Below are 144,179 nucleotides of genomic sequence, written 5' to 3'. Positions count from 1 at the left end.
AGTAAAGCTCCCTCTACACTGTCCCCATCAAACACTCCCAGGACAGGTACAGCACGGGGTTAGATACAGAGTAAAGCTCCCTCTACACTGTCCCCATCAAACACTCCCAGGACAGGTACAGCACGGGGTTAGATACAGAGTAAAGCTCCCTCTACACTGTCCCCATCAAACACTCCCAGGACAGGTACAGCATGGGGTTAGATACAGAGTAAAGCTCCCTCTACACTGTCCCCATCAAACACTCCCAGGACAGGTACAGCACGGGGTTAGATACAGAGTAAAGCCCCCTCTACACTGTCCCACATCAAACACTCCCAGGACAAGTACAGCACGGGGTTAGATACAGAGTAAAGCTCCCTCTACACTGTCCCCATCAAACACTCCCAGGACAGGTACAGCACGGGGTTAGATACAGAGTAAAGCTCCCTCTACACTGTCCCCCATCAAACACTCCCAGGACAGGTACAGCACGGGGTTAGATACAGAGTAAAGCTCCCTCTACACTGTCCCCATCAAACACTCCCAGGACAGGTACAGCACGGGGTTAGATACAGAGTAAAGCTCCCTCTACACTGTCCCCCATCAAACACTCCCAGGAGAGGAACAGCACGGGGTTAGATACAGAGTAAAGCTCCCTGTACACTCTCCCCATCAAACACTCCCAGGACAGGTACAGCACGGGGTTAGATACAGAGTAAAGCTCCCTCTACACTGTCCCCCATCAAACACTCCCAGGAGAGGAACAGCACGGGGTTAGATACAGAGTAAAGCCCCCTCTACACTGTCCCCATCAAACACTCCCAGGACAGGTACAGCACGGGGTTAGATACAGAGTAAAGCTCCCTCTACACTGTCCCCATCAAACACTCCCAGGACAGGTACAGCACGGGGTTAGATACAGAGTAAAGCTCCCTCTACACTGTCCCCATCAAACACTCCCAGGACAGGTACAGCACAGGGTTAGATACAGAGTAAATCTCCCTCTACACTGTCCCCATCAAACACTCCCAGGACAGGTACAGCACGGGGTTAGATACAGAGTAAAGCTCCCTCGACACTGTCCCCATCAAACACTCCCAGGACAGGTACAGCACGGGGTAAGATACAGAGTAAAGCTCCCTCGACACTGTCCCCATCAAACCCCCCCCCAGGACAGGTACAGCACGGGGTTAGATACAGAGTAAAGCTCCCACTACACTGTCCCCATCAAACACTCCCAGGACAGGTACAGCACGGGGTTAGATACACTCCCAGGACAGGTACAGCACGGGGTTAGATACAGAGTAAAGCTCCCTCTACACTGTCCCCATCAAACACTCCCAGGACAGGTACAGCACGGGGTTAGATACAGAGTAAAGCTCCCTCTACACTGTCCCCATCAAACACTCCCAGGACAGGTACAGCACGGGGTTAGATACAGAGTAAAGCTCCCGCTACACTGTCCCCATCAAACACACCCAGGACAGGTACAGCACGGAGTTAGATACAGAGTAAAGCTCCCTCTACACTCTCCCCATCAAACACTCCCACGACAGGTACAGCACGGGGTTGATACAGAGTAAAGCTCCCTCTACACTGTCCCCATCAAACACTCCCAGGACAGGTACAGCACGGGGTTAGATACAGAGTAAAGCTCCCTCTACACTGTCCGCCATCAAACACACCCAGGATATGTACAGCACGGGGTTAGATACAGAGTAAAGCTCCCTCGACACTGTCCCCATCAAACACGCCCAGGACAGGTACAGCACAGGGTTAGATACATAGTAAAGCTCCCTCTACCCACTATCCCCATCAAACACTCCCAGGACAGGTACAGCACGGGGTTAGATACAGAGTAAAGCTCCCACTACACTGTCCCCATCAAACACTCCCAGAAAAGGTACGGCACGGGGTTAGATACAGAGTAAAGCTCTCTCTACACTGTCCCCCATCAAACACTCCCAGGACAGGTACAGCACGGGGTTAGATACAGAGTAAAGTTCCCTCTACACTGTCCCCCATCAAACACTCCCAGGACAGGTACAGCACGGCGTTAGGTACAGAGTAAACTCCCTGTACACTCTCCCCATCAAACATTCCCAGGACAGGTACAGCACGGGGTTAGATACAGAGTAAAGCTCCCTCTACAGAGAGGGTGTTGATGAAGGTAGGGCAGTTGATGTCATATACATGGATTTTAGTAAGGCGTTTGATAAGGTCCCCCATGGTCGGCTTAGGATGAAAGTGAGGAGGTGTGGGATAGAGGGAAAGTTGGCCGATTGGATAGGCAACTGGCTGTCTGACCGAAGACAGAGGCTGGTGGTCGATGGAAAATTTTCGGATTGGAGGCAGGTTGCTAGCGGTGTGCCGCAGGGATCAGTGCTTGGTCCTCTGCTCTTTGTGATTTTTATTAATGACTTAGAGGAGGGGGCTGAAGGGTGGATCAGTAAATTTGCTGATGACACCAAGATTGGTGGAGTAGTGGATGAGGTGGAGGGCTGTTGTAGGCTGCAAAGAGACATAGATAGGATGCAAAGCTGGGCTGAAAAATGGCAAATGGAGTTTAACCCTGATAAATGTGAGGTGATTCATTTTGGTAGGACTAATTTAAATGTGGATTACAGGGTCAAAGGTAGGGTTCTGAAGACTGTGGAGGAACAGAGAGATCTTGGGGTCCATATCCACAGATCTCTAAAGGTTGCCAGTCAAGTGGATAGAGCTGTGAAGAAGGCCTATAGTGTGTTAGCTTTTATTAACAGGGGGTTGGAGTTTAAGAGCCGTGGGGTTATGCTGCAACTGTACAGGACCTTGGTGAGACCACATTTGGAATATTGTGTGCAGTTCTGGTCACCTCACTATAGGAAGGATGTGGAAGCGCTGGAAGGAGTGCAGAGGAGATTTACCAGGATGCTGCCTGGTTTGGAGGGTAGGTCATATGAGGAAAGGTTGAGGGAGCTAGGGCTGTTCTCTCTGGAGCGGAGGAGGCTGAGGGGAGACTTAATAGAGGTTTATAAAATGATGAAGGGGATAGATCGAGTGAACGTTCAAAGACTATTTCCTCGGGTGGATGGAGCTATTACAAGGGGGCATAACTATAGGGTTCGTGGTGGGAGATACAGGACGGATATCAGAGGTAGGTTCTTTACGCAGAGAGTGGTTGGGGTGTGGAATGGACTGCCTGCAGTGATAGTGGAGTCAGACACTTTAGAAACATTTAAGCGGTTATTGGATAGGCACATGGAGCACACCAGGATGATAGGGAGTGGGATAGCTTGATCTTGGTTTCAGATAAAGCTCGGCACAACATCGTGGGCCGAAGGGCCTGTTCTGTGCTGTACTGTTCTATGTTCTATGTTCTACACTGTCCCCATCAAACACTCCCAGGACAGGTACAGCACGGGGTTAGATACAGAGTAAAGCTCCCTCTACACTGTCCCCCATCAAACACTCCCAGGACAGGTACAGCACGGGGTTAGGTACAGAGTAAACTCCCTGTACACTCTCCCCATCAAACACTCCCAGGACAGGTACAGCACGGGGTTAGATACAGAGTAAAGCTCCCTCTACACTGTCCCCATCAAACACTCCCAGGACAGGTACAGCACGGGGTTAGATACAGAGTAAAGCTCCCTCTACACTGTCCCCCAGCAAACACTCCCAGGACAGGTACAGCACGGGGTTAGATACAGAGTAAAGCTCCCTCTACAATGTCCCCATCAAACACTCCCAGGACAGGTACAGCACGGGGTTAGATACAGAGTTAAGCTCCCTCTACACTGTCCCCATCAAAAACCCCCAGGACAGGTACAGCACGGGGTTAGATACAGAGTAAAGCTCCCTCGACACTGTCCCCATCAAACCCCCCCAGGACAGGTACAGCACGGGGTTAGATACACTCCCAGGACAGGTACAGCACGGGGTTAGATACAGAGTAAAGCTCCCTCTACACTCTCCCCATCAAACATTCCCAGGACAGGTACAGCACGGGGTTAGATACAGAGTAAAGCTCCCTCTACACTGTCCCCATCAAACACTCCCAGGACAGGTACAGCACGGGGTTAGATACAGAGTAAAGCTCCCGCTACACTGTCCCCATCAAACACACCCAGGACAGGTACAGCACGGAGTTAGATACAGAGTAAAGCTCCCTCTACACTCTCCCCATCAAACACTCCCACGACAGGTACAGCACGGGGTTGATACAGAGTAAAGCTCCCTCTACACTGTCCCCATCAAGCACTCCCAGGACAGGTACAGCACGGGGTTAGATACAGAGTAAAGCTCCCTCTACACTGTCCGCCATCAAACACACCCAGGATATGTACAGCACGGGGTTAGATACAGAGTAAAGCTCCCTCGACACTGTCCCCATCAAACACGCCCAGGACAGGTACAGCACAGGGTTAGATACATAGTAAAGCTCCCTCTACCCACTATCCCCATCAAACACTCCCAGGACAGGTACAGCACGGGGTTAGATACAGAGTAAAGCTCCCACTACACTGTCCCCATCAAACACTCCCAGAAAAGGTACGGCACGGGGTTAGATACAGAGTAAAGCTCTCTCTACACTGTCCCCCATCAAACACTCCCAGGACAGGTACAGCACGGGGTTAGATACAGAGTAAAGTTCCCTCTACACTGTCCCCCATCAAACACTCCCAGGACAGGGACAGCACGGGGTTAGATACAGAGTAAAGCTCCCTCTACACTATCCCCATCAAACACTCCAGGGACAGGTACAGCATGGGGTTAGATACAGAGTAAAGCTCCCTCTACACTGTCCCCATCAAACACTCCCAGGGCAGGTACAGCACGGGGTTAGATACAGAGTAAAGCTCCCTCGACACTGTCCCCATCAAACACTCCCAGGACAGGTACAGCACGGGGTTAGATACAGAGTAAAGCTCCCTCGACACTGTCCACATCAAACACTCCCAGGACAGGTACAGCACGGGGTGAGATACAGAGTAAAGCTCCCTCTACACTGTCCCCCATCAAACACTCCCAGGACAGGTACAGCACGGGGTTAGGTACAGAGTAAACTCCCTGTACACTCTCCCCATCAAACACTCCCAGGACAGGGACAGCACGGGGTTAGATACAGAGTAAAGCTCCCTCTACACTGTCCCCCATCAAACACTCCCAGGACAGGTACAGCACGGGGTTAGATACAGAGTAAAGTTCCCTCTACACTGTCCCCCATCAAACACTCCCAGGACAGGGACAGCACGGGGTTAGATACAGAGTAAAGCTCCCTCTACACTATCCCCATCAAACACTCCAGGGACAGGTACAGCATGGGGTTAGATACAGAGTAAAGCTCCCTCTACACTGTCCCCATCAAACACTCCCAGGGCAGGTACAGCACGGGGTTAGATACAGAGTAAAGCTCCCTCTTCACTGTCCCCATCAAACACTCCCAGGACAGGTACAGCACGGGGTTAGATACAGAGTAAAGCTCCCTCGACACTGTCCACATCAAACACTCCCAGGACAGGTACAGCACGGGGTGAGATACAGAGTAAAGCTCCCTCTACACTGTCCCCCATCAAACACTCCCAGGACAGGTACAGCACGGGGTTAGGTACAGAGTAAACTCCCTGTACACTCTCCCCATCAAACATTCCCAGGACAGGTACAGCACGGGGTTAGATACAGAGTAAAGCTCCCTCTACAGAGAGGGTGTTGATGAAGGTAGGGCAGTTGATGTCATATACATGGATTTTAGTAAGGCGTTTGATAAGGTCCCCCATGGTCGGCTTAGGATGAAAGTGAGGAGGTGTGGGATAGAGGGAAAGTTGGCCGATTGGATAGGCAACTGGCTGTCTGACCGAAGACAGAGGCTGGTGGTCGATGGAAAATTTTCGGATTGGAGGCAGGTTGCTAGCGGTGTGCCGCAGGGATCAGTGCTTGGTCCTCTGCTCTTTGTGATTTTTATTAATGACTTAGAGGAGGGGGCTGAAGGGTGGATCAGTAAATTTGCTGATGACACCAAGATTGGTGGAGTAGTGGATGAGGTGGAGGGCTGTTGTAGGCTGCAAAGAGACATAGATAGGATGCAAAGCTGGGCTGAAAAATGGCAAATGGAGTTTAACCCTGATAAATGTGAGGTGATTCATTTTGGTAGGACTAATTTAAATGTGGATTACAGGGTCAAAGGTAGGGTTCTGAAGACTGTGGAGGAACAGAGAGATCTTGGGGTCCATATCCACAGATCTCTAAAGGTTGCCAGTCAAGTGGATAGAGCTGTGAAGAAGGCCTATAGTGTGTTAGCTTTTATTAACAGGGGGTTGGAGTTTAAGAGCCGTGGGGTTATGCAGCAACTGTACAGGACCTTGGTGAGACCACATTTGGAATATTGTGTGCAGTTCTGGTCACCTCACTATAGGAAGGATGTGGAAGCGCTGGAAGGAGTGCAGAGGAGATTTACCAGGATGCTGCCTGGTTTGGAGGGTAGGTCATATGAGGAAAGGTTGAGGGAGCTAGGGCTGTTCTCTCTGGAGCGGAGGAGGCTGAGGGGAGACTTAATAGAGGTTTATAAAATGATGAAGGGGATAGATCGAGTGAACGTTCAAAGACTATTTCCTCGGGTGGATGGAGCTATTACAAGGGGGCATAACTATAGGGTTCGTGGTGGGAGATACAGGACGGATATCAGAGGTAGGTTCTTTACGCAGAGAGTGGTTGGGGTGTGGAATGGACTGCCTGCAGTGATAGTGGAGTCAGACACTTTAGAAACATTTAAGCGGTTATTGGATAGGCACATGGAGCACACCAGGATGATAGGGAGTGGGATAGCTTGATCTTGGTTTCAGATAAAGCTCGGCACAACATCGTGGGCCGAAGGGCCTGTTCTGTGCTGTACTGTTCTATGTTCTATGTTCTACACTGTCCCCATCAAACACTCCCAGGACAGGTACAGCACGGGGTTAGATACAGAGTAAAGCTCCCTCTACACTGTCCCCCATCAAACACTCCCAGGACAGGTACAGCACGGGGTTAGGTACAGAGTAAACTCCCTGTACACTCTCCCCATCAAACACTCCCAGGACAGGTACAGCACGGGGTTAGATACAGAGTAAAGCTCCCTCTACACTGTCCCCATCAAACACTCCCAGGACAGGTACAGCACGGGGTTAGATACAGAGTAAAGCTCCCTCTACACTGTCCCCCAGCAAACACTCCCAGGACAGGTACAGCACGGGGTTAGATACAGAGTAAAGCTCCCTCTACAATGTCCCCATCAAACACTCCCAGGACAGGTACAGCACGGGGTTAGATACAGAGTTAAGCTCCCTCTACACTGTCCCCATCAAAAACCCCCAGGACAGGTACAGCACGGGGTTAGATACAGAGTAAAGCTCCCTCGACACTGTCCCCATCAAACCCCCCCAGGACAGGTACAGCACGGGGTTAGATACACTCCCAGGACAGGTACAGCACGGGGTTAGATACAGAGTAAAGCTCCCTCTACACTCTCCCCATCAAACATTCCCAGGACAGGTACAGCACGGGGTTAGATACAGAGTAAAGCTCCCTCTACACTGTCCCCATCAAACACTCCCAGGACAGGTACAGCACGGGGTTAGATACAGAGTAAAGCTCCCGCTACACTGTCCCCATCAAACACACCCAGGACAGGTACAGCACGGAGTTAGATACAGAGTAAAGCTCCCTCTACACTCTCCCCATCAAACACTCCCACGACAGGTACAGCACGGGGTTGATACAGAGTAAAGCTCCCTCTACACTGTCCCCATCAAGCACTCCCAGGACAGGTACAGCACGGGGTTAGATACAGAGTAAAGCTCCCTCTACACTGTCCGCCATCAAACACACCCAGGATATGTACAGCACGGGGTTAGATACAGAGTAAAGCTCCCTCGACACTGTCCCCATCAAACACGCCCAGGACAGGTACAGCACAGGGTTAGATACATAGTAAAGCTCCCTCTACCCACTATCCCCATCAAACACTCCCAGGACAGGTACAGCACGGGGTTAGATACAGAGTAAAGCTCCCACTACACTGTCCCCATCAAACACTCCCAGAAAAGGTACGGCACGGGGTTAGATACAGAGTAAAGCTCTCTCTACACTGTCCCCCATCAAACACTCCCAGGACAGGTACAGCACGGGGTTAGATACAGAGTAAAGTTCCCTCTACACTGTCCCCCATCAAACACTCCCAGGACAGGGACAGCACGGGGTTAGATACAGAGTAAAGCTCCCTCTACACTATCCCCATCAAACACTCCAGGGACAGGTACAGCATGGGGTTAGATACAGAGTAAAGCTCCCTCTACACTGTCCCCATCAAACACTCCCAGGGCAGGTACAGCACGGGGTTAGATACAGAGTAAAGCTCCCTCTACACTGTCCCCATCAAACACTCCCAGGACAGGTACAGCACGGGGTTAGATACAGAGTAAAGCTCCCTCGACACTGTCCACATCAAACACTCCCAGGACAGGTACAGCACGGGGTGAGATACAGAGTAAAGCTCCCTCTACACTGTCCCCCATCAAACACTCCCAGGACAGGTACAGCACGGGGTTAGGTACAGAGTAAACTCCCTGTACACTCTCCCCATCAAACACTCCCAGGACAGGGACAGCACGGGGTTAGATACAGAGTAAAGCTCCCTCTACACTGTCCCCCATCAAACACTCCCAGGACAGGTACAGCACGGGGTTAGATACAGAGTAAAGTTCCCTCTACACTGTCCCCCATCAAACACTCCCAGGACAGGGACAGCACGGGGTTAGATACAGAGTAAAGCTCCCTCTACACTATCCCCATCAAACACTCCAGGGACAGGTACAGCATGGGGTTAGATACAGAGTAAAGCTCCCTCTACACTGTCCCCATCAAACACTCCCAGGGCAGGTACAGCACGGGGTTAGATACAGAGTAAAGCTCCCTCTTCACTGTCCCCATCAAACACTCCCAGGACAGGTACAGCACGGGGTTAGATACAGAGTAAAGCTCCCTCGACACTGTCCACATCAAACACTCCCAGGACAGGTACAGCACGGGGTGAGATACAGAGTAAAGCTCCCTCTACACTGTCCCCCATCAAACACTCCCAGGACAGGTACAGCACGGGGTTAGGTACAGAGTAAACTCCCTGTACACTCTCCCCATCAAACATTCCCAGGACAGGTACAGCACGGGGTTAGATACAGAGTAAAGCTCCCTCTACAGAGAGGGTGTTGATGAAGGTAGGGCAGTTGATGTCATATACATGGATTTTAGTAAGGCGTTTGATAAGGTCCCCCATGGTCGGCTTAGGATGAAAGTGAGGAGGTGTGGGATAGAGGGAAAGTTGGCCGATTGGATAGGCAACTGGCTGTCTGACCGAAGACAGAGGCTGGTGGTCGATGGAAAATTTTCGGATTGGAGGCAGGTTGCTAGCGGTGTGCCGCAGGGATCAGTGCTTGGTCCTCTGCTCTTTGTGATTTTTATTAATGACTTAGAGGAGGGGGCTGAAGGGTGGATCAGTAAATTTGCTGATGACACCAAGATTGGTGGAGTAGTGGATGAGGTGGAGGGCTGTTGTAGGCTGCAAAGAGACATAGATAGGATGCAAAGCTGGGCTGAAAAATGGCAAATGGAGTTTAACCCTGATAAATGTGAGGTGATTCATTTTGGTAAGACTAATTTAAATGTGGATTACAGGGTCAAAGGTAGGGTTCTGAAGACTGTGGAGGAACAGAGAGATCTTGGGGTCCATATCCACAGATCTCTAAAGGTTGCCAGTCAAGTGGATAGAGCTGTGAAGAAGGCCTATAGTGTGTTAGCTTTTATTAACAGGGGGTTGGAGTTTAAGAGCCGTGGGGTTATGCAGCAACTGTACAGGACCTTGGTGAGACCACATTTGGAATATTGTGTGCAGTTCTGGTCACCTCACTATAGGAAGGATGTGGAAGCGCTGGAAGGAGTGCAGAGGAGATTTACCAGGATGCTGCCTGGTTTGGAGGGTAGGTCATATGAGGAAAGGTTGAGGGAGCTAGGGCTGTTCTCTCTGGAGCGGAGGAGGCTGAGGGGAGACTTAATAGAGGTTTATAAAATGATGAAGGGGATAGATCGAGTGAACGTTCAAAGACTATTTCCTCGGGTGGATGGAGCTATTACAAGGGGGCATAACTATAGGGTTCGTGGTGGGAGATACAGGACGGATATCAGAGGTAGGTTCTTTACGCAGAGAGTGGTTGGGGTGTGGAATGGACTGCCTGCAGTGATAGTGGAGTCAGACACTTTAGAAACATTTAAGCGGTTATTGGATAGGCACATGGAGCACACCAGGATGATAGGGAGTGGGATAGCTTGATCTTGGTTTCAGATAAAGCTCGGCACAACATCGTGGGCCGAAGGGCCTGTTCTGTGCTGTACTGTTCTATGTTCTATGTTCTACACTGTCCCCATCAAACACTCCCAGGACAGGTACAGCACGGGGTTAGATACAGAGTAAAGCTCCCTCTACACTGTCCCCCATCAAACACTCCCAGGACAGGTACAGCACGGGGTTAGGTACAGAGTAAACTCCCTGTACACTCTCCCCATCAAACACTCCCAGGACAGGTACAGCACGGGGTTAGATACAGAGTAAAGCTCCCTCTACACTGTCCCCATCAAACACTCCCAGGACAGGTACAGCACGGGGTTAGATACAGAGTAAAGCTCCCTCTACAATGTCCCCATCAAACACTCCCAGGACAGGTACAGCACGGGGTTAGATACAGAGTTAAGCTCCCTCTACACTGTCCCCATCAAACCCCCCCAGGACAGGTACAGCACGGGGTTAGATACACTCCCAGGACAGGTACAGCACGGGGTTAGATACAGAGTAAAGCTCCCTCTACACTCTCCCCATCAAACATTCCCAGGACAGGTACAGCACGGGGTTAGATACAGAGTAAAGCTCCCTCTACACTGTCCCCATCAAACACTCCCAGGACAGGTACAGCACGGGGTTAGATACAGAGTAAAGCTCCCGCTACACTGTCCCCATCAAACACACCCAGGACAGGTACAGCACGGGGTTGATACAGAGTAAAGCTCCCTCTACACTCTCCCCATCAAACACTCCCAGGACAGGTACAGCACGGGGTTAGATACAGAGTAAAGCTCCCTCTACACTGTCCGCCATCAAACACACCCAGGATATGTACAGCACGGGGTTAGATACAGAGTAAAGCTCCCTCGACACTGTCCCCATCAAACACGCCGAGGACAGGTACAGCACAGGGTTAGATACATAGTAAAGCTCCCTCTACCCACTATCCCCATCAAACACTCCCAGGACAGGTACAGCACGGGGTTAGATACAGAGTAAAGCTCCCACTACAATGTCCCCATCAAACACTCCCAGAAAAGGTACGGCACGGGGTTAGATACAGAGTAAAGCTCTCTCTACACTGTCCCCCAGCAAACACTCCCAGGACAGGTACAGCACGGGGTTAGATACAGAGTAAAGCTCCCTCTACAATGTCCCCATCAAACACTCCCAGGACAGGTACAGCACGGGGTTAGATACAGAGTTAAGCTCCCTCTACACTGTCCCCATCAAAAACCCCCAGGACAGGTACAGCACGGGGTTAGATACAGAGTAAAGCTCCCTCGACACTGTCCCCATCAAACCCCCCCAGGACAGGTACAGCACGGGGTTAGATACACTCCCAGGACAGGTACAGCACGGGGTTAGATACAGAGTAAAGCTCCCTCTACACTCTCCCCATCAAACATTCCCAGGACAGGTACAGCACGGGGTTAGATACAGAGTAAAGCTCCCTCTACACTGTCCCCATCAAACACTCCCAGGACAGGTACAGCACGGGGTTAGATACAGAGTAAAGCTCCCGCTACACTGTCCCCATCAAACACACCCAGGACAGGTACAGCACGGGGTTGATAAAGAGTAAAGCTCCCTCTACACTCTCCCCATCAAACACTCCCAGGACAGGTACAGCACGGGGTTAGATACAGAGTAAAGCTCCCTCTACACTGTCCGCCATCAAACACACCCAGGATATGTACAGCACGGGGTTAGATACAGAGTAAAGCTCCCTCGACACTGTCCCCATCAAACACGCCCAGGACAGGTACAGCACAGGGTTAGATACATCTGGATCTGGTGCTGGGAAATGAGCCAGACCAGGTGCTAGACTTGGAAGTTGGTGTGCATTTTGGTGATAGTGACCACAATTCGGTTACGTTCACCTTAGTGATGGAAAGGGATAGGCATGAACCTCGGGCCAGTGGTTTTAGCTGGGGGAAGGGTAATTATGAGGCTATTAGGAGAGAATTAGGAAACATAGGTTGGACTAGGAGATTACAGGGACTGGGAACGTCCGACATGTGGAGTTTTTTCAAGGAGCAGCTACTGCGAGTCTGTGATAGGTATGTCCCTGTCAGGCAAGGAGGAATTGGTAGGGCTAGGGAACCGTGGTGCACCAAAAAAGTTTCTTTGTTGGTTAAAAAGAAAAAGGAGGCTTATGTTCGGATGAGACGTGAGCACTCGGGTAGTGCACTAGAAAGCTTTAGATTGGCTAAGAGGGAGTTGAAGAGCGAGCTTAGAAGGGCTAAAAGGGGACATGAGAAGACTTTGGCGGATAGGGTTAAAGAGAATCCTAAGGCGTTCTATAGGTATGTCAAGAACAGAAGGTTGGTTAGGGCAAGTTTAGGGCCAGTTATAGATGGCAGAGGGAAGTTATGTGTGGAACCGGAGGAGATTGGTGAAGCATTGAACCAATATTTCTCTTCGGTGTTCACGCAAGGGGACATGAATATAGCTGAGGAGGACACTGGGTTGCAAGGGAGTAGAATAGACAGTATTACAGTTGTTAAGGAGGATGTGCAGGATATTCTGGAGGGTCTGAAAATAGATAAATCCCCTGGTCCGGATGGGATTTATCCAAGGATTCTCTGGGAGGCAAGAGAAGTGATTGCAGAGCCTCTGGCTCTGATCTTCAGGTCGTCGTTGGCCTCTGGTATAGTACCAGAAGATTGGAGGTTAGCGAATGTTGTCCCATTGTTTAAGAAGGGGAACAGAGACTTCCCCGGGAATTATAGACCGGTGAGTCTCACTTCTGTTGTCGGCAAGATGTTGGAAAAAATTATAAGGGATAGGATTTATAGTTATTTGGAGAGTAATGAATTGATAGGTGATAGTCAGCATGGTTTTGTGGCAGGTAGGTCGTGCCTTACTAACCTTATTGAGTTTTTTGAGAAAGTGACCAAGGAGGTGGATGGGGGCAAGGCAGTGGACGTGGTATATATGGATTTTAGTAAGGCGTTTGATAAGGTTCACCATGGTAGGCTTCTGCAGAAAATGCAGATGTATGGGATTGGGGGTGATCTAGGAAATTGGATCAGGAATTGGCTAGCGGATAGGAAACAGAGGGTGGTGGTTGATAGTAAATATTCATCATGGAGTGCGGTTACAAGTGGTGTACCTCAGGGATCTGTTTTGGGGCCACTGCTGTTTGTAATATTTATTAATGATCTGGATGAGGGTATAGTTGGGTGGATTAGCAAATTTGCTGATGACACCAAAGTCGGTGGTGTGGTAGACAGTGAGGAAGGGTGTCGTAGTTTGCAGGAAGACTTAGACAGGTTGCAAAGTTGGGCCGAGAGGTGGCGGATGGAGTTTAATGCGGAGAAGTGTGAGGTAATTCACTTTGGTAGGAATAACAGATGTGTTGAGTATAGGGCTAACGGGAGGACTTTGAATAGTGTGGAGGAGCAGAGGGATCTAGGTGTATGTGTGCATAGATCCCTGAAAGTTGGGAATCAAGTAGATAAGGTTGTTAAGAAGGCATATGGTGTCTTGGCGTTTATTGGTAGGGGGATTGAATTTAGGAGTCGTAGCGTTATGTTGCAACTGTACACAACTCTGGTGCGGCCGCACTTGGAGTACTGTGTGCAGTTCTGGTCCCCACATTACAGGAAGGATGTGGAGGCTTTGGAGAGGGTGCAGAGGAGGTTTACCAGGATGTTGCCTGGTATGGAGGGGAGATCCTATGAGGAGAGGCTGAGGGATTTGGGATTGTTTTCGCTGGAAAGGCGGCGGCTAAGAGGGGATCTTATTGAAACATATAAGATGATTAGAGGTTTAGATAGGGTGGATAGTGATAGCCTTTTTCCTCTGATGGAGAAATCCAGCACGAGGGGGCATGGCTTTAAATTGAGGGGGGGTAGTTATAGAACCGATGTCAGGGGTAGGTTCTTTACCCAGAGGGTGGTGAGGGATTGGAATGCCCTGCCAGCATCAGTAGTAAATGCGCCTAGTTTGGGGGCGTTTAAGAGATCCGGAGATAGGTTCATGGACGAAAAGAAATTGGTTTAGGTTGGAGGGTCACAGTTTTTTTTTTTAACTGGTCGGTGCAACATCGTGGGCCGAAGGGCCTGTTCTGCGCTGTAATGTTCTATGTTCTATGTTCTATGTTAAAGCTCCCTCTACCCACTATCCCCATCAAACACTCCCAGGACAGGTACAGCACGGGGTTAGATACAGAGTAAAGCTCCCACTACACTGTCCCCATCAAACACTCCCAGGACAGGTACAGCACGGGGTTAGATACAGAGTAAAGCTCCCTCTACACTGTCCGCCATCAAACACACCCAGGATATGTACAGCACGGGGTTAGATACAGAGTAAAGCTCCCTCGACACTGTCCCCATCAAACACGCCCAGGACAGGTACAGCACAGGGTTAGATACATCTGGATCTGGTGCTGGGAAATGAGCCAGACCAGGTGCTAGACTTGGAAGTTGGTGTGCATTTTGGTGATAGTGACCACAATTCGGTTACGTTCACCTTAGTGATGGAAAGGGATAGGCATGAACCTCGGGCCAGTGGTTTTAGCTGGGGGAAGGGTAATTATGAGGCTATTAGGAGAGAATTAGGAAACATAGGTTGGACTAGGAGATTACAGGGACTGGGAATGTCCGACATGTGGAGTTTTTTCAAGGAGCAGCTACTGCGAGTCTGTGATAGGTATGTCCCTGTCAGGCAAGGAGGAATTGGTAGGGCTAGGGAACCGTGGTGCACCAAAAAAGTTTCTTTGTTGGTTAAAAAGAAAAAGGAGGCTTATGTTCGGATGAGACGTGAGCACTCGGGTAGTGCACTAGAAAGCTTTAGATTGGCTAAGAGGGAGTTGAAGAGCGAGCTTAGAAGGGCTAAAAGGGGACATGAGAAGACTTTGGCGGATAGGGTTAAAGAGAATCCTAAGGCGTTCTATAGGTATGTCAAGAACAGAAGGTTGGTTAGGGCAAGTTTAGGGCCAGTTATAGATGGCAGAGGGAAGTTATGTGTGGAACCGGAGGAGATTGGTGAAGCATTGAACCAATATTTCTCTTCGGTGTTCACGCAAGGGGACATGAATATAGCTGAGGAGGACACTGGGTTGCAAGGGAGTAGAATAGACAGTATTACAGTTGTTAAGGAGGATGTGCAGGATATTCTGGAGGGTCTGAAAATAGATAAATCCCCTGGTCCGGATGGGATTTATCCAAGGATTCTCTGGGAGGCAAGAGAAGTGATTGCAGAGCCTCTGGCTCTGATCTTCAGGTCGTCGTTGGCCTCTGGTATAGTACCAGAAGATTGGAGGTTAGCGAATGTTGTCCCATTGTTTAAGAAGGGGAACAGAGACTTCCCCGGGAATTATAGACCGGTGAGTCTCACTTCTGTTGTCGGCAAGATGTTGGAAAAAATTATAAGGGATAGGATTTATAGTTATTTGGAGAGTAATGAATTGATAGGTGATAGTCAGCATGGTTTTGTGGCAGGTAGGTCGTGCCTTACTAACCTTATTGAGTTTTTTGAGAAAGTGACCAAGGAGGTGGATGGGGGCAAGGCAGTGGACGTGGTATATATGGATTTTAGTAAGGCGTTTGATAAGGTTCACCATGGTAGGCTTCTGCAGAAAATGCAGATGTATGGGATTGGGGGTGATCTAGGAAATTGGATCAGGAATTGGCTAGCGGATAGGAAACAGAGGGTGGTGGTTGATAGTAAATATTCATCATGGAGTGCGGTTACAAGTGGTGTACCTCAGGGATCTGTTTTGGGGCCACTGCTGTTTGTAATATTTATTAATGATCTGGATGAGGGTATAGTTGGGTGGATTAGCAAATTTGCTGATGACACCAAAGTCGGTGGTGTGGTAGACAGTGAGGAAGGGTGTCGTAGTTTGCAGGAAGACTTAGACAGGTTGCAAAGTTGGGCCGAGAGGTGGCGGATGGAGTTTAATGCGGAGAAGTGTGAGGTAATTCACTTTGGTAGGAATAACAGATGTGTTGAGTATAGGGCTAACGGGAGGACTTTGAATAGTGTGGAGGAGCAGAGGGATCTAGGTGTATGTGTGCATAGATCCCTGAAAGTTGGGAATCAAGTAGATAAGGTTGTTAAGAAGGCATATGGTGTCTTGGCGTTTATTGGTAGGGGGATTGAATTTAGGAGTCGTAGCGTTATGTTGCAACTGTACACAACTCTGGTGCGGCCGCACTTGGAGTACTGTGTGCAGTTCTGGTCCCCACATTACAGGAAGGATGTGGAGGCTTTGGAGAGGGTGCAGAGGAGGTTTACCAGGATGTTGCCTGGTATGGAGGGGAGATCCTATGAGGAGAGGCTGAGGGATTTGGGATTGTTTTCGCTGGAAAGGCGGCGGCTAAGAGGGGATCTTATTGAAACATATAAGATGATTAGAGGTTTAGATAGGGTGGATAGTGATAGCCTTTTTCCTCTGATGGAGAAATCCAGCACGAGGGGGCATGGCTTTAAATTGAGGGGGGGTAGTTATAGAACCGATGTCAGGGGTAGGTTCTTTACCCAGAGGGTGGTGAGGGATTGGAATGCCCTGCCAGCATCAGTAGTAAATGCGCCTAGTTTGGGGGCGTTTAAGAGATCCGGAGATAGGTTCATGGACGAAAAGAAATTGGTTTAGGTTGGAGGGTCACAGTTTTTTTTTTTAACTGGTCGGTGCAACATCGTGGGCCGAAGGGCCTGTTCTGCGCTGTAATGTTCTATGTTCTATGTTCTATGTTAAAGCTCCCTCTACCCACTATCCCCATCAAACACTCCCAGGACAGGTACAGCACGGGGTTAGATACAGAGTAAAGCTCCCACTACACTGTCCCCATCAAACACTCCCAGAAAAGGTACGGCACGGGGTTAGATACAGAGTAAAGCTCTCTCTACACTGTCCCCCATCAAACACTCCCAGGACAGGTACAGCACGGGGTTAGATACAGAGTAAAGTTCCCTCTACACTGTCCCCCATCAAACACTCCCAGGACAGGGACAGCACGGGGTTAGATACAGAGTAAAGCTCCCTCTACACTATCCCCATCAAACACTCCAGGGACAGGTACAGCATGGGGTTAGATACAGAGTAAAGCTCCCTCTACACTGTCCCCATCAAACACTCCCAGGGCAGGTACAGCACGGGGTTAGATACAGAGTAAAGCTCCCTCTACACTGTCCCCATCAAACACTCCCAGGACAGGTACAGCACGGGGTTAGATACAGAGTAAAGCTCCCTCGACACTGTCCACATCAAACACTCCCAGGACAGGTACAGCACGGGGTGAGATACAGAGTAAAGCTCCCTCTACACTGTCCCCCATCAAACACTCCCAGGACAGGTACAGCACGGGGTTAGGTACAGAGTAAACTCCCTGTACACTCTCCCCATCAAACACTCCCAGGACAGGGACAGCACGGGGTTAGATACAGAGTAAAGCTCCCTCTACACTGTCCCCCATCAAACACTCCCAGGACAGGTACAGCACGGGGTTAGATACAGAGTAAAGTTCCCTCTACACTGTCCCCCATCAAACACTCCCAGGACAGGGACAGCACGGGGTTAGATACAGAGTAAAGCTCCCTCTACACTATCCCCATCAAACACTCCAGGGACAGGTACAGCATGGGGTTAGATACAGAGTAAAGCTCCCTCTACACTGTCCCCATCAAACACTCCCAGGACAGGTACAGCACGGGGTTAGATACAGAGTAAAGCTCCCTCTTCACTGTCCCCATCAAACACTCCCAGGACAGGTACAGCACGGGGTTAGATACAGAGTAAAGCTCCCTCGACACTGTCCACATCAAACACTCCCAGGACAGGTACAGCACGGGGTGAGATACAGAGTAAAGCTCCCTCTACACTGTCCCCCATCAAACACTCCCAGGACAGGTACAGCACGGGGTTAGGTACAGAGTAAACTCCCTGTACACTCTCCCCATCAAACATTCCCAGGACAGGTACAGCACGGGGTTAGATACAGAGTAAAGCTCCCTCTACAGAGAGGGTGTTGATGAAGGTAGGGCAGTTGATGTCATATACATGGATTTTAGTAACCCGTTTGATAAGGTCCCCCATGGTCGGCTTAGGATGAAAGTGAGGAGGTGTGGGATAGAGGGAAAGTTGGCCGATTGGATAGGCAACTGGCTGTCTGACCGAAGACAGAGGCTGGTGGTCGATGGAAAATTTTCGGATTGGAGGCAGGTTGCTAGCGGTGTGCCGCAGGGATCAGTGCTTGGTCCTCTGCTCTTTGTGATTTTTATTAATGACTTAGAGGAGGGGGCTGAAGGGTGGATCAGTAAATTTGCTGATGACACCAAGATTGGTGGAGTAGTGGATGAGGTGGAGGGCTGTTGTAGGCTGCAAAGAGACATAGATAGGATGCAAAGCTGGGCTGAAAAATGGCAAATGGAGTTTAACCCTGATAAATGTGAGGTGATTCATTTTGGTAGGACAAATTTAAATGTGGATTACAGGGTCAAAGGTAGGGTTCTGAAGACTGTGGAGGAACAGAGAGATCTTGGGGTCCATATCCACAGATCTCTAAAGGTTGCCAGTCAAGTGGATAGAGCTGTGAAGAAGGCCTATAGTGTGTTAGCTTTTATTAACAGGGGGTTGGAGTTTAAGAGCCGTGGGGTTATGCTGCAACTGTACAGGACCTTGGTGAGACCACATTTGGAATATTGTGTGCAGTTCTGGTCACCTCACTATAGGAAGGATGTGGAAGCGCTGGAAGGAGTGCAGAGGAGATTTACCAGGATGCTGCCTGGTTTGGAGGGTAGGTCATATGAGGAAAGGTTGAGGGAGCTAGGGCTGTTCTCTCTGGAGCGGAGGAGGCTGAGGGGAGACTTAATAGAGGTTTATAAAATGATGAAGGGGATAGATCGAGTGAACTTTCAAAGACTATTTCCTCGGGTGGATGGAGCTATTACAAGGGGGCATAACTATAGGGTTCGTGGTGGGAGATACAGGACGGATATCAGAGGTAGGTTCTTTACGCAGAGAGTGGTTGGGGTGTGGAATGGACTGCCTGCAGTGATAGTGGAGTCAGACACTTTAGAAACATTTAAGCGGTTATTGGATAGGCACATGGAGCACACCAGGATGATAGGGAGTGGGATAGCTTGATCTTGGTTTCAGATAAAGCTCGGCACAACATCGTGGGCCGAAGGGCCTGTTCTGTGCTGTACTGTTCTATGTTCTATGTTCTACACTGTCCCCATCAAACACTCCCAGGACAGGTACAGCACGGGGTTAGATACAGAGTAAAGCTCCCTCTACACTGTCCCCCATCAAACACTCCCAGGACAAGTACAGCACGGGGTTAGGTACAGAGTAAACTCCCTGTACACTCTCCCCATCAAACACTCCCAGGACAGGTACAGCACGGGGTTAGATACAGAGTAAAGCTCCCTCTACACTGTCCCCATCAAACACTCCCAGGACAGGTACAGCACGGGGTTAGATACAGAGTAAAGCTCCCTCTACACTGTCCCCCAGCAAACACTCCCAGGACAGGTACAGCACGGGGTTAGATACAGAGTAAAGCTCCCTCTACAATGTCCCCATCAAACACTCCCAGGACAGGTACAGCACGGGGTTAGATACAGAGTAAAGCTCCCTCTACACTGTCCCCCATCAAACACTCCCAGGAGAGGAACAGCACGGGGTTAGATACAGAGTAAAGCTCCCTCTACACTCTCCCCATCAAACACTCCCAGGACAGGTACAGCACGGGGTTAGATACAGAGTAAAGCCCCCTCTACACTGTCCCCATCAAACACTCCCAGGAAAGGTACAGCACGGGGTGAGATACAGAGTAAAGCTCCCTCGACACTGTCCCCATCAAAAACCCCCAGGACAGGTACAGCACGGGGTTAGATACAGAGTAAAGCTCCCTCGACACTGTCCCCATCAAACCCCCCCAGGACAGGTACAGCACGGGGTTAGATACAGAGTAAAGCTCCCACTACACTGTCCCCATCAAACACTCCCAGGTCAGGTACAGCACGGGGTTAGATACACTCCCAGGACAGGTACAGCACGGGGTTAGATACAGAGTAAAGCTCCCTCTACACTCTCCCCATCAAACATTCCCAGGACAGGTACAGCACGGGGTTAGATACAGAGTAAAGCTCCCTCTACACTGTCCCCATCAAACACTCCCAGGACAGGTACAGCACGGGGTTAGATACAGAGTAAAGCTCCCTCTACACTGTCCCCCATCAAACACTCCCAGGACAGGTACAGCACGGGGTTAGGTACAGAGTAAACTCCCTGTACACTCTCCCCATCAAACACTCCCAGGACAGGAACAGCACGGGGTTAGATACTGAGTAAAGCTCCCTCTACACTGTCCCCATCAAACACTCCCAGGACAGGTACAGCACGGGGTTAGATACAGAGTAAAGCTCCCTCGACACTGTCCCCATCAAACACTCCCAGGACAGGTACAGCACGGGGTTAGATACAGAGTAAAGCTCCCTCTACACTGTCCCCATCAAACACTCCCAGGACAGGTACAGCACGGGGTTAGATAGAGTATAGCTCCCTGTACACTCTCCCCATCAAACACTCCCAGGACAGGTACAGCACGGGGTTAGCTACAGAGTAAAGCTCCCTCTACACTGTCCCCATCAAACACTCCCAGGACAGGTACAGCACGGGGTTAGATACAGAGTAAAGCTCCCTCTACACTGTCCCTATCAAACACTCCCAGGATAGGTACAGCACGGGGTTAGATACACTCCCAGGACAGGTACAGCACGGGGTTAGATACAGAGTAAAGCTCCCTCTACACTATCCCCATCAAACACTCCCAGGACAGGTACAGCACGGGGTTAGATACAGAGTAAAGCTCCCTCTACACTGTCCCCGTCAAACACTCCCAGGACAGGTACAGCACGGGGTGAGATACAGAGTAAAGCTCCCTGTACACTCTCCCCATCAAACACTCCCAGGACAGGTACAGCACGGGGTTAGCTACAGGGTAAAGCTCCCTCTACACTGTCCCCATCAAACACTCCCAGGACAGGTACAGCACGGGGTTGGATACAGAGTAAAGCTCCCTCGACACTGTCCCCATCAAACACTCCCAGGACAGGTACAGCACGGGGTTCGATACAGAGTAAAGCAATCTCTACACTGTCCCCGTCAAACACTCCCAGGACAGGTACAGCATGGGGTTAGATACAGAGTAAAGCTCCCTCTACACTGTCCGCCATCAAACACTCCCAGGACAGGTACAGCACGGGGTTAGCAACAGAGTAAAGCTCCCTCTACACTGTCCCCATCAAACACTCCCAGGACAGGTACAGCACGGGGTTAGATACAGAGTAAAGCTCCCTCTACACTGTCCCCCATCAAACACTCCCAGGACAGGTACAGCACGGGGTTAGATACAGAGTAAAGCTCCCTCTACACTGTCCCCCATCAAACACTCCCAGGAGAGGAACAGCACCGGGTTAGATACAGAGTAAAGCTCCCTCTACACTCTCCCCATCAAACACTCCCAGGACAGGTACAGCACGGGGTTAGATACAGAGTAAAGCCCCCTCTACACTGTCCCCATCAAACACTCCCAGGAAAGGTACAGCACGGGGTGAGATACAGAGTAAAGCTCCCTCGACACTGTCCCCATCAAAAACCCCCAGGACAGGTACAGCACGGGGTTAGATACAGAGTAAAGCTCCCTCGACACTGTCCCCATCAAACCCCCCCAGGACAGGTACAGCACGGGGTTAGATACAGAGTAAAGCTCCCACTACACTGTCCCCATCAAACACTCCCAGGTCAGGTACAGCACGGGGTTAGATACACTCCCAGGACAGGTACAGCACGGGGTTAGATACAGAGTAAAGCTCCCTCTACACTCTCCCCATCAAACATTCCCAGGACAGGTACAGCACGGGGTTAGATACAGAGTAAAGCTCCCTCTACACTGTCCCCATCAAACACTCCCAGGACAGGTACAGCACGGGGTTAGATACAGAGTAAAGCTCCCTCTACACTGTCCCCCATCAAACACTCCCAGGACAGGTACAGCACGGGGTTAGGTACAGAGTAAACTCCCTGTACACTCTCCCCATCAAACACTCCCAGGACAGGTACAGCACGGGGTTAGATACTGAGTAAAGCTCCCTCTACACTGTCCCCATCAAACACTCCCAGGACAGGTACAGCACGGGGTTAGATACAGAGTAAAGCTCCCTCGACACTGTCCCCATCAAACACTCCCAGGACAGGTACAGCACGGGGTTAGATACAGAGTAAAGCTCCCTCTACACTGTCCCCATCAAACACTCCCAGGACAGGTACAGCACGGGGTTAGATAGAGTATAGCTCCCTGTACACTCTCCCCATCAAACACTCCCAGGACAGGTACAGCACGGGGTTAGCTACAGAGTAAAGCTCCCTCTACACTGTCCCCATCAAACACTCCCAGGACAGGTACAGCACGGGGTTAGATACAGAGTAAAGCTCCCTCTACACTGTCCCTATCAAACACTCCCAGGATAGGTACAGCACGGGGTTAGATACACTCCCAGGACAGGTACAGCACGGGGTTAGATACAGAGTAAAGCTCCCTCTACACTATCCCCATCAAACACTCCCAGGACAGGTACAGCACGGGGTTAGATACAGAGTAAAGCTCCCTCTACACTGTCCCCGTCAAACACTCCCAGGACAGGTACAGCACGGGGTGAGATACAGAGTAAAGCTCCCTGTACACTCTCCCCATCAAACACTCCCAGGACAGGTACAGCACGGGGTTAGCTACAGGGTAAAGCTCCCTCTACACTGTCCCCATCAAACACTCCCAGGACAGGTACAGCACGGGGTTGGATACTGAATAAAGCTCCCTCGACACTGTCCCCATCAAACACTCCCAGGACAGGTGCAGCACGGGGTTCGATACAGAGTAAAGCAACCTCTACACTGTCCCCGTCAAACACTCCCAGGACAGGTACAGCATGGGGTTAGATACAGAGTAAAGCTCCCTCTACACTGTCCGCCATCAAACACTCCCAGGACAGGTACAGCACAGGGTTAGCAACAGAGTAAAGCTCCCTCTACACTGTCCCCATCAAACACTCCCAGGACAGGTACAGCACGGGGTTAGATACAGAGTAAAGCTCCCTCTACACTGTCCCCCATCAAACACTCCCAGGATAGGTACAGCACGGGGTTAGATACAGAGTAAAGCTCCCTCTACACCGTCCCCATCAAACACACCCAGGAAAAGTACAGCACGGGCTTAGATACACTCCCAGGACAGGTACAGCACGGGGTTAGATACAGAGTAAAGCTCCCTCTGCACTGTCCCCCATCAAACACTCCCAGGACAGTTCCAGCATGGGGTTAGATACAGAGTAAAGCTCCCTCTACACTGTCCCCATCAAACACTCCCAGGACAGGTACAGCATGGGGTAAGATACAGAGTAAAGCTCCCTCTACACTGTCCCCATCAAACACTCCCAGGGCAGGTACAGCACGGGGTTAGATACAGAGTAAAGCTCCGTCTTCACTGTCCCCATCAAACACTCCCAGGACAGGTACAGCACGGGGTTAGATACAGAGTAAAGCTCCCTCGACACTGTCCACATCAAAAACTCCCAGGACAGGTACAGCACGGGGTTAGATACAGAGTAAAGCTCCCTCTACACTGTCCCCCATCAAACACTCCCAGGACAGGTACAGCACGGGGTTAGGTACAGAGTAAACTCCCTGTACACTCTCCCCATCAAACATTCCCAGGACAGGTACAGCACGGGGTTAGATACAGAGTAAAGCTCCCTCTACACTGTCCCCATCAAACACTCCCAGGACAGGTACAGCACGGGGTTAGATACAGAGTAAAGCTCCCTCCACACTGTCCCCCATCAAACACTCCCAGGACAGGTACAGCACGGGGTTAGATACAGAGTAAAGCTCCCTCTACAATGTCCCCATCAAACACTCCCAGGACAGGTACAGCACGGGGTTAGATACAGAGTAAAGCTCCCTCTACACTGTCCCCCATCAAACACTTCCAGGAGAGGAACAGCACGGGGTTAGATACAGAGTAAAGCTCCCTCTACACTGTCCCCATCAAACACTCCCAGGACAGGTACAGCACGGGGTGAGATACAGAGTAAAGCTCCCTCGACACTGTCCCCATCAAAAACCCCCAGGACAGGTACAGCACGGGGTTAGATACAGAGTAAAGCTCCCTCGACACTGTCCCCATCAAACCCCCCCAGGACAGGTACAGCACGGGGTTAGATACAGAGTAAAGCGCCCACTACACTGTCCCCATCTAACACTCCCAGGACAGGTACAGCACGGGGTGAGATACAGAGTAAAGCTCCCTCTACACTGTCCCCCATCAAACACTCCCAGGACAGGTACAGCACGGGGTTAGGTACAGAGTAAACTCCCTGTACACTCTCCCCATCAAACACTCCCAGGACAGGTACAGCACGGGGTTAGATACAGAGTAAAGCTCCCTCTACACTCTCCCCATCAAACACTCCCAGGACAGGTACAGCACGGGGTTAGATACAGAGTAAAGCCCCCTCTACACTGTCCCCATCAAACACTCCCAGGACAGGTACAGCACGGGGTGAGATACAGAGTAAAACTCCCTCGACACTGTCCCCATCAAAAACCCCCAGGACAGGTACAGCACGGGGTTAGATACAGAGTAAAGCTCCCTCGACACTGTCCCCATCAAACCCCCCCAGGACAGGTGCAGCACGGGGTTAGATACAGAGTAAAGCTCCCACTACACTGTCCCCATCAAACACTCCCAGGACAGGTACAGCACGGGGTTCGATACACTCCCAGGACAGGTACAGCACGGGGTTAGATACAGAGTAAAGCTCCCTCTACACTCTCCCCATCAAACATTCCCAGGACAGGTACAGCACGGGGTTAGATACAGAGTAAAGCTCCCTCGACACTGTCCCCATCAAACACTCCCAGGACAGGTACAGCACGGGGTTAGATACAGAGTAAAGCTCCCTCTACACTGTCCCCCATCAAACACTCCCAGGACAGGTACAGCACGGGGTTAGGTCCAGAGTAAACTCCCTGTACACTCTCCCCATCAAACACTCGCAGGACAGGTACAGCACGGGGTTAGATACAGAGTAAAGCTCCCTCTACACTGTCCCCATCAAACACTCCCAGGACAGGTACAGCACGGGGTTAGATACAGAGTAAAGCTCCCTCGACACTGTCCCCATCAAACACTCCCAGGACAGGTACAGCACGGGGTTAGATACAGAGTAAAGCTCCGTCTACACTGTCCCCATCAAACACTCCCAGGACAGGTACAGCACGGGGTTAGATAGAGTATAGCTCCCTGTACACTCTCCCCATCAAACACTCCCAGGACAGGTACAGCACGGGGTTAGCTACAGAGTAAAGCTCCCTCTACACTGTCCCCATCAAACACTCCCAGGACAGGTACAGCACGGGGTTAGATACAGAGTAAAGCTCCCTGGACACTGTCCCCATCAAACACTCCCAGGATAGGTACAGCACGGGGTTAGATACACTCCCAGGACAGGTACAGCACGGGGTTAGATACAGAGTAAAGCTCCCTCTACACTATCCCCATCAAACACTCCCAGGACAGGTACAGCACGGGGTTAGATACAGAGTAAAGCTCCCTCTACACTGTCCCCCATCAAACACTCCCAGGACAGGTACAGCACGGGGTTAGGTACAGAGTAAACTCCCTGTACACTCTCCCCATCAAACATTCCCAGGACAGGTACAGCACGGGGTTAGATACAGAGTAAAGCTCCCTCTACACTGTCCCCATCAAACACTCCCAGGACAGGTACAGCACGGGGTTAGATACAGAGTAAAGCTCCCTCCACACTGTCCCCCATCAAACACTCCCAGGACAGGTACAGCACGGGGTTAGATACAGAGTAAAGCTCCCTCTACAATGTCCCCATCAAACACTCCCAGGACAGGTACAGCACGGGGTTAGATACAGAGTAAAGCTCCCTCTACACTGTCCCCCATCAAACACTTCCAGGAGAGGAACAGCACGGGGTTAGATACAGAGTAAAGCTCCCTCTACACTGTCCCCATCAAACACTCCCAGGACAGGTACAGCACGGGGTGAGATACAGAGTAAAGCTCCCTCGACACTGTCCCCATCAAAAACCCCCAGGACAGGTACAGCACGGGGTTAGATACAGAGTAAAGCTCCCTCGACACTGTCCCCATCAAACCCCCCCAGGACAGGTACAGCACGGGGTTAGATACAGAGTAAAGCGCCCACTACACTGTCCCCATCTAACACTCCCAGGACAGGTACAGCACGGGGTGAGATACAGAGTAAAGCTCCCTCTACACTGTCCCCCATCAAACACTCCCAGGACAGGTACAGCACGGGGTTAGGTACAGAGTAAACTCCCTGTACACTCTCCCCATCAAACACTCCCAGGACAGGTACAGCACGGGGTTAGATACAGAGTAAAGCTCCCTCTACACTCTCCCCATCAAACACTCCCAGGACAGGTACAGCACGGGGTTAGATACAGAGTAAAGCCCCCTCTACACTGTCCCCATCAAACACTCCCAGGACAGGTACAGCACGGGGTGAGATACAGAGTAAAGCTCCCTCGACACTGTCCCCATCAAAAACCCCCAGGACAGGTACAGCACGGGGTTAGATACAGAGTAAAGCTCCCTCGACACTGTCCCCATCAAACCCCCCCAGGACAGGTACAGCACGGGGTTAGATACAGAGTAAAGCTCCCACTACACTGTCCCCATCAAACACTCCCAGGACAGGTACAGCACGGGGTGAGATACAGAGTAAAGCTCCCTCGACACTGTCCCCATCAAAAACCCCCAGGACAGGTACAGCACGGGGTTAGATACAGAGTAAAGCTCCCTCTACACTCTCCCCATCAAACATTCCCAGGACAGGTACAGCACGGGGTTAGATACAGAGTAAAGCTCCCTCGACACTGTCCCCATCAAACACTCCCAGGACAGGTACAGCACGGGGTTAGATACAGAGTAAAGCTCCCTCTACACTGTCCCCATCAAACACTCCCAGGGCAGGTACAGCACGGGGTTAGGTCCAGAGTAAACTCCCTGTACACTCTCCCCATCAAACACTCGCAGGACAGGTACAGCACGGGGTTAGATACAGAGTAAAGCTCCCTCTTCACTGTCCCCATCAAACACTCCCAGGACAGGTACAGCACGGGGTTAGATACAGAGTAAAGCTCCCTCGACACTGTCCCCATCAAACACTCCCAGGACAGGTACAGCACGGGGTTAGATACAGAGTAAAGCTCCGTCTACACTGTCCCCATCAAACACTCCCAGGACAGGTACAGCACGGGGTTAGATAGAGTATAGCTCCCTGTACACTCTCCCCATCAAACACTCCCAGGACAGGTACAGCACGGGGTTAGCTACAGAGTAAAGCTCCCTCTACACTGTCCCCATCAAACACTCCCAGGACAGGTACAGCACGGGGTTAGATACAGAGTAAAGCTCCCTGGACACTGTCCCCATCAAACACTCCCAGGATAGGTACAGCACGGGGTTAGATACACTCCCAGGACAGGTACAGCACGGGGTTAGATACAGAGTAAAGCTCCCTCTACACTATCCCCATCAAACACTCCCAGGACAGGTACAGCACGGGGTTAGATACAGAGTAAAGCTCCTTCTACACTGTCCCCGTCAAACACTCCCAGGACAGGTACAGCACTGGGTTAGATACAGAGTAAAGCTCCCTGTACACTCTCCCCATCAAACACTCCCAGGACAGGTACAGCACGGGGTTAGCTACAGGGTAAAGCTCCCTCTACACTGTCCCCATCAAACACTCCCAGGACAGGTACAGCACGGGGTTGGATACAGAGTAAAGCTCCCTCGACACTGTCCCCCATCAAACACTCCCAGGACAGGTACAGCACGGGGTTAGATACAGAGTAAAGCTCCCTCTACAATGTCCCCATCAAACACTCCCAGGACAGGTACAGCACGGGGTTAGATACAGAGTAAAGCTCCCTCGACACTGTCCCCATCAAACCCCCCCAGGACAGGTACAGCACGGGGTTAGATACAGAGTAAAGCTCCCACTACACTGTCCCCATCAAACACTCCCAGGACAGGTACAGCACGGGGTTAGATACACTCCCAGGACAGGTACAGCACGGGGTTAGATACAGAGTAAAGCTCCCTCTACACTGTCCCCATCAAACACTCCCAGGACAGGTACAGCACGGGGTTAGATACAGAGTAAAGCTCCCTCTACACTGTCCCCATCAAACACTCCCAGGACAGGTACAGCACGGGGTTAGATAGAGTAAAGCTCCCTGTACACTCTCCCCATCAAACACTCCCAGGACAGGTACAGCACGGGGTTAGCTACAGAGTAAAGCTCCCTCTACACTGTCCCCATCAAACACTCCCAGGACAGGTACAGCACGGGGTAAGATACAGAGTAAAGCTCCCTCTACACTGTCCCCATCAAACACTCCCAGGACAGGTACAGCACGGGGTTAGATACAGTGTAAAGCTCCCTCTACACCGTCCCCATCAAACACCCCCAGGACAGGTACAGCACGGGGTTAGATACAGAGTAAAGCTCCCTCTACACTGTCCCCCATCAAACACTCCCAGGACAGGTACAGCACGGGGTTAGGTACAGAGTAAACGCCCTGTACACTCTCCCCATCAAACACTCCCAGGACAGGTACAGCACGGGGTTAGATGCACTCCCAGGACAGGTACAGCACGGGTTTAGATACAGAGTAAAGCTCCCTCTACACTATCCCCATCAAACACTCCCAGGACAGGTACAGCATGGGGTTAGATACAGATTAAAGCTCCCTCTACACTGTCCCCATCAAACACTCCCAGGGCAGGTACAGCACGGGGTTAGATACAGAGTAAAGCTCCCTCTTCACTGTCCCCATCAAACACTCCCAGGACAGGTACAGCACGGGGTTAGATACAGAGTAAAGCTCCCTCTACACTGTCCCCCATCAAACTCTCCCAGGACAGGTACAGCATGGGGTTAGGTACAGAGTAAACTCCCTGTACACTCTCCCCATCAAACACTCCCAGGACAGGTACAGCACGGGGTTAGATACAGAGTAAAGCTCCCTGTACACTGTCCCCCATCAAACACTCCCAGGACAGGTACAGCACGGGGTTAGATACAGAGTAAAGCTCCGTCTACACTTTCCCCATCAAACACTCCCAGGACAGGTACAGCACGGGGTTAGATAGAGTATAGCTCCCTGTACACTCTCCCCATCAAACACTCCCAGGACAGGTACAGCACGGGGTTAGCTACAGAGTAAAGCTCCCTCTACACTGTCCCCATCAAACACTCCCAGGACAGGTACAGCACGGGGTTAGATACAGAGTAAAGCTCCCTCTACACTGTCCCTATCAAACACTCCCAGGATAGGTACAGCACGGGGTTAGATACACTCCCAGGACAGGTACAGCACGGGGTTAGCTACAGGGTAAAGCTCCCTCTACACTGTCCCCATCAAACACTCCCAGGACAGGTACAGCACGGGGTTGGATACAGAGTAAAGCTCCCTCGACACTGTCCCCCATCAAACACTCCCAGGACAGGTACAGCACGGGGTTAGATACAGAGTAAAGCTCCCTCTACAATGTCCCCATCAAACACTCCCAGGACAGGTACAGCACGGGGTTAGATACAGAGTAAAGCTCCCTCTACACTGTCCCCCATCAAACACTCCCAGGACAGGTACAGCACGGGGTTAGATACAGAGTAAAGCTCCCTCGACACTGTCCCCATCAAACCCCCCCAGGACAGGTACAGCACGGGGTTAGATACAGAGTAAAGCTCCCACTACACTGTCCCCATCAAACACTCCCAGGACAGGTACAGCACGGGGTTAGATACACTCCCAGGACAGGTACAGCACGGGGTTAGATACAGAGTAAAGCTCCCTCTACACTGTCCCCATCAAACACTCCCAGGACAGGTACAGCACGGGGTTAGATACAGAGTAAAGCTCCCTCTACACTGTCCCCATCAAACACTCCCAGGACAGGTACAGCACGGGGTTAGATAGAGTAAAGCTCCCTGTACACTCTCCCCATCAAACACTCCCAGGACAGGTACAGCACGGGGTTAGCTACAGAGTAAAGCTCCCTCTACACTGTCCCCATCAAACACTCCCAGGACAGGTACAGCACGGGGTAAGATACAGAGTAAAGCTCCCTCTACACTGTCCCCATCAAACACTCCCAGGATAGGTACAGCACGGGGTTAGATACACTCCCAGGACAGGTACAGCACGGGGTTAGATACAGGGTAAAGCTCCCTCTACACTATCCCCATCAAACACTCGCAGGACAGTTACAGCATGGGGTTAGGTACAGAGTAAAGCTCCCTCTACACTATCCCCATCAAACACTCGCAGGACAGTTACAGCATGGGGTTAGGTACAGAGTAAAGCTCCCTCTCCACTGTCCCCATCAAACACTCCCAGGACATGTACAGCACGGGGTTAGATACAGAGTAAAGCTCCCTCTACACTGTCCCCATCAAACACTCCCAGGACAGGTACAGCACGGGGTTAGCTACAGAGTAAAGCTCCCTCTACACTGTCCCCATCAAACACTCCCAGGACAGGTACAGCACGGGGTTAGATACAGTGTAAAGCTCCCTCTACACCGTCCCCATCAAACACCCCCAGGACAGGTACAGCACGGGGTTAGATACAGAGTAAAGCTCCCTCTACACTGTCCCCCATCAAACACTCCCAGGACAGGTACAGCACGGGGTTAGGTACAGAGTAAACTCCCTGTACACTCTCCCCATCAAACACTCCCAGGACAGGTACAGCACGGGGTTAGATGCACTCCCAGGACAGGTACAGCACGGGTTTAGATACAGAGTAAAGCTCCCTCTACACTATCCCCATCAAACACTCCCAGGACAGGTACAGCATGGGGTTAGATACAGATTAAAGCTCCCTCTACACTGTCCCCATCAAACACTCCCAGGGCAGGTACAGCACGGGGTTAGATACAGAGTAAAGCTCCCTCTTCACTGTCCCCATCAAACACTCCCAGGACAGGTACAGCACGGGGTTAGATACAGAGTAAAGCTCCCTCTACACTGTCCCCCATCAAACACTCCCAGGACAGGTACAGCATGGGGTTAGGTACAGAGTAAACTCCCTGTACACTCTCCCCATCAAACACTCCCAGGACAGGTACAGCACGGGGTTAGATACAGAGTAAAGCTCCCTGTACACTGTCCCCCATCAAACACTCCCAGGACAGGTACAGCACGGGGTTAGATACAGAGTAAAGCTCCCTCTACACTGTCCCCATCAAACACTCCCAGGACAGTGACAGCACGGGGTTAGATACAGAGTAAAGCTCCCTGTACACTGTCCCCATCAAACACTCCCAGGACAGGTACAGCACGGGGTTAGATACAGAGTAAAGCTCCCTCTACACTGTCCCCATCAAACACTCCCAGGACAGGTACAGCACGGGGTTAGATACAGAGTAAAGCTCCCTCTACACTGTCCCCATCAAACACTCCCAGGACAGGTACAGCACGGGGTTAGATACAGCGTAAAGCTCCCTCTACACTGTCCCCCATCAAACACTCCCAGGACAGGTACAGCACGGGGTTAGATACAGAGTAAAGCTCCCTCTACACTGTCCCCATCAAACACTCCCAGGACAGTTACAGCATGGGGTTAGATACAGAGTAAAGCTCCCTCTACACTGTCCCCATCAAACACTCCCAGGACAGGTACAGCACGGTGTTAGAGACAGAGTAAAGCTCCCTCTACACTGTCCCCCATCAAACACTCCCAGGACAGGTACAGCACGGGGTTAGATACAGAGTAAAGCTCCCTCTACACTGTCCCCATCAAACACTCCCAGGACAGGTACAACACGGGGTTAGATACAGAGTAAAGCTCCCTCTACACTGTCCCCATCAAACACTCCCAGGACAGGTACAGCACGGGGTCAGATACAGAGTAAAGCTCCCTGTACACTGTCCCCATCAAACACTCCCAGGACAGGTACAGCACGGGGTTAGATAGAGAGTAAAGCTCCCTCTACACTGTCCCCATCAAACACTCCCAGGACAGGTACAGCACGGGGTTAGATACAGAGTAAAGCTCCCTCTACACTATCCCCATCAAACACTCCCAGGACAGGTACAGCACGGTGTTAGATACAGAGTAAAGCTCCCTCTACACTGTCCCCATCAAACACTCCCAGGACAGGTACAGCACGGGGTTAGATACAGAGTAAAGCTCCCTCTACACTGTCCCCATCAAACACTCCCAGGACAGGGATAGCACAGGGTTAGATACAGAGTAAAGCTCCCTCTACACTGTCCCCATCAAACACTCCCAGGACAGGGATAGCACAGGGTTAGATACAGAGTAAAGCTCCCTCTACACTGTCCCCATCAAACACTCCCAGGACAGGTACAGCACGGGGTTAGATACAGAGTAAAGCTCCCTCGACACTGTCCCCATCAAACACTCCCAGGACAGGGATAGCACAGGGTTAGATACAGAGTAAAGCTCCCTCTACACTGTCCCCATCAAACACTCCCAGGACAGGTACAGCACAGGGTTAGATACAGAGTTAAGCTCCCTCTACACTGTCCCCATCAAACACTCCCAGGACAGGTACAGCACGGGGTTAGATACAGAGTAAAGCTCCCTGTACATTGTCCCCATCAAACACTCCCAGGACAGGTACAGCACGGGGTTAGATACAGAGTGAAGCTTCCTGTACACTACTGTTCCTTAAATGTGGAGATTAAAACTGCACACAATAATCTAAATTTGGTCTCACTAAAACTCCACAGATCCCTGAAGGCCCAGCAGAGCAGATAGCTAAGATGTTATAAGGGACACTTGTGTTCACCAGTTGTGGTATCGAGTATAAGCGCAGGGAGTTAATGTTGGAGTTGTACAGAGCGTTGGTGAGGCCCCAGCTGGAGGACTGTGTGCAGTTCTGGTCACCTCCCTACAGGGAGGATGTGATAGCACGAGATGGGGTACAGAGGAGGTTCACCAGGACGCTGCCCGGGATGGAGCGTTTGAGCAATAGGGAGAGACTGGATAGGGTTGGGTTGTTTTGTCTGGAGCAGAGGAGCCTGAGGGGGGATATGATTGAGATGTATAAGATTAGGACGGGCACCCACAGGGCGAGTACGGAGCAGCTGTTCCCCTTAGTTGAAGGGTCAGTAACCTGGGGGAATTATTTCAGGGTGAGGGGCAGGAAGTTTAGAGGGGACTTGAGGAAGATCTTTTCACTCACAGGGTGGTGACAGTCTGGAATGCGCTGCCTGGGAGGGTGGTAGAAGCAGGAAGCTCCACAACCTTTAAAAAGTACCTGGCTGAGCACTTGAAATGTCATAACATTCAAGGCCATAGGCCAAGTAGGTTGTGTAGGTTTAGTGTTGTTCTCTTAGTGGAGACTCAATGGGCCAAAGGGCTGTATGATTCTAAGATTTGTGAATGGTGCTGAACATTATACAGTCATCAGCAAACATCTTCACTTCTGACCTTCTGATGGAAGGAAGGTCATTGATAAGCAGCTGAAGATGGATGGGCCTGAGACACTATCCCGAGGGTCTCCTGCAGAGATGTCCTGGAACTCAGATGACTGACCCTCCACAACCACAACCATCTTCCTATGGACCAGGTATGACTCCGACCAGCGGAGGATTTCCCCGATTCCCATTGATTCCTGTTTCGCTGGGGCTCCTTGATGCCACACTCGGTCGAATGTGGCCTTGATGTCAAGGGCTGTCACTCCCACCTCACCTCTGGAGTTCAGCCTGTTTGCCCCATTGAGCTGGAGACTGAGCTGCAGACACTGAGACATATCAGAGAAGGTCAGAGTCCTCTGGATGCTTTGTAACAGGAGGCAGTCACACCCCTTAGGATAGGGTCTTCTGACTTGGAAAGTGGTCAGGGTGTAACTGCAGCTGAGATAGGCAAGGGGAGCCAGAAGGCACGACATTCTGCCTCTGTGATTGTCCAAAAGGTTTGAGGTTCTTTCAGCTTGTCTGGGAGTGGGGGCTGCAGGGTGGAGGAGCCAACTGACCATGACACTGTGGCACAGGGAGCCGGAGCGGGACAGGGAGCACAATGAAATGTAATGGGAGTAGGGGACAGTATAGTGAGGGGGAGAGGCACTGTTCCTATAATAACTCCAGGGGTCGGCTGTGAAGGAACTGTGCTTTTCATAGAAATCATAGAAACCCTACAGTACAGAAAGAGGCCATTCGGCCCATCGAGTCTGCACCAACCACAATCCCACCCAGGCCCTACCCCCATATCCCTACATACTTTACCCGCTAATCCCTCTAACCTACGCATCCCAGGACACTAAGGGGCAATTTTAGCATGGCCAATCAACCTAACCCGCACATCTTCGTACTGTGGGAGGAAACCGGAGCACCCGGAGGAAACCCACGCAGACACGAGGAGAATGTGCAAACTCCACACAGACAGTGACCCGAGCCGGGAATCGAACCCAGGTCCCTGGAGCTGTGAAGCAGCAGTGCTAACCACTGTGCTACCGTGCCGCACAAAATGAAAATAAACAATAAACACAAGCCCGTGACGAACACAACAGTTCTCAACCAGGGCTAAAAGGATCATGGAGTCACTCAGGGTCCTGCTTTATACTTGGCTTGGTATACGAGTTCCACCTGGTTGGCTAATTACCAATCCCCAGGGAGCTCGTATTCAACAAACCCAACTGGGAAGTCAATCAGTGATTGGCCACGCAGATCATGGGGGTTATCGCACTCCTCCCACCTGGGCCGCTTTCACCTTTTGGCCTGTGGCCTTTTTCCTATTTTGTACTCCGCCTGGTTCGGCAGGGTATAGCGTACTGGGCAGTGCCTCTTTCTTGATGATCGAAAAAGTATTATTGGAGGGCTTCGGGCTGGGCTTTTGCTGTTTCAGCCTCCATTTCATCTGGTATTTTGGGGCGTCCTGTTGGTGGTGTTTTGTCCTTCCTCTGTGTACTTGGGTTCTTCGCTGGCATATTTACCGAGTTGGCTGCTTCTGTTGACACCTCCTGATGTTTTACGTGGTCCACATGTTTTCTTTGTACTGAGTCTCCAACTTTTACCATTCAGAACACTGGCCCTATTTCGAAGAGAATTGTCCCTGGTGTCCAGCGGGATGTTTCCCCCAAACTTTCACACTAAGACCATGTCTCCCTTCAAAAAAGACTCTATCTGCTTCTTTTTATCATGGCCCCATTTTTTTGGTTTCTTCCTTCTTTTCCGCTCTTCTGTTTAGGTTTTGGGAATGTAAGGCCTAGCCTGGTCAGTAGGTGCCTGCCCATTCGTAATTCAGCCGGGGTTACACCTGTCATCACATGTGGCATCATTCTATAATTGAAGCAGAAACGTGCCAGTTTAGTGTCTATAGATCCCCGGTCTGTATTTAATAAGAACATAAGAACTAGGAGCAAGAGTAGGCCATCTGGCCCCTCGAGCCTGCTCCACCATTCAATAATGGAATAGAAGACATAAGGCAGCAAATTAGAGGAGTAAATTGGAAGTGGGTATTCTCAGGGAAATGTACTGAAGAGAGGTGGCAGTTTTTCAAGGAATGTCTGTCTAGAGTTCTACAGGACAACGTTCCGAGCAGACAGGGAGGAGTTGGTAGGTTAAAGGAACTGTAGTGCATGAAAGCTGTGCGGGACCTAGTCAAGAAGAAAAGGAAAGCGTACAAAAGGTTCAGAGAGCTTGGCGAAGATAGGGATCTAGATGAGTGTACGGCTTGTAGGAAGGGACGAAAGAAGGAAATTAGGAGAGCCAGAAGGGGTCACGAGAAGGCCTTGGCAGGTAGGATTAAGGAAACCCCTAAGGTGTTCTATAAATATGTGAAGAGTAAAAAGATGAGACGTGAAGGAATAGGGCTCATAAAAGGTGAAGGCGGGAAAGTCTGTACGGAACCAGTAGAAATGGCAGAGGTGCTTAATGAGTATTTTGCCTCGGTTTTCACAGAGGAGAAGGACCTGGGTGGATGTACTGCGGGCGTGCGGTGGACTGAAAAGATTGAGTATGTGGACTTTAAGAAAGAGGTTGTGCTGGAATCTTTGAGTGGCATCAAGATAGATAAGTCGCCGGGTCCGGATGGGATGTACCCCAGGTTACTGTGGGAGGCGAGGGAAGAGATTGCAGAGCCTCTGGCGATGATCTTTGAGTCGTCGATGGAGATGGGAGAGGTGCCGGAGGATTGGAGGATTGCGGGTGTGGTTCCTATTTTCAAGAAGGGGAATAGGGATAGCCCAGGAAATTACCGACCGGTGAGTCTAACTTCAGTGGTTGGTAAGCTGATGGAGAAGATCCTGAGGGGCAAGATTTATGAGCATTTAGAGAGGTTTAGTATGCTCAAGAATACTCAGCATGGCTTTGTCAAAGGCAGATCGTGCCTTACGAGCCTGGTGGAGTTCTTCGAAAATGTGACTAAACACATTGACGAAGGGAAAGCGGTAGATGTGGTTTATATGGATTTTAGCAAGGCGTTCGATAAGGTCCCCCATGCAAGGCTTCTAGAAAAAGTGAGAGTGAGAACTGGCTTGCCCAAAGGAGGCAGAGAGTGGGTATAGATGGGTCTTTTTCGAAATGGAGGTCGGTCACCAGTGGAGTGCCCCAGGGATCTGTTCTGGGACCCTTGCTGTTTGTCATTTTCATAAATGACCTGGATGAGGAAGTGGAGGGATGGGTTGGTAAGTTTGCCGACGACACGAAGGTTGGTGGGGTTGTGGATAGTCTGGAGGGATGTCAGAAGTTACAGAGGGACATAGATAGGATGCAAGACTGGGCGGAGAAGTGGCAGATGGACTTCAATCCAGATAAATGCGTAGTGGTCCATTTTGGCAGGTCAAATGGGATGAAGGAGTACAATCATGGAAACGTATAGAATCATTTATAGAATCATAGAAACCCTACAGTACAGAAAGAGGCCATTCGGCCCATTGAGTCTGCACCGACCACAATCCCACCCAGGCCCTACCCTCATATCCCACCCACTAATCCCTCTAACCTACGCATCTCAGGACACTAAGGGGCAATTTTAGCATGGCCAATCAACCTAACCCGCACATCTTTGGACTGTGGGAGGAAACCGGAGCACCCGGAGGAAACCCACGCAGACACGAGGAGAATGTGCAAACTCCACTCAGACAGAGACCCAAGCCGGGAATCGAGCCTAGGTCCCTGGAGCTGTGAAGCAGCAGTGCTAACCACTGTGCTACCGTGCTGCCCAAGAAAGATTCTTAGTACTGTAGAGGATCAGAAGGACCTTGGGGTCCGGGTCCATAGGACTCTAAAATCGACCCTGCAGGTAGAGGAGGTGGTTAAGAAGGCATATGGTGTGCTGGCCTTTATCAATCGAGGGATTGAGTTTAGGAGTCCGGGGATAATGATGCAGCTATATAAGACCCTCGTCAGACCCCACTTGGAGTACTGTGCTCAGTTCTGGTCGCCTCATCACAGGAAGGATGTGGAAAAGATTGAAAGGGTGCAGAGGAGATTTACAAGGATGTTGCCTGGATTGAGTGGCATGCCTTATGAGGATAGGCTGAGGGAGCTCGGTCTTTTCTCCTTGGAGAGACGTAGGATGAGAGGAGACCTAATAGAGGTGTGTAAGATGTTGAGAGGCATAGATCGGGTGGACTCTCAGAGGCTTTTTCCCAGGGTGGAAATGTCTGCTACGAGAGGACACAGGTTTAAGGTGCTGGGGGGTAGGTACAGGGGAAATGTTAGGGGGAAGTTTTTCACACAGAGGGTGGTGGGCGAGTGGAATCGGCTGCCGTCAGTGGTGGTGGAGGCAAACTCAATAGGGTCTTTTAAGAGACTCCTGGATGAGTACATGAGACTTAATAGGATGGAGGGTTATAGGTAGGCCTAGAAGGTAGGGATATGTTCGGCACAACTTGTGGGGCCGAAGGGCCTGTTTTGTGCTGTAGTTTTTCTATGTTTCTATGTTCTAATAAGATCATGGGGATCTTTTTGTGGACTCACCATCACCCTTAATTCCTTTACTGTTCAAAAATTTATCTATCCTTGCCTTAAAAACATTCAATGAGGTAGCCTCAACTGCTTCACTGGGCAGGGAATTCCACAGATTCAAAGAACAAAGAACAAAGAACAGTACAGCACAGGAAACAGGCCCTTCGGCCCTCCAAGCCTGTGCCGCTCCTTGGTCCAACTAGACCAATCGTTTGTATCCCTCCATTCTCAGGCTGCTCATGTGACTATCCAGGTAAGTCTTAAACGATGTCAGCGTGCCTGCCTCCACCACCTTACTTGGCAGCGCATTCCAGGCCCCCACCACCCTCTGTGTAAAAAACGTCCCTCTGATATCTGAGTTATACTTCGCCCCTCTCACCTTGAGCCCGTGACCCCTCGTGATCGTCACCTCCGACCTGGGAAAAAGCTTCCCACTGTTCACCCTATCTATACCCTTCATAATCTTGTACACCTCTATTAGATCTCCCCTCATTCTCCGTCTTTCCAAGGAGAACAACCCCAGTTTACCCAATCTCTCCTCATAGCTAAGACCCTCCATACCAGGCAACATCCTGGTAAACCTTCTCTGCGCTCTCTCTAACGCCTCCACATCCTTCTGGTAGTGCGGCGACCAGAACTGGACGCAGTACTCCAAATGTGGCCTAACCAGCGTTCGATACAGCTGCATCATCAGACTCCAGCTTTTATACTCTATACCCCATCCTATAAAGGCAAGCATACCATATGCCTTCTTCACCACCTTCTCCACCTGTGTTGCCACCTTCAAGGATTTGTGGACTTACACACCTCGGTCCCTCTGTGTTTCTATACGCCTGATGACTCTGCCATTTATTGTATAACTCCTCCCTACATTATTTCTTCCAAAATGCATCACTTCGCATTTATCCGGATTAAACTCCATCTGCCACCTCTCCGCCCAATTTTCCAGCCTATCTATATCCTGCTGCATAGCCCGACAATGCTCTTCGCTATCCGCAAGTCCAGCCTTCTTCGTGTCATCCGCAAACTTGCTGATAACACCAGTTACACCTTCTTCCAAATCATTTATATATATCACAAATAGCAGAGGCCCCAGTACAGAGCCCTGCGGAACACCACTGGTCACAGACCTCCAGCCGGAAAAAGACCCTTCGACCACTACCCTCTGTCTCCTATGGCCAAGCCAGTTCTCCACCCATCTAGCCACTTCTCCTTGTATCCCATGAGCCTTAACCTTCTTAACCAACCTGCCATGTGGGACTTTGTCAAATGCCTTACTGAAATCCATATAGACAACATCCACGGCCCTTCCTTCATCAACCGTTTTTGTCACTTCCTCAAAAAACTCCACCAAATTTGTAAGGCACGACCTCCCTCTTACAAAACCATGCTGTCTGTCACTAATGAGATTGTTCCGTTCCAAATTCACAACCCTTTGTGTGAAGAAGTTCCTCCTCAACTCAGTCCTAAATCTGCTTCCCCTTATTTTGAGGCCACGCCCCCTAATTCTAGTTTCACCTGCCAATGGAAACAACTTCCCTGCTTCTATCTTATCTATTCCCTTCATAATCTTATATGTTTCTATAAGATCTCCCCTCATTCTTCTGAATTCCAATGAGAATAGCCCCAGTCTACCCAGTCTCTCCTCATAAGCCAACCCTCTCAACTCCGGAATCAACCTAGTGAATCTCCTCTGCACCCCCTGCAGTGCCAGTATATCCTTTCTCAAGTAAGGAGACCAAAACTGTACACAGTACTCCAGGTGTGGCCTCACCAGCACCTTATACAGCTGCAACATAACCTTAGTTTTTAAACTCCATCCCTCTAGCAATGAAGGACAACATTCCATTTGCCTTCTTAATTACCTGCTGCACCTGCAAACCAACTCCTTGAGATTCCTGCACAAGGACACCCAGGTCCCTCTGCACAGCAGCATGCTGCAATTTTTTACCATTTAAATAACAGTCCATTTTGCTGTTATTCCTACCAAAATGGATGACCTCACATTTACCAACATTGTACTCCATCTGCCAGACCCTCACCCACTCACTTAGACTATCGATATCCCTTTGCAGACTTTCAGCATCCTCTGCACACTTTGCTCTGCCACTCATCTTAATGTCATCTGTGAATTTTGACACACTACACTTGGTCCCCAACTCCAAATCGTCGATGTAAATCGTAAACAATTGCGGTCCCAACACTGATCCCTGAGGCACACCACTAGTCACTGATCGCCAACCAGGAAAACACCCATTTACCCCCACTCTTTGCTTTCTGTTAGTTAACCAATCCTCTATCCATGCTAATACATTACCCGTAACACCGTGCACCTTTATCTTATGTAGCAGTCTTTGGTGCGGCACCTTGTCAAATGCCTTCTGGAAATCCAGATACACCACATCCACAGGTTTCCCATTGTCCACTGCACATGTAATGTTCTCAAAGAATTCCACCAAATTAGTCAAACATGACCTGCCCTTCATGAACCCATGCTGCGTCTTTCCAATGGGACAATTTATATCCAGATGTCTCGCTATTTCTTCCTTGATGATAGATTCAAGCATTTTCCCTGCTACAGAAGTTAAGCTAACCGGCCTATAGTTACCTGCCTTTTGTCTCCCTCCTTTTTTAAACAGTGGCGTCACATTTGCTGTTTCCAATCTGCGGGAACCACCCCAGAGTCTAGAAAATGACTACTAGTGCATTTGCTATTTCCCCTGCCATCTCTGTTAGTCATGATGAGGAGATGCCGGCGTTGGACTGGGGTAAGCACAGAAAGAAGTCTCACATCACCAGGTTAAAGTCCAACAGGTTTATTTGGTAGCAAATACCATAAGCTTTCGGAGCACAGCTCCTTCGTCAGATGGAGTGGAAATCTGTTCTGTGGTTATCTCTGTTAGTACCCTGGGATGCATTCCATCAGGACCAGGAGACTTGTCTGCCTTTATCCCATTAATTTGACCAACACTACCTCTTTGGTGATCATGATAGTTTCTAAGTCCTCACCTGCCATCTTGTCATCAATTTTTGGCATGTTATTTGTGTCTTCCACTGTGAAGACCGACACAAAATACCTGTTCAATGCCTCAGCCATTTTCTCATTCCCAGTTATTACATCCCCCTTCTCATCCTCTAAAGGAACAATGTTTACTTTAGCCACTCTTGAATTTTCATTCCCTTTTGAAAGTTTGGACAACTCGTTCTGCTGGTCCGTATGATAATGGGTGGTAAGGGGCTGTGCTGACATGTCGTATTCCATTTGTTTTAATAAATGTCTTAAATTCCCGACTGGTAAATGGGGTTCTGTTGTCCATCACTAAAACTCCTGCGATTCCATGGGTATGAAGGGATTGCTGTAGTTTCTCTGTCGTGTTTTGTGATGTGGTGGATATCGTCCGATGCACCTCCAACCAGTTAGAATGGACGTCAATTAACAATAAAAACATGAACCCATGAATGGCCCTGCAAAGTCCACATGTATCCTAACCCATGGCTTTCTTGGTCATTTTGCTTTCTTGGCTTTTGCTACCAAATAAACCTGTTGGACTTTAACCTGGTGTTGTTAAACTTCTTACTGTGTTTACCCCAGTCCAACGCCGGCATCTCCACATCATTTCTTGGTCATTCCCAGGGAGTAGGCAAGATACTGGCGGTGCCTTCTGGTTTCCCTGGCGCATTCTACATGTTTTTACCATTTCCTCTATGTCCCCAAGAGAGGGGTGACTTGATTGAAATATATAAAATCCTGAATGGTATTGACCAGGTGGATGTGGAGAGGATGGTTCATCTTGTGGGTGAGTCCAGAACTGTTTTAAAATTCAGAATCACCCTTTTAGGACAGAGCTGTGGAGAATATCTCTCGGTGAGCTGAGAGAGTTTGGAACACTTGCTGCCTCAGAGTCACTGAATATTATTAAGGTGGAGGTAGACACATTCCTGTAAGGAAAAGGGGATCAAAGGTTATCGTGGGAGATGGGAATTTGGAATTAGAAACATAAACAGATGATCTTATTGGAGGGGGGAAGAGCAGGCTCGAGGGGCTGAATGGCCTACTTCTGCTCCTATTTCATATGATTGTAATTTTCCAAAATTCTCTGGATACTGGGAAGATGTCATCAGATTGGAAAATAATGAATGTGACTCCTCTATTCAAAAGAAAGCAGGAAGCTCCAGGCCAGTTAGCTTCATACGTGTCACTGGGACATTGCTGGAATCTATTATTAAAGAGGTTATAGCAGAGCACTTAGAAAATCTCAATGCAACCAGGCAGAGTCAACATGGTTTTGTGAAAGGAAAATTGTGTTTTACTAATTTTCAGTTCTTTGAGAAAGTAACAAAGTAGACAAAGGGGAACCTGTAGATGTGGTGGACTTAGATTTGCAGAAGGCATTTGTCAAGGTACCACATCAAAGGTTGCTATGCAAAATAAGTGCTCATGATGTAGGGGTAACGTATTAGCATGGGTAGAGAATTGGTGAACTAACATGAAGCAGAGAGGAGGGAGAAATGGGTCTTTTTTTTGGATTGGCAATGTGTGGCAAGTGGAAGGCCACAGGGATCAACTGTTACATTTTATTTCAATGACTTGGATGAAGGGACCGAATGTATAGTTGCAAAGTTTGGTGATGAACAAACATAGATCGGAAAGTGATTTTTAAAAATTCATTTGTGGGACATGGGCGTCGCTGGCCAGCATTTATTGCCCATCCCTGGTTGCCCTTGAGAAGGTGGTGGTGAGCTGCCTTCTTGAATCGCTGCAGTCCCCGTGCTGTGGGTTGACCCACAATGCCGTTAGGGAGGGGTTTCCAGGATTTTGACCCAGCAAGGATATATTTCCAATTCAGGATGGTGAGTGACTTGATGGGGAACTTGCAGGTGTTGGTGTTCCCAGGTATTTGCTGCCCTTGTCCTTCTAGATGGAGGTGATCGTGGATTTGGAAGATGCTGTCTCAGGATCTTTGGTGAATTGCTGCAGTGCATCCTGTAGATAGTACACACTGCTGTGGATGTTGATTGGGAGAGGATGTTCGAGGGTAAGTCCGCGTCTGGCATGTGGGAGTCTTTTAAGGAACTATTGATAAGGCTGCAGGATAGGCATGTGCCTGTAAAAAGGAAAGATAGGAAAGATAGGATTCGAGAGCCGTGGATAACCAGGGAAATTGAGGATCTGATTAAAATGAAAAGGGAGGCGTACGTTAAGTCCAGGCAACTGAAAACAGATGGAGCTCTGGAGGAATACAGAGAGAGTAGGAAAGATCTCAAACGGGGAGTTAGAAGGGCAAAAAGAGGTCACGAGATGTTCTTGGCAGGCAGGATTAAGGAGAATCCTAAGGCATTCTATTCATACGTTAGGAACAAAAGAGTTGTCAGGGAGAAAATCGGACCTCTCAGGGACAAAGGAGGGGAATTATGCTTAGAACCCAAGGGAATAGGGGAGATCCTAAATGAATACTTTGCATCGGTATTCACGAAGGAGAGGGGCGTGTTAACCGGGAGTGTCTCGGAGGGAGGTGTTGACCCGTTAGAGAAAATCTCCATTACAAGAGAGGAAGTGTTAGGTTTTTTAGGGAACATTAAAACTGACAAAGCCCCAGGGCCTGATGGCATCTATCCTCGACTGCTCAGGGAGACGAGAGAGGAAATTGCTGGGCCTCTGACGGAAATCTTTGTCGCTTCTTTGGACACGGGTGAGGTCCCTGAGGATTGGAGGATAGCGAATGTGGTCCCGTTGTTTAAGAAGGGTAGCAGGGATAACTCAGGAAATTATAGGCCGGTGAGCTTGACGTCCGTGGTAGGGAAGTTGTTGGAGAGGATTCTTAGAGACAGGATGTATGTGCATTTAGAACGAAACAATCTCATTAGTGACAGACAGCATGGTTTTGTAAGAGGGAGGTCGTGCCTTACAAATTTGGTGGAGTTTTTTGAGGAAGTGACAAAAACGGTTGATGAAGGAAGGGCCGTGGATGTCGTCTATATGGATTTCAGTAAGGCATTTGACAAAGTCCCACATGGCAGGTTGGTTAAGAAGGTTAAGGCTCATGGGATACAAGGAGAAGTGGCTCGATGGGTGGAGAACTGGCTTGGCCATAGGAGACAGAGGGTAGTGGTCGAAGGGTCTTTTTCCGGCTGGAGGTCTGTGACCAGTGGTGTTTCGCAGGGCTCTGTACTGGGGCCTCTGCTATTTGTGATATATATAAATGATTTGGAAGAAGGTGTAACTGGTGTTATCAGCAAGTTTGCGGATGACACGAAGATGGCTGGAATTGCGGATAGCGAAGAGCATTGTCGGGCAATACAGCAGGATATAGATAGGCTGGAAAATTGGACGGGGAGGTGGCAGATGGAGTTTAATCCGGATAAATGCGAAGTGATGCATTTTGGAAGAAATAATGTAGGGAGGAGTTATACAATAAATGGCAGAGTCATCAGGAGTATAGAAACACAGAGGGACCTAGGTGTGCAAGTCCACAAATCCTTGAAGGTGGCAACACAGGTGGAGAAGGTGGTGAAGAAGGCATATGGTATGCTTGCCTTTATAGGACGGGGTATAGAGTATAAAAGCTGGAGTCTGATGATGCAGCTGTATAGAACGCTGGTTAGGCCACATTTGGAGTACTACGTCCAGTTCTGGTCGCCGCACTACCAGAAGGACGTGGAGGCATTGGAGAGAGTGCAGAGAAGGTTTACCAGGATGTTGCCTGGTATGGAGGGTCTTAGCTATGAGGAGAGATTGGGTAAACTGGGGTTATTCTCCCTGGAAAGACGGAGAATGAGGGGAGATCTAATAGAGGTGTACAAGATTATGAAGGGTATAGATAGGGTGAACAGTGGGAAGCTTTTTCCCAGGTCGGAGGTGACGATCACGAGGGGTCACGGGCTCAAGCTGAGAGGGGCGAAGTATAACTCAGACATCAGAGGGACGTTTTTTACACAGAGGGTGGTGGGGGCCTGGAATGCGCTGCCAAGTAGGGTGGTGGAGGCAGACACGCTGGCATCGTTTAAGGCTCACCTGGATAGTCACATGAGCAGCCTGGGAATGGAGGGATACAAAGGAATGGAGGGATACCTCTATGAGAAGGATGGTCTACACCTTAATCAGAAGGGGACCAATATCCTGGGGGGTAAATTTGCTAAGGCCATGCAGGGAGGTTTAAACTGATTCGGGGGGGGGGAGGGATCCTGAGTAGTGGGGCTGAAAGTGAGGGATGCATGGATGGGGACTGCAATGCACGGCATTGCAGAGGTGGGGTGGAGCAGGGTTTGAAATGTGTATACTTCAATGCCAGGAGTATTCGCAATAAAGTGGGTGAACTTGCAGCGTGGATCAGTACCTGGGACTTCGATGTTGTGGCTATTTCAGAGACATGGATAGAGCAGGGGCAGGAATGGATGCTGCAGGTCCCGGGGTTCAAATGTTTTAGTCGAAGTAGGGAAGGAGGTAGAAGAGGGGGAGGGGTAGCATTATTGGTCAGAGATTGTATCACAGTGTCAGAGAGGAGGTTTGATGAGGACTTATCTGTTGAGGTAGTATGGGCGGAGATTAGAAATAGGAGAGGAGAGGTCACCCTGTTGGGAGTCTTTTATAGACCTCCTAAAAGTTCTAGAGAGGTTGAGGAAAGGATTGCGGAGTCAATCCTGCTTAGGAGTGAAAGTAATAGGGCAATTGTTATGGGGGATTTTAACTTGACTAATATTGACTGGAATTGTTATAGCTCTAGCTCGTTAGAGGGGTCAGTTTTTGTTCAAAGCGTGCAGGAAGGTTTTTTGACTCAGTATGTAGACAGGCCAACTAGAGGTGAGGCTATATTGGATCTGGTGCTGGGAAATGAGCCAGACCAGGTGCTAGACTTGGAAGTTGGTGTGCATTTTGGTGATAGTGACCACAATTCGGTTACGTTCACCTTAGTGATGGAAAGGGATAGGCATGAACCTCGGGCCAGTGGTTTTAGCTGGGGGAAGGGTAATTATGAGGCTATTAGGAGAGAATTAGGAAACATAGGTTGGACTAGGAGATTACAGGGACTGGGAACGTCCGACATGTGGAGTTTTTTCAAGGAGCAGCTACTGCGAGTCTGTGATAGGTATGTCCCTGTCAGGCAAGGAGGAATTGGTAGGGCTAGGGAACCGTGGTGCACCAAAAAAGTTTCTTTGTTGGTTAAAAAGAAAAAGGAGGCTTATGTTCGGATGAGACGTGAGCACTCGGGTAGTGCACTAGAAAGCTTTAGATTGGCTAAGAGGGAGTTGAAGAGCGAGCTTAGAAGGGCTAAAAGGGGACATGAGAAGACTTTGGCGGATAGGGTTAAAGAGAATCCTAAGGCGTTCTATAGGTATGTCAAGAACAGAAGGTTGGTTAGGGCAAGTTTAGGGCCAGTTATAGATGGCAGAGGGAAGTTATGTGTGGAACCGGAGGAGATTGGTGAAGCATTGAACCAATATTTCTCTTCGGTGTTCACGCAAGGGGACATGAATATAGCTGAGGAGGACACTGGGTTGCAAGGGAGTAGAATAGACAGTATTACAGTTGATAAGGAGGATGTGCAGGATATTCTGGAGGGTCTGAAAATAGATAAATCCCCTGGTCCGGATGGGATTTATCCAAGGATTCTCTGGGAGGCAAGAGAAGTGATTGCAGAGCCTCTGGCTCTGATCTTCAGGTCGTCGTTGGCCTCTGGTATAGTACCAGAAGATTGGAGGTTAGCGAATGTTGTCCCATTGTTTAAGAAGGGGAACAGAGACTTCCCCGGGAATTATAGACCGGTGAGTCTCACTTCTGTTGTCGGCAAGATGTTGGAAAAAATTATAAGGGATAGGATTTATAGTTATTTGGAGAGTAATGAATTGATAGGTGATAGTCAGCATGGTTTTGTGGCAGGTAGGTCGTGCCTTACTAACCTTATTGAGTTTTTTGAGAAAGTGACCAAGGAGGTGGATGGGGGCAAGGCAGTGGACGTGGTATATATGGATTTTAGTAAGGCGTTTGATAAGGTTCACCATGGTAGGCTTCTGCAGAAAATGCAGATGTATGGGATTGGGGGTGATCTAGGAAATTGGATCAGGAATTGGCTAGCGGATAGGAAACAGAGGGTGGTGGTTGATAGTAAATATTCATCATGGAGTGCGGTTACAAGTGGTGTACCTCAGGGATCTGTTTTGGGGCCACTGCTGTTTGTAATATTTATTAATGATCTGGATGAGGGTATAGTTGGGTGGATTAGCAAATTTGCTGATGACACCAAAGTCGGTGGTGTGGTAGACAGTGAGGAAGGGTGTCGTAGTTTGCAGGAAGACTTAGACAGGTTGCAAAGTTGGGCCGAGAGGTGGCGGATGGAGTTTAATGCGGAGAAGTGTGAGGTAATTCACTTTGGTAGGAATAACAGATGTGTTGAGTATAGGGCTAACGGGAGGACTTTGAATAGTGTGGAGGAGCAGAGGGATCTAGGTGTATGTGTGCATAGATCCCTGAAAGTTGGGAATCAAGTAGATAAGGTTGTTAAGAAGGCATATGGTGTCTTGGCGTTTATTGGTAGGGGGATTGAATTTAGGAGTCGTAGCGTTATGTTGCAACTGTACACAACTCTGGTGCGGCCGCACTTGGAGTACTGTGTGCAGTTCTGGTCCCCACATTACAGGAAGGATGTGGAGGCTTTGGAGAGGGTGCAGAGGAGGTTTACCAGGATGTTGCCTGGTATGGAGGGGAGATCCTATGAGGAGAGGCTGAGGGATTTGGGATTGTTTTCGCTGGAAAGGCGGCGGCTAAGAGGGGATCTTATTGAAACATATAAGATGATTAGAGGTTTAGATAGGGTGGATAGTGATAGCCTTTTTCCTCTGATGGAGAAATCCAGCACGAGGGGGCATGGCTTTAAATTGAGGGGGGGTAGTTATAGAACCGATGTCAGGGGTAGGTTCTTTACCCAGAGGGTGGTGAGGGATTGGAATGCCCTGCCAGCATCAGTAGTAAATGCGCCTAGTTTGGGGGCGTTTAAGAGATCCGTAGATAGGTTCATGGACGAAAAGAAATTGGTTTAGGTTGGAGGGTCACAGTTTTTTTTTAACTGGTCGGTGCAACATCGTGGGCCGAAGGGCCTGTTCTGCGCTGTAATGTTCTATGTTCTATGTTCTATGTTTAAACGATTGGTCTAGTTGGACCAAGGAGCGGCACAGGCTTGGAGGGCCGAAGGGCCTGTTTCCTGTGCTGTACTGTTCTTTGTTCTTTGTTCTTTGCTGCTACTGAGCGTCGGTGGTGGAAAGATTGAGTGTTTGTAGATGAGGTGCTAGTCAAGCGGCTGCTTTGTCCTGGATGGTGTCGAGCTTTTTGAGTGTTGTTGGAGCTGCTCCCATCCAGGCGAGTGGGGAGTTTTCCATCACACTCTTGACTTGTGCCTTGTAGATGGTGGAGTCTTTGGGGAGTCAGGAGGTGAGTTACTCGCCGCAGGATTCATAGAATCATAGAATCCCTACAGTGCAGAAGGAGGGCATTCGGCCCATCGAGTCTGCACCGACCACAATCCCACCCAGACCCTATCCCCAGAACCCCATGCATTTACCCTAGATAGTCCCCCTGACACTAAGGGGTAATTTAGTGTGGCCAATCCACCTAACACGCACATCTTTGGACTGTGGGAGGAAACCCACACAGACACAGGGAGAACATGCAAACTCCACACAGTGATCCAAACCGGGAATTGAACCCGGATCCCTGGCACTTTGAGACAGCAATTCAACCACTGTGCCATCGTGCCGCCCAGCCTCTGACCTGCTCTTGTAGCCACTGTGTTTATGTGGTGAGTCCAGTTGAGTTTCTGGTCAATGGTAACCCCCAGGATGTTGACAGTGGGGGATTCAGTGACGGTTCCACCATTGAATGTCAAGGGGCGGTGTTTAGAGTGTCTCTTATTGGTGATGGTCATTGCCTGGCATTTGTGTGGTGTGAATGTTACTGCCACTTGTCAGCCCAAACCTGGATATTGTCCAGATCTTGCTGCATTTCAACATGGACTGCTTCAGTATCTGAGGAGTGGCAAATGGTGCTGAACATTGTGCAATCATCAGCGAACATCCCCACTTCTGACCTTATAGAACATAGAACATAGAACAGTACAGCACAGAACAGGCCCTTCGGCCCACGATGTTGTGCCGAGGTTTGTCTGAAACCCAGATCAAGCTATTTCCTCCCTATCATCCCGAAGTACTCCATGTGCCTATCCAATAGCTTCTTAAATGTTCCTAAAGTGTCTGACTCCACTATCACTGCAGGCAGTCCATTCCACACCCCAACCACTCTCTGAGTAAAAAATCTACCTCGGACATCCTTCCTATATCTCCCACCACGAACCCTATAGTTATGCCCCCTAGTTACCACTCCATTCACCCGAGGAAATAGTCTTTGAACGTTCACTCTATCTATCCCCCTCATCATCTTATAAACCTCTATTAAGTCTCCTCTCAACCTTCTCCGCTCCAAAGAGAAAGCCCAAGTTCCCTCAACCTTTCCTCATAAGACCTACCCTCCAAACCAGGCAGCATCCTGGTAAATCTCCTTTGCACTCTTTCCAGTGTCTCCACATCCTTCTTGTAGTGAGGTGACCAGAACTGCACACAATATTCCAAATGTGGTCTCACCAAGGTCCTGTACAGTTGCAGCATAACCCCACGGCTCTTAAACTCAAACCCCCTGTTAATGAACGCCAACACACTATAGGCCTTCTTCACGGCTCTATCCACTTGAGTGGCAACCTTTAGAGATCTATGGATATAAACCCCAAGATCTCTCTGTTCCTCCACATTCTTCAGAACCCTACCTTTGACCCTGTAATCCACAGTTAAATTTGTCCTACCAAAATGAATCACCTCGCATTTGTCAGGGTTAAACTCCATTTGCCATTTTTCAGCCCAGCTTTGCATCCTATCTATGTCTCTTTGCAGCCTACAACAGCCCTCCACCTCATCCACTACTCCACCAATCTTGGTGTCATCAGCAAGTTTACTGATCCACCCTTCAGCCCCCTCCTCCAAGTCATTTATAAAAATTACAAATAGCAGAGGACCAAGCACTGATCCCTGTGGCACTCCGCTGGTAACCGGTTTCCAGTCCGAAAATTTTCCATCCACCACCACCCTCTGTCTTCTGTTAGACAGCCAGTTACCTATCCAATCGGCCAAACTTCCCTCTATCCCACACATCCTTACTTTCTTCATAAGCCGACCGTGGGGGACTTTATCAAACGCCTTACTAAAATCCATGTATATGACATCAACTGCACTACCTTCATCTACACACTTAGTTACCTCCTCAAAAAATTCTATCAAATTTGTGAGGCAAGACTTGCCCTTCACAAATCCGTGCTGACTAACCCGGATTAAGCTGCATCTATCTAAATGGTCGTAAATCCTATCCCTTTAACTTTCCAAATATTGATTGGAACCTTTGTAGGTCAAATAGTTTGGATGGGGCACTTTTTGTGCAGTGTGTGCAGGAGGGTTTCCTGACACAATATGTGGATAGGCCGACAAGGGGTGAGGCCACATTGGATTTGGTACTGGGAAATGAACCGGGCCAAGTGTTAGATTTGGTTGTGGGAGAGAACTTTGGAGATAGTGACCACAATTCGGTGTCTTTTGTTATTGCAATGGAGAGGGATAGGGCCGGACGGCAGGGCAAGGCTTACAATTGGGGGAGAGGTAATTATGATGCGATTAGGCAAGAATTAGGGGGCATAAGATGGGAACAGAAACTGTCAGGGAAAGGCACTGATGAAAAGTGGAACTTTTTCAAGGAACAAATACTGGGTGTCCTTGATAGGTATGTCCCTGTCAGGCAGGGAGGAAATGGCCGAGTGAGGGAACCGTGGTTCACAAAAGAGGTGGAATGTCTTGTGAAAAGGAAGAGGGAAGCTTATGTAGGGATGAGGAAACAAGGTTCAGATGGCTCGATTGAGGGTTACAAGTTAGCAAGGAATGAGCTGAAAAAGGGGCTGAGGAGAGCTAGGAGGGGACATGAGAAGTCCTTGGCGGGTCGGATCAAGGAAAACCCCAAGGCTTTTTACTCTTATGTGAGGAATAAAAGAATGACCAGGGTGAGGTTAGGGCCGGTCAAGGACAGTGGTGGGAACTTGTGTATGGAATCAGTAGAGATAGGCGAGGTGATGAATGAATACTTTTCTTCAGTGTTCACCAAGGAGAGGGGCCATGTTTTTCAGGAAGAGAAGGTGTTACAGGCGAATAGGCTGGAGGAAATAGATGTTCGGAGGGAGGATGTATTGGCAGTTTTGAATAAACTGAAGGTCGATAAGTCCCCTGGGCCTGATGAAATGTATCCTAGGATTCTTTGGGAGGCGAGGGATGAGATTGCAGAGCCTTTGGCTTTGATCTTTGGGTCCTCGCTGTCCACGGGGATGGTGCCAGAGGACTGGAGAGTGGCGAATGTTGTTCCTCTGTTTAAGAAAGGGAATAGAAATGACCCTGGTAATTATAGACCGGTTAGTCTGACTTCGGTGGTTGGTAAATTGATGGAAAAGGTCCTTAGGGATGGGATTTACGACCATTTAGAAAGATGCGGATTAATCCGGGATAGTCAGCACGGATTTGTGAAGGGCAAATCGTGCCTCACAAATTTGATAGAATTTTTTGAGGAGGTAACTAGGTGTGTTGATGAAGGTAGGGCGGTTGATGTCATATACATGGATTTTAGTAAGGCGTTTGATAAGGTCCCCCATGGTCGGATAACGATGAAAGTAAGGAGGTGTGGGATAGAGGGAAAGTTGGCCGATTGGATAGGTAACTGGCTATCTGATCGAAGACAGAGGGTGGTGGTGGATGGAAAATTTTCGGACTGGAGGCAGGTTGCTAGCGGAGTGCCGCAGGGATCGGTGCTTGGTCCTCTGCTCTTTGTGATTTTTATTAATGACTTAGAGGAGGGGGCTGAAGGGTGGATCAGTAAATTTGCTGATGACACCAAGATTGGTGGAGTAGTGGATGAGGTGGAGGGCTGTTGTAGGCTGCAAAGAGACATAGATAGGATGCAAAGCTGGGCTGAAAAATGGCAAATGGAGTTTAACCCTGATAAATGTGAGGTGATTCATTTTGGTAGGACTAATTTAAATGTGGATTACAGGGTCAAAGGTAGGGTTCTGAAGACTGTGGAGGAACAGAGAGATCTTGGGGTCCATATCCACAGATCTCTAAAGGTTGCCACTCAAGTGGATAGAGCTGTGAAGAAGGCATATAGTGTGTTAGCTTTTATTAACAGGGGGTTGGAGTTTAAGAGCCGTGGGGTTATGCTGCAACTGTACAGGACCTTGGTGAGACCGCATTTGGAATATTGCGTGCAGTTCTGGTCACCTCACTATAAGAAGGATGTGGAAGCGCTGGAAAGAGTGCAGAGGAGATTTACCAGGATGCTGCCTGGTTTGGAGTGTCGGTCTTATGAGGAAAGGTTGAGGGAGCTGGGGCTGTTCTCTCTGGAGCGGAGGAGATTGAGGGGAGACTTAATAGAGGTTTATAAAATGATGAAGGGGATAGATCGAGTGAACGTTCAAAGACTATTTCCTCGGGTGGATGGAGCTATTACAAGGGGGCATAACTATAGGGTTCATGGTGGGAGATATAGGAAGGATATCAGAGGTAGGTTCTTCACGCAGAGAGTGGTTGGGGTGTGGAATGGACTGCCTGCAGTGATGGTGGAGTCAGACACTTTAGGAACATTTAAGCGGTTATTGGATAGGCACATGGAGCACACCAGGATGGTAGGGAGTGGGATAGCTTGATCTTGGTTTCAGATGAAGGTCGGCACAACATCGTGGGCCGAAGGGCCTGTTCTGTGCTGTAATGTTCTATGTTCTATGTTCTAAGGACCTTTTCCATCAATTTACCGACCACCGAAGTAAGACTAACCGGCCTATAATTACCAGGGTCATTTCTATTCCCTTTCTTAAACAGAGGAACAACATTCGCCATTCTCCAGTCCTCTAGCACCACCCCCGTGGACAGTGAGGACGCAAAGATCAATGCCAAAGGCTCTGCTATCTCATCCCTTGCCTCCCAAAGAATCCTAGGATATATTTCATCAAGCCCAGGGGACTTATCAACTTTCAGTTTATTCAAAATTGCTAGTACATCTTCCCTCCGAACATCTACTTCCTCCAGCCTATCAGCCTGTGACACCATCTCTTCCTCAAAAACATGGCCCCTCTCCTTGGTGAACACCGAAGAAAAGTATTCATTCATCACCTCGCCTATCTCTTCTGACTCCATGCACAAATTCCCACTGCCGTCCCAGCCTCACCCTGGTCATTCTTTTATTCCTCACATAAGAGTAAAAAGCCTTGGGGTTTTCCTTGATCCGACACGCCAAGGACTTCTCATGTCCCCTCCTAGCTCTCCTATGACGGAGGGAAGGTCATTGATGAAGCAGTTGAAGATTGTTGGGCCGAGGACACGACCCTGAGGGACTCCTGCAGAGATGTCCTGGAGCTGAGATGACTGACCCTCCACAACCACAACCATCTTCCTATGGACCAGGTATGACTCCAACCCGCGGAGAGTTTGCCCCCTGATCCCATTGATTCCAGTTTCACGAGGGCTCCTTGATGCCACACTCGGTCGAGTGCAGCCCTGATGGGAAGGGCTCATTGCCTCGCCTCATTGTGAAGAGGATACAAGGAGTCAGCAAAAGGACACAAATAAGTTAAGTGAATGGGCAGATATCTGGGAGATGGAGTATAATGTGGGAAAATGTGAACTGGCAGGAAGAGTAGCAAAGCAAATTATTTAAATAGAGCCTGCAGAACCCTGAGCTACAGAGGGATCTGGGCGCACTGGGAGATGAATCAGGAAAAGTTAGTCTGCAGGTACAGCAAGTGATTAGGAAGATAAATGGAATGTTGTCAGGACATTTTGCTACAATTGTACAGGGAATTGGTGAGACCACATCGAGAGCACTGTGCACAGTTTGGTCTCCTTATTTAAGAAAATATATAAATACGTTAGAAGCAGTTCAGAACAAGTTCACTCAACTGATACCTGAGATGGGGGAGGTTATCTTTTGAGACAAGGTTGCACAGTCTGGGCCTGTCTCCATCGGAGTTTAGAAGATTGAGGTGACGTATGATCCAAGGATTCAATAGGGAAAGAATGTTTCCCCTGATGGGAGAGACTAGAACTAGGAAACACCGATTAAAATTCAGGGTTCCCCATCTCAGATGGAGATGAGAAGATTGTTTTCTCTCAGAGGGTTGTGAATCTTTGGAACTCTCTTCCTCAGAGAGTGGTGGAGACGGTGTCAATTAATATTTGTGAGGAAGATGTAGGCAGCTCCTCGACAAACAAGGGAGCCAAAGGATGGAGGGGTTAAGCAGAATGTGGAGTTGAGGCCACAGACAAATCACCAATGAGCTTATCGAATGCACAGCAGGCTCAAGGGGCTGAATGGCTGGCTCATGATTCATATATTTGTATTATTGGTTAAAATAAAATAACTCATAAAATCCATCTGCTTCACTGAAGTCCTTTAGGGAAGGAAATCTGCCGTCCTTACCTGGTCTGGCCTACATGTGACTCCAGAGCCACAGCCAATGTGGTTGAGTCTAAACTGCCCTCTGAAATGGCCAAGCAAGACACTCAGTTCAGGGGCAATTCGAGATGGGCTTCAAATGGCGTCCTTGCCAGCGATGCCTGCATCTCATCAAAGAATTAAAAAATAGGAAACAAAGCATCCTTGATCCAGAGGCATCACCTGACAGGAAGTCAGCCAGGTCCCTCTGAGCATCAATATTTACATTCCTGTTTTAAAAAGAAACTGCTTTTTCTATTCTTCAACCCAAAATGAATAATCTTGTATTTCCCCACATCTATGTCTCCTTGCTGCCCTCTCCCGTAACCTGTCTCTATCTCTCTGCAGCCTCTGTGTCCTCCCCACAGCTCACCTTCCCACCTAGCTTGGTGTCATCAGCAAACTGGGATACATTACTTTCTGTCTCTTCTTCTAAATCATTCATATAGATTGTAAATAGTTGAGGCTCCGACACAGATCTTTGCGAGTCACAGCTTGCCAACTTGAAAATAACCAATTTATCTTTACTTCCATTAACCAATCCTGTATCTATGTTTTAAAGTTTATTTATTAGTCACAAGTAGGCTTACATTAACACTGCAATGAAGTTACTGTGAAATTCCCCAAGTCGCCACACTCCGGCGCCTATTTGGGTACACTGAGGGAGAATTTAGCATGGCCAATGCACCTATCCAGAACATCTTTCAGACTGTGGGAGGAAACCGGAGCACCCGGAGGAAACCCACACAAACTCGGGAAGAACGTGTAAACTCCGCACAGACAGTGACCCAAGCTGGGAATCGAACCTGGGTCCCTGGTGTTGTGAGGCAGCAGTGCTAACCACTGTGCCTCTGTTACCGTATCCCCAATCCCCCCACCCTCAATGAGCTCTTAACTTGTGTATTAACCTTTGATGTGGCACCTGAACAAATTCAGTTTTACCACATCTATTGGTCCCATTTTATCTCCTTTTATCACCGAATCACGCGGTACAGAAGAGGCCCTTCGGCCCATCGAGTCTGCACTGAATGTTATGATGGGCCAAGTGCTATCCAGGTACTTTTTAAAGGATGTGAGGCTCCCTCCCAGGCAGCGCATTCCACACCATCACCTCTGGGTAAAAATGTTTTTCCTCACATCCCCCCTAAACCTCCTGCCTCTCACCTTGACCCTATGTCCCTTCGTGACCCTTCAACTAAGGGGAACAGCTGCTCCTCATCCACTCTGTCCATGTCTCTCATAATCTTGTACACCTCAATCAGGTTGCCCCTCAGTCTTCTCTGCTCAGTGGTGGCACGGTAGCACAGTGGTTAGCACTGCTGCTTCACAGCTCCTGGGACCCGGGTTCAATTCCAGCCTTGGGTCACTGTCTGTGTGGAGTTTGCACGTTCTCCCCGTGTCTGCGTGGATTTTCTCTCGCTGTTGCAGTTTCTTCCCACAGTCCAAAGATGTGCGGGTTAGGTGGATTGGCCATGCTAAATTGCCCCTTAGTTCCCCAAGATGCCTAGATTAGATGGATTAACCATGCTAAATGAGTGGGGTTACAGGTAGAGTTTGGGGGGGAAGGCCTAGACAAGATAGTCTGTCAGAGTCAGTGTAGACTTGATGGGCTGAATGGCTTCTTCTGCACTATCAGTCTTCCTCTGCTCCAATGAAAACAACCCAAGCCTATCCAACCTCTCTTCATAACTTAAACGCTCCATCCCAGGCAGCATCCTGGTGAATCTCCTCTGCACCCCCTCCAGTCCAATCACATCCTTCCTATAATGTGGCGACCAGAACTGCACATAGTGCTCCAGCTGTGACCTCCCCAAAGTTCTAGACAACTCCATCATGACTTCCCTGCTTTTGTAATCTATGCCTCGACTGATAGGCAAGTGTCCCACATGCCTTTTTCACCCCCTACTAACATGCCCTTCGCCTTTCAGAGATCTGTGGACAAACACACCAAGGTGCCTTTGTTCCACAGAATTCCCGAGTGTCCTACCATTCACTGAGTACTTTCATATCAAATTACTCCTTCCAAAGTGTATCACCTCACACTTTTCAGGTTAAATTCCATCTGCCACTGATCTGCCCATTTGACCATTCCGTCTATATCTCCTTGTAGCCCAAAACACTCCACCTCACTGTTAACCACCCGGTCAATCTTTGTGTCATCGGCAAACTTACTAATCCCACCCCCCACATAGTCATCTATGTCATGAATATAAATGATGAATAGGGGACCCAGCACGGATCCCTGTGGTACATCACTGGACACTGGCTTCCAGTCACTGAAGCAGCCTTCTGTCATCACCCTCTGTCTCCTATAACTGAGCCAATTTTGAATCCACTTTATCAGATTACTCTGTATCCATGTGAATTGACCTTCTTTACAAGTCTCCCATGTGGGACCTTGTCAAAGGCTTTGCTGAAATCCATGTAAACTATATGGTGAGCTAGCTAGATGGGTGGAGAACTGGCTTAGCCATAGAAGACTAGCAGTGGAGGGGTCTTTTTCCGGTTGGAGGTCTGTGACTAGTGGTGTTCCGCAGGGCTCTGTACTGGGACCTCTGCTGTTTGTGATATATATAAATGATTTGGAGGAAGATGTAACTGGTGTGATTGGTAAGTTTGCGGACGACACGAAGATTGCTGGAGTTGCGGATAGTGATGAACATTGTCAGAGAATACAGCAGGATATAGATAGGCTGGAACATTAGACGGAGAAATGGCAGATGGAATTTAATCCAGATAAATGCGAAGTGATGCATTTCGGTAGATCTAATGTAACATAGAAACCCTACAGTGCAGAAGGAGGCCATTCGGCCCATCGAGTCTGCACCGACCACAATCCCACCCAGGCCCTACCCCCACATATTTTACCCGCTAATCCCTCTAACCTACACATCCCAGGACTCTAAGGGGCAATTTTCTAACCTGGCCAATCAACCTAACCCGCACATCTTTGGACTGTGGGAGGAAACCGGAGCACCCGGAGGAAACCCACGCAGACACGAGGAGAATGTGCAAACTCCACACAGACAGTGACCCGAGCCGGGAATCGAACCCGGGACCCTGGAGCTGTGAAGCAGCAGTGCTAACCACTGTGCTACCGTGCCGCCCCAAGGGGGAGCTATACAATAAATGTAAGGGGGAGCTATACAATAAATGGCAGAACCATCAGGAGTATAGACACACAGAGGGACCTGGGTGTACAAGTCCACAGATCCTTAAAGGTGGCAGCACAGGTGGAGAGGGTGGTGAAGAAGGCATATGGCATGCTTGCCTTTATTGGATGGGGCATAGAGTATAAAAGTTGGCATATGATGTTGCGGCTGTATAGAACGTTGGTTAGGCCACATTTGGAATACTGCGTCCAGTTCTGGTCGCCACACTACCAGAAGGACTTGGAGGCTTTGGAGAGAGTGCAGAGAAGGTTTACCAGGATGTTGCCTGGTATGGAGGGTCTTAGCTATGAGGAGAGATTGGCTAAACTGGGGTTGTTCTCCCTGGAAAGACGGAGGATGAGGAGCGACCTAATAGAGGTGTATAAAATTATGAAGGGGATCGATAGGGTGAACAGTGGGAAGCTTTTTCCCAGGTCGGAGGTGACAAACACAAGGGGTCACGGGTTCAAGGTGAGGGGGGCAAGGTTCAACACAGATGTCAGGGGGACGTATTTTACACAGAGGGTGGTGGGGGCCTGGAATGCACTGCCAAGCAAGGTGATTGAGGCGGACACGCTGGGATCGTTTAAGACTTATCGAGATAGCCACATGAACAGACTGGGAATAGAGGGATACAAACGAATGGTCTAGTTGGGCACATGAGCGGTGCAGGCTTGGAGGGCCGAAGGGCCTGGTCCTGTGCTGTATTGTTCTTTGTTCTTTAAAAAAAAATTTTAAAAATACTTTTCCAATTCAATCAAATCAAGTCCAATTCAGAGTCTCAACAAGTTGAGACATTTCCGATCCAGGCTGACAAGACAGGGCGAGCGACCATTTACCCTGTCCTGGGCCCGATCTACATGAGCCAAGCTGATTGGAGGAGGGGGAGGTTCCTCCTCCAAGGCTTGATCTCATTTGCATCTTAGCCAAAAGGCCCAGATGCCGCTTTTAAAAATTGCTTCATATGAAACATATGAAGCTTAAATGCAACCCAATGACCTCAACCAAGTGCAGCATCCGCACAACTACACCTGATCTTAGCCAAAAGGCCGAGAAGCGAGGTCTCTGTTCTTTGACTGCACTGCCCTCATCGACACACCTCAACATTCAATCAGATCTGGGGATGGGGTCAGGGTTCAGGGGTCCTGTTGGTTCCCTGGTGATGGGGTCAGGGTTCAGGGGTCCTGTGGTTTCCCTGGTGATGGGGTCAGGGTTCAGGGGTCCTGTTGGTTCCCTGGGGATGGGGTTAGGGTTCAGGGGTCCTGTGGTTTCCCTGGTGATGGGGTCAGGGTTCAGGGGTCCTGTGGTTTCCCTGGTGATGGGGTCAGGGTTCAGGGGTCCTGTGGTTCCCTGGGGATGGGATCAGGGTTCAGGGGTTCTGTGGTTTCCCTGGTGATGGGGTCAGGGTTCAGGGGTCCTGTTGGTTCCCTGGTGATGGGGTCAGGGTTCAGGGGTCCTGTTGGTTCCCTGGGGATGGGGTCAGGGTTCAGGTGTCCTGTGGTTTCCCTGGTGATGGGGTCAGGGTTCAGGGATCCTGTGGTTTCCCTGGGGATGGGGTCAGGGTTCAGGGGTCCTGTTGGTTCCCTGGGGATGGGATCAGGGTTCAGGGGTCCTGTTGGTTCCCTGGGGATGGGGTCAGGGTTCAGGGGTCCTGTGGTTTCCCTGGTGATGGGGTCAGGGTTCAGGGGTCCTGTGGTTTCCCTGGTGATGGGGTCAGGGTTCAGGGGTCCTGTGGTTTCCCTGGTGATGGGGTCAGGGTTCAGGGATCCTGTGGTTTCCCTGGGGATGGGGTCAGGGTTCAGGGGTCCTGTGGTTTCCCTGGTGATGGGGTCAGGGTTCAGGGGTCCTGTGGTTTCCCTGGGGATGGGGTCAGGGTTCAGGGGTCCTGTGGTTTCCCTGGTGATGGGGTCAGGGGTCCTGGGTTGGTCTCAGAGGTGAAAGTTCAGGCTCCCTCAGCCGGTCACCATGGTGACGGCTCCTGGTTTCCAGCCGGAACCTTTTTCCGGGCGGACCCGCAGCAGCGGCGGAGCCGGAGCCGAGACACCGACACCGAGCCCGGGACAGGGACACAGCGCCCGGCAGGAGAGCCCGGCACCGGGAGGGTGAGAGAGACAGGGCCCGGCCTGAGCCCGGGGCCGCGGGAGAGCCGCCCGGCCCGAGTCCCGACACCCGACACCCGACACCGAGACCGCTGCAGTGACCCCCCCCCCCCCCCGGGAGTGAGGCAGTGACCCCCCCCCCCCCCCCCCCGGGAGTGAGGCAGTGACCCCCCCCCCCCCCCCCCGGAGTGAGGCAGTGACCCCCCCCCCCCCCCCGGGAGTGAGGCAGTGACCCCCCCCCCCCCCCCCCGGGAGTGAGGCAGTGACCCCCCCCCCCCCCCCCGGGAGTGAGGCAGTGACCCCCCCCCCCCCCCCGGAGTGAGGCAGTGACCCCCCCCCCCCCCCCCCGGAGTGAGGCAGTGACCCCCCCCCCCCCCCCGGGAGTGAGGCAGTGACCCCCCCCCCCCCCCCGGAGTGAGGCAGTGACCCCCCCCCCCCCCCGGAGTGAGGCAGTGACCCCCCCCCCCCCCCCCGGGAGTGAGGCAGTGACCCCCCCCCCCCCCCCGGGAGTGAGGCAGTGACCCCCCCCCCCCCCCCGGGAGTGACGCAGTGACCCTCTCCCCCCCCCCCCCCGGGAGTGAGGCAGTGACCCCCCCCCCCCCCCCGGAGTGAGGCAGTGACCCCCCCCCCCCCCCCCCCGGAGTGAGGCAGTGACCCTCCCCCCCCTCCCCCGGGAGTGAGGCAGTGACCCTCCCCCCCCCCCCCCCGGAGTGAGGCAGTGACCCTCTCCCCCCCCCCCCCCCCCCGGGAGTGAGGCAGTGACCCCCCCCCCCCCCCCCCCCCGGGAGTGAAGCAGTGACCCCCCCCCCCCCCCCCCGGGAGTGAGGCAGTGACCCTCCCCCCCCCACCCCCTGGGAGTGAGGCAGTGACCCTCTCCCCCCCCCCCCCCCCCCCGGGAGTGAGGCAGTGACCCTCTCCCTCTCCCCCCCCCCCCCCCCGGGAGTGAGGCAGTGACCCTCTCCCCCCCCCCCCCCCCCCGGGAGTGAGGCAGTGACCCTCTCCCTCTCCCCCCCCCACCCCCTGGGAGTGAGGCAGTGACCCTCTCCCTCCCCCCCCCCCCCCCCCCCCCCGGGAGTGAGGCAGTGACCCTCTCCTTCCCCCCCCCCCCCCCCCGGGAGTGAGGCAGTGACCCTCTCCCCCCACCCCCCCCCGGAGTTGCAGAGGGAGGTTGGAAGAGGGTTGGTAAAGAGAGTGGTCCTTTGCAGGAAGAGGAGAGTGAGGTACTTCCCACTCCGGACACTGAGGATCACAGCAGTGGACGCGGCTCAGTTACCGGACTGTCCAAACCCAGCGGGATCAGCTGGGAGCCAGGCAGCAGGTGAGCACCTATTTCAACCATTCACTCCAACACCTTCAGAACAAAGATAAAACCAACCCACCCCCAAAAACACATCACCATGTTGCTCAAGTCTTTCTCTGCCTGTCATTTATTTGTTCAGTGCAGATAGAGAACATAGAACATTACAGCACAGAACAGGCCCTTCGGCCCACGATGTTGTGCCGAGCTTTATCTGAAACCAAGATCAAGCGATCCCTCTCCCTATCATCCTGGTGTGCTCCATGTGCCTATCCAATAACCGCTTAAATGTTCCGAAAGTGTCTGACTCCACTATCACTGCAGGCAGTCCATTCCACACCCCAACCTCTCTTCTCTCTGCGTAAAGAACCCACCTCTGATATCCTTCCTGTATCTCCCACCACGAACCCTATAGTTATGCCCCCTTGTAATAGCTCCATCCACCCGAGGAAATAGTCTTTGGACGTTCACTCTATCTATCCCCTTCATCATTTTATAAACCTCTATTAAGTCTCCCCTCAGCCTCCTCCGCTCCAGAGAGAACAGCCCTAGCTCCCTCAACCTTTCCTCATAAGACCTACCCTCCAAACCAGGCAGCATCCTGGTAAATCTCCTCTGCACTCTTTCCAGCGCTTCCACATCCTTCTTATAGTGAGGTGACCAGAACTGCACACAATATTCCAAATGTGGTCTCACCAAGGTCCTGTACAGTTGCAGCATAACCCCACAGCTCTTAAACTCCAACCCCCTGTTAATAAAAGCTAACACACTATAGGCCTTCTTCACAGCTCTATCCACTTGAGTGGCAATCTTTAGAGATCTGTGGATATGAACCCCAAGATCTCTCTGTTCCTCCACAGTCTTCAGAACCCTACCTTTGACCCTGTAATCCACAGTTAAATTTGTCCTACCAAAATGAATCACCTCACATTTAAGGGTTAAACTCCATTTGCCATTTTTCAGCCCAGCTTTGCATCCTATCTATGTCTCTTTGCAGCCTACAACAGCCCTCCACCTCATCCACCGCTCCACCAATCTTGGTGTCATCAGCAAATTTACTGATCCACCCTTCAGCCCCCTCCTCTAAGTCATTAATAAAAATCACAAAGAGCAGAGGACCAAGCACTGATCCCTGTGGCACTCCGATAGCAACCTGCCTCCAGTCTGAAAATTTTCCATCCACCACCCACCCTCTGTCTTCTGTTAGATAGCCAGTTACCTATCCAATCGGCCAACTTTCCCTCTATCCCACACCTCCTTACTTTCATCGTTATCCGACCATGGGGGACCTTATCAAACGCCTTACTAAAATCCATGTATATGACATCAACTGCCCTACCTTCATCAACACACTTAGTTACCTCCTCAAAAAATTCTATCAAATTTGTGAGGCACGACTTGCCCTTCACGAATCCGTGCTGACTATCCCGGATTAATCCGCATCTTTCTAAATGGTCGTAAATCCCATCCCTAAGGACCTTTTCCATCAATTTGCCAACCACCGAAGTAAGACTAACCGGCCTGTAATTACCAGGGTTATTTCTATTCCCTTTCTTAAACAGAGGAACAACATTCGCCATTCTCCAGTCCTCTGGCACTATCCCCGTGGACAGTGAGGACCCAAAGATCAAAGGCTCTGCAATCTCATCCCTTGCCTCCCAAAGAATCCTAGGATACATTTCATCAGGCCCAGGGTACTTATCGACCTTCAGTTTATTCAAAACTGCCAGGACATCCTCCCTCCGAACATCTATTTCCTCCAGCCTATTAGCCTGTAACACCTTCTCTTCCTCAAAAACATGGCCCCTCTCCTTGGTGAACACTGAAGAAAAGTATTAATTCATCACCTCGGCTATCTCTACTGACTCCATACACAAGTTCCCACTACTGTCCTTGACCGGCCCTAACCTCACCCTGGTCATTCTTTTATTCCTCACATAAGAGTAAAAAGCCTTGGGGTTTTCCTTGATCTGACCCGCCAAGGACTTCTCATGTCCCCTCCTGGCTCTCCTAAGCCCCTTTTTCAGCTCATTCCTTGCTAACTTGTAACCCTCAATCGAGCCATCTGAACCTTGTTTCCTCATCCCTACATAAGCTTCCCTCTTCCTTTTCACAAGACATTCTACCTCTTTCGTGAACCATGGTTCCCTCACTCGGCCATTTCCTCCCTGCCTGACAGGGACATACCTATCAAGGACACCCAGTATTTGTTCCTTGAAAAAGTTCCACTTTTCATTAGTTCCTTTCCCTGACAGTTTCTGTTCCCAACTTATGCCCCCTAATTCTTGCCTAATCGCATCATAATTACCTCTCCCCCAATTGTAAACCTTGCCCTGCCGTCCGGCCCTATCCCTCTCCATTGCAATAACAAAAGACACCGAATTGTGGTCACTATCTCCAAAGTGCTCTCCCACAACCAAATCTAACACTTGGCCTGGTTCATTTCCCAGTACCAAATCCAATGTGGCCTCACCTCTTGTCGGCCTATCCACATATTGTGTCAGGAAACCCTCCTGCACACACTGCACAAAAACTGCCCCATCTGAAATATTTGACCTACAAAGGTTCCAATCAATATTTGGAAAGTTAAAGTCCCCCATGACAACTACCCTGTGACCCCCACACATATCCATAATCTGCTTAGCAATTTCTTCCTCCACATCTCTATTACTATTTGGGGGCCTATAGTAAACTCCTAGCAACGTGACCGCTCCTTTCCTATTTCTAACTTCAGCCCATATTACCTCAGTGTGCAGATCCCCCACGAAGTGCCTTTCCGCAGTCGTTAAACTATCCTTGATTAACAGTGCCACTCCTCCACCTCTTTTACCAGCTTCCCTACACTTAGTGAAACATCTATACCCCGGAACGTCCAACAACCATTCCTGTCCTTGTTCTACCCACGTCTCCGTAATGGCCACAGCATCGTAGTCCCAAGTACCAATCCACGCCCCAAGTTCATCTACCTTGTTCCGGATGCTCCTTGCATTGAATTTTTATGCAGATATTTTATACTGAGACTGTTGCCCAATCACTGATGATTGTTGGGGATCCAGTCGTTGAGGTCCAATGCATATGAGGGTGATCCATGTTGGGATCCAATGCATGAGATGATCCATGTTGGGATCCAATGCATATGAGGGTGATCCAGTGATTTGCATCCAATATTAGTGAGTACTGAAACAGGTGGGTAGTGGAAATGAATGTGTAACTGGAGCCAAGGTGAAAGAGTGAGGGCTTTACCTTCCTGTGACATTGGGAGTGGGATCAGTTCCAGGGGAGGTGAGATCTCTCCAAGTCCAGGTGGGTTGCTGCTGCTGTTTGAGGCTTAAACTAGCTTGGTATGTCCTTCGAGGTGATTGGATTCAGAGTGCAGGGTTTGCTTCCTTTTGACTGTCACTGCTCTGATCCATCATTAAGATGCTGTGATACAGCTAGATGTACCATGATGGTGCTATCTTCAACAATTGGCATCAAGCTCCTCCCAGCCATTGATGTTAGCGCTCTCTCTACACAAAGAGCTTCAGAGTATCTTTGAAGCTATAAGATGTAAGACAGAAGTAGACCATTCGGCCCATCAAATCTTCTCTGCCATTTAATGAGATTATGACTGATCTGGTTGATAATCCTCAACTCCACTTTCCTGCCTTATCCCCATACTGGGTAGTGTGGATGAGCAGAGGGATCTGGGTGTCCATGTGCATAGATCCCTGAAAGTTGGCACCCAGGTTGATAGGGTTGTTAAGAAGGCGTACGGAGTGTTTGCTTTTATTGGTAGAGGGATTGAGTTTCGGAGCCAGGAGGTCATGCTGCAACTGTACAAAACTCTGGTGCGGCCGCATTTGGAGTATTGCGTACAGTTCTGGTCACCGTATTATAGGAAAGATGTGGAAGTGTTGGAAAGGGTGCAGAGGAGATTTACCAGGATGTTGCCTGGTTTGGTGGGAAAATCGTATGAGGAAAGGCTGAGGGGCTTGAGGGTGTTTTTGTTAGAGAGAAGAAGGTTAAGAGGTGACTTAATAGAGGCATACAAGATGATCAGAGGATTAGATAGGGTGGATAGTGAGAGCCTTTTTCCTCGGATGGTGATGGCTAGCACGAGGGGACATAGCTTTAAATTGAGGGGTGATAGATATAGGACAGATGTTAGAGGTAGGTTCTTTACTCAGAGAGTAGTAAGGGCGTGGAATGCCCCGCCTGCAGCAGTGGTGGACTCGTCAACGTTGAGAGCGTTCAAGTGGTTATTGGATAAACATATGGATGATATTGGAATAGTGTAGGTTAGATGGGCTTTAGATTGGTTCCACTGGTCGGCGCAACATCGAGGGCCGAAGGGCCTGTTCTGCGCTGTAATGTTCTATGTTCTATAACCCTCGATTTCCTTACTAATTAAAAATCTATCTCAGCCTTGTACGTACATAATCACCCAGCCTCTACAGCCCTCTGCGATAAAGAATTCCACAGAATCACTACCCTCTGAAAGAAGAAATTCCTCCTCAGCTCTGTCTTCAATGCCTTACCCTGTGGTTATTCCCTCTGGTCCTAGACTCTCCCACAAGGAGAAACAACATCTCAGCATCTACCCTGTCAAGCCCCCTGAGAGCCCTGTATGTCTCTCTAAAATCGCGTCACATTCTTCTAAACTCTGATGAATACAGACCCAACCTACTCAACTTCTCATCGTAAGAAAATCCCTCCATACCCAAGATCAACCTAGTGAATCTTCTTTGGACTGCCCCCAATGCCTGTATATCTTTCCTTAGATAAGAGGATTTGATTTGATTTATTATTGTCACGTGTTGGGATATAGTGAAAAGTATTTTCTTGTGCTACACAGACAAAACATACCGTTCATAGAGTACATAGGGAGAAGGAAAGGAGAGGGTGCAGAATATAGGGCCCTATTTTACCATTTAGAAACAAAGAAACCCTACAGTGCAGAAGGAGGCCATTCGGCCCATCGAGTCTGCACCGACCACAATCCCACCCAGGCCCTACCCCCACATATTTACCCACTAATCCCTCTAACCTACGCATCCCAGGACACCAAGGGGCAATTTTAGCATGGCCAATCAACCTAACCTGCACATCTTTGGACTGTGGGAGGAAACCGGAGCACCCGGAGGAAACCCACGCAGACACGAGGAGAATGTGCAAACTCCACACAGACAGTGACCCGAGCCAGGAATCGAACCTGGGCCCCTGGAGCTGTGCAGCAGCAGTGCTAACCACTGTGCTACCGTGCCGCCCGGGTAAGCGCTGGGTGGACTTACATAAGAACATAAGAAATAGGAGCAGGAGTAGGCCATCTAGCCCCTCGAGCCTGCCCCGCCATTCAATAAGATCATGGCTGATCTGACGTGGATCAGTACCACTTACCCGCCTGATCCCCATAACCCTTAATTCCCTTACCGATCAGGAATCCATCCATCCGCGCTTTAAACATATTCAGCGAGGTAGCCTCCACCACCTCAGTGGGCAGAGAATTCCAGAGATTCACCACCCTCTGGGAGAAGAAGTTCCTCCTCAACTCTGTCTTAAACCGACCCCCCTTTATTTTGAGGCTGTGTCCTCTAGTTTTAACTTCCTTACTAAGTGGAAAGAATCTCTCCGCCTCCACCCTAATCAGCCCCCGCATTATCTTATAAGTCTCCATAAGATCCCCCCTCATCCTTCTAAACTCCGAGTACCAACCCAATCTCCTCAGCCTCTCCTCATAATCCAAACCCCTCATCTCCGGTATCAACCTGGTGAACCTTCTCTGCACTCCCTCCAATGCCAATATATCCTTCCTCATATAAGGGGACCAATACTGCACACAGTATTCCAGCTGCGGCCTCACCAATGCCCTGTACAGGCGCATCAAGACATCCCTGCTTTTATATTCTATCCCCCTCGCGATATAGGCCAACATCCCATTTGCCTTCTTGATCACCTGTTGTACCTGCAGACTGGGCTTTTGCGTCTCATGCACAAGGACCCCCAGGTCCCTTTGCACGGTAGCATGTTTTAATTTGTTTCCATTGAGATAGTAATCCCATTTGTTATTATTTCCTCCAAAGTGTATAACCTCGCATTTATCAACGTTATACTCCATTTGCCATATCCTCGCCCACTCACTCAACCTGTCCAAATCTCTCTGCAGATCTTCTCCGTCCTCCACACGATTCACTTTTCCACTTATCTTTGTGTCGTCTGCAAACTTCGTTACCCTACACTCCGTCCCCTCCTCCAGATCATCTATATAAATGGTAAATAGTTGCGGCCCGAGTACCGATCCCTGCGGCACGCCACTAGTTACCTTCCTCCAACCGGAAAAACACCCATTTATTCCGACTCTTTGCTTCCTGTCGGATAGCCAGTCCCCAATCCACTTTAACACACTACCCCCAACTCCGTGTGCCCTAATCTTCTTCAGCAGCCTTTTATGGGGCACCTTATCAAACGCCTTTTGGAAATCCAAAAACACCGCATCCACCGGTTCTCCTCCATCAACCGCCCTAGTCACATCTTCATAAAAATCCAACATGTTCGTCAAGCACGACTTTCCCCTCATGAATCCATGCTGCGTCTGATCGAACCATTTCTATCCAGATGCCCTGCTATCTCCTCTTTAATAATGGATTCCAGCATTTTCCCTACTACAGACGTTAAGCTGACCGGCCTATAGTTACCCGCCTTTTGTCTCCTTCCTTTTTTAAACAGCGGCGTAACATTAGCCGTTTTCCAATCAACCGGCACTACCCCAGAATGCAACGAGTTTTGATAAATAATCACCAACGCATCCACTATTACCTCTGACATTTCTTTCAATACCCCTGGGATGCATTCCATCCGGACCCGGGGACTTGTCCACCTTTAGTCCCATTAGTTTACCCAGCACTGCCTCTCTGGTAACATTAATTGTATTAAGTATTTCTCCTGCTGCCAACCCTCTATCGTTAATATTTGGCAAACTATTTGTGTCCTCCACCGTGAAGACCGACACAAAAAACTTATTTAAAGACTCAGCCATATCCTCATTTCCCACTATTAACTCCCCCCTCTCGTCCTCCAAGGGTCCAACATTCACTCTAGCCACTCTATTCCTTTTTATATATTTATAAAAACTTTTACTATCATTTTTTATATTAATTGCTAGCCTAGCTTCATAGTCTATCCTTCCTTTCTTTATCGCTTTCTTAGTCTCTCTTTGTTGTTTCTTAAATTTTTCCCAATCACTTGTTTCTCCACTATTTTTGGCCACTCTGTACGCAGCTGTTTTTATTTTAATACTCTCTATTTCCTTCGTTATCCACGGCTGGTTCTCCCTTTTCTTACAATCCTTGTTTTTTGCTGGAATATATTTTTGCTGAGAACTGAAAAGGATCTCCTTAAAAATCCTCCACTGTTCCTCAGCTATCCTACCTGCCAGCCTGCTCTCCCAGTCTACCTTAGCCAATTCATCCCTCATCCTATCATATTTCCCTCTGTTCAAACAGAGGACACTGGTTTGGGACCAAACTTTCTCCTCTTCCATCTGAATCAGAAATTCGACCGTATTGTGGTCACTAGACCCAAGAGGGTCCTTCACAATAAGATCCTTAATTCTACCTACCTCGTTACACAATACCAGATCCAAAATAGCTCGTTCCCTCGTCGGTTCCGTAACATGCTGTTCAAGGAAACTATCCCGACAGCATTCTAAGAACTCTTCCTCCATTCCACCCTTACCGACTTGAGTCTGCCAGTCAATGTGCATGTTGAAGTCCCCCATGATTATTGCCGTTCCGTTTTTACACTTGAAACTGGGAGTGTTTCAGATCCGACTTTTAGACCCATTCTCAGGCGCCCCCATACGCACTCTGCCTGAAAAAATATCAGTGATTCCGAATCGTGCTGCACAGGCCTGTGGAACGCGCCCGAAACCCTGCAGCTCCAATCGGCGCCTCCAACTGCGCATGCGCAGAAAAAAACAATGATAGAATGCGGCTCCCATGCCACATCGCTCCCGGGCCGGATAATGCCTCCTCCTGGCCTCGACAGACATTGCCCCACCCTGCACAACATTACTGACTTCCTTATCCCCCCCATCCCCTCTGTCACTCAGACCCTTCCCTCTCCCCCCTTCCCCTTCACTGATCACAGGCAGAGTGGCAGTGGCCCACCGATCTCAAGCAGAGCGCTGTTGGACCCACCTCACTAACTGGAGCACCCGAATCGGACTTTTGTGGAGCATGTCTGTTTTGTGCCAATTGTGGATAGGCGAACGCGGTGGTAAAGGGGGAAGTGCGGTAAAGTTGGGCGTGCAGCCCATTAAGTCAATTTAAATGCATGCAAATGCACTGTTTCTGGCACGGTCCCGATTGCGGCCATTTTTGGGCCTTGGTAAAGGGGGAACCGGCGCGGAGGTGGGCACGGATCGCGCTACTCGCCTCATGTCCAACTTTACCAAGTTTTCGCACCCGAAAACGGGTGCAACTTGGTGGTAAAATTGGGCCCATAGTGTTACAGTCATAGGTATCGCGAAAGATCAACTCAATGCGTGGTAGGTCCATTCGAAAGTCTGATGGCAGCAGGGAAAAAGCTGTTCTTGAGTTGGTTGGTTCTTGAGCCGAGCCCTAGGCTGTGGAGTTTGGAGGTGAGTTTTGTAGGAATAATGATGTTGAAAGCTGAGCTGTAATCAATAAATAGGAGTCTGATAGAAGTGTCTTTGTTATCTAGGTGTTACAGGGTTGAATGTAGGGCCAGGGGGATGGTGTCTACTGTGGACCTGTTGCCTTGAGTTTAGTGCCTGCAAGAGAAATGGCAGCTCAGATAGGATCCATGGGCCTTTCAATGAAGAAAATGAAGAGTAGAGTTCCTGTGCAGAGTGGTTTTGGTACTTTGTACAAGAGAATAAAATTGCAAGAGTTGCTTTATACCAGCTTTTCTCAGTACGATAGGAAGTAAAACCTTCAATTTGCTCAGGAGCTTGGTTCATCCCGCAAAGCCAGGAAACAAAACTTTCAATGACTTGACAAAGATCCTTGAAGAGCATTACTCTTCTAAGTACATGACTAACTACAACTACAAGGGGCGTGGATGTCATCTATATGGATTTTAGTGAAGCGTTTGACAAGGTCCCTCATGGCAGGCTGGTGCAAAAGGTTAAATCTCATGGGATAAAAGGTGAGCTAGCTAGATGGGTGGAGAACTGGCTTAGCCATAGAAGACAGAGGGTAACAGTGGAGGGGTCTTTTTCCAGTTGGAGGTCTGTGACTAATGGTGTTCCGCAGGGCTCTGTACTGGGACCTCTGCTGTTTGTGATATATATAAATGATTTGGAGGAAGATGTAGCTGGTGTGATCAGTGAGTTTGCGGACGACACGAAGATTGCTGGAGTTGCGGATAGTGATGAACATTGTCAGAGAATACAGCAGGATATAGATAGGCTGGAACATTGGGCGGAGAAATGGCAGATGGAATTTAATCCAGATAAATGTGAAGTGATGCATTTCGGTAGATCTAATGTAAGGGGGAGCTATACAATAAATGGCAGAACCATCAGGAGTATCGACACACAGAGGGACCTGGGTGTACAAGTCCACAGATCCTTAAAGGTGGCAGCACAGGTGGAGAGGGTGGTGAAGAAGGCATATGGCATGCTTGCCTTTATTGGACGGGGCATAGAATATAAAAGTTGGCATATGATGTTGCAGCTGTATAGAACGTTGGTTAGGCCACATTTGGAATACTGTGCCCAGTTCTGGTCGCCACACTACCAGAAGGACGTGGAGGCTTTGGAGAGAGTACAGAGGAGGTTTACCAGGATGTTGCCTGGTATGGAGGGTCTTAGCTATGAGGAGAGATTGGGTAAACTGGGGTTGTTCTCCCTGGAAAGACGGAGGATGAGGGGAGATCTAATAGAGGTGTATAAAATTATGAAGGGGATAGATAGAGTGAACAGTGGGAAGCTTTTTCCAAGGTCGGAGGTGACGAACACAAGGGGTCACGGGTTCAAGGTGAGGGGGGCAAGGTTCACCACAGATGTCAGGGGGACATATTTTACACAGAGGGTGGTGGGGGCCTGGAATGCACTGCCAAGCAAGGTGATTGAGGCGGACACGCTGGGATCGTTTAAGACTTATCTAGATAGCCACATGAACAGACTGGGAATAGAGGGATACAAAAGAATGGTCTAGTTGGGCACATGAGCAGCGCGGGCTTGGAGGGCCGAAGGGCCTGTTCCTGTGCTGTATTGTTCTTTGTAACATTAGGCAGGATCTGGAGAGCGTAGATTGCAGGAGGCTGTTTCTGGGTAAATCAACAGCCGACATGTGGGAGTCTTTCAAATGTGAGTTGATTGGAATTCAGGACTGGCATGTACCTGTGGGGACAAAGGATAAGTGTGGGAAGTATCGGGAAACCTGGATAACGAGGGATATTATGAGCCTTGTCAAAAAGAGAAAGGAAGCAATTGTCAGGTCTAAAAGGCTTAGGACAGATAAAGCGCTTAAAGAATATAAAGAACGTAGGAAGGAACTTGAGGAAGGAGTTAGGAGGGCTAAACGTGGTCATGAAAAGTCTTAGGCAAATAAGATTAAGGAAAATCCTAAGGCATTTTATACGTATGTAAAGAGCAAGAGGGGGGCCAGGGAAAGGATTGGTCCACTCGAGGATAATGGAGGGAATCTATGCATGGAAACAGAGGAAATGGGTGAGAAACTAAATGAATACTTTGCCTCAGTATTCACCAGAGAGAGGGACTTGGTGGATGAGGAGCCTAGGGTCGGGTGTGTAGATATTCTGGGTCATGTCAATATCAAAAAGGAGGAGGTATTGGGCATCTTAAAAAGCATTAAAGTAGATAAGTCCCCGGGGCCTGATGGGATCTACCCCAGAATACTGAGGGAGGCAAGGGCGAAAATTACTGGGGCCTTGACAGAAATCTTTGTATCCTCACTGGCTACAGGTGAAGTTTCAGAAGACTGGAAGATAGCCAATGTTGTTCCATTGTTTAAGAAGGGCAGCAGGGATAATCCAGGAAAATATAGGCTGGTGAGCCTTACATCAGTGGTAGGGAAATTATTGGAAAAGATACTTAGGGACAGGATTTACTCACATTTGGAAACAAATGGACTTATTAGTGATAGACAGCATGGTTTTGTGAAGGGGAGTTTTTCGAGGAAGTGACGAAGATGATAGATGAGGGAAAGGCAGTGGATGTTGTCTACATGGACTTCAGTAAATTCTTTGACAAGGTACCTCATGGTACGAAAGGTGAAGTCACACGGGATCAGAGGAGAGCTGGCAAGATGGACACAGAACTGGCTTGGTCACAGAAGACAGGGTAGCAGTAGAGGGATGCTTTTCTGAATGGAAGGCTGTGACTAGCAGTGTTCCACAGCAAACTTTGTTGTTTGCAGTATATATAAATGATTTGGATGAAAATATAGCTGGTCTGATTAGTAAGTTCGCAGACGACACAAATTGGTGAACTAGTGGATAGTGAAGAGGACTATCAGAGGATACAGCAAGATATAGATCGTTTAGAGACTTGGGCAGGGAAGTGGTAGATGGAGTTTAATCTGGACAAGTGTGAGGTAATGCATGTTGGAAGGTCCAATGTATATAGGAATTGTACAGTAAATGGTAGAACCCTTAAGAGTACTGACAGGCAGAGAGATCTGGGCGTACATGTCCACCGATCACTGAAAGTGGCAACGCAAGTGGATAAGGTAGTCAAGAAGGCATACAAAGAACAATACAACACAGGCCCTTCGGCCCTCCAAGCCTGCACCGATCATGTGTTCCTAACTAGACCATCCGTTTGTATCCCTCTATTCCCAGTCTGTTCATGTGGCTATCTAGATAAGTCTTAAATGATCCTAGCGTGTCTGCCTCAACCACCTTGCTTGGTAGTGCATTCCAGGCCCCCACCACCCTCTGTGTAAAATACGTCCCCCACATATCTGTGTTGAACCTTGCCCCCCTCACCTTGAACCCGTGACCCCTTGTGTTTGTCATTTCTGACCTGGGAAAAAGCTTCCAACTGTTCACCTTATCTATGCCCTTCATAATTTTATAAACTTCTATTAGGTCGCCCCTCAACCTCCGTCTTTCCAGGGAGAACAACCCTAGTTTACTCAATCTCTCCTCATAGCTAATACCCTCCATACCAGGCAACATCCTGGTAAACCTCCTCTGCACTCTCTCCAAAGCCTTCACGACCTTCTGGTAGTGTGGCGACCAGAACTGGACGCAGTATTCCAAATGTGGCCTAACCAACGTTCTATACAACTGCAACATCATATGCCAACTTTTATACTCTATGCCCGTCCAATAAAGGCAAGCATGCCATATGCCTTCTTCACCACCTTTTCCACCTGTGCTGCCACCTTTAAGGATCTGTGGACTTGTACACCCAGATCCCTCTCTGTGTCTATACTCCTGATGGTTCTGCCATTTATTGTATAGCTCCCCCCTGCATTAGATCTACCAAAAGAGGGATGGAGTATAAAAGCAGGGAGGTCATGCTGCAACTGTACAGGGTACTGGAGAGGCCGCACCTAGAGTACTGTGTACAATTTTGGTCCCCTTATTTAAGAAAGGATATATTAGCTTTGGAGGGGGTACAGAGAAGGTTCAGCAGGTTGATTCCGGAGATGAGGGGGTTAGCTTATGAGGAGAGATTGAGTAGACTGGGCCTGTACTCATTGGAGTTTAGAAGGTTGAGGGGAGATCTTATAGAGACATATAAGATAATGAAGGGGCTAGACAGGGGAGAAGCAGCGAGGTTATTTCCACTTACAATGGAAACAAGAACTAGGGGGCATAGCCTCCAAATACAGGGGAGTCAATTTAGAACAGAGTTGAGGAGGAACTTCTTCTCCCAGAGGGTAATGAATCTTTGGAATTCTCTGCCCAATGAAGCAGTAGAGGCTACCTCGTTAAATGTGTTTAAGTCACAGATAGATTTTTAACCATTAAGGGAATTAAGGGTTATGGGGAGCGGGCGGGTAAGTGGAACTGAACCCACTATCAGATCAGCCATGATCTTATTGAATGGCGGGGCAGGCTTGAGGGGCTAGATGGCCTACTCCTGCTCATATTTCTTATGTTCTTAAAATGCATCACTTTGCAATTATCTGGATTAAATTCCATCTGCCATTTCTCCGCCCAATTTTCCAGCCTATCTATATCCTGCTGTATTCTCTGACAATGTTCATCACTATCCGCATCTCCAGCAATCTTTGTGTTGTCTGCAAACTTACTAATCAGACCAGCTACATCTTCTTCCAAATCATTTATATATATCACAAACCGCAGAGGTCCCAGTATAGAGCCCTGCGGAACACCACTAGTAAGAAGTTTAACAACACCAGGTTAAAGTCCAACAGGTTTATTTAGTAGCAAAAGGTTTTTGCTACCAAATAAACCTGTTGGACTTTAACCTGGTGTTGTTAAACTACTTACTATTTTTACCCCAGTCCAACGCCGGCATCTCCACATCATGAACACCACTAGTCACAGACCTCCAATCAGAAAAAGACCCCTCCACTGCTACCCTCTGCCTTTAATGCTAATCATGATGTGGAGATGCCGGCGTTGGACTGGGGTAAACACAGTAAGGAGTTTAACAACACCAGGTTAAAGTCCAACAGGTTTATTTGGTAGCAAAAGCCACACAAGCTTTCGGAGCTCTAAGCCCCTTCTTCAGGTGAGTGGGAATTCTGTTCACAAACAGAGCATATAAAGACACAAACTCAATTTACATGAATAATGGTTGGAATGCGAATACTTACAACTAATCAAGTCTTTAAGAAACAAAACAATGCTGTCTTGTCTGGAGACAATACACATCTTTTTAGCCTGTCTTGATGCTCTCTCCACTCTCATTGTTTTGTTTCTTAAAGACTTGATTAGTTGTAAGTATTCGCATTCCAACCATTATTCATGTAAATTGAGTTTGTGTCTTTATATGCTCTGTTTGTGAACAGAATTCCCACTCACCTGAAGAAGGGGCTTGGAGCTCCGAAAGCTTGTGTGGCTTTTGCTACCAAATAAACCTGTTGGACTTTAACCTGGTGTTGTTAAACTTCTTACTGTTTTATGGCTAAGCCAGTTCTGTACCCATCTAGCTAGTTCACCTTTGATCCTTAACCTTTTGCACCAGCCTGCCATGAGGGACCTTGTCAAATGCTTTACTAAAATCCATGTAGATGACATCCACGGCCCTTCCCTCGTCAATCATTTTTGTCGTCGCCTCAAAAAACTCAACCAAATTTGTGAGGCATGACCTCATGTTTACATACGGCATGTTTGCCTTCATCGGCCAGGGCATTGAGCATAAAAATTGGCAGGTCATGCTGCAGCTGTGCAGAACCTTAGTTTGGCCTCATTTGGAATATTGTGTACAATTCTGGTCGCCACACTACCAGAAGGATGTGGATGCTTTGCAGAGGGTACAGAAGAGGTTTACCAGGATGTTGCCTGGTCTGGAGGGTATTGGCTATGAGGAGAGGTTGGATAACCTCGGTTTGTTCTCACTGGAATGACGGAGGTTGAAGGGTGACCTGATAGAGGTTTACAAGATTGAGTGGCGTGGACAGAGTGGGTAGTCAGATGCTCTTTCCTAGGGTAGAAATGTCAAGTACTAGGGGACATGGGTTTAAGGTGTGTGGGGAAAAGTTTAGAGGAGATGTGTGAGGCAGGTTTTTTTACACAGAGGGTGGTGAATGTCTGGAATGCGCTGCCCGGGGAGGGGGTGGGAGCGGGTACGATTGCGGCATTTAAGGGGCAACTAGACGAATACGTGAATAGGCTGGGAATGGAAGGATACGGACTCTAAGTGCAGACGGTTTTAGTTGAGGCAGGCATCATGATCAGCGCAGGCCTCGATGGCTGAAAGGCCTGTTCCTGTGCTGTACTGTTCTTTGTACTTTGTACTCTCCAAAGCCACTGATCATTGCAGAACGGTTCAGGTTCCACTGGAGGAATCAAATGGAAGGAGAAAGCATTGCTCAGTTTGTGGCAACCTTAAAAAGGCTGGCACACATTGTGAGTTTGGTGAGTCATTAGATTGGCGAGACCAGCTTTCCCTGAGAAGAATATTCAGAAGAATCTGGGTAACTTCAAGAAGAACAAGTTGCATTTCACACAAAGGATTTACAAAATGGAAGAAAAGAATTATGCCTGTGAAGAGGAGACTGTCCAGAAAGGTGAAGATCTCCAACTGGATACTTATCCACAGGGTGACTCACATAGATTCTGGGTGATTCCAAAGTTAAGTGGACAACCTATTAGGTTGGAGGTTGATACAGATGCTGCTGTATCTATAATTCCTGAGACTACACACCAGCAAAAGCTGAAACATCTTCCTTTCAAACCAGCTGATGTGATTTTAAGACATGCACAGAATAAATAATTCCATTTAAAAGGCTAAATGATAGTCAATGTGGGGTTGAGTGGACAAACCGTGGAGTTGCCCCTCCATTGTGTCCGTGGTCATTTTCCAGCTCAGTTTAGGAGATCAGAGTCGGAGAAAATAAAGCTGAACTGGAGTGCTGTCAACAGATTGGTCGATTTGATTTATTATTGTCACATGTATTAACATACAGTGAAAAGTATTGTTTCTTGCGTGCTATGCAGACAAAGCATACCATTCATAGAGAAGGAAAGGAGAGAGTGCAAAATGTAGTGTTACAGTCATAGCTAGGGTGTAGAGAAAAACCAACTTAATGCGAGGTAGGTCCATTCAAAAGTCTGACAGCAGCAGGGAAGAAGCTGTTCTTGAGTGAATGTCAAAACAGACCTACTGCACCTTCTGGATAAATACAAGAGTATATTTGGAGAGATACTTGGCTCACCTGAAGGGAGTTAAAGTGATACTGATGTTAAAGCTTAATAGTCGACTACAAAGTATGTAATTTGTCTCAAAGTCGAAGAAGAATTAGTACGATTGGTGTGTTAGAGTTTATTTTATTATTGTTGCAAATTATTAACACTGCAATGAAGTTACTGTGAAAATCCTCTAATCACCACACTCCGGTGCCTGTTCGGGTACACAGAGGGAGAATTTAGCACGGCCAATGCACCTAATCCGCACGTCTTTCGGACTGTGGGAGGAAACCGGAGCCGCGGAGGAAACCCACAGACACTGGGAGAATGTGCAAACTCCACACAGACAGTGACCCGAGCCAGGAATCAAACCTGGGTCCCTGGCACTGAGAGGCAGCAGTGCTAACCTCTGTGACGCCCAGAACTGGTTACAATGAGTGACTATCGTACCTGTCATGGAACCAGATGGTTCAGTTGGTCACTGATCTAATCCACACACTTACAGTATAAAGTAGCATCAGAGTGCCATGCCGATGCATTATCACACTTACCTTTATAAATGGAGCAGATGCCATCAACTAGTTTTGCTAATTTTTTTTATTTTTTACGAGTAGGTATGTGACATTTTCCCAAGTTCAGAGACATACCAGAAATGATCCCATGATTGGGAAGGTGATGGATATGGTACTGGAAGGAACAGGATCAGCAGCCTGTAATGCTGGAACATATCGCACGCATCCTAATTGAAACCACATGTCTCAAGTTCAATTTTTAAAATTCATTTGTGGGGCATGGGTGTCGCTGGCTGGCCACCCATTCCTAGTTGCCTGAGGGTAGTGGAGAGTCAACCACGTTGCTATGGCTCTGGAGTCACATGTCGGCCAGACCAGGTAAGGACAGCAGATTTCCTTCCCTAAAGGACATTAGTGAACCAGATGGGTTTTTCCAACAAGCGACAATGGTTTCATGGTCATCAGTAGATTCTTAATTCCAGATATTTTTATTGAATTCAAATCTGCCGTGGTGGGACTTGAACCCGGGTCCCCAGAACATTAGCTGAGTTTCTGCATTAATAATCTAGCGATAAAACCACTAGGCCAATGCCTCCCCTAAAGTAAGCTTGAGTTGACTGTCCAAGGTGGGTGTCTATTGTGGGGATTTCCGAGTGATAATTTCTCCTAGTCTGCCTGAAAAAGTTCTTGAACAGCTACATAAAGTTCATCCCGGTATAGTCCGGATGAAGGAATTAGCACACAGTTATTTTTCGTGGCTGTATCTGGATGTTCTGACTGAAGAAAAATTGGGACAGTATCAATCCTGTGGATGAGTAAGAAATACACCACTGTTGTCTCCTTTATACCCTTGGGCTTGGCCTAAAACGCAATGGCAGCGATTGCTGTAGAGTTTGCTGGTCCGTTTGAGGGTTTCGTTTTCCTAGTCATTTATGTACACTCAAAGTGGCCAGAAGTTTGTATCGTGAGATCGACTACAACTGAACAAACCATTCAAAAGGTTGACAAAACTTCTGCAGGATTTGGTCAGAATGCTGGCGATAATGATTCAGTTTATTTCATGAGTTTGAGGATTATCTCAAAGTAAATGTTATTCAGCATATAAAATCCACACCTTATCATCCATCAACCAGTGGATTAGCTGAAAGATTCGTACAATCCTTAAAACATTCTTTACAAGCTTCAAGAGAGCAAGGTTCATTATCACTTCTTTTGTGGTTCCATGATTGCTTTGATGGTGATGTTGTTGAGGTGTTTCACAGGTTCCTGTTTTAGTTTCATCTTCTACTCCAACAGCTCCTGTAATAAATTGCTGCTTGTTATTTTGAACTTGCGTGTGCTAACCACGTCATTTCCTGGTTGTTTCAGACTCTCAGGCCCTCACATAGTTCGGACATTACAGTTTCTTGCCCTGATGCGCTTGCTGTTGACTCTTTTGCTCTTGTTTTTCAGAATGTTGTCAGTGAAGGGGACCTTTGTGCTGCTCTTGCTGTTCTTTAGCAGTTTTTTTGGCAGTATCTTCATGCTGGCTCCCTTCCTTCCCATCATGCTGCTGTCACCGGTCTGCTATCGCTGGATCACTGACCGCATCGTCGCTGTCTGGCTCACCCTCCCTGTGGTAAGTGAGTGTCTCTGGGTGAGCCACAATCCATCTGGCTCCTGTTTCCAAATGGTTAACCCCTGATTACGGCTGAGAATGCTCCTCAACATTCCTCACCCTGTTGTGTTTCTCTTGGTGTCTCTGTCAGGCCCTGTTGGAGATGGTTCTCGGTGTGAGAGTGGTCATCACTGGCGATGGCTTTGTTCCTGGTGAGCGCAGTGTAATTATCATGAACCATCGAACTCGCCTGGATTGGATGTATCTGTGGAATTGCCTGCTCAGATACAGCTACCTCCGAATGGAAAAGATCTGCCTCAAGTCATCCCTCAAATCCATTCCGGGCTTTGGTTAGTGCACCTGACCCATTCCTCGTTTCAAGTTTTTATGATTTTTTAAAAAAAGTTTATTATTGTCACAGGTAAGCTTACATTAACACTGCAATGAAGTTACCGTGAAAATCCCCTAGTCGCCACATTCTGGGTCTTGTTCGGGTACGCTGAAGGAGAATACTTACAAGTGCAGAGAGCGGAGCTGGAGAGGTGGACAATGCCCATTGGGACTGTGTGAATGAATATAGGGTTGGAGTATTTGAGGAGACAGTGTAGAAGAAACCTTGCCCTGTGAATCCACCAACTAATACTGACTTGCCGCTTAAACACAGTAAGAGTTTTAACAACACCAGGTTAAAGTCCAACAGGTTTATTTGGTAGCAAATGCCATTAGCTTTCGGAGCGCTGCTCCTTCGTCAGATGGAGTGGATATTTAACTTGGTGTTGTTAAAACTCTTACTGTGTTTATCCCAGTCCAACGCCGGCATCTCCATATCATGATTGCCGCTTAAACCCAGCCACCAACAGGAAGAATCTAGCTCAGCTTGCAGAGAGTGTGCCGAGTGATAGCAGACAGAGGGTAATGTGAGGAAGTGTGAGGTTATTAACTTCAGTTGTAAAAATGGAAAAGCAGAATATTTTAGAAGGTGTGAAGTCTGTAAATGTTGATGTGCAAAGGGAGGTGGGTGTGTTTGTAACAAAGAGTTAGCATTGGACACAGCAAACACTGAGGAATGCAAATGGCATGATGGCCTTTCATGCAAGTGGATTGGAGTACAGGGATAAAGCAGTCTCGTTACAATTTGTATAGGACTTGGGTGAGACCAGTCCTGGAGAGTTGGGGATAGTTTTGGTCTCTATATCTAAGCAAGGATAATCTTTGCTTTGAAGTCTGGACAATTGTGGTACTCACAAGAAAAATACTAAAGCCAATTGGGATATTGGAACATTTTAAATGTACTGCAAGTAGAATTTTTTTTAAATCTTAGATTTATTGTGATTTATTTCAAATGGGTATCTGTTTGGTGTCATGATGGCACAGTGGTTAGCGCTGCTGCCTCACAGCGCCGGGGCCCGGGTTCAATTCCCGGCTTTAGTCACTGTCTGTGTGAAGTCTGCACGTTCTCCCCGTGTCTGTGTGGGTTTCCTCCGCGTGCTCCGGTTTCCTCCCACAGTCCGAAAGGCGTGCTGGTTAGGTGGATTGACCGTGGTAAATTGCCCTTCAGTTTGTGTGTCTGTGTGCGGGCATGTGGGTGTGTGTTGTGTGGGTGTGTGTTGTGTGTCTGTGCTATGTGTGTGCCCTTTGGACTGGCATCCCATCCTGGGTGTATTCTTCCTAGTATCCAGTGTCTGTCGAGATAGGCACCCTCCCCGAGTTGGAATGAGCAGTTAAGAGAAAGTGAAGTGAAGATATCTTGGCACATAAAACACAAAAAATGATTATAAAAGATTTGATTTATTTTTGATTTGATTTATTATTGTCACATGTATTAACATACAGTGAAAAGTATTGTTTCTTGCGCACTATACAGACAAAACATACCGTTCATAGAGAAGGAAAGGAGAGAGTGCAGAATGTAGTGTTACAGTCATAGCTAGGGTGTAGAGAAAGATCAGCTTAATGCAAGATAGGTCCATTCAAAAGTCTGATGGCAGCAGGGAAGAAGCTGTTCTTGAGTTGGTTGGTACGTGACCTCAGACTTTTGTATCTTTTTCCCGACAGAAGAAGGTGGAAGAGAGAATGTCTGGGGTGTGTGGGGTCCTTAATTATGCTGGCTGCTTTTCCGAGGCAGCGGGAAGTGGATGGATGGGAGGCTGGTTTGTGTGATGGATTGGGCTACATTCACAACCTTTTGTAGTTCCTTGCGGTCTTGGGCAGAGCAGGAGTCATAGAAACCCTACAGTACAGAAAGAGGCCATTCGGCCCATCGAGTCTGTAGCGACCACAATCCCACCCAGGCCCTACCCCCATATCCCTACATATTTACCCACTAATCCCTCTAACCTACGCATCTCAGGACACTAAGAGCAATTTTTAGCATGGCCAATCAACCTAACCCACACACCTTTGGACTGTGGGAGGAAACCCACGCAGACACGAGGAGAACGTGCAAACTCCACACAGACAGTGACCCAAGCCGGGAATCGAACCCAGGTCATACCAAGCTGTGATACAACCAGAAAGAATGCTTTCTATGGTGCATCTGTAAAAGCTGGTGAGAGTCGTAGCTGACATGCCAAATTTCCTTAGTCTTCTGAGAAAGTAGGGACGTTGGTGGCCTTTCTTAACTATAGTGTCGGCATGGGGGGACCAGGACAGGTTGTTGGTGATCTGGACACCTAAAAAACTGAAGCTCTCGACCCTTTCTACTTCGTCCCTGTTGATGTAGACAGGAGCATGTTCTCCTTTACGCTTCCAGAAGTCGATGACAATCTCCTTTGTTTTGTTGACATTGAGGGAGAGATTATTGTTGCCGCACCAGTTCACCAGATTCTCGATCTCATTCCTGTTCTCTGTCTCGTCATTGTTTGAGATCCGACCCACTACGGTGGTGTCGTCAGCAAACTTGAAATCAAATTGGAGGGTTAGGGTTATTGTCATGTATTAACATACAGTGAAAAGTATTGTTTCTTGCGCGCTAAACAGATGAAGAGATGAAAAGATTAGTAACTTTATGCAAATGTGATCAAATGAAAGTTCCATATACATTGAAGAGAACATGTAGAGTTCCCCTAATACACTGCACCTTTGCCTTGTAACTGATGTCAGTTGCAGCAATTGATTATTTAACTTTCTACATTAAAAACTGCAAACTGCCTGATCTAACTGGCACAAATATCCTCTTCCTAAGTATTAAAAAGTTGCTAACTCTACCTATAGACCTCCCACTCACTACTACTCCTGATCCTCCATCACATTCCTCCTCTGAACCCTTGTGATGAGTGAGAGCTCATGAGAAAGGTGAGAAGAACTGAGTGTGGGAGGGGTCAAGAGGGAAGGGGAGTGTTTAATGTGGGACAGTGTAGAGGGAGCTTTACTCTGTATCTAACCCCGTGCTGTACCTGTCCTGGGAGTGTTTGATGGGGACAGTGTAGAGGGAGCTTTACTCTGTATCTAACCCCGTGCTGTACCTGTCCTGGGAGTGTTTGATGGGGACAGTGTAGAGGGAGCTTTACTCTGTATCTAACCCCGTGCTGTACCTGTCCTGGGAGTGTTTGATGGGGACAGTGTAGAGGGAGCTTTACTCTGTATCTAACCCCGTGCTGTACCTGTCCTGGGAGTGTTTGATGGGGGACAATGTAGAGGGAGCTTTACTCTGTATCTAACCCCGTGCTGTACCTGTCCTGGGAGTGTTTGATGGGGAGAGTGTAGAGGGTGCTTTACTCTGTATCTAACCCCGTGCTGTACTTGTCCTGGGAGTGTTTGATGGGGGACAGTGTAGAGGGTGCTTTACTCTGTATCTAACCCCGTGCTGTACCTGTCCTGGGAGTGTTTGATGGGGAGAGTGGAGAGGGAGCTTTACTCTGTATCTAATCCCGTGCTGTACCTGTCCTGGGAGTGTTTGATGGGGGACAGTGCAGAGGGAGCTTTACTCTGTATCTAACCCCGTGCTGTACCTGTCCTGGGAGTGTTTGATGTTTCAATGAACACCGCTCGACAATCACCAGGCAAGACTGTTCTCTTCCTGTTGGGGAGCACTTCAGCGGTCACGGGCATTCGGCCTCTGATATTCGGGTAACCGTTCTCCAAGGCGGCCTTCACGACACACGACAGCGCAGAATCGCTGAGCAGAAACTGATAGCCAAGTTCCGCACACACGAGGACGGCCTCAACCGGGATATTGGGTTCATGTCACACTATTTGTAACTCCCACAGTTGCCTGGACCTGCAGAGTTTCACTGGCTGTCTTGTCTGGAGACAATACACATCTTTTTAGCCTGTCTTGATGCTCTCTCCACTCTCATTGTTTTGTTTCTTAAAGACTTGATTAGTTGTAAGTATTCGCATTCCAACCATTATTCATGTAAATTGAGTCTCTGTCTTTATATGCCCTGTTTGTGAACAAAATTCCCACTCCCCTGAAGAAGGGGCTTGGGGCTCCGAAAGCTTGTGTGGCTTTTGCTACCAAATAAACCTGTTGGACTTTAACCTGGTGTTGTAAAACCTCTTACTGTGTTTGATGGGGACAGTGTAGAGGGAGCTTTACTCTGTATCTAACCCCGTGCTGTACCTGTCCTGGGAGTGTTTGATGGGGGCAGTGTAGAGGGAGCTTTACTCTGTATCTAACCTCGTGCTGTACCTGTCCTGGGAGTGTTTGATGGGGAGAGTGTACAGGGAGCTTTACTCTGTATCTAACCCCGTGCTGTACCTGTCCTGGGAGTGTTTGATGGGGACAGTGTAGAGGGAGCTTTACTCTGTATCTAACCTCGTGCTGTACCTGTCCTGGGAGTGTTTGATGGGGACAGTGTAGAGGGAGCTTTACTCTGTATCTAACCCCGTGCTGTACCTGTCCTGGGAGTGTTTGATGGGGACAGTGTCGAGGGAGCTTTACTCAGTATCTAACCCCATGCTGTACCTGTCCTGGGAGTGTTTGATGGGGACAGTGTAAAGGGAGCTTTACTCTGTATCTAACCCCGTGCTGTACCTGTCCTGGGAGTGTTTGATGGGGACAGTGTAGAGGGAGCTTTACTCTGTATCTAACCCCATGCTGTACCTGTCCTGGGAGTGTTTGATGGGGACAGTGTAGAGGGAGCTTTACTCTGTATCTAACCTCGTGCTGTACCTGTCCTGGGAGTGTTTGATGGGGACAGTGTCAAGGGAGCTTTACTCAGTATCTAACCCCATGCTGTACCTGTCCTGGGAGTGTTTGATGGGGACAGTGTAGAGGGAGCTTTACTCTGTATCTAACCCCGTGCTGTACCTGTCCTGGGAGTGTTTGATGGGGACAGTGTAGAGGGACCTGTCGAGCCCTTTAAGCATTTTGTATATTTGAATGAAATCACCTCTCACTCTTCTAAACTGCAGAGAATAAATTTTTGATTTGATTTATTATTGTCACATGTATTAGTATCCAGTGAAAAGTATTGTTTCTTGTCCATAATACGGACAAAGCATACCGTTCATAGAGAAGGAAAGGAGAGAGTGCAGAATGTAGTGTTACAGTCATAGCTGGGGTGTCGAGAAAGATCAACTTAATGCAAGGCCCAGTCTATTGAATATTTCACAGAAAGACAGGAGGGAACCTTCCACCTCCGGCATTCATTTTGATCATGGCTGATCATCAAATTCAATATCCTGATTCCCTCTTTTTCCCCCCGCTCTCCCCCGCCATATCCCTTTAGCCCCAAGAGCTATATCTAATTTTTCCTTGAAATCAGACAACGTTTTGGCCTCAACTACTTTGTGGGAGTGAATTCCACACATTCACCACCCTCTGGGTGAAGAAAGTCCTCCTCGCCTCAGTTCTAAAAGGTTTACCCCTTATCCTCAAACTCTGACCCCTAGTTCTGGACTCCCCACCATCGGGAACATTCTTTCTGAATCTACCCTGTCTCACCCTGTTAGAATTTTATAAGTTCCTTGAGATCTGCTCTCACTGTTCTAAACTCCAGTGAATATAATCCTAACCAGTAAGCCTCTCGTCATATGACAGACCTGCCATCCCAGGAATCAGCCTGGTAAACCTTCGCTGTGCTCCCTCTATAGCAAGGACATCCTTCCTCAGATGAGGACACCAAAACTGCACATAATACTCCAGGTGTACTTTCAGCAACTGATACACGAGGACTCCAAGGTCTTGCTGAATATCCACCTCTCTCAATTTACACCCATTCACATAATAATCTGTCTTCCTCGATGGCTGGAATTGCGGATAGCGAAGAGCATTGTCGGGCAATACAGCAGGATATAGATAGGCTGGAAAATTGGGCGGAGAGGTGGCAGATGGAGTTTAATCCGGATAAATGCGAAGTGATGCATTTTGGAAGAAATAATGTAGGGAGGAGTTATACAATAAATGGCAGAGTCATCAGGAGTATAGAAACACAGAGGGACCGAGGTGTGCAAGTCCACAAATCCTTGAAGGTGGCAACACAGGTGGAGAAGGTGGTTCTGTGGCACAGCCCCAGTGCCGTCAATTTGGAAAGTCGTCCTTCCTAACATCTGGGGGCTTGTGTGGAAACTGGGAGAGCTGTCTCATAGACTAGCCAAGCAACAGCCTGACACAGTCATTCTCACAGAATCAAACCTTCCAGATAATGTCCCAGACACCACAATCACTCTTCCTGGGAATGTCCTGTCCCACCGGCAGGACAGACCCAGCAGAGGTGGCAGCAGCCCAGTGATATACAGTCGGGAGGGAGTTACCCTGGGAGTCCTCAACATCGACTCCGGACCCCATGAAGTCTCATGGCACCAGATCAAACATGGACAAGGAAACGTCCTGCTGGTTACCACGTACCGTCCCCCTCAGCTGATGAATCGGTACTCCACCATGTTGATCACCACATGGAGGAAACACTGAGGGTGGCGAGGGTGCAGAATGTGCTCTGGGTGGGGCTTCAGTGTCCATCACCAAGAGTGGCTCACGGCACTGGGGCTGGTGGAAACCAACAAAAGGGAAAAACATACTTGACTCCTCCTCACCACCCTGCCTGCCACAGATGCATCTGTCCATGGCTTCAAACAGATATAGCAACTCTGCAAAGCTGAAGACGTGTCGAATTGCCAGCACCAATGAGCTCAATGTGTTCTACGCCTGTCTTGAGTAAGAGATGAGCAAGAGGACTTCTTCCACCCCGGAAGCCACAGTTGAACCAGTATCCGAGGTCACCATTGCAGACGTCAGATCAGCCTTCTCGAACGTCAACCCATGGAAAGCAACTGGCCCAGATGGGATACCCGGATGTGCACTCGGATCCTGCGTGGATCAGCTGGCGCGGGTATTCGCAAACCTCTTCAACTTCTCTTTACCACAATCTGAGGTCCCTGTCTGCTTCAAGAAGACGACCATCATCCCGGTACCCAAGAAAAACCAAGCAGCGTGCCTTAATGACTATCGGTCGGTGGCTCTGACATCCATCATTATGAAGTGCTTCGAAAGGTTAGTCATGGCACGAATCAATTCCAGCCTCCCGGACTACCTGGACCCACTACAGTTTGCCTAACGCCGCAACAGGTCCACAGCAGACACCATCTCCCTGGCCCTGCACTCAACCCTGGATCACCTAGATTCCCCTCCAATTCGATTTTCACATTTGCTGATGACACCACCGTAGTGGGTCGGATCTCAAACAATGGTGAGACAGAGTACAGGAATGAGATAGAGAATCTGGTGAACTGGTGCGGCAACAATAATCTCTCCCTCAATGTCAACAAAATGAAGGAGATTGTCATCGACTTCAGGAAGCATAAAGGAGAACATGCCCCTGTCTACATCAACGGGGACAAAGTAGAAAGGGTCAAGAGCTTCAAGATTTTAGGTGTCCAGATCACCAACAACCTGTCCTGGTTCCCCCACGCCGACACTATAGTTAAAAAAGCCCCACCAACGCCTCTACTTTCTCAGAAGACTAAGGAAATTTGGCATGTCAGCTACAACTCTCACCAACTTTTACAGATGCACCATAGAAAGCATTCTTTCTGGTTGTATCACAGCTTGGTATGGCTCCTGCTCTGCCCAAGACCGCAAGGATCTACAAAAGGTCGTGAATGTAGCCCAATCCATCAGGCAAACCAGCCTCCCATCCATTGACTCTGTCTACACTTCCCGCTGCCTCGGCAAAGCAGCCAGCATAATTAAGGACCCCTTGCACGCTGGACATTCTCTCTTCCACCTTCTTCCTTCGGGAAAAAGATACAAATGTCTGAGGTCACGTACCGACCGACTCAAGAAAAGCTTCTTCTCTGCTGCTGTCAGACTTTTAAATAGATTTACCTTGCGTTAAGTTGATCTTTCTCTACACCCTAGCTATGACTGTAACACTACATTCTGCACCCTCTCCTTTCCTTCTCTATGAACGGTATGTTTTGTCTGTATAGTGCGCAAGAAACAATACTTGTCACTATGTTAATACATGTGACAAATCAACTCCAGACTGGGTATCCAGGAGGCGCTGTGGGCCAACAGCAGTGGGGCTGAACTCCAGCACAACCTGCAACCTCACGGCCTGGTATATCCCCCACTCAACCAATACCATCAAGCCAGGGGATCAACCCTGGTTCAATGGAGGGTGCAGGAGGACATGCCAGGAGCAGCACCAGGCACACCTAAAACTGAGGTGTCAGCCTGGTGAAGCTACAACACAGGAATACTTGCCAAGTATTCAGTGGCACGGTGATACTGTTGCCTCACAGCGCCAGGGACCCGAGTTCAATTCCCGGCTTGGGTCACTGTCTGTGTGGAGTCTGCACATTCTCCCCGTGTCTGCATGGGTTTCCTCCGGGTTCTCCAGTTTCCTCCCACAGTCCGAAAGACGTGCTGGTTAGGTGCTTTGGCCATGCTAACTTCTCCCTCAGTGTGCCCGAACAGGTGCCGGAGTGTGGCAACAGGGGGATTTTCACAGTAACCTCATTGCAGTGTTAATGTAAGCCTAATTGTGACAAATAAATAAATAACTAAACAGCCTAAGCTGCAAGCAATAGACAGAGCTAAACAATTCCACAACCAACGGATCAGATCTAAGCTCTGCAGTCCTGCCACATCCAGTCGAGAAAGGTGGTGGACAATTAAACAACTCACTGGAGGAGCAAACTCCACAAATATCCCCATCCTCAATGATGGAGGAGCCCAGCACATCAGAGAAAAAGATGAGGCTGAAGCATTCACAGCGATCTTCAGCCAGAAGTGCCGAGTGGATGCTCCATCTCCGCCTCCTCCAGTGGTCCCCAGCATCTCAGATGCCGGTCTCCTGCCAATTCGATTCACTCCCCGTGATATCAAGAAACGGTTGGAGGCACTGGATGCTGCAAAGGCAATGGGCCCTGATAACATTCCGGCAATAGTACTGAAGACTGTGCTCCAGAACTTGCCGCTCCCCTAGCCAAGCTCTTCCAGTACAGTTACAACACTGGCATCTACCCAACAATGTGGAAAATTGCCCAGGTATGTCCTGTACACAAAAAGCAGGACAAATCCAACCTGGCCAATTACCGCCCAATCAGTCTACTCTCGATCATCAGTAAAGTGATGGAAGGGGTCATCGACAGCGCTATCAAGCAGCACCTGCTCAGCAATAACCTGCTCAGTGACGCCCAGTTTGGGTTTCGCCAGCGTCACTCAGCTCCTGACCTCATTACAGCCTTGATCCAAACTAGGGCAGGATAGTTGAACTCCAGACATGAGGTAAGGTTGACTGCCCTTGACACCAAGGCAGCATTTGACCAAGTGTGGCGTCAAGGAGCCCTGGCAAAACTCGAGTCAACGGGAATCCCACCCTAAGAGCACTGTGGGTGTACCTACACCACAGAGACTGCAGCGGTTCAAGATGGCAGCTTGAAATGGAATGGGATTGTGGGTTTGCTCTGTGGCTAATGAATGTACAAGCAGTAAACTGAGGGTGAACTTGGAGAAAATGTTGGCTAGTCCTGGGTGGGAGTGTTCTGAAGTTGCAGGATAATGGGGCCACGAAAAGGGGACTGTGCAGATTATCGTCCAGGACTGAGAACTAATGTGAGAGCTGATTCAAGAATAGAGGACGATTTGACAGGGTAACGAGTGATACTGGCATATTTGTAACAGCGGGTTTAGGCAGTTACTCAGCATTGAAGGGCAAATGGAGAGATGTACAAGGCAATTGCAACATGATATTACACCAGAGACTATCTGGAATTGAAGAAGCTTTTGAGAAGAAAGAATATTAATGGGAGCGGGGCCAGCATGTTTGAATAGGGACACTAGAACAAGATTCTGTGCAGCAGACTAAGAAGGCAGCCTTTTCTGAAGGGTGACTACTCAGAGGCAATAAATGCTGATCTAGCCTGTTCCCATCAAAGAAATAAAAATAAGCTCAAAACTGCACACACTACTCCAGGCTCAGTCTCACCAAGGCTCTATATAACTGCAGTAAGACATCTGTACTTCTGCACTCAAATCCTCTTGTAATAAAGGCCAACACACTATTTGTCTTAATTGCTTGCTGTACCTGCATGTTAGCTTTCAGTGCTTCATGAATAAGGACACTCTAGTCCCTTTTGAAGTTCAGCACTTCTCAGTCTCTGCTATTTCAGAAGTACTCTGCATTTCTGTATTCCGACCAAACTGGATAACCTCACATTTCTCCACATTGAATTTAAATTTTTGCTCACCCAATCCCAATCCCCTCCGTGTCTTTGCAGCCTCCTCACAACTCGCGCTTCCATGTAGTTTGGTATCACCTGCAAACTTGGAAATTTTACATTTAATTCCCACACCCAAATCATTGTTTTAGATTGTGAATAGTTTGGATTCAGCACTGATCTCCACCTGTCACACAGTGCTAACCTGAAAATGACCCATTTATTCCTCTTGCTTTTCTGTTTGTTAACTAGTATATTACTCCCAATCACATGGGCTCCAATTTTCTTCACCTAACCTCTTGTGTGGCACCTTATCAGAAGCTTCCTGAAAATCTAACTATACTCTGGTCCCCCCTGACCTATTCTGCACGTTACAAACAGTCCGAAATATCATCTCAGTGATCTGACTTGTTGCCTGGGAAGATTCAACAAATAATTGAAAAAAGCTGTAAGACTTGAAATGGAAATGTGCAGGTCCTTGGGGAAAGAGCCATTAACTTTCTAAACAGCTGGCACGCTCAGTCCCATATCTACACTTAAAACCTTCAAAACTAAAGTTCTAAACTGAGCTGGAAGCAAACTGAGCATTTCCTGTTAGAACATAAGAACATAAGAAATAGGAGCAGGAGTAGGCCATCTAGCCCCTCGAGCCTGCCCCGCCATTCAATAAGATCATGGCTGATCTGACGTGGATCAGTACCACTTACCCGCCTGATCCCCATAACCCTTAATTCCCTTACCGATCAGGAATCCATCCATCCGCGCTTTAAACATATTCAGCGAGGTAGCCTCCACCACCTCAGTGGGCAGAGAATTCCAGAGATTCACCACCCTCTGAGAGAAGAAGTTCCTCCTCAACTCTGTCTTAAACCGACCCCCCTTTATTTTGAGGCTGTGTCCTCTAGTTTTAACTTCCTTACTAAGTGGAAAGAATCTCTCCGCCTCCACCCTACCCAGCCCCCGCATTATCTTATAAGTCTCCATAAGATCCCCCCTCATCCTTCTAAACTCCGAGTACAAACCCAATCTCCTCAGCCTCTCCTCATAATCCAAACCCCTCATCTCCGGTATCAACCTGGTGAACCTTCTCTGCACTCCCTCCAATGCCAATATATCCTTCCTCATATAAGGGGACCAATACTGCACACAGTATTCCAGCTGCGGCCTCACCAATGCCCTGTACTGGTGCATCAAGACATCCCTGCTTTTATATTCTATCCCCCTCGCGATATAGGCCAACATCCCATTTGCCTTCTTGATCACCTGTTGTACCTGCAGACTGGGCTTTTGCGTCTCATGCACAAGGACCCCCAGGTCCCTTTGCACGGTAGCATGTTTTAATTTGTTTCCATTGAGATAGTAATCCCATTTGTTATTATTTCCTCCAAAGTGTATAACCTCGCATTTCTCAACGTTATACTCCATTTGCCATATCCTCGCCCACTCACTCAGCCTGTCCAAATCTCTCTGCAGATCTTCTCCGTCCTCCACACGATTCACTTTTCCACTTATCTTTGTGTCGTCTGCAAACTTCGTTACCCTACACTCCGTCCCCTCCTCCAGATCATCTATATAAATGGTAAATAGTTGCGGCCCGAGTACCGAACCCTGCGGCACGCCACTACTTACCTTCCTCCAACCGGAAAAACACCCATTTATTCCGACTCTTTGCTTCCTGTCGGATAGCCAGTCCCCAATCCACTTTAACACACTACCCCCAACTCCGTGTGCCCTAATCTTCTTCAGCAGCCTTTTATGGGACACCTTATCAAACGCCTTTTGGAAATCCAAAAACACCGCATCCACCGGTTCTCCTCCATCAACCGCCCTAGTCACATCTTCATAAAAATCCAACATGTTCGTCAAGCACGACTTTCCCCTCATGAATCCATGCTGCGTCTGATTGATCGAACCATTTCTATCCAGATGCCCTGCTATCTCCTCTTTAATAATGGATTCCAGCATTTTCCCTACTACAGACGTTAAGCTGACCGGCCTATAGTTACCCGCCTTTTGTCTCCTTCCTTTTTTAAACAGCGGCGTAACATTAGCCGTTTTCCAATCAACGGGCACTACCCCAGAATGCAACGAGTTTTGATAAATAATCACTAACGCATCCACTATTACCTCTGACATTTCTTTCAATACCCTGGGATGCATTCCATAGAGCTGCAACTTTAGTGATGTGACTAAGTGGTTAAATGATGTACTCTGTATCTAACCCCATGCTGTACCTGTCCTGGGAGTGTTTGATGGGGACAGTGTAGAGGGAGCTTTACTCTGTATCTAACCCCGTGCTGTACCTGTCCTGGGAGTGTTTGATGGAGACAGTGTAGAGGGAGCTTTACTCTGTATCTAACAAGGTTCAGATGGCTCGATTGAGGGTTACAAGTTAGCAAGGAATGAGCTGAAAAAGGGGCTTAGGAGAGCTAGGAGGGGACATGAGAAGTCCTTGGCGGGTCGGATCAAGGAAAACCCCAAGGCTTTTTACTCTTATGTGAGGAATAAAAGAATGACCAGGGTGAGGTTAGGGCCGGTCAAGGACAGTAGTGGGAACTTGTGTATGGAGTCAGTAGAGATAGGCGAGGTGATGAATGAATACTTTTCTTCAGTGTTCACCAAGGAGAGGGGCCATGTTTTTGAGGAAGAGAAGGTGTTACAGGCTAATAGGCTGGAGGAAATAGATGTTCGGAGGGAGGATGTCTTGGCAGTTTTGAATAAACTGAAGGTCGATAAGTCCCCTGGGCCTGATGAAATGTATCCTAGGATTCTGTGGGTGGCAAGGGATGAGATTGCAGAGCCTTTGGCGTTGATCTTTGGGTCCTCGCTGTCCACGGGGATGGTGCCAGAGGACTGGAGAATGGCGAATGTTGTTCCTCTGTTTAAGAAAGGGAATAGAAATGACCCTGGTAATTATAGACCGGTTAGTCTTACTTCGGTGGTTGGTAAATTGATGGAAAGGGTCCTTAGGGATGGGAATTACGACCATTTAGAAAGATGCGGATTAATCCGAGATAGTCAGCACGGATTCGTGAAGGGCAAGTCGTGCCTCACAAATTTGATAGAATTTTTTGAGGAGGTAACTAAGTGTGTTGATGAAGGTAGGGCAGTTGATGTCATATACATGGATTTTAGTAAGGCGTTTGATAAGGTCCCCCATGGTCGGCTTATGATGAAAGTGAGGAGGTGTGGGATAGAGGGAAAGTTGGCCGATTGGATAGGTAACTGGCTGTCTGACCGAAGACAGAGGGTGGTGGTCGATGGAAAATTTTCGGATTGGAGGCAGGTTGCTAGCGGTGTGCCGCAGGGATCAGTGCTTGGTCCTCTGCTCTTTGTGATTTTTATTAATGACTTAGAGGAGGGGGCTGAAGGGTGGATCAGTAAATTTGCTGATGACACCAAGATTGGTGGAGTAGTGGATGAGGTGGAGGGCTGTTGTAGGCTGCAAAGAGACATAGATAGGATGCAAAGCTGGGCTGAAAAATGGCAAATGGAGTTTAACCCTGATAAATGTGAGGTGATTCATTTTGGTAGGACAAATTTAAATGTGGATTACAGGGTCAAAGGTAGGGTTCTGAAGAATGTGGAGGAACAGAGAGATCTTGGGGTCCATATCCACAAATCTCTAAAGGTTGCCAGTCAAGTGGATAGAGCTGTGAAGAAGGCCTATAGTGTGTTAGCTTTTATTAACAGGGGGTTGGAGTTTAAGAGCCGTGGGGTTATGCTGCAACTGTACAGGACCTTGGTGAGACCACATTTGGAATATTGTGTGCAGTTCTGGTCACCTCACTATAAGAAGGATGTGGAAGCACTGGAAAGAGTGCAGAGGAGATTTACCAGGATGCTGCCTGGTTTGGAGGGTAGGTCATATGAGGAAAGGTTGAGGGAGCTAGGGCTGTTCTCTCTGGAGCGGAGGAGGCTGAGGGGAGACTTAATAGAGGTGTATAAAATGATGAAGGGGATAGATAGAGTGAACATTCAAAGACTATTTCCTCGGGTGGATGGAGCTATTACAAGGGGGCATAACTATAGGGTTCGTGGTGGGAGATACAGGACGGATATCAGAGGTAGGTTCTTTACGCAGAGAGTGGTTGGGGTGTGGAATGGACTGCCTGCAGTGATAGTGGAGTCAGACACTTTAGAAACATTTAAGCGGTTATTGGATAGGCACATGGAGCACACCAGGATGATAGGGAGTGGGATAGCTTGATCTTGGTTTCAGATAAAGCTCGGCACAACATCGTGGGCCGAAGGGCCTGTTCTGTGCTGTACTGTTCTATGTTCTATAACCCCATGCTGTACCTGTCCTGGGAGTGTTTGATGGGGACAGTGTAGAGGGAGCTTTACTCTGTATCTAACCCCATGCCGTATCTGTCCTGGGAGTGTTTGATGAGGGAACACTGTAAATTTGATTTGATTTATTATTGTCACATGTATTAACATACAGTGAAAAGTATTGTTTCTTGCGCGCTATACAGACAAAGCATACCGTTCATAGAGAAGGAAACGAGAGTTTAAAATTTAAAGTTTATTTTTATTAGTCACAAGTAAGGCTCACATTAACATTGAAATGAAGTTACTGCGAAATTCCCCTAGTCGCCACAGTCTGGCGCCTGTTCGGGTCAAAGCACCCTAACCAGCACAGTGCAGTGTGGTTTACTCTGTATCTAACCAGCACAGTGCAGTGTGGTTTACTCTGTATCTAACCAGCACAGTGTAGTGTGGTTTACTCTGTATCTAACCAGCACAGTGCAGTGTGGTTTACTCTGTATCTAACCAGCACAGTGCAGTGTGGTTTACTCTGTATCTCACCAGCACAGTGCAGTGTGGTTTACTCTGTATCTAACCAGCACAGTGTAGTGTGGTTTACTCTGTATCTCACCAGCACAGTGCAGTGTGGTTTACTCTGTATCTCACCAGCACAGTGCAGTGTGGTTTACTCTGTATCTAACCAGCACAGTGCAGTGTGGTTTACTCTGTATCTAACCAGCACAGTGCAGTGTGGTTTACTCTGTATCTAACCAGCACAGTGCAGTGTGGTTTACTCTGTATCTAACCAGCACAGTGTAGTGTGGTTTACTCTGTACCTCACCAGCACAGTGCAGTGTGGTTTACTCTGTATCTAACCAGCACAGTGTAGTGTGGTTTACTCTGTATCTCACCAGCACAGTGTAGTGTGGTTTACTCTGTATCTAACCAGCACAGTGTAGTGTGGTTTACTCTGTATCTAACCAGCACAGTGTAGTGTGGTTTACTCTGTATCTAACCAGCACAGTGTAGTGTGGTTTACTCTGTATCTAACCAGCACAGTGTAGTGTGGTTTACTCTGTATCTAACCAGCACAGTGTAGTGTGGTTTACTCTGTATCTAACCAGCACAGTGTAGTGTGGTTTACTCTGTATCTAACCAGCACAGTGTAGTGTGGTTTACTCTGTATCTCACCAGCACAGTGCAGTGTGGTTTACTCTGTATCTAACCAGCACAGTGCAGTGTGGTTTACTCTGTATCTAACCAGCACAGTGTAGTGTGGTTTACTCTGTATCTAACCAGCACAGTGCAGTGTGGTTTACTCTGTATCTAACCAGCACAGTGCAGTGTGGTTTACTCTGTATCTAACCAGCACAGTGTAGTGTGGTTTACTCTGTATCTAACCAGCACAGTGTAGTGTGGTTTACTCTGTATCTAACCAGCACAGTGCAGTGTGGTTTACTCTGTATCTCACCAGCACAGTGTAGTGTGGTTTACTCTGTATCTAACCAGCACAGTGCAGTGTGGTTTACTCTGTATCTAACCAGCACAGTGTAGTGTGGTTTACTCTGTATCTAACCAGCACAGTGTAGTGTGGTTTACTCTGTATCTAACCAGCACAGTGTAGTGTGGTTTACTCTGTATCTAACCAGCACAGTGCAGTGTGGTTTACTCTGTATCTAACCAGCACAGTGTAGTATGGTTTACTCTGTATCTAACCCTGTGCTGTCCCTGGGAGTGTTTGATCATGATGTGGAGATGCCGGCGTTGGACTGGGGTAAACACAGTAAGAAGTCTCACAACACCAGGTTGAAGTCCAACAGGTTTATTTGGTAGCAAATACCATAAGCTTTCGGAGCGCTGCTCCTTCGTCAGATGGAGTGGAAATCTGCTCTCAAACAGGGCACAGAGACACAGAAATCAAGTTACAGAATACTGATTAGAATGTGAATCCCTACAGCCAGCCAGGTCTTAAAGGTACAGACAATGTGGGTGGAGGGAGCATTCAACACAGGTTAAAGAGATATGTACTGTCTCCAGACAGAACAGCTAGTCAGATTCTACAAGCCCAGGAGGCAAGCTGTGGGGGTTACTGATAATGTGACATAAATCCAACATCCCGGTTTAGGCCGTCCTCATGTGTGCGGAACTTGGCTATCAGTTTCTGCTCAGCGACTCTGCGCTGTCGTGTGTCGTGAAGGCCGCCTTGGAGAACGCTTACCTGAAGATCCAAGGCTGAATCCCTGTGACTGCTGAAGTGCTCCCCCACAGGAAGAGAACAGTCTTGCCTGGTGATTGTCGAGCGGTGTTCATTCATCCGTTGTCGTAGCGTCTGCCCATTTTCCGCAATGTACCATGCCTCGGGACATCCTTTCCTGCAGCGTATCAGGTAGACAATGTTGGCCGAGTTGCAAGAGCAGGTACCGTGTACCTGGTAGATGGTGTTCTCACGTGTGATGATGGCATCCGTGTTGATGATCCGGCACGTCTTGCAGAGGTTGTTGTGGCAGGGTTGTGTGGTGTCGTGGTGACTGTTCTCCTGAAGGCTGGGTAGTTTGCTGCGGACAATGGTCTGTTTGAGGTTGCGCGGTTGTTTGAAGGCAAGAAGTGGGGGTGTGGGGATGGCCTTGGCGAGATGTTCGTCGTCTTCAATGAAATGTTGAAGGTTCCGGAGGAGATGCCGTAGCTTCTCCACTCCGGGGAAGTACTGGATGACGAAGGGTACTCTGTCCACCGTGTCCCGTGTTTGTCTTCTGAGGAGGTCGGTGCGGTTTTTCGCTGTGGCGCGTTGGAACTGTTGATCAATGAGTCTAGCGCCAAATCCTGTTCTTATGAGGACATCTTTCAGCGTCTGGAGGTGTCTGTTGCGATCCTCCTCATCCGAGCAGATCCTGTGTATTCGGAGGGCTTGTCCGTAGGGGATGGCTTCTTTAACGTGTTTAGGGTGGAAGCTGGAGAAGTGGAGCATCGTGAGGTTATCCGTGGGCTTGCGGTACAGTGAGGTGCTGAGGTGACCGTCCTTAATGGAGATGCGTGTGTCCAAGAATGCAACCGATTCCGGAGAGTAGTCTATGGTGAGTCTGATGGTGGGATGGAACTTGTTGATGTCATCATAGAGTTGTTTCAGTGATTGTTCACCATGACTCCAAAGGAAGAAAATGTCATCGATGTATCTAGTGTATAGCATCGGTTGAAGGTCCTGTGCGGTGAAGAACTCTTGTTCAAACCTGTGCATGAAGATGTTGGCATATTGAGGTGCGAATTTGGTCCCCATGGCTGTTCCGTGTGTCCGGAAGTACTGGACGACGAAGGGTACTCTGTCCGCCGTGTCCCGTGTTTGTCTTCTGAGGAGGTCGGTGCAGTTTTTCGCTGTGGCGCGTTGGAACTGTTGATCGATGAGTCGAGCGCCATATCCTGTTCTTATGAGGGCATCTTTCAGCGTCTGGAGGTGTCTGTTGCGATCCTCCTCATCCGAGCAGATCCTGTGTATTCGGAGGGGTTGCAGGAAAGGATGTCCCGAGGCATGGTACATTGGGGAAACCATGCAGACGCTACGACAATGGATGAATGAACACCGTTCGACAATCACCAGGCAAGACTGTTCTCTTCCTGTGGGGGAGCACTTCAGCAGTCACGGGCATTCAGCCTCTGATCTTAGGGAAGCGTTCTCCAAGGCGGCCTTCACGACACACGACAGCGCAGAGTCGCTGAGCAGAAACTGATAGCCAAGTTCCGCACACATGAGGACGGCCTAAACCGGGATGTTGGGTTTATGTCACACTATCAGTAACACCCACAGCTTTCCCCCTGATCTTGCAGAATCTCACTGGCTGTCCTGTCTGGAGACAATACACATCTCTTTAGCCTGTGCTTAATGCTCCCTCCACCCACATTGTCTGTACCTTTTAAGACCAGGTTGGGATTCGCATTCTAATCAGTATTCTGTAACTTGATGTTGTGTCTCTGTGCCCTGTTTGAGAGCAGATTTCCACTCCGTCTGACGAAGGAGCAGCGCTCCGAAAGCTAATGGCATTTGCTACCAAATAAACCTGTTGGACTTTAACCTGGTGTTGTGAGACTTCTTGCAGTGTTTGATCAGCCAGCAAACCGTGATGCTGAGGATTGAACACTGCTGCAGTAAAGCAGTGACATGTCTCCTGCTGTGTCTGTGTAGTATAGCGGAACGGATGAATCGTTCTGGGTCCAGTGGGTGTGGTCTGTAAACAATCAGCTAAACTGGAATGCACAGGCTGGCACGGTATGGGGTTCAACCCTGCTCTGCACCAACCAGTTACTCCCGCGCCCTTCTGACAGCCTCGAAGAATGACACCTTGTGAAAAGGCAACAAGGCCTTGGAGCCATGCGAGCAAGGTCTGGAGGAGGTGTGCCTGTCCTACGCTTCTGTGTGATGACTGAAGTGCAGTGTTTGATTGCAGGAGGAGTGATGGTAACAGCTTCACGCTGCATTAGCTGTGAGGACAGCACTGATTTGGGGAAGTCATCCATCACACAGTTATATAGAACGTTGGTTAGGCCGCATTTGGAATACTGCGTCCAGTTCTGGTCGCCACACTACCAGAAGGACGTGGAGGCTTTGGAGAGAGTACAGAGGAGGTTTACCAGGATGTTGCCTGGTATGGAGGGGCTTAGTTATGTGGAGAGATTGGGTAAACTGGGGTTGTTCTCACTGGAAAGACGGAGGATGAGGGGAGACTTAATAGAGGTGTATAAAATTATGAAAGGCATAGATAGGGTGAACGGTGGGAAGCTTTTCCCCAGGTCGGTGGTGACGTTCACGAGGGGTCATAGGTTCAAGGTGAAGGGGGGGAGGTTTAACACAGATATCAGAAGGACGTATTTTACACAGAGGGTGGTGGGGGCCTGGAATGCGCTGCCAGGCAAGGTGGTGGAGGCGGACACACTGGGAACGTTTAAGACTTATCTAAAGAGCCATATGAACGGAGTGGGAATGGAGGGATACAAAAGAATGGTCTAGTTTGGACCAGGGAGCGGCACGGGCTTGGAGGGCCGAAGGGTCTGTTCCTGTGCTGTATTGTTCTTTGTTCTTTGTACACTGTCCCCATCAAACACTCCCAGGACAGGTACAGCACAGGGCAAGTCGTGCCTCACAAATTTGATAGAATTTTTTGAGGAGGTAACTAAGTGTGTTGATGAAGGTAGGGCAGTTGATGTCATATACATGGATTTTAGTAAGGCGTTTGATAAGGTCCCCCATGGTCGGCTTACGATGAAAGTGAGGAGGTGTGGGATAGAGGGAAAGTTGGCCGATTGGATAGGTAACTGGCTGTCTGACCGAAGACAGAGGGTGGTGGTCGATGGAAAATCTTCGGATTGGAGGCAGGTTGCTAGCGGTGTGCCGCAGGGATCAGTGCTTGGTCCTCTGCTCTTTGTGATTTTTATTAATGACTTAGAGGAGGGGGCTGAAGGGTGGATCAGTAAATTTGCTGATGACACCAAGATTGGTGGAGGAGTGGATGAGGTGGAGGGCTGTTGTAGGCTGCAAAGAGACATAGATAGGATGCAAAGCTGGGCTGAAAAATGGCAAATGGAGTTTAACCCTGATAAATGTGAGGTGATTCATTTTGGTAGGACTAATTTAAATGTGGATTACAGGGTCAAAGGTAGGGTTCTGAAGACTGTGGAGGAACAGAGAGATCTTGGGGTCCATATCCACAAATCTCTAAAGGACCAGGGTGAGGTTAGGGCCGGTCAAGGACAGTAGTGGGAACTTGTGTATGGAGTCAGTAGAGATAGGCGAGGTGATGAATGAATACTTTTCTTCAGTGTTCACCAAGGAGAGGGGCCATGTTTTTGAGGAAGAGAAGGTGTTACAGGCTAATAGGCTGGAGGAAATAGATGTTCGGAGGGAGGATGTCTTGGCAGTTTTGAATAAACTGAAGGTCGATAAGTCCCCTGGGCCTGATGAAATGTATCCTAGGATTCTTTGGGAGGCAAGGGATGAGATTGCAGAGCCTTTGGCTTTGATCTTTGGGTCCTCGCTGTCCACGGGGATGGTGCCAGAGGACTGGAGAATGGCGAATGTTGTTCCTCTGTTTAAGAAAGGGAATAGAAATGACCCTCGTAATTATAGACCGGTTAGTCTTACTTCGGTGGTTGGTAAATTGATGGAAAGGGTCCTTAGGGATGGGATTTACGACCATTTAGAAAGATGCGGATTAATCCGAGATAGTCAGCACGGATTCGTGAAGGGCAAGTCGTGCCTCACAAATTTGATAGAATTTTTTGAGGAGGTAACTAAGTGTGTTGATGAAGGTAGGGCAGTTGATGTCATATACATGGATTTTAGTAAGGCGTTTGATAAGGTCCCCCATGGTCGGCTTATGATGAAAGTGAGGAGGTGTGGGATAGAGGGAAAGTTGGCCGATTGGATAGGTAACTGGCTGTCTGACCGAAGACAGAGGGTGGTGGTCGATGGAAAATTTTCGGATTGGAGGCAGGTTGCTAGCGGTGTGCCGCAGGGATCAGTGCTTGGTCCTCTGCTCTTTGTGATTTTTATTAATGACTTAGAGGAGGGGGCTGAAGGGTGGATCAGTAAATTTGCTGATGACACCAAGATTGGTGGAGTAGTGGATGAGGTGGAGGGCTGTTGTAGGCTGCAAAGAGACATAGATAGGATGCAAAGCTGGGCTGAAAAATGGCAAATGGAGTTTAACCCTGATAAATGTGAGGTGATTCATTTTGGTAGGACAAATTTAAATGTGGATTACAGGGTCAAAGGTAGGGTTCTGAAGACTGTGGAGGAACAGAGAGATCTTGGGGTCCATATCCACAGATCTCTAAAGGTTGCCAGTCAAGTGGATAGAGCTGTGAAGAAGGCCTATAGTGTGTTAGCTTTTATTAACAGGGGGTTGGAGTTTAAGAGCCGTGGGGTTATGCTGCAACTGTACAGGACCTTGGTGAGACCACATTTGGAATATTGTGTGCAGTTCTGGTCACCTCACGATAGGAAGGATGTGGAAGCGCTGGAAGGAGTGCAGAGGAGATTTACCAGGATGCTGCCTGGTTTGGAGGGTAGGTCATATGAGGAAAGGTTGAGGGAGCTAGGGCTGTTCTCTCTGGAGCGGAGGAGGCTGAGGGGAGACTTAATAGAGGTGTATAAAATGATGAAGGGGATAGATAGAGTGAACGTTCAAAGACTATTTCCTCGGGTGGATGGAGCTATTACAAGGGGGCATAACTATAGGGTTCGTGGTGGGAGATACAGGACGGATATCAGAGGTAGGTTCTTTACGCAGAGAGTGGTTGGGGTGTGGAATGGACTGCCTGCAGTGATAGTGGAGTCAGACACTTTAGAAACATTTAAGCGGTTATTGGATAGGCACATGGAGCACACCAGGATGATAGGGAGTGGGATAGCTTGATCTTGGTTTCAGATAAAGCTCGGCACAACATCGTGGGCCGAAGGGCCTGTTCTGTGCTGTACTGTTCTATGTTCTAGATACAGAGTGAAGCTCCCTCTACACTGTCCCCATCAAACGCTCCCAGGACAGGTACAGCACGGGGTTAGATACAGAGTAAAGCTCCCTCTACGCTGTCCCCATCAAACACTCCCAGGACAGGTACAGCACGGGGTCAGATACAGAGTAAAGCTCCCTCTACACTGTCCCCCATCAAACACTCCCAGGACAGGTACAGCACGGGGTCAGATACAGAGTAAAGCTCCCTCTACACTGTCCCCCATCAAACACTCCCAGGACAGGTACAGCACGGGGTTAGATACAGAGTAAAGCTCCCTCTACACTGTCCCCATCAAACGCTCCCAGGACAGGTACAGCACGGTGTTAGATACAGAGTAAAGCTCCCTCTACACTGTCCCCATCAAACACTCCCAGGACAGGTACAGCACTGGGTTAGATACAGAGTAAAACTCCCTCTAGCAGTAGAGGGGTGCTTTTCTGAGTGGAAGGCTGTGACCAGCGGTGTTCCACAGGGATCAGTTCTGGGACCTTTGTTGTTTGTAGTGTATATATAAATGATTTGGAGGAAAATGTAGCTGGTCTGATTAGTAAGTTCGCAGATGACACAAAAATTGGAGGAGTTGCGGATAGTGAAGAGGATTGTGAAAGGATACAGCAAGATATAGACCGGCTGGAGACTTGGGCAGAGAAATGGCAGATGGAGCTTAATCCGGACCAGTGTGAGATAATGCATTTTGGAAGGTCCAATGCATGTAGGAGGGGGGGAGGGGTGGGAAGGGGAGAGGACCACAGTGAGTGGGCCAGTAACTGTCCTTTGTGGCACAGACCGAGCTTCCAAATCTGTTCAGACCAAGAACCCAGAGATGGACTGTATGATGGAAACAGGGTACAAAGAACAGTACAGCACAGGGACAGGCCCTTCGGCCCTCCAAGCCTGTGCCGATCACAATGCCTGCCTAAACTAAACCCGTATGCACTCAGAGTCAGCATACATGAATATTCATGTATTCATCTCGATGCCCCTTAAATGCCGCTATCGTACCCGCTCCCACCCCCTCCCCGGGCAGCGCCTTCCAGACATTCACCACCCTCTGTGTAAAAAACATGTCTCACACATCTCCTCTAAACTTTTCCCCACGCGCCTTAAACCCATGTCCCCGAGTACTTGACTTTTCTACCCTGGGAGAAAGCTTCTGACTATCCACTCTGTCCATGCCCCTCATAATCTTGTAGACTTCTATCAGGTCTCCCCTCAACCTCCGTCGTTCCAGTGAGAACAAACCGAGTTTCTCCAATCTCTCAAAGAACAAAGAACAATACAGCACAGGAACAGGCCCTTCGGCCCTCCAAGCCCGCGCCGCTCCCCGGTCTAGGATTGAATCCTGAATCCAGGATCCCCGCCCAATTTTCCAGCCTATCTACATACCAATATCCTATCCGCCGAGCTGTCCCTCACAGCTACGATGCTTTGTTCATTACAACCTATTAACTCACCCCCACCCCCCCATTCCAGACCATGTGATCTCCAGGGAGAGGCGAAAACCCAGAGTGAAAAACCCCAGGGCCAATATGGGGAAAAAAAATCTGGGAAATTCCTCTCCGACCCCCTGAGGCGATCGAAACGAGTCCAGGAGATCACAATGGCCCTGATCGGAAAATGCTTCCCAACCCTAGTCATTTCCACTTCCACGAACACCATCTGAATTCCCTGCCCCCGAGACAGGTTCCCAACTATCCGCAGTCTCGCTCTGTACTGGCACCAGCAAGATGATCATAGAATGAAGCCTTGAAACGAGAAACAAGGAACAATTAGCCCGCGCCGCTCCCTGGTCCAAACTAGACCACTCTTTTGTATCCCTCCATTCCCACTCCGTTCATATAGCTGTCTAGATAAGTCTTAAACGTTCGCAGTGTGTCCGCCTCCACCACCTTGCCCGGCAACACATTCCAGGCCCCCACGACCCTCTGTGTGAAATATGTCCTTCTGATATCTGTGTTAAACCTCCCTCCCTTCACCTTGAACCTATGACCCCTCGTGAACGTCACCACCGACCCGGGGAAAAGCTTCCCACCATTCACCCTATCCATGCCTTTCATAATTTTATACACCTCTATTAAGTCTCCCCTCATCCTCCGTCTTTCCAAGGAGAACAACCCCAGTTTCCCCAATCTCTCCTCATAACTAAGCCCCTCCATACCAGGCAACATCCTGGTAAACCTCCTCTGTACTCTCTCCAAAGCCTCCACGTCCTTCTGGTAGTGTGGCGACCAGAACTGGACGCAGTATTCCAAATGCGGCCGAACCAACGTTCTATACATCTGCAACATCAGACCCCAACTTTTATACTCTATGCCCCGTCCTATAAAGGCAAGCATGCCATATGCCTTATAGCATGCCTCTCCTCATAGCTAATACCCTCCATACCAGGCAACATCCTGGAAAACCTCTTCTGTACCCTCTCTAAAGCCTCCACATCCTTCTGATAGTGTGGCGACCAGAACTGTACACAATATTCTAAATGAGGCCTAACTGAGGTTCTATAAAGCTGCAGCATGAGCTGCCAATTTTTATACTCAATGCCCCGACTGAAGGCAAGCATGCCGTATGCCTTCTTGACTACCTTCTCCACCTGCATTGCCACGTTCTGTGACCTATGTACCTGTACACCCAGATCCCTCTGCCTGTCAATACTTCCCCCCGCCCCCCCACCTCAGTGTGGCGACTAGGGGATTTTCACAGTAACTGCATTGCAGTGTTAATGTCAACCTACTTGTGACAATAATCAATAAACTTCAAACTCTCTTTCTCTGTGTGTCTCTCTGCCTCTCCCCAGTCACTCTCCCTTTGCCCAGCTCCTCTCGTTCTCTGCTCACTCTGCTTTGTTTCCCTTTCAGGCTGGGCCATGCAAGTAGCTGCATTCATCTTTGTTCAGAGGAATTGGGAGGAGGACCAGGCGTACCTCAGTCTCATGTTGGATTACTTGTGTGACATCAAGCATCCTCTGCAGCTTCTTATGTTCCCTGAGGGCACAGACTTCACAGGTATGTCTCCAGCCTGTCCTTCTCCAAGCCTCTCAAACCTACTTTCCGGCGCCTGGATTTCTCCCAGCCTCCCAGACACAGCTTCCTTACTTCCTGATTTTCCACTTGGGGCAAAGTTTCCCACTCTGCATCGGGTTACAATATCTCACTCAGTAATGAGCATCGATTCAGTAAACCACTTTTAGCTGGTTGACAGTTAACTGCCACTGTTAACCACGTCGTTTAACTAACTTGTAGTTTATTTAATACTTTCTAAGATCTTCAAATTCTAAATATGAAACAAAATTTCAGTTTGAGAATTAGCTAGCAGAGGGTTTCCACTTGCACCAAGTTGCCAAGTCTCGCGTTCTGTTAAAACTGCAATCAGTTTGGCGTCTCTCCCTTTTCGATTTGTCGGTTTAACCTTGGGAGTGGAAAAACCTTTGGGAAGAATAATCCAGGTCAAAACTAACAGTCACTTTGACAGGAGTGGATCAGTTCAGGAAAAGCAGCATGGATTTGTTAAACACCGTGTTCTAGTTTTCTTGAGTTGTTGAAGTAACAAGGATTGATGGAGGTAATGCTGTTGATGTGGTATATATGGACTTTGAATTATAAAATGGTTACAGCACAGAGGAAGGCTATTTGGCCTGTCCTGTCTCTGCTGGCTCTCAGCAAGAACAATTCACCTCGTCTCCCACTCCTGTCTCTTCCACATATCCCTGTAAAATCTTTTCCTTCAGATAATTATCCAATTCCCATATGAATCTGCCTCCTCACACTCCTAACCATTCGTCAGGGAAAATAGTTTCCTCTCATGTCAGTGTTGTTTCTTTTGTCAATTATCTTAAAACAATGTCCTCCATCCTTCCGCCAAAGGGAACAGTTTCTCTCTGTCCAGACCCCTCATGATTTTGAACACCTCCATCAAACGTCTTCCTCTTCTCTGAGGAAAACAGCCCAATTTCTTCAATCTGTCCCCAGATCTGACGTTCTTCATCCCTGGAACCATTCTCAAGAATCTTTTCTGCACTCTCTCTAAAGCCTTCACATCCTTCCGAGAGTGTGGTGTCCTGAATGGACGCAATTCTCCAGTTGAGACTGAGCCAGTGTTTTATACAGGTTTAAAATAACCTTGCTCTGTATTTTATGGGTTTATTGATAAACACAGTAAGAAGTTTAACAACACCAGGTTAAAGTCCAACAGGTTTATTTGGTAGCAAAAGCCACACAAGCTTTCGAGGCTCTGAGCCCCTTCTTCAGGTGAGTGGGAATTCTGTTCACAAACAGAACTTATAAGACACAGACTCAATTTACATGAATAATGGTTGGAATGCGAATACTTACAACTAATCCAGTCTTTAAGAAACTTTCTTAAAGACTGGATTAGTTGTAAGTATTCGCATTCCAACCATTATTCATGTAAATTGAGTCTGTGTCTTATAAGTTCTGTTTGTGAACAGAATTCCCACTCACCTGAAGAAGGGGCTCAGAGCCTCGAAAGCTTGTGTGGCTTTTGCTACCAAATAAACCTGTTGGACTTTAACCTGGTGTTGTTAAACTTCTTACTGTGTTTACCCCAGTCCAACGCCGGCATCTCCACATCATGACTTTATTGATAAAGACAGTAAGAAGTCTAACATCACCAGGTTCAAGTCCCTGTAGGGACAGCCTGTTCCGAAAGCTAGTGGCTTTTGCTACCAAATAAACCTGTTGGACTTTAACCTGGTGTTGTGAGACTTCTTACTGTGTTCACCCCAGTCCAACGCCGGCATCTCCACATCATGACTTCTATTGATAAAGCCCAGGATACTGTATACGATATTAACCGCGCTCTCGATGATTTATGCTCATATACACCCACATCCCTCAGCTCTTGCCCCCTTTTAGAATTGTACCTTTTTAATATTCTGTCTCCATGTTATTCTTACCAAAATACTTGACAGTTCTCTACATTTAATTTTGTCTGCCACTGTCTGCCCATTTCATCAAACTGTCCGTATCCCCTTGAAGTCTATCATTAAGGGCGGCACGGCAGCATAGTGGTTAGAACTGCTGCCTCACAGCGCCAGGGACCTGGGTTCAATTCCCGGCTTGGGTCACTGTCTGTGTGGAGTTTGCACATTCTCCTCGTGTCTGCGTGGGTTTCCTCCGGGTGCTCCGGTTTCCTTCCGCACTCCAAAGATGTGCGGGTTAGGCGGATTGGCCATGCTAAATTGCCAGGGGGTCTAGCTCGGGTAAGTATGTGGGGTTATGAGGATAGGGCCCGGGGGGTTTGTGGTCGGTGCAGACTCGATGGGCTGAATGGCCGTTTTCTGCACTGCAGGATTCTGATTCTAACCTCCTCACAGTTCACAATGCTGCTAGTTTCATCTTCACGTTTTGAAACAGGTGTCCTGTGCACCTGAGTCTCGGTCATTAATATTTCTCAGGAAAAGCAGAGGTCCCAACACCCATCCCTATGGAACTCCACTACAAACCTTCCTGCAGTCCAGAAAACCAGTATTCGCATCTCCCTGTTTCTGAGCACTCTCTTGTCCTTTTCTCCTTGCTGATATCTGTGCTCCTTTTATTCCATGGACTCGCGCGCTGTCCCTCTGCTGACAAGCCTGTTCACTGACACTTCACAAATACCTTTGGACAGTCCAAGTACACCACATCAACCACATTACTGTCATCAATCAGAGAAACTAGCAGCAGGAGGAGGCCATTCGGCCTTCGAGCCTGCTCCGCCATTCATTTTGATCATGGCTGATCATCGAATTCAATATCCCTCGATCCCTTTAGCCCCAAGAGCGAAATCTAATTTCTTCCTGAAATCAGACAATGTTTTGGCCTCAACTACTTTCTGTGGGAGTGAATTCCACACATTCACCACCCTCTGGGTGAAGAAATCTCTCCTCAACTCAGTTCTAAAAGGTTTACCCCTTATCCTCAAACTATGACCCCTAGTTCTGGACTCCCCCACCATCGGGAACATTCTTTCTGAATCTACCCTGTCTAATCCTGTTAGAATTTTATAAGTTTCTATGAGATCCCCTCTCACTCTTCCAAACTCCAGTGAATATAATCATAACTAACTTAGTCTCTCCCCATATGACAGTCCCGCTATCCCAGGAATCAGCCTGGTAAACCTTCGCTGTGCTCCCTCTATCGCAAGGACATCCTTCCTCAGATGTCCACCAAAACTGAACACAATACTCCAGGTGTGGCCTCACCAACGCCCTGTACAATTGCAGCAAAACATCCCTATCCCTATACTCAAATCCTCTCGCTATGAAGACCAACATACCATCTGCCTTCTTCACTGCCTGCTGTACCTGAGCGCTTACTCTCAGCGACTGATGCACGAGGACTCCAAGGTCCAAAGATATGCAGGTTTGGTTGATTGGCCATTCTAAATTGACCCTAGTGTCATGGGGATTAGCAAGGTAAATGTGTGGGGTTATGGGAATAGGGCCTGGGTGGGATTGTGGCCAGTACAGACTTGATGGGCTGAATGGCCTCCTTCTGTACTGTAGGGATTCTATGTTTCTAAGGTCTCGCTGAGTATCCACCTCTCTCAATTTACACCCATTCAAGTAATAATCTGTCTTCCTATTATTGCTCCCAAAGTGGAGAACCTCACATTTATCCACATTATCCTGCATCTGCCATGCGGATACCCACACACTCAGCCTGTCCAAATCACACTGAAACATCTCTGCATCCTCCTCACAGCTCACCCTCCCACCCAACTTTGTATCATCTGAAAATTTGAAGATAATACATTCAGTTCCCTCTTCCAAATCATTAATATATAATGTGAACAGTTGGGGTCCTAGCACAAATCCCTGTGGAACCCCACGAGTCACTGACTGCCAATCAGAAAAAGATCTATTTATGCCAACTCTTTGCTTCCTGTCTGCTAACCAGCTTTCTATCCCAGTATTGAAGGAGGAACACAATTTCTTCCCTGAGCATCAGTCTGTTTTCAATATTGCCATGACGTCATATTCCCACGTGGTTACCTCAGCTGCAGATCACCAACCTGATTTTCCATGCTTTGTGTTTACAGACAGACATTGTGAACCCTTTAGACCTTATTACATTCCCTCTTACTCCGTCTCAATCTAATATCTTACTCTCATGCCATCTACGCCTCCCAATTATTTTCTGCACCTTGTTCTCCTGGCATTCCCCCACTGTCAGCTTCGTTCAGGCCCAGCCAAACATCACCAGCAAGCCTCTCCGTGTCAACATTGGTCCCAGCCTGCTGAGAAGCAACCCGTCCCCGCCTGTACAGGCCACATAAGACCAATTCCCCCTGCCTACAACAGCCCCCCCGAACTCAAACCTCTCTGAACGTCTCCCTGTGTTCCTCACACTCTGACCTTTACCCCCGTATCCCTCACACTCTGACCTTTACCCCCGTATCCCTCTCACTCTGACCTTTACCCCCGTATCCCTCACACTCTGACCTTTTCCCCCGTATCCCTCACACTCTGACCTTTTCCCCCGTATCCCTCACACTCTGACCTTTACCCCCGTATCCCTCACACTCTGACCTTTACCCCCGCATCTCTCCTCCTTTCCCTCACAATCTGGGCTGCCCCACCGCCCTTTCCCTCGCACTCTGAGCTCCCCATCCGACCCCTCCCCAGTATTCTTCACACCCTGGCCTCCTCCCCCCTCCCCAGTATCCCTCACACTCTGACCCCCCCCCCGTATCCACTCTGACCTACTCCCTCCCCTGTAGTCCTCACACCGAGTTCTCCCCCCCCCCCCCCCCCCCCTCCCCTCCTTTCCCTTGCTCTCTGGGCTGCCTCATTCCACGGTTAATTATCTACATGGTTAAAACTTGGGATTTGCATTAATGTGCGGTTTGTCAAATACATCATGCACCATCGTGTTTAGTTTTGAAAGTTCCTGGCAGCACTGAAATAGCTTCCAGTAGTTTGGACTGTTTAGTTTTGGGGAATGTTTTGAGGCTCGGGGAGGTATGCCAGTTATTTGTGAAGTGTTCCGGAATTGGCTTTGTGTTGGGCTCTGGGCTCCGGCTCGGAGGGAGGTGGGAATAAACAGTCTCAGGCTTGTGAATGGGCTGAATAATTGGTCAAACATTGGGTTGTTACTCTACCTTGACGTTCTGTACTGAGTTCACATGATATATTATCATCAGTTTTATTGTCATCCTCTTCTGTCCCTGCCACTCATCTCTCCCACCCCACTTTCCTCACCTCCTGAAGGATGGATGTACAAACTCTTTTCAATAGTTGAGGATCTAATAAGGAGCCAGAGATAGAAGATTAAAGACAAGAGATTTAGCCCTGGCAGTAGAATCTTCTGTGCGGAACTTGGCTATCAGTCCATCTGATGAAGGAGCAGCGCTCCGAAAGCTAATGGCATTTGCTACCAAATAAACCTGTTGGACTTTAATCTGGTGTTGTTAAAACTCTTACAGTAGAATCTTCTTCAGACAGAGGCTGAGAGAGTCAGGTCCAGGATTAGTGACTGCGGCAACATTGGAAAATGAGATTAGACAGGGACAAGGGATTGCAGGGATTAGGGACATGGGAATTGTGAATGGAACTGTTTGCTGCTGGAGTTGATAAAAGTTAGACCAATGACCAGGTTTCTGTGCTTTCACTTCTCATGGACCCAACCTCCTCCTATCCACTCTGTCCACAATCCTAATGGTTCCACCCCATCCCATTGACTCATTGAGAGACATGGACAGAGTGGATAAGGAGCAGCTGTTCCCCTTAGTTGAAGGGTCAGTCACGAGGGGACATAAGACCATAAGACATAGGAGCGGAAGTAAGGCCATTCGGCCCATCGAGTCCACTCCACCATTCAATCATGGTTGATTTCAACTCCATTTACCCGCTCTCTCCCCATAGCCCTTAATTCCTCGAGAAATCAAGAATTTATCAATTTCTGTCTTGAAGACGCTCAACGTCTCAGCCTCCACAGCCCTCTGTGGCAATGAATTCCACAGACCCACCACTCTCTGGCTGAAGAAATTTCTCCTCATCTCTGTTCTAAAGTGACTCCCTTTTATTCTAAGGCTGTGCCCCCGCGTCCTAGTCTCCCCTGTTAATGGAAACAACTTCCCTACGTCCATCCTATCTAAGCCGTTCATTATCTTGTAAGTTTCTATCAGATCTCCCCTCAACCTCCTAAACTCCAATGAATATAATCCCACGATCCTCAGACGTTCATCGTATGTCAGGCCTACCAGTCCTGGGATCATCCGTGTGAATCTCTGTTGGACCCGCTCCAGTGCCAGTATGTCCTTCCTGAGGTGTGGGGCCCAAAATTGCTCACAGTACTCCAAATGGGGCCTAACCAGTGCTTTATAAAGCCTCAGAAGTACATCCCTGCTTTTGTAAAACATCGGTTCATGGTGAGGGGCAGGAGGTTTGGGGGGGTGAGGGGAAAATCTTTTTACCCAGAGGGTGGTGACGGTCTGGAATGCGCTGCCTGGGAGGGTGGTGGAGGCGGGATGCCTCACATCCTTTCAAAAGTATCTGGATGAGCACTTGGCCCATCAGAACATTCAGGGCTATGGGCCAAGTGCTGGCAAGTGGGATTAGGTGGAAGTTGTATCGGTGTGGACTCGATGGGCCGAAGGGCCTCTTCTGCGCTGTGAATCCCGATGGATAAAACCCCATCTCATTGACTCATTCTACACAAGCCCAATGGATCAAACCCCTTCCCATTCACTCCCACTGTACACAATCCCAATGGATTAAAACTCCTTCCCATTCACTCCCACTGTACACAATCCCAATGGACTAAAACTCCTTCCCATTCACTCCCACTGTACACAATCCCAATGGACTAAAACCCCTTCCCATTCACTCCCACTGTACACAATCCCAATGGACTAAAACTCCTTCCCATTCACTCCCACTGTACACAATCCCAATGGACTAAAACCCCTTCCCATTCACTCCCACTGTATACAATCCCAATGGACTAAAACTCTTTCCCATTCACTCCCACTGTACACAATCCCAATGGACTAAAACCCCTTCCCATTCACTCCCACTGTACACAATCCCAATGGACTAAAACCCCTTCCCATTCACTCCATTGTACACAATCCCAATGGACCCAAACCCCTCCCCGTTCACTCCCACTGTGTACACAATCCCAATGGATCAAACCCAGTTGTATTTCCTCATTGCTCTTTGTGACAGTTTCTCAATTAGTGGGTGTTGGTAGCCATTGCTACCTGTTACCCAATCACTGCTGAGGATTATAGAGGGTCTAAAGTTCGAATCATTCTGTAGAAATCAGACATTCAGTTCCTGTTTTCTGCTGATATTACTGAAATGTTGTTGTTCTGTTAATGAATACATGGGCTCAGGGACAAGGATTAAGAACCCGAGTTATTTTTAACAATTGTTTACATGATTCCCAGCCAAGGATAAAATTCCTTGGCAAATGAGTTCAGAATTTGTCAGAATTTAGATTCTGGCTACATTTTCCTTGCATGCGGAGGAGGATGTGAGAGAGAATATGTTTAACTGTGTAACCTCTCATCTCTCTCTAACCAATGAAGAAATACTGTATCAGAGAATCCCTACGGTGCAGAGAGAGGCCATTCGGCCCGTCAAGTCTGCACTGACTCTCCAAAAGAACATCCCGCCCTATCCCCGTAACCCCTCCCATATCCCTCACCCCAACCTACCAGCCTTCTCCCTGCACTCCCAACCCCACCTTAAGCCCCACCTTTTTTTTATTCATGGGGCGTGAGCATTGCTGGCAGGATCAGTATTTATTGCCCATCCCTAAATGCCCTTGGGGAGGTGGTGGTGAGCATGAGCTACCTTCTTGAAACGCTGCAGTCTCTGTGGTGTAGGTCCACTCACAGTGCTGTTAGGGAGGGAGTTCCAGGATTTTGACCCAGCGACAGTGAAGGAACAGTGATATATTTCCAAGTCAGGATGGTGAGTGACTTGGGGGGGACTTCAGGTGGTGGTGTTCCCATGCCCTTGTCCTTCAATGTGGTAGAGGTTGTTCATTTGGAAGGTGCTATCTGAGGAGCCTTGGTGAGTTCCTGCAGTGCATCTTGTAGATGGTACACACGGCTGCCACTGTTCATTGGTGGTGGAGGGAGTGAATGTTTGTAGATGTGGTGCCAATCAAGCGGGGCTGCTTTGTCCTGGATGGTGCCAAGCTTCTTGAGTGTTGTTGGAGCTGCACCCATCCAGGCAAGTGGGGAGTATTCCATCACACTCCTTGTAGATGGTGGACAGGCTTTGGGGAGTCAGGAGGTGAGTTACTCGCCGCAGGATTCCCAGCCTCTGACCTGCTCTTGTAGCCACTGTGTTTATGTGGTGAGTCCAGTTGAGTTTCTGGTCAATGGTAACCCCAAGGATGTTGACAGTGGGGGATTCAGTGACGGTAACACCATTGAATGTCAAGGGGCGGTGGTTAGAGTGTCTCTTATTGGTGATGGTCATTGCCTGGCAATTGTGTGGCATGAATGTTTCTTGCCACTTGTCAGCCCAAGCCTGGATATCCCTCAACCACACGCACTCAGCAACTGTCTATCCCCCAACCCCACCAATTCATCATCTCCACATATAGCCCTACCATAACTACCCACTCTCTGCCCATCTTCACCCACTGCACTGACCCAGTATCTTCCTAAATCCCCCCAACCACAACTACTCACCAACTTGGCAATCCTGCCACATCCAGCTGTGAATCATGGTGGACAATAAAACAACTCACTGGAGGAGGAGGCTCCACAAATATCCCCCTCCTCAAAAACACAAAATGCTGGAAAATCTCAGCAGGTCATCCAGTGTTGAAACGTTGGCTCTATTCTATCTCGGTGTGGAGATACCGGCGTTGGACTGGGGTAAACACAGTAAGGAGTCTCACAACACCCGGTTAAAGTCCAACGGGTTTATTTGGTAACAAAAGCCACAAGCTTTCGGAGCGCTTCTTCGTCAGGTGAGTGGGATTTCAGTTCACAAACAGGGCATATAAAGACACAAACTCAATTTACAAAATAATGGTTGGAATGCGAGTCTTTACAGGTAATCAAGTCTTAAAGGTACAGACATCTCAGTCTCAAAGTTTCCTTTATGTGCCCTGTTTGTGAACTGAAATCCCACTCACCTGACGAAGGAGCAGCGCTCCGAAAGCTAGTGGCTTTTGTTACCAAATAAACCTGTTGGACTTTAACCTGGTGTTGTGAGACTTCTTACTCTATTCTGTCTCCACAGAGGCTTTCAGACCTGCTGAGGTTTTCCAGCATTTTCTGTTTTTGTTTCAGATTCCAGCATCTGCAGTAATTTTCTTTTACCCCCATCCTCAATGATGGAGCAGCCCAGCGCATCAGTGCAAAAGATATGGTAGAAGCATTTGCAACAATCTCCAGCCAGAAGTGCCGAGTGGATGATCCATCTCAGCCTCCTCCAGTGGTCCCCAACATCAGATTCTTCAGCCAATTTGATTCACTCCATGTGATATCAAGAAATGGCTGAAGGCATTGGATAGAACAGAGAAAAGTACAGCTCAGGAACAGGCCCTTTGGCCCTCCAACATCCTGCTGATCACGATGCCCTTAATAAACTAAAAAAGAACTTTCTGCCCTTCCTCAGTCTGTATTCCTCTATCCCCTCCCTATTCATGGACACATCCAGATGCCTCTTAAATGTTGCTAATGTGCCTGCTTCCACCACCTCCCCTGGCAGCGCGTTCCAGACACCCACCACCCTCTGTGTGAAAAACTTCCCCCACACATCTCCCTTAAACTTTTCCCCCTCTCACCTTGAACCTGTGCCCCTTGTAACTGATACTTCCACCCTGGGGAAAAGCCTCTGACTCTCCACCCTGTCTGTGCCTCTCATCATTCTGTAAACCTCTATCAGGTCTCCCCTCAGCCTCCGTCTTCCCATTGAAAACAATCCTAGTTTATTCAACCTCTCCTCACAGCCGACACCCTCGAGACCAGGCAACATCCTGGTGAACCTTCCTTGCGCTCTCTCCAAAGCTTCCACATCCTTCTGGTAGTGTGGTGACCAGAACTGCCCGCAATGCTCCGAATGCAGCCTAACCAGGGTTTTATATAGCTGCAACATGATTTCCCAACTCCTGTACTCAGTGCCCCGGCTGATGAAGGTAAGCACGCCGTATACCTTCTTAATCACCTTGGCCACCTGTGTTGCCACTTTTAGGGAACTGTGGACCTGCTGCCCAGATCCCTCTGTATGTTAATGTTCCGAAGGGTTCTGCCGTTTACAGGATAATTCACACCTAAATTTGATCCTCCAAAATGCATCACCTCGCATTTGTCCGGATTAAACTCCACCTGCCATTTCTGTGCCCGAGTCTCCAATCTATCGATATCCTGTTGTATCCTCTGACAATCCCCAGCACTATCAGCAACTCCACCAATCTTCGTCTCATCTGCTTACTCAGCAATAACCTGCTTACTTGCACTCACTTTGGGAAGGCAGTGACATGGTGGTGTTGTCACTAGACCTAGTAATCCAGAGACCCAGTGCAATGCTCTGGGGACCCAGGTTCGAATCCCGTAAAAGTCTAATGAAAATAATTGTCGATTGTTATAGAAAACCCATTTGGTTCACTAATGTCCTTTAGGGAAGGAAATCTACCGTCCTTGGCTAGTCGGTCCCACGTGACTCCAGAGTCACGGCAACTGCCCTCTGAAATGGCCGAGCAAGACACTCGGAGGCAATGAGGGACGAGTTATAAATGCTGGCCCAGCCAGGAACACCCACATCCAATAGATCATTTTAAAAAACGCAATTCCTGACATCATTAGACCCTTAACCAAAACAGGAACAAAAGAGGTGAGAGTGACAGCTCCTGACATCAAAGCAGACAAGGTTGGAGAAACTTGGTTTGTTCTCGCTGTCTAAAGGACATTAGTGAACCAAATGGGTTTTCTATAATAATCGACAATTGTTTTCATTCACCTCTCCCCCACGTCCCCCATGCCCATCTTCTCAGCGCACTCGACCCTGGGTTCTCTCAGTCTGAGAGACAGACAGTGGTGATGGGGATGAACCACCTCACTCTTCTGGGATTTATTCATAATGCTACTCTTTTCCAGCTTCCACCAAAGCACGGAGTGATGAGTTTGCTACGTCTCGAGGGCTACCGCTATATGAATACGTCCTCCACCCCCGGACTAATGGCTTCTCCTTCATTGTTGAGCAGCTACGGAAAGGTGGGTATAACTCCTGGCTTTATCTACTCTTTCACCTCCAAAGTCATTCTCCACCATACGGTGTTGGCACTCGGTATGTCCATTGTCTAAACGCTGTCACTCCGCCCTCTTCCCAGGTTGTACTCGCCTTTGGTACGTCTGCTGTTTGACCCCTTCCTCACTCCCTCTTCCCCTTTACCTCCCCCATATGACACTTACCGTGTCCAAACCTCCCCTTTTCAAGGAGGCAGTGGTGTAGTGGTATTGCCACTGGAGACCCAGGGTAAGGCTCTGGGGACCCGGGTTCGAATCCCACCACAGCAGATGGTGAAATTTGAACTCATTGAATAAAAAAAGTCTAATGATGACCATGAAAATTGATTGTTGTAAAAACCCATCTGGTGGCACAATGGTTAGCACTGCTGCTTCACAGCACCAGGTTCCTGGCTTGGGTCACTGTCTGTGCGGAGTCTGCACGTTATCCCTGTGTCTTTCTCCAGATGCTCCGGTTTCCTCCCACAGATGGAAAGACAGGCTGTTTAGCAGCATAAATTCTTCCTCGGTGTTTCTGAGCAGGTACCGGAATGTGGCGACGAGGGGATTTTCACAGTAACAAGTCAGAGGGAGTGCAGCTGTATTAAGTTTCAAAGGAGTAAGGCCAGGCTGGATGGCCTCTACTTTAACACCGGGAATGTTGCAGGTAAAATGGATGAGTTGAGGGCGATGATTGACAGGTGGAAGTGTGATATGGCAGCTATCAGAGAAATATGGTTAAAGGAAGGACGCGATTGGCAACTCAACATTCCGGGATATGGAATCTTCAGGCGAGTCAGGGGAGGATGTGGAAAAGGAGGAGACATTGCATTGTTAGTTAAGGAGTCAGTTGCTGCAGTAAGGAGAGATGATATATTTCAGGGGGCATCGAATGAAGCTTTGAGGGTAGAGTTTAGGAATGAAAAAGGGGCATTGACATTATAGACCCCCAGATAGTCAGAGGGATATTGAGGAGCAAATATCATAGCATCATAGTATCCCTACAGTGCAGAAGGAGGCCATTCGGCCCATCGAGTCTGCACCGACCACAATTCCACCCAGTCCTTATCCCCATAGCCCCACAGATTTACCCTACTAATCCCCCTGACACTAAAGGGCAATTTAGCACGGCCAATCCACCTAACTTGTACATCTTTGGACTGTGGGAGGAAACCCATGCAGACATGGGGAGAAGGTACAAACTCCACACAGACAGTGATCCAAGCTGGGAATCGAACCCGGGTCCCTGGTGCTGAGAGGCAGCAGCGCTAACCACTGTGCCACTGTGCCTGCCCCAAAAATCTAATTAAGTACTGAAGGATGTACCCGGATTTGAACCGAGGACCTCTTGATCTGCAGCCAAATACTTGACCACTGAGCTATACCCCCGAATAACAATAGAAATTGCAGGGTTTTACTTATTGCTCAGTTTGTGCAGGTGTGTAAAAACAATAACGAGGGTTATTATATTCGGTGATTTCAACTTTCTCAACGTGAACTGGGGTATAGAAACATAGAAACCCGACAGTGCAGAAGGAGGCCATTCGGCCCATCGAGTCTGCACCGACCACAATCCCACCCAGGCCCTACCCCCACATATTTACCCGCTAACTACGCATCTCAGGGACAATTTTTAACCTGGCCAATCAACCTAACCCGCACATCTTTGGACTGTGGGAGGAAACCGGAGCACCCGGAGGAAACCCACGCAGACACGAGGAGAATGTGCAAACTCCACACAGACAGTGACCCGAGCCGGGAATCGAACCCGGGACCCTGGAGCTGTGAGGCAGCAGTGCTAACCACTGTGCTACCATGCCGCCACAGGGTGTTAAGGGTTTGGATGGAGTAGATTTCTTGAAATGTGTACAGGAGAACTTTTTTAATCAATATGTGGAGGGTCCAGCAAGGCAGGGAGCTGTGCTGGACCTGTTTCTAGGGAATGAAGCCGGACAGGTGGTTGAGGTGGTGCTGGGAGAACATTTTAGTGATAGCGATCACAACACGGTACAATTTCAGCTTGTTATGGACAAGGAAATAGAAAAGCTGCAAAAAAAAGTTTTGGATTGGCGGAGAGCGGATTTCAGTAAAATAAGACAGGATCTGGCCAAGGTAAGCTGGGGACAGCTACTAATGGGAAAATCTACAGAAGAGCAGCAGGGGCATTCAAAAAGGAAATGGGGAGGGTGCAAACCCAGCATGTTCCCTCGAGGGTGATAGGTAGGTGTAACAAACCCAGAGAACCATGGATATCCAGAGATATCCAGGATACAATGAGAAGGAAAGAAAGTCTTTTAAAAATTACAAGGGGAGGAAATCAGTGGAGGGATTAGTGAGGTTTAGAAAGTGCAGGGTGGAGCTTAAGAAAGCAAAGAGGGGATATGAGAAAACTCTGGCTGTTAAAAGTTGGGAAAAATCCCAAGATATTCTATAAGTATATCAATGGGAAGAGGATAACCAGGGAGAGAGTGGGGCCCATTAGGGACCAAGGGGGCGACCTGTGGATGGAACCAGAGGACATTGGTCGAGTGTTGAATGAATATCTCACATCTGTCTTCACCCAAGAGAATGAGGACGATGATATGGAATTCAGGGAGAGAGACTGTGAGGTTCTTGAGCAAATTGACACAGGGAAGGACGAGGTATTGGAGGTGTTGGCAGCCTTAAAAGTGGATAACTCTCCAGGTCCAGGTGAATTGTGCCCGAGGCTGCTGTGGGAGGCTAGGGAGGAGATTGCAGGGGCTCTGACCCAAATTTTCAATTCCTCTCTGGACACGGGGGAGGTGCCAGACGACTGGAGAACAGCTAATGTGGTTCCACGATTCAACAAGGGTTATAGAGACAAACCAGGGAATTACAGACCAGTGAGTCTCACGTCAGTAGTAGGGAAACTACTGGAGAAACTTTTGAAGGAGAGCATCTATCTCCACTTGGAGAGGCAAAGCTTGATCAGGGACAGTCAGCATAGCTTCGTCAGAGGGAGGTCATGCCTAACAAATCTGATTGAATTTTTTGAGGAGGTGACCAGGTGTGTAGATGAGGGGAGTGCAGTCGATGCAGTTTATATGGATTTCAGCAAAGCTTTTGATAAGATCCCACATGAGAGACTTGTAAAGAAGGTAAATTCACATGGGATACAGGGTAATTTGATAAAGAGAATTCAATATTGGCTCAGTTGTGGGAGACGGAGGATGATGCTGCTTTAGTGACTGAAAGCCAGTGTTGAGCGATTGATTTATTATTGTCACATGTATTAACATACAGTGAAAAGTATTGTTTCTTGCGCACTATGCAGACAAAGCATACCGTTCATAGAGAAGGAAACAAGAGAGTGCAGAATGTAGTGTTATAGTCATAGCTAGGGTGTAGAGAAAAACCAACTTAATGCAAGATAAGCCCATTCACAAGTCTGACAGCAGCAGGGAAGAAGCTGTTCTAGAGTCGGTTGGTACGTGACCTCAGACTTTTGTATCTTGTACCCGACGGAAGAAGGTGGAAGAGAGAATGTCCGGGGTGCGTGAGGTCCTTAATTATGCTGGCTGCTTTGCCGAGACAGCGGGAAGTCAGAGTCAATGGATGGGAGGCTGGTTTGCGTGATGGATTGGGCTACATTCACAACCTTTTGTAGTTCCTTACGGTCTTGGTCAGAGCAGGAGCCATACCAAGCTGTGATACAACCAGAAAGAATGCTTTCTATGGTGCATCTGTAAAAGTTGGTGAGAGTCGTAGCTGACATGCCAAATTTCCTTAGTCTTCTGAGAAAGTAGAGGCGTTGGTGGGGCTTTCTTAACTATAGTGTCGGCATGGGGGACCAGGGCAGGTTGTTGGTGATCTGGACACCTAAAAACTTGAAGCTCTCGACCTTTCTACTTCGTCCCCGTTGATGTAGACAGAGGCATGTTCTCCTTTACGCTTCCTGAAGTCGATGACAATCTCCTTTGTTTTGTTGACATTGAGGGAGAGATTATTGTTGCCGCACCAGTTCACCAGATTCTCTATCTCATTCCTGTACTCTGTCTCATTGTTTGAGATCCGACCCACTACGGGGGTGTCATCAGCAAACTTGAAAATCGAATTGGAGGGGAATTTGGCCGCACAGTCATAGGTGTATAAGGAGTATAGTAGGGGGCTGAGAACACAGCCTTGTGAGGCACCGGTGTTGAGGATGATCGTGGAGGAGGTGTTGTTGCCTATCCTTACTGATTGTGGTCTGTGGGTTAGGAAGTTCAGGATCCAGTCGCAGAGGGAGGTGCCAAGCCCCAGGCCACAGAGTTTGGAGATGAGTTTCATGGGAATAATGGTGTTGAAGGCTGAGCTGTAGTCAATAAATAGGAGTCTGCCATAGGTGTCCTTGTTATCTAGGTGTTCCAGGGTTGAGAGCAGGGCCAGGGAGATGGTGTCTGCTGTGGACCTGTTGCGGCGGTAGGTGAACTGTAGTGGATCCAGGTAGTCTGGGAGGCTGGAATTGATTCGTGCCATGACCAGCCTTTTGAAGCACTTCATAATGATGGATGTCAGAGCCACCGGCCGATAGTCATTAAGACACACTGCTTGGTTTTTCTTAGGTACCGGGATGACGGTCGTCTTCGTGAAGTAGATAGGGATAGTGGCGTACCACGGGGATCTGTGTTTGGCCCCCTATTATTCGTCATTTATATAAATGACATTGGTGACTATGTGGGGGTGGGATTAGTAAGTTTGCGGATGACACAAAGTTTGGCCGGGTGGTTAACAATGAGGCGGAGTGTATTGGGCTACAGGAAGATATAGACGGAATGGTCAAATGGGCAGATAAGTGGCAGATGGAATTTAACCCTGAAAAGTGTGAGGTGATTCACTTTGGAAGGAGTAATTTGACAAGAAAGTACTCAGTGAATGGTAGGACACTCGGGAGTTCTGTGGAACAAAGGGACCTTGGTGTGTTTGTCCACAGATCTCTGAAGGTGGAAGGGCTTGTTAATAGGGTGGTGAAAAAGGCATAAGGGCCTTTATCAATTGAAGCATGGACAAAAGCAGGGAGGTCATGTTGGAATTGTATAGAACTTTGGTGAGACCACAGCTGGAGCACTGTGTGCTGTTCTGGTCACCACATTATACGAAGGATGTGATTGGACTGGAGGGGGTGCAGAGGAGATTCACCAGGATGCTGCCTGGGACGGAGTATTTAAATTATGAAGAGAGGTTGGATAGGCTTGGGTTGTTATTGTTGGAGCAGAGGAGACTGAGGGGCGACCTGATCGAGGTGAACAAGATTATGAGAGACACGGACAGAGTGGATGAGGAGCAGCTGTTCCCCTTAGTTGAAGGGTCAGTCACGAGGGGCATAGGTTCAAGGTGAGGGTGGATGTGAGGAAAAACCTTTTTACCCAGAGGGTGGTGATAGTCTGGAAAGCGCTGCCTGGGAGGGTGGTGGAGGCTTTAAAAAGTACCTGGATGAGCACTTGGCCCATCAGAACATTCCGGGCTATGGGCCAAGTGCTGGCAGATGGGATTAGGTGGGAATTCAGGTGTTTCTAATGTGTCAGTGTGGACCTCGATGGGCCAAAGGGCCTCTTCCGTGTTGTACGATTCTATGAACTTCATTGCAGTGTTAATGTAAACCTACTTGTGACACGAATAAATAAACTTTAAACTCTCTAACCCAAGGATCACTGGACAGGGATCAGGAGCAGGAACCCTGGCTGATTTCCCCTCTCTCTCTCTCTCTCTCTAACCCTGGGATCACTGGACAGTGATCAGGAGCAGGAACCCTGGCTGATTTCCCCTCTCTCTCTCTAACCCAGGGATCACTGGACAGTGATCAGGAGCAGGAACCCTGGCTGATTTCCCCTCTCTCTAACCCAGGGATCACTGGACAGGGATCAGGAGCAGGAACCCTGGCTGATTTCCCCTCTCTCTCTCTAACCCAGGGATCACTGGACAGTGATCAGGAGCAGGAACCCTGGCTGATTTCCCCTCTCTCTAACCCAGGGATCACTGGACAGGGATCGGGAGCAGGAACCCTGGCTGATTCCCCCTCTCTCTCTCTAACCCAGGGATCACTGGACAGGGATCAGGAGCAGGAACCCTGGCTGATTTCCCCTCTCTCTCTCTAACCCAGGGATCACTGGACAGTGATCAGGAGCAGGAACCCTGGCTGATTTCCCCTCTCTCTAACCCAGGGGTCACTGGACAGGGATCAGGAGCAGGAACCCTGGCTGATTTCCCCTCTCTCTAACCCAGGGATCACTGGACAGTGATCAGGAGCAGGAACCCTGGCTGATTTCCCCTTTCTCTCTAACCCGGGGATCACTGGACAGGGATCGGGAGCAGGAACCCTGGCTGATTCCCCCTCTCTCTCTCTAACCCAGGGATCACTGGACAGGGATCGGGAGCAGGAACCCTGGCTGATTTCCCCTCTCTCTAACCCAGGGATCACTGGACAGGGATCGGGAGCAGGAACCCTGGCTGATTCCCCCTCTCTCTCTCTAACCCAGGGATCACTGGACAGGGATCGGGAGCAGGAACCCTGGCTGATTCCCCCTCTCTCTCTCTAACCCAGGGATCACTGGACAGGGATCAGGAGCAGGAACCCTGGCTGATTTCCCCTTTCTCTCTAACCCGGGGATCACTGGACAGGGATCGGGAGCAGGAACCCTGGCTGATTCCCCCTCTCTCTCTCTAACCCAGGGATCACTGGACAGGGATCAGGAGCAGGAACCCTGGCTGATTTCCCCTCTCTCTAACCCAGGGATCACTGGACAGGGATCGGGAGCAGGAACCCTGGCTGATTCCCCCTCTCTCTCTCTAACCCAGGGATCACTGGACAGGGATCGGGAGCAGGAACCCTGGCTGATTCCCCCCCTCTCTCTCTAACCCAGGGATCACTGGACAGGGATCAGGAGCAGGAACCCTGGCTGATTTCCCCTTTCTCTCTAACCCGGGGATCACTGGACAGGGATCGGGAGCAGGAACCCTGGCTGATTCCCCCTCTCTCTCTCTAACCCAGGGATCACTGGACAGTGATCAGGAGCAGGAACCCGGGCTGATTTCCCCTCTCTCTAACCCAGAGATCACTGGAAGGAAACCAGCGAGTGTCCTGACTAAAGCCCACAGATTGGGACTCCATGCTGGAATCTATCCAAAGCTGCCACTGTTTCTGGAATGTGGGCATTGCTGGCAAGGTTGGTAGATATTGCCACCCTTGTCGTATGAAAGTAAGGGTGAGCTGCTTTCCAAGTTGATCATGGTTAACTGTAGTGGATCCAGGTAGTCCGGGCTGGACCCTCACAGCAGCAGTTAAAGCATCAACACATTGGTTTGGGGCTGGAGTCACATATAAGATAATGAAGGGGCTGGATAGGGTAGAGGTGGAGAGATTCTTTCCACTTAGAAGGGAAACCAGAACTAGAGGGCACAGCCTCAAAATAAGGGGGGGCCGGTTCAGAACAGAGTTGAGGGGGAACTTCTTCTCTCAGAGGGTAGTGAATCTCTGGAATTCTCTGCCCATTGAAGTGGTGGAGGCTTCCTCGTTGAATATGTTTAAATCACGGGTAGATAGTTTTCTGATCGATAAGGGAATTAGGGGTTATGGGGAGCAGGCGGGTAAGTGGAACTGATTCGCTTCAGATCAGCCATGATCTTGTTGAATGGCGGGGCAGGCTCGAAGGGCCAGATGGCCGACTCCTGCTCCTATTTCTTATGTTCTTAAGCCAAACTGGATAAGGACAGCACACTTCCTTTCCGAAAGGATATTAGTGAATCGGCTAGGGTTTATCTGACATGGTTACTGATTTTTAGTTCTTTTTATAACTGAACTTAAATCTAAGTTTAAATTTAAGCTGGCTTCTAAACTTAGAGAATCTAAAGTATGAGAAGAATGTCAGGTCCTGACCCCCTGTGTGGCTGGGGGAGTGAAAGGACTCGGCTGGTTCCATTTCCTTGCAGTCAGCTGGTATTAAGCCTGCGTCCTGTTTACCAGAAGCTCTGGTGTGACAGCTGTGACTCAGCAACGCTGCTCAGTATTCAGGCCTATCGCTGCAGGACATCCTCTCAATGTCACAAAGTGAGAAGAGGGTGGAGAGAGTGAGGGGGCTGGGGGAGTCAGAGACACGCAGAGAGTGAGTGACTCGCACAGAAGGAGAAAGGGAGGTGGACACTAAATGTCCATGTCCATGTGCAGCAAGACCTGGGAATGTTCAGGTTCGGGCTGATGGTCATAGAACAGGATCGTAGAAACTTTACTGCATAGAGAAAGGCCACTCTGCCCATCGTGTCTGTGCTAACTGAACAATGAGCCTCCCCAGCCTAATCCCAGTGTTTGATCGGTAATGCTGCAGGTTACAGCACTGGAGGTGAATATCCAGACACCATTTCAACCAGTTGAGGGTATCTGCCACTGTTACCCTTTCAGGCTGAGAGTTCTTTGACATTTTAGTAGCATTATCAGAATCGATTTCTCCCCACTATCATTCGTAAGAACTAGGAGCAGGAGTCGGCCATCTGGCCCCTCGAGCCTGCTCCACCATTCAATAAGATCATGGCTGATCCTTTTGTGGACTCAGCTCCACTTACCCGCCCGCTCCCCATAACCCTTAATTCCTTTACTGTTCAAAAATGTATCTATCCTTGCCTTAAAAACATTCAATGAGGTAGCCTCAACTGCTTCACTGGGCAGGGAATTCCACAGATTCACAACCCTTTGTGTGAAGAAGTTCCTCCTCAACTCAGTCCTAAATCTGCTCCCCCTTATTTTGAGGCCACGCCCCCTAGTTCTCCCTGGGGAGAGCACAGAACTTGAATGTTGTTGTAAAGAAAGACATGTTTCTCCTGACACATTATAAGCTTGGCCTTATCAACAATCTTGGAAATAGGACCCCTATTTTACTCACCTTGCAATCCTGACACAGACATGGAACATAGACCGCAAGAAACTACAGAACGTTGTGAATGTAGCCCAGTCAATCACACAAACCAGCCTCCCATCCATTGACTCTGTCTACACTTCCCGCTGCCTCAGCAAAGCAGCCAGTATAATTAAGGACCCCACGCACCCCGGATATTCTCTCTTCCACCTTCTTCCTTCGGGAAAAAGATACAAAAGTCTGAGGTCACGTACCAACCGACTCAAGAACAGCTTCTTATACATACTAGAAATCACATACATTTACATACAAGGACCCTTCTCTGCAAACAAAAGGAATATGTCCAAACCTTGTGCCTTTTTTGAGTTTGGAGATCCAGTAGTTCCCCATTGACTTCTCCATAGCAAAGCCTCGGCCAATCAGAGTTGAGTTGCCAACCGATCATCAGCCTTTTTTCCTGCAGGATAAACTGTTGTGTTTGAAATTTGACATTCGTGTGTTTGTCCTGATGAATACAAGATGAAAAGTTTCATCAACCTGTCTCCCTTCTCAGCAAGATCCTGGCGGTTACCATTGACCACAAACTCAACTGATTCTGATTTGATTTGACTTATTATTGTCACGTGTTGGGATACAGTGAAAAGTATTGTTTCTTGCACGCTGTACAGCAAAACATACCGTACATAGGGGAGAAGGAAAGGAGAGGGTGCAGAATATAGAATCATCATAGAATCATAGAAACCCTACAGTGCAGAAGGAGGCCATTCGGCCCATCGAGTCTGCACCGACCACAATCCCACCCAGGCCCTATCCCCACATATTTACCCGCTAATCCCTCTAACCTACACATCTCAGGACACTAAGGGGCAATTTCTAACCTGGCCAATCAACCTAACCCGCACATCTTTGGACTAGTGTCACAGTCATAACCAGGGTGTAGAGAAAGATCAACTTAATATAAGGTAGGTCCATTGAAAAGTCTGTTGGTAGCAGGGAAGAAGCTGGACTAGCCACATAAATCCTGTGACTACAAGAACCAGCCAGGAACTAGGAATCCTGCGCATGTAACTCACCTCCAAAGTTGTGCAGGTTAGGTGGATTGGTCGTGGTAAATGTGATAGGATGGGGAAAGGGTCTGGTTAAGATACTTTGTCAGAGAGTCAGTGCAGACTTGATGGGCTGAATGGCCACCTTCTGCACTGCAGGGATTCAGTCATTCCAGATTTGCCAGGGCTCCTTGACGCCACACTTGGTCAAATGCTGCCTTGGTGTCAAGGGCAGTCAACCTTACCTCATCTCTGGAGTTCAACTATTCTGCTCTAGTTTGGATCAAGGCTGTAATGAGGTCAGGAGCTGAGTGACGCTGACGAAACCCAAACTGGGCGTCACTGAGCAGGTTATTGCTGAGCAGGTGCTGCTTGATAGCGCTGTCGATGACCCCTTCCATCGCTTTACTGATGATCGAGAGTAGACTGATTGGGCAGTAATTGGCCAGGTTGGATTTGTCCTGCTTTTTGTGTACAGGACATACCTGGGCAACTTTCCACATTGTTGGGTAGATGCCAGTGTTGTAACTGTACTGGAAGAGCTTGGCTAGGGGAGCGGCAAGTTCTGGAGCACAAGTCTTCAGTGCTATTGCCGGAATGTTATCAGGGCCCATTGCCTTTGCAGTATCCAGTGCCTCCAACTGTTTCTTGATATCACGGGGAGTGAATCGAATTGTCTGGAGACTGGCATCTGAGATGCTGGGGACCTCCGGAGGAGGCGGAGATGGATCATCCACTCGGCACTTCTGGCTGAAGATCGCTGTGAATGCTTCAGCCGTATCTTTTTCTCTGATGTGCTGGGCTCCTCCATCACTGAGGATGGGGATATTTGTGGAGTTTCCTCCTCCAGTGAGTTGTTTAATTGTCCACCACCTTTCTCGACTGGATGTGGCAGGACTGCAGAGCTTAGATCTGATCCGTTGGTTGTGGGATCGCTTAGCTCTGTCTATTTCATGCTGTTTATGCTGTTTAGCATGCAAGTATTCCTGTGTTGTAGCTTCACCAGGCTGACACCTCAGTTTTAGGTGTGCCTGGTGCTGCTCCTGGCATGTCCTCCTGCACTCTCCATTGAACCAGGGTTGATCCCCTGGCTTGATGGTATTGGTTGAGTGGGGGATATACCAGGCCGTGAGGTTGCAGGTTGTGCTGGAGTTCAGCCCCGCTGCTGTTGGCCCACAGCGCCTCCTGGATACCCAGTCTGGAGTTGCCAGATCGATTCAATATCTGTCCCATATCAGTTGAGTTTGTGTTGCGTGGCACGGTGATAGAGCCACACAACACAATGGAGGTTATTCTCAATGCGATGATGGGACTTTTTCTCCACAAGGACTGTGCAGTGGTCACTCTTATGGATACTGTCATGGACAAATGCATCTGCATCCGGCAGATTGGTAAGGATGAGGTCAAGTGTGTTTTTCCCTCCTGTTGGTTCCATCACCCCTGCCGCAGTCCCAGTCCAGCAGCTATGTTCTGTTTTATTCATTCGTGGGGCAGGGGTGTCGCTGGCCAGCATTTATTGCCCATCCCCAGTTGCCCTTGAGAAGGTGGTGGTGAGCTGCCTTCTTGAATCGCTGCAGTCCATGTTCTGTGGGTTGACCCACAATGCCGTTAGGGAGGGAATTCCAGGATTATAACCCAGCGACTGCGAAGGAACGGCGATATATTTCCAAATCAGGATGGTGAGTGGCTTGGAGGGGAACTTGCAGGTGGTGGCGTTCCCCATGTATCTGCTGCCCTTGTCCTTCGAGATGGAAGTGTTGTGGGTTTGCAATGTGCTGGCTAAGGATGTTTGGCAAATTTCTGCCTTTTCACTTTATTAGTTGTCACAAGTAGGTTTGCATTAACACTGCAATGAAGTTAGTGAAAATCCCCCAGTCGCCACACTCCGGCAGCTGTTCGGGTTACACTGAGGGAGAATTTAGCACGGCCAATGCACCTAACCAGCATGTCTTTGGACTGTGGGAGAAACTGGGGCACCCGGAGGAAACCCATGCAGACACGGGGAGAACATGTAAACTCCACACAGACGGGGCCACTGCTGTTTGTCATTTTTATAAATGACCTGGATGAGAGCGTAGAAGGATGGGTTAGTAAATTTGCGGATGACACTAAAGTCGGTGGAGTTGTAGACAGTGCGGAAGGTTGTGCAGGTTACAGAGGGACATAGATAAGCTGCAGTGCTGAGCTGAGAGGTGGCAAATGGAGTTTAATGCGGAAAAGTGTGAGGTGATTCACTTTGGAAGGAGTAACAGGAATACAGAGTACTGGGCTAATGGTAAGATACTTGGTAGTGTGGATGAACAGAGGGATCTGGGTGTCCATGTGCATAGATCCCTGAAAGTTGGCACCCAGGTTGATAGGGTTGTTAAGAAGGCGTACGGAGTGTTAGCTTTTATTGGTAGAGGGATTGAGTTTCGGAGCCAGGAGGTCATGCTGCAACTGTACAAAACTCTGGTGCGGCCGCATTTGGAGTATTGTGTACAGTTCTGGTCGCCGCATTATAGGAAGGATGTGGATGCATTGGAAAGGGTGCAGAGGAGATTTACCAGGATGTTGCCTGGTATGGTGGGAAGGTCTTATGAGGAAAGGCTGAGGGACTTGAGGCTGTTTTCGTTAGAGAGAAGGTTGAGAGGTGACTTAATAGAGGCATACAAGATGATCAGAGGATTAGATAGGGTGGATAGTGAGCCTTTTTCCTCGGATGGTGATGGCTAACACGAGGGGACATAGCTTTAAATTGAGGGGTGAGAGATATAGGACAGATGTTAGAGGTAGGTTCTTTACTCAGAGAGTAGTAAGGGCGTGGAATGCCCTGCCTGCAGCAGTAGTGGACTCGTTAACATTAAGAGCATTCAATGGTTATTGGATAAACATATGGATGATATTGGAATAGTGTAGATTAGAGGGGCTTTAGATTGATTTCACTGGTCGGCGCAACATGGAGGGCCGAAGGGCCTGTACTGCGCTGTAATGTTCTATGTAAGCCGGGAATCGAATCCAGGTGCCTGGCGCTGTCAGGTAGAAGTGCTAATCGCTGTGCCACTATGCTGCCCATGGTGCAGTGCATCTTGTAGATAGTACACACTGTTGCTACTGAGCATTGGTGGCAGAGGGAGTGAATGTTTGTAGATGTGGTGTTTGTAGAGGGGTGCTGATCCTCTGACAGTGCGGCACTCCCTCGGCACTGACCCTCTGACAGTGCGGCACTCCCTCAGTACTGACCCTCTGACAGTGCGGCACTCCCTCAGTACTGACCCTCTGACAGTGCGGCACTCCCTCGGCACTGACCCTCTGACAGTGCGGCACTCCCTCAGCACTGACCCTCTGACAGTGCGGCACTCCCTCAGTACTGACCCTCTGACAGTGCGGCACTCCCTCGGCACTGACCCTCTGACAGTGCGGCGCTCCCTCGGCACTGACCCTCTGACAGTGCGGCGCTCCCTCGGCACTGACCCTCTGACAGTGCGGCACTCCCTCGGCACTGACCCTCTGACAGTGCGGCGCTCCCTCGGCACTGACCCTCTGACAGTGCGGCGCTCCCTCAGTACTGACCCTCTGACAGTGCGGCGCTCCCTCGGCACTGACCCTCTGACAGTGCGGCACTCCCTCGGCACTGACCCTCTGACAGTGCGGCACTCCCTCGGCACTGACCCTCTGACAGTGCGGCGCTCCCTCGGCACTGACCCTCTGACAGTGCGGCACTCCCTCAGTACTGACCCTCTGACAGTGCGGCACTCCCTCAGTACTGACCCTCTGACAGTGCGGCACTCCCTCAGTACTGACCCTCTGACAGTGCGGCACTCCCTCAGTACTGACGCTCTGACAGTGCGGCACTCCCTCAGTACTGACCCTCTGACAGTGCGGCGCTCCCTCGGCACTGACCCTCTGACAGTGCGGCACTCCCTCAGTACTGACCCTCTGACAGTGCGGCACTCCCTCAGTACTGACCCTCTGACAGTGCGGCACTCCCTCGGCACTGACCCTCTGACAGTGCGGCGCTCCCTCGGCACTGACCCTCTGACAGTGCGGCGCTCCCTCGGCACTGACCCTCTGACAGTGCGGCACTCCCTCGGCACTGACCCTCTGACAGTGCGGCGCTCCCTCGGCACTGACCCTCTGACAGTGTGGCGCTCCCTCGGCACTGACCCTCTGACAGTGCGGCGCTCCCTCGGCACTGACCCTCTGACAGTGCGGCACTCCCTCGGCACTGACCCTCTGACAGTGCGGCACTCCCTCGGCACTGACCCTCTGACAGTGCGGCGCTCCCTCGGCACTGACCCTCTGACAGTGCGGCACTCCCTCAGTACTGACCCTCTGACAGTGCGGCACTCCCTCAGTACTGACCCTCTGACAGTGCGGCACTCCCTCAGTACTGACCCTCTGACAGTGCGGCACTCCCTCAGTACTGACGCTCTGACAGTGCGGCACTCCCTCAGTACTGACCCTCTGACAGTGCGGCACTCCCTCAGTACTGACCCTCTGACAGTGCGGCACTCCCTCGGCGCTGACCCTCTGACAGTGCGGCACTCCCTCAGTACTGACCCTCTGACAGTGCGGCGCTCCCTCAGCACTGACCCTCTGACAGTGCGGCGCTCCCTCAGCACTGACCCTCTGACAGTGCGGCGCTCCCTCAGCACTGACCCTCTGACAGTGCGGCACTCCCTCAGTACTGACCCTCTGACAGTGCGGCACTCCCTCAGTACTGACCCTCTGACAGTGCGGCGCTCCCTCAGCACTGACCCTCTGACAGTGCGGCGCTCCCTCAGCACTGACCCTCTGACAGTGCGGCACTCCCTCAGTACTGACCCTCTGACAGTGCGGCGCTCCCTCGGCGCTGACCCTCTGACAGTGCGGCACTCCCTCAGCACTGACCCTCTGACAGTGCGGCACTCCCTCAGCACTGACCCTCTGACAGTGCGGCACTCCCTCGGCACTGACCCTCTGACAGTGCAGCACTCCCTCGGTGCTGACCCTCTGACAGTGCGGCACTCCCTCAGTACTGACCCTCTGACAGTGCAGCACTCCCTCGGTGCTGACCCTCTGACAGTGCGGCACTCCCTCAGTACTGACCCTCTGACAGTGCGGCACTCCCTCAGTACTGACCCTCTGACAGTGCGGCGCTCCCTCGGCACTGACCCTCTGACAGTGCGGCACTCCCTCAGTACTGACCCTCTGACAGTGCGGCACTCCCTCAGTACTGACCCTCTGACAGTGCGGCGCTCCCTCGGCACTGACCCTCTGACAGTGCGGCGCTCCCTCAGCACTGACCCTCTGACAGTGCGGCGCTCCCTCAGCACTGACCCTCTGACAGTGCGGCACTCCCTCAGTACTGACCCTCTGACAGTGCGGCGCTCCCTCGGCGCTGACCCTCTGACAGTGCGGCACTCCCTCAGCACTGACCCTCTGACAGTGCGGCACTCCCTCAGCACTGACCCTCTGACAGTGCGGCACTCCCTCGGCACTGACCCTCTGACAGTGCGGCACTCCCTCGGTGCTGACCCTCTGACAGTGCGGCACTCCCTCAGTACTGACCCTCTGACAGTGCAGCACTCCCTCGGTGCTGACCCTCTGACAGTGCGGCACTCCCTCAGTACTGACCCTCTGACAGTGCGGCACTCCCTCAGTGCTGACCCTCTGACAGTGCGGCGCTCCCTCGGCACTGACCCTCTGACAGTGCGGCACTCCCTCAGTACTGACCCTCTGACAGTGCGGCACTCCCTCAGTACTGACCCTCTGACAGTGCGGCGCTCCCTCGGCACTGACCCTCTGACAGTGCGGCACTCCCTCGGCACTGACCCTCTGACAGTGCGGCGCTCCCTCGGCACTGACCCTCTGACAGTGCGGCACTCCCTCAGTACTGACCCTCTGACAGTGCGGCACTCCCTCAGTACTGACCCTCTGACAGTGCGGCACTCCCTCAGTACTGACCCTCTGACAGTGCGGCACTCCCTCAGTACTGACGCTCTGACAGTGCGGCGCTCCCTCAGCACTGACCCTCTGACAGTGCGGCACTCCCTCAGTACTGACCCTCTGACAGTGCGGCGCTCCCTCGGCGCTGACCCTCTGACAGTGCGGCACTCCCTCAGCACTGACCCTCTGACAGTGCGGCACTCCCTCAGCACTGACCCTCTGACAGTGCGGCACTCCCTCGGCACTGACCCTCTGACAGTGCAGCACTCCCTCGGTGCTGACCCTCTGACAGTGCGGCACTCCCTCAGTACTGACCCTCTGACAGTGCAGCACTCCCTCGGTGCTGACCCTCTGACAGTGCGGCACTCCCTCAGTACTGACCCTCTGACAGTGCGGCACTCCCTCAGTACTGACCCTCTGACTGTCCGGCACTCCCTCAGCACTGACCCTCTGACAGTGCGGCACTCCCTCAGTACTGACCCTCTGACAGTGCGGCACTCCCTCAGTACTGACCCTCTGACAGTGCGGCACTCCCTCAGTACTGACCCTCTGACAGTGCGGCACTCCCTCAGTACTGACCCTCTGACAGTGCGGCACTCCCTGAGTACTGACCCTCTGACAGTGCGGCACTCCCTCAGTACTGACCCTCTGACAATGCGGCACTCCCTCAGTACTGACCCTCTGACAATGCGGCACTCCCTCAGTACTGACTGACCTTCTGACAGTGCAGCACTCCCTCAGTACTGACCCTCTGACAGTGCGGCACTCCCTCAGTACTGACTGACCCTCTGACAGTGCGGCACTCCCTCAGTACTGTCCCTCTGACAGTGCAGCACTCCCTCAGTACTGACCCTCTGACAATGCGGCACTCCCTCAGTACTGACTGACCCTCTGACAATGCAGCACTCCCTCAGTACTGAGCCTCTGACAGTGCGGCACTCCCTCAGTACTGACTGACCCTCTGACAGTGCGGCACTCCCTCAGTACTGACCCTCTGACAGTGCGGCACTCCCTCAGTACTGACCCTCTGACAGTGCGGCACTCCCTCTGCACTGACCCTCTGACAGTACAGCACTCCCTCGGCGCTGACCCTCTGACAGTGCGGGGCTCCCTCGGCGCTGACCCTCTGACAGTGCGGCGCTCCCTCAGCACTGACCCTCTGACAGTGCGGCACTCCCTCAGTACTGACCCTCTGACAGTGCGGCGCTCCCTCAGCACTGACCCTCTGACAGTGCGGCACTCCCTCAGTACTGACCCTCTGACAGTGCGGCGCTCCCTCAGCACTGACCCTCTGACAGCGCAGCACTCCCTCAGTACTGACCCTCTGACAGTGCGGCACTCCCTCAGTACTGACCCTCTGACAGTGCGGCGCTCCCTCGGCACTGACCCTCTGACAGTGCGGCGCTCCCTCAGCACTGACCCTCTGACAGTGCGGCGCTCCCTCAGCACTGACCCTCTGACAGTGCGGCACTCCCTCAGTACTGACCCTCTGACAGTGCGGCGCTCCCTCGGCGCTGACCCTCTGACAGTGCGGCACTCCCTCAGCACTGACCCTCTGACAGTGCGGCACTCCCTCAGCACTGACCCTCTGACAGTGCGGCACTCCCTCGGCACTGACCCTCTGACAGTGCGGCACTCCCTCGGTGCTGACCCTCTGACAGTGCGGCACTCCCTCAGTACTGACCCTCTGACAGTGCAGCACTCCCTCGGTGCTGACCCTCTGACAGTGCGGCACTCCCTCAGTACTGACCCTCTGACAGTGCGGCACTCCCTCAGTGCTGACCCTCTGACAGTGCGGCGCTCCCTCGGCACTGACCCTCTGACAGTGCGGCACTCCCTCAGTACTGACCCTCTGACAGTGCGGCACTCCCTCAGTACTGACCCTCTGACAGTGCGGCGCTCCCTCGGCACTGACCCTCTGACAGTGCGGCACTCCCTCGGCACTGACCCTCTGACAGTGCGGCGCTCCCTCGGCACTGACCCTCTGACAGTGCGGCACTCCCTCAGTACTGACCCTCTGACAGTGCGGCACTCCCTCAGTACTGACCCTCTGACAGTGCGGCACTCCCTCAGTACTGACCCTCTGACAGTGCGGCACTCCCTCAGTACTGACGCTCTGACAGTGCGGCGCTCCCTCAGCACTGACCCTCTGACAGTGCGGCACTCCCTCAGTACTGACCCTCTGACAGTGCGGCGCTCCCTCGGCGCTGACCCTCTGACAGTGCGGCACTCCCTCAGCACTGACCCTCTGACAGTGCGGCACTCCCTCAGCACTGACCCTCTGACAGTGCGGCACTCCCTCGGCACTGACCCTCTGACAGTGCAGCACTCCCTCGGTGCTGACCCTCTGACAGTGCGGCACTCCCTCAGTACTGACCCTCTGACAGTGCAGCACTCCCTCGGTGCTGACCCTCTGACAGTGCGGCACTCCCTCAGTACTGACCCTCTGACAGTGCGGCACTCCCTCAGTACTGACCCTCTGACTGTCCGGCACTCCCTCAGCACTGACCCTCTGACAGTGCGGCACTCCCTCAGTACTGACCCTCTGACAGTGCGGCACTCCCTCAGTACTGACCCTCTGACAGTGCGGCACTCCCTCAGTACTGACCCTCTGACAGTGCGGCACTCCCTCAGTACTGACCCTCTGACAGTGCGGCACTCCCTGAGTACTGACCCTCTGACAGTGCGGCACTCCCTCAGTACTGACCCTCTGACAATGCGGCACTCCCTCAGTACTGACCCTCTGACAATGCGGCACTCCCTCAGTACTGACTGACCCTCTGACAGTGCAGCACTCCCTCAGTACTGACCCTCTGACAGTGCGGCACTCCCTCAGTACTGACTGACCCTCTGACAGTGCGGCACTCCCTCAGTACTGTCCCTCTGACAGTGCAGCACTCCCTCAGTACTGACCCTCTGACAATGCGGCACTCCCTCAGTACTGACTGACCCTCTGACAATGCAGCACTCCCTCAGTACTGAGCCTCTGACAGTGCGGCACTCCCTCAGTACTGACTGACCCTCTGACAGTGCGGCACTCCCTCAGTACTGACCCTCTGACAGTGCGGCACTCCCTCAGTACTGACCCTCTGACAGTGCGGCACTCCCTCTGCACTGACCCTCTGACAGTACAGCACTCCCTCGGCGCTGACCCTCTGACAGTGCGGGGCTCCCTCGGCGCTGACCCTCTGACAGTGCGGCGCTCCCTCAGCACTGACCCTCTGACAGTGCGGCACTCCCTCAGTACTGACCCTCTGACAGTGCGGCGCTCCCTCAGCACTGACCCTCTGACAGTGCGGCACTCCCTCAGTACTGACCCTCTGACAGTGCGGCGCTCCCTCAGCACTGACCCTCTGACAGCGCAGCACTCCCTCAGTACTGACCCTCTGACAGTGCGGCACTCCCTCAGCACTGACCCTCTGACAGTGCGGCACTCCCTCAGTACTGACCCTCTGACAGTGCGGCACTCCCTCAGTACTGACCCTCTGACAGTGCGGCGCTCCCTCAGCACTGACCCTCTGACAGTGCAGCACTCCCTCAGCACTGACCCTCTGACAGTGCGGCACTCCCTCAGTACTGACCCTCTGACAGTGCAGCACTCCCTCAGCACTGACCCTCTGACAGTGCGGCACTCCCTCAGCACTGACCCTCTGACAGTGCGGCACTCCCTCAGTGCTGACCCTCTGACAGTGCGGCGCTCCCTCAGCACTGACCCTCTGACAGTGCGGCACTCCCTCAGCACTGACCCTCTGACATTGCGGCGCTCCCTCGGCACTGACCCTCTGACAGTGCGGCACTCCCTCAGTACTGACCCTCTGACAGTGCGGCACTCCCTCAGTACTGACCCTCTGACAGTGCGGCACTCCCTCAGTACTGACCCTCTGACAGTGCGGCACTCCCTCAGTACTGACCCTCTGACAGTGCGGCACTCCCTCAGCACTGAGCCTCTGACAGTGCGGCACTCCCTCAGCACTGACCCTCTGACAGTGCGGCACTCCCTCTGCACTGACCCTCTGACAGTACAGCACTCCCTCGGCGCTGACCCTCTGACAGTGCGGGGCTCCCTCGGCGCTGACCCTCTGACAGTGCGGCGCTCCCTCAGCACTGACCCTCTGACAGTGCGGCACTCCCTCAGTACTGACCCTCTGACAGTGCGGCGCTCCCTCAGCACTGACCCTCTGACAGTGCGGCACTCCCTCAGTACTGACCCTCTGACAGTGCGGCGCTCCCTCAGCACTGACCCTCTGACAGCGCAGCACTCCCTCAGTACTGACCCTCTGACAGTGCGGCACTCCCTCAGCACTGACCCTCTGACAGTGCGGCACTCCCTCAGTACTGACCCTCTGACAGTGCGGCACTCCCTCAGTACTGACCCTCTGACAGTGCGGCGCTCCCTCAGCACTGACCCTCTGACAGTGCAGCACTCCCTCAGCACTGACCCTCTGACAGTGCGGCACTCCCTCAGTACTGACCCTCTGACAGTGCAGCACTCCCTCAGCACTGACCCTCTGACAGTGCGGCACTCCCTCAGCACTGACCCTCTGACAGTGCGGCACTCCCTCAGTGCTGACCCTCTGACAGTGCGGCGCTCCCTCAGCACTGACCCTCTGACAGTGCGGCACTCCCTCAGCACTGACCCTCTGACATTGCGGCGCTCCCTCGGCACTGACCCTCTGACAGTGCGGCATTCCCTCAGTACTGACCCTCTGACAGTGCCGCACTCCCTCAGTACTGACCCTCTGACAGTGCGGCGCTCCCTCAGCACTGACCCTCTGACAGTGCGGCACTCCCTCAGCACTGACCCTCTGACATTGCGGCACTCCCTCAGTACTGACCCTCTGACAGTGCAGCACTCCCTCAGCACTGACCCTCTGACAGTGCGGCACTCCCTCAGTACTGACCCTCTGACAGTGCGGCACTCCCTCAGTACTGACCCTCTGACAGTGCGGCACTCCCTCAGTACTGACCCTCTGACAGTGCGGCGCTCCCTCAGCACTGACCCTCTGACAGTGCGGCACTCCCTCAGTACTGACCCTCTGACAGTGCGGCACTCCCTCAGTACTGACCCTCTGACAGTGCGGCGCTCCCTCAGCACTGACCCTCTGACCGTGCGGCACTCCCTCAGTACTGACCCTCTGACATTGCGGCGCTCCCTCGGCACTGACCCTCTGACAGTGCGGCACTCTCTTCCATTGCTGCGTGAGACCTCACTGCCTGTCTCCAGAATAAGGCAGTAACTGTTTGTGTTTCTGTCCTAGGTTGCAACCTGGATGCGATCCATGATGTGACAGTGGCTTACCCCTACAACATCCCCCAGAACGAAAGGGACCTGTTCACTGGTAACTTCCCCAGGGAGATTCATTTCCATATCCGTCGCTACCCGGCTGCCCACCTGCCAACCTCAGTGGAGGGTCTGAAGGAGTGGTGTTGCCTGCGTTGGCAGGACAAGGAGAAGCTGCTACGCAGTTATTACCTGGGCAGCCGCTCATTCCGTGATCAGTCTGAGATTCAGAGTCAGACTCAAATTTTGATCCAGAGCCAGCTTCAGGTCCAGAGCCCGGTCCAGAGCCCGGTCCAGGATCACAGCCTGGGTCAGACCCGCATTCCGGTCCAGCGCCGCGTTCCCTTCTGGGGAAAGGGCTGGAGACAGAGTCAGGAGCTGAGTCGGGGTCAGGGCTCGAGTCGCAGTTGGGGTCAGAGTGTTGATCAAGATCAGGTGCCCCTCCCTCACTGCAAGTCCCGAGGCCGAATCTTCCTCATCAAATTCTTCTCCATCCTTTACTGGACGGTCTTTGTGAGTGCCATGTTTGTGCTGATCTGGTCCTACACCCTGGCCAGATGGTACTTTGCCAGCGTGGCAATCTTCTTTGTCGTACAGGAGAAGATATTTGGTGGCTGTGAGGTAATGGAAATGACAACATACAACAGAAAGCCTTCCCGCCGGTGGCAAAAGAGGCAGTGACTGTCTCAATCGATCCGCCCAATCCAAGGGATTCTCCCATTGATCCAGCCAATCACAGGACACTTCCCATTGATCTGGCAAAGGTTGAGGCTTCTTCCATGGATCCAGCCAATCCTGGTGCCTCTCTAGACAGTCCCCACCTTGACCAGAAGCTTAGCGAAGGACTGCACTCAACTCCCAGAACGATATCAACCTAACTTTCTCTTTCCTTCAGAAAGTAGCAGTGGGGAGAGCAGAGAGAGGAAGGAGAGGGGAAAGGAGAGAGTGAGAAGAGAAGAAGGTGGGAGAACGAGGAAAGGAGAGCAGAAAGATGAGAGGATAAGGCTGAGCGTTAGTTGTATCGCTGCAACTTTGTGACTCTCAGGATCCAGCTCTGAATTTTTCCACCATTTTAACCTGCTGTCACCCACCGGCCAATGGAAGCTGATTACTGCTGGAGGATTCCAGCTACTAACACTACTGTTGTTTCACACCAGATCAGCAAAGGCATAGAGCGTGGAGAGAGCACTTTATCCACCAGTAATCGTGCACTCTGAGTCATTGTACCCCACTCAGTATGTGTGGGACCCGTACCCCAGTGAGAGTCAGTGTGTGTGGGACCCGTACCCCAGTGAGAGTCAGTGTGTGTGGGACCCGTACCCCAGTGAGAGTCAGTGTGTGTGGGACCCGTACCCCAGTGAGAGTCAGTGTGTGTGGGACCCGTACCCCAGTGAGAGTCAGTGTGTGTGGGACCCGTACCCCAGTGAGAGTCAGTGTGTGAGAGACCCGTACCCCAGTGAGAGTCAGTGTGTGTGGGGCCTGTACCCCAGTGAGAGTCAGTGTGTGGGACCCGTATCCCAGTGAGAGTCAGTGTGTGGGGAACCCGTACCCCAGTGAGAGTCAGTGTGTGAGAGACCCGTACCCCAGTGAGAGTCAGTGTGTGTGGAACCCGTCTCCCAGTGAGAGTCAGTGTGTGTGGGACCCGTACCCCAGTGATAGCCAGTGTGTGTGTGGGACCCGTACCCCAGTGAGAGTCAGTGTGTGTGGAACCCGTACCCCAGTGAGAGTCAGTGTGTGTGGGACCCGTACCCCAGTGAGAGTCAGTGTGTGTGTGGGACCCGTACCCCAGTGAGAGTCAGTGTGTGTGTGGGACCCGTACCCCAGTGAGAGTCAGTGTGTGTGGGACCCGTACCCCAGTGAGAGTCAGTGTGTGTGTGGGACCCGTACCCCAGTGAGAGTCAGTGTGTGTGGGACCTGTACCCCAGTGAGAGTCAGTGTGTGTGGGACCCGTACCCCAGTGAGAGTCAGTGTGTGTGGGACCCGTACCCCAGTGAGAGTCAGTGTGTGTGGGACCCGTACCCCAGTGAGAGTCAGTGTGTGTGGGACCCGTATCCCAGTGAGAGTCAGTGTGTGTGGAACCATTTCCCCAGTGAGAGTCAGTGTGTGTGGGACCCGTACCCCAGTGAGAGTCAGTGTGTGTGGGACCCGTACCCAGTGAGAGTCAGTGTGTGTGGGACCCGTACCCCAGTGAGAGTCAGTGTGTGTGGAACCCGTACCCCAGTGAGAGTCAGTGTGTGTGGAACCCGTACCCCAGTGAGAGTCAGTGTGTGTGGGACCCAGTAAAGTACAGTACCGGAGGTGGCCATTCGGCACTTATTACCCGTGCTCGGTCTTAATGAACGATCCATTTTGTCCCAATCTTCTGCTGTTTTCCCAGAGAGCTGTAAGTTTCTTACTGAATGCTAACTGGCTATGTACTGGCTGAGAAGGCCATGGAGATACTGTCTTTCATCTCAGCCTTTATTTGTCGATGGATGTCAAAGAGTAAAGATTATACCTAATGCAAACATGAAAATTGTCCAGTTCCATTTTTATTTTGTCAGAATTACTTGATTTGATTTTAATATTGAAATGTCCAAAGCGTTTCCTAATGTTTGAAAAATGTGTTTTCCTGGGAGTAGCTCTCTCTGCTCTCCTGAATCACAGACGTGTGTGTGCGTGCACCTGGGAGTAGCTCTCTCTGCTCTCCGGAATCACAGACGTGTGTGTGCGTGCACCTGGGAGTAGCTCTCTCTGCTCTCCTGAATCACAGACGTGTGTGCGCGTGTGTGCGTGCACCTGGGAGTAGCTCTCTCTGCTCTCCGGAATCACAGACGTGTGTGCGCGTGTGTGCTTGCACCTGGGAATTGCTCTCTCTGCTCTCCGGAATCACAGACGTGTGTGTGTGTGTCTGGGAGTAGCAAGGCTGGCAGACGTAGGGAACCCTGGATGATTCAGGATATTGAGGCCCTGGTCAAGAAGAGGAGGGAGGCACATGACATGCATAGACAGCTGGGATCAAGTGAATCCCTTGAAGAGTATAGAGGGTGTAGGAGTAGAGTTAAGAGAGAAATCAGAAGGGCAAAAAGGGGACACGAGATTGTTTTGGCAGATAAGGCAAAGGCGAATCCAAAGAGCTTCTACAAATACATAAAGGGCAAAAGAGTAACAAGGGAGAGAGTAGGGCCTCTTAAGGATCAACAAGGTCATCTATGTGCGGATCCACAAGAGATGGGTGAGATCCTAAATGAATATTTCTCATCAGTATTTACTGTTGAGAAAAGCATGGATGTTAGGGAACTTGGGGAAATAAATAGTGATGTCTTGAGGAGTGTACATATTACAGAGAAGGAGGTGCTGGAAGTCTTAAAGCGCATCAAGGTAGATAAATCCCCGGGACCTGATGAAGTGTATCCCAGGACATTGTGGGAGGCTAGGGAGGAAATTGCGGATCCCCTAGCCGAGATATTTGAATCATCGATAGTCACGGGTGAGGTGCCTGAAGATTGGAGAGCGGCAAATGTTGTGCCTTTGTTTAAAAAGGGCTGCAGGGAAAAGCCTGGGAACTACAGGCCAGTGAGCATCACATCTGTGGTGGGTAAATTGTTGGAAGGTATTTTGAGAGACAGGATCTACAGGCATTTAGAGACGCAAGGACTGATTAGGGACAGTCAGCATGGCTTTGTGAGTGGAAAATCATGTCTCACAAATTTGATTGAGTTTTTTGAAGGGGTAACCAAGAAGGTAGATGAGGGCAGTGCAGTTGATGTTGTCCACATGGACTTTAGCAAGGCCTTTGACAAGGTACCGCATGGTAGGTTGGCGCATAAGGTTAAATCTCATGGGATCCAGGGTGAGGTATCTAAATGGATACAAAATTGGCTTCTTGACAGAAGCCAGAGGGTGGTTGTAGAGGGTTGTTTTTCAAACTGGAGGCCTGTGACCAGCGGTGTGCCTCAGGGATCAGTGCTGGGTCCACTGTTATTTGTTATTTATATTAATGATTTGGATGAGAATATAGGGGGCATGGTTAGTAAGTTTGAGATGATACCAAGATTGTTGGCATAGTGGACAGTGAAGAAAGTTATCTCCAATTGCAACGGGATCTTGATCAATTAGGCCAGTGGGCTGACGAATGGCAGATGGAGTTTAATTTAGATAAATGCGAGGTGATGCATTTTGGTAGATTGAACCAAGGCAGGACTTATTCAGTTAATGGTAGGGCATTGGGGAGAGTTACAGAACAAAGAGATCTAGGGTGACATGTTCATAGCTCCTTGAAAGTGGAGTCACAGGTGGACAGAGTGGTGAAGAAGGCATTCGGCATGCTTGGTTTCTTCGGTTAGAACATTGAATACAGGAGTTGGGACGTCTTGTTGAAGTTGTACAAGACATTGGTAAGGCCACACTTGGAATACTGTGTGCAATTCTGGTCACCCTATTATAGAAAGGATATTATTAAACTAGAAAGAGTGCAGAAAAGATTTACTAGGATGCTACTGGGACTTGATGGACTGAGTTATAAGGAGAGGCTGGATAGACTGGGACTTTTTTCTCTGGAGCGTAGGAGGCTGAGGGGTGATCTTATAGAGGTTTATACAATAATGAGGGGCACAGATCAGCTAGATAGTCAATATCTTTTCCCAAAGGTAGGGGATTCTAAAACTAGAGGGCATAGGTTTAAGGTGAGAGGGGAGAGATACAAAAGTGTCCAGAGGGGCAATCTTTTCACAGAGGGTGGGGAGTGTCTGGAACAAGCTGCCAGAGGTAGTAGTAGAGGTGGGTACAATTTTGTCTTTTAAAAAGCATTTGGACAGTTACATGGGTACGATGGGTATAGAGGGATATGGGCCAAATGTGGGCAATTGGGATTAGCTTAGGGGTTTAAAAAAAAAGGGCAGCATGGACAAGTTGTTTCCATACTGTAAACCTCTATGGCTCTTTGAGCTCTCTCTGCTCTCAGGAATCACAGCTGCGTGCGTGCGTGCGCGAGCGTTCATGTTCATTCATTCCTGGGAGTAGCTCTCTCTGCTCTCCGGAAATGTTCAAAGGAGAATTGAAAAAGCAAGGGAGGGCATGGGAGGAGACTGACAGCTAACAAAGTCTTCTCTCGGCATTTAAATATTAGCGGTGGTTAAAGGGGGAGGAGCAGGACTGGTTCGGGCCCGAAATGTGGATTTATACATGGAGGCAGGGGCATGGCCGAATACTTTGCACCTGTCCTAACCAAGGAAGAAGGTGCTAAACAGGCTCTTTCAGACACTGGAAGGGTTTAACATTGATGAGGAGGAATTGTTTGATAGGCTGCCTGTATGTAAAGTTGATAAGGCACCAGGGCCAGATGAGGTGCATTCTAGAATACTGAAGTGAGTGGGGTTGTACTGGCTGGAGTTGGCAGCGCCTGTATTGTTCGCGGTGCAGTATCTTACCAACAGACGTTGGAGCGAGAAGATGAGGCGTCTTTCACTCGAGGTGCTGAGTAGTGGTTGGTTGCTCTGGCCAATGAGGAGCTTCTACTGCCTGCAAAGAAAACTGACAAACCAACTCATCAAAGAACGAGACAGTCCGTGTAATAACCGACAGAGCTTGTGTTGACATCTTCTCCTGTTTCAAGAATGTTCAGGGCAAGGCAGGCATCTCTGCTCAGAAGAGAAAAGGATTGGTTATGGATAATGTACATGATGTCTCCTTGTCTGAGAGAACTGTAACACTGGCACCCGTGTCCAATTTATAATTTGATAGAGTGGACCTGGAGAGGATGTTTCCACTAGTGGGAAAAACTAGAACCAGAGGACACAACCGCGGGCTAAAGGGATGATCCTTCAAAACAGAGATGGTGAGGAATTTCTTCAGCCAGAGAGTGGTGAATCTGTGGAACTCTTTGCCGCAGAAGGCTGTGGAGGCCGGGTCACTGAGTGTCTTTAAGACAGAGATAGATAGGTACTTGATCAATAAGGGGATCAGGGGTTCTGGGGAAAAGGCAGGAGAATGGGGATGAGATAAATATCAGCCATGATTGAATGGCAGAGCAGACTCGATGGGCCGAGTGGCCTCATTCTGCTCCTCTGTCTTATGGTCTTTTTCCAGAATGACAATCTCACATGTTCGACCTCACCTGCTGAACCTGGCAGTATTTCTCTTTGAAAGCTCAACCTCGTGAATTATCTTTGGATCATAGAACATAGAAAAACTACAGCACAAACAGGCCCTTCGGCCCACAAGTTGCACTGGTCATGTCCCTACCTACCTAGGCTTATATATAGGCTTACCTATAACCCTCAATCCTATTAAGTCTCATGTACTCAACCAGAAGTCTCTTAAAAGACCCTATCGAGTTTGCCTCCACCACCATTGACAGCAGCCGATTCCACTCACCCACCACCCTCTGAGTGAAAAACTTACCCCTAACATTTCCCCTGTACCTACCCCCCAGCACCTTAAACCTGTGTCCTCTCGTAGCAGTCATTTCAGCCCTGGGAAAAAGCTTCCGAGAATCCACACGATCTATACCTCTCAACATCTTGTACACCTCTATCAGGTCACCTCTCATCCTTCGTCTCTCCAAGGAGAAAAGACCGAGCTCCCTCAGCCTATCCTCATAAGGCATGCCACCCAACCCAGGCAACATCCTTGTAAATCTCCTCTGCACCCTTTCAATAATTTCTACATCCTTCCTGTAATGAGGCGACCAGAACTGAGCACAGTACTCCAAGTGGGGTCTGACGAGGATCTTATAAAGCTGCATCATTATCCCCGGACTCCTAAACTCAATCCCTCGATTGATAAAGGCCAGCACACCATACGCCTTCTTAACCACCTCCTCCACCTGCGGGGCCGATTTAAGAGTCCTATGGCCCCGGACCCCAATGTCCTTCTGATCCTCTACACTGCTAAGAGTCTTATCCTTGATATTATAGTCCTTCATCCCATTTGACCTGCCAAAATGGACCACTACACATTTATCCGGGTTGAAGTCCATCTGCCACTTCTCCGCCCAGTCTTGCATCCTATCTATGTCACGCTGCAGCTTCTGACATCCCTCCAACCTATCCACAACACCACCAACCTTCGTGTCGTCAGCAAACTTACCAACCCATCCCTCCACTTCCTCATCCAGGTCATTTATGAAAATGCCAAACAGCAAGGGTCCCAGAACAGATCCCTGGGGCACTCCACTGGTGACCGACCTCCATTCAGAAAAAGACC

At 49.6% G+C, this 144,179-nt stretch overlaps 1 protein-coding gene across 1 annotated transcript; it reads left to right on the top strand.

Moving 5' to 3' along the window:
• Window positions 1-60,002: 60,002 nt before the first annotated feature.
• On the top strand, window positions 60,003-139,509 carry lclat1 (lysocardiolipin acyltransferase 1). The gene is made up of 7 exons (XM_078204542.1): window positions 60,003-60,158; window positions 79,218-79,383; window positions 79,514-79,712; window positions 104,574-104,720; window positions 115,786-115,902; window positions 136,972-138,297; window positions 138,429-139,509. The coding sequence occupies exons 1-6, from the start codon at window positions 60,022-60,024 to the stop codon at window positions 137,673-137,675; spliced, it is 1,470 nt and encodes a 489-aa protein (XP_078060668.1). The 5' UTR covers window positions 60,003-60,021; the 3' UTR covers window positions 137,676-138,297; window positions 138,429-139,509.
• Window positions 139,510-144,179: the final 4,670 nt, after the last annotated feature.

Source organism: Mustelus asterias, unplaced genomic scaffold (assembly GCF_964213995.1).
Source record: "Mustelus asterias unplaced genomic scaffold, sMusAst1.hap1.1 HAP1_SCAFFOLD_373, whole genome shotgun sequence".
Classification (NCBI taxonomy): Eukaryota; Metazoa; Chordata; class Chondrichthyes; order Carcharhiniformes; family Triakidae; genus Mustelus; species Mustelus asterias.
This window is presented reverse-complemented; position numbering and strand designations above follow the sequence as displayed.

Excerpts from the sequence above, each read along its gene's own strand:
- lclat1 (XM_078204542.1), top strand. The coding sequence starts at position 60,022 with ATGGTGACGGCTCCTGGTTTCCAGCCGGAACCTTTTTCCGGGCGGACC. Across the intron at positions 79,384-79,513 it reads TCTGGCTCACCCTCCCTGTG|GCCCTGTTGGAGATGGTTCT; the intron begins GTAAGTGAGTGT and ends TGTCTCTGTCAG. Across the intron at positions 115,903-136,971 it reads TGTTGAGCAGCTACGGAAAG|GTTGCAACCTGGATGCGATC; the intron begins GTGGGTATAACT and ends TTTCTGTCCTAG.